Source organism: Motacilla alba, chromosome Z, assembly GCF_015832195.1.
Source record: "Motacilla alba alba isolate MOTALB_02 chromosome Z, Motacilla_alba_V1.0_pri, whole genome shotgun sequence".
Taxonomy (NCBI): domain Eukaryota; kingdom Metazoa; phylum Chordata; class Aves; order Passeriformes; family Motacillidae; genus Motacilla; species Motacilla alba.
Genome location: NC_052046.1, coordinates 11,605,927 through 11,748,942, shown reverse-complemented (window position 1 = coordinate 11,748,942; position 143,016 = coordinate 11,605,927). Strand labels below are relative to the sequence as shown.

Genomic DNA, 143,016 nt, shown 5'->3' with positions numbered 1-143,016 from the left:
TACATATCAGACTTCTTCAGTTTAACTGAATTGTCAGTTCTTCAATAAATAGAACTTCAGGTTTCTTCTGTAAGGCAGTACTTATATACACGATATAAAGAGATTCTGTATGTAAAATTCTTGCCAGCATAGTAAAGAAATTGTGTGCTGTTATATCTGATTGTGACGTATCAACAGATGTTCAGAATCAACTGAAGTTTGCCCTCAGTTACAGTCAGTTAAACACTATCTTCTGCATGAAATGATACCAAAAGACCACAGTTCTTTCTCCTACTGGATCCTCAACTTTCCACCTACCTTGGAGTAAAAAAATCAGTGACTTGGAACAACTAGAATGTTATTGATGCTCTGTGCTCTTTTATGTAATTTTCTTCTGAAAAGAATACCTTCTTTCACATATTCCGGTTTTATCTTTGTATTTTTTTCTTTTGTACACTGATGCACAACACAGTTTCTTCCTTTTTTTTGAACTTCAACGGTGAAAAAGTTGAATAAATGAGGTAATGCATTTAAGTTTTGTTAAATGGTTTTAATACAGAAGACAGTTTTAGAGCATAAGATTTCTTCCTAATATAAATTGTAAAATTGAACTTATCATATTGCCCTCTGGTGGCGAAACACCCATGAAATAGGAGTTTAAAATACCTTTAATACCATAAGGGAAATATCATGTTGAGGAATTAAATCAAGAAAACACAATTATTGCCACAATGATATTACACTTCAATATTAAACAGCATTTTTTGCTCTTGTTGAATACAACATCATTCAATTCATAGAGATTTGGTTGGAACAATTGCAAATATAATTTTGAGATAAACAGTAGTCATTTTACTATCTTAAAAACTTTCAATATGATCATTTGTCCTTATAGCCTTGCAATATAATAATTTACAAGAGAGAGTTTGATTTTAAAGACAAGATAACAACATAGTCATCTTTCTGATGAGCACAAACAGCATGTTTTCAATAAAACATGAACAGATATAATGAGAACAGTTTTCTGCTATTTGTATAAAGGGCTATAAACTGTGGTAATCAGGTTTTTGCAGATAGTTTTCCATCCTCCAGCAGAACTCACTACAGATTGTAACTAGAAGGTCAATATTTTGAATGTACTCACTTGTACCTTCCTAGAATGCATAAACAGAAATAAATGATGAACAATCAACAATAAGGTGCCACATTTCACAGCAATATGCATTTTTTACTTTGCTGTGAAGCTGCTGGAATGTGCTAGGCTCTGCACAATGTTAGGGAGCAGGAATCTCTCACTTAAGCAAATTACCTACATTACTTTCTGTGAGAAACCAAAATAGAAATTTCTCCTTAATTGTCAATCTGTAAATTTTCAGTCTTGCAGTTGTGTATTTTTACATATTTATTTGCTCCAGACAGTAGAATTCTCTTTCTGTGAAAAGAAGAACCACAGACAATGGTTTAAACACACCTGAACATGGAAAAGTTTCAAAACATCTGGCTCCTAAAATCACTCCTGAATGTCCACCTGCGATTGAAAGTGAAACCATCAAGGCAGCCAAACAAGGCTCTGATCAAAGAGATGCCACTTCCATTTTGTACATAGTTCAGATAAGAAAGAAGCTTCAGATAAACAGCAAGCTAGTTTGGTCTGCCTAAATATGAAAATAAAATTAACGTGTCATCTAAATGAAATATCATTTCATCTAAATGAAATCTTTAAAGTGGAAAAGTGTGCTGTTTGTCAAAACAGAAAGTGTGCTGTGTGTCAAAAGCTTTACTTTTGAGGCTTTTCTGGTGGGTTTTTTTTGTTTGTTTTTGGTGGATTTTTTGGTTGGTTGGCTGGTTGGTTGTGGTTTGTGGGTTTTTTGTTCATTTGGTTTGGTTTGGTTTGGTTTGGTTTGGTTTGGTTTGGTTTGGTTTGGTTTGGTTTGGTTTGGTTGGTTTGTTTGTTTGTTTTGGTTGGGTTTTTTTTTCCCCTTTCCCACTGTTATTTAAAAATATGTATTTCCAATTTGACTTTAAAATTAGAGAAAATTATATGAAACTCATGTGATGCTTGTGCCTGCAGTCAGGTTGGAAGTTTGGAGTGGAGTGGGGGTTTTGTATTTTGGGGTTTTGTCTCTTCTTGGGTCTCTCACCCATCCAGTCACCACAAACTTCGTGATGGGGATATTGTCAGAGCAGCCTCATAGCAGGTGGAGGAATGAAATACTTGCATGCACTGGTGGAGGATGTGAGCATCAGCACATGGCTGCTTTTCCTCAGGAACTCTTACACGCAGAGTCAGCCAAGGACATTGTGCTTTCCAGCGTGCTTCCAGTTTAAAGGTTGAAAATCTGAAGGTAATGGAAATATCCTTGAAGTTGCTGTACATTTTCAGGGAAAGAAAGGTCTGTTGACATTCCTTGTAACACATCAGTGTTGCAAGGTAGCTTATTTCTATCTCCTTCTGTTACTCTCATTTGGGTAGTTACAGAGTATATCTGAGGTAGGCAGAGGAACCCAGCAATGTTACATCAGACGTAACTAGGAAAAAAAGTATCTGCCACAAAGATAAGCTTTTCAGAAACTCTATCGAGATTCTTGCTTTAATTTGGATCATGTCTGAAGATACATCTTTGACTGCCCAGCACCTCCCACGCAGGGGGCATTTAGCTCCTAATCGAAAGAGCCCAGCAGCTGAGCTACACCATTACACAGAAAGCTCAAGTAAAGTTGATTTAGTTGAAGTAGTAAGTGCAAAAGTAGACCAAAATAAACAGCTACCTCAGCAGCAGTCGTTCCTTTTTCTTAGCATTTGTGTCCTGCTACCTCAGTTTTGTTTCGCCTCTTGACCACTAAGCACCATGGCAGCCATTGGGCTTAAAGCCAGCAGATTTACACTGTACAACAACTAGCTATGTTCTTCTCACTTGGCCTCTGTCATTCCTCTCTCCTTCCTCACTCTTCCTTATTTTCAAAGAGCTTTGCTCGGCCTGCTGAATGCTCAAAGCTTTGCTAGCTGCAGAACATTGGAGCCTGACTCAGCCCCAGACTGAGAAACAGCAGTTCCTAAAAGGCTGCAAATGCCAGCTGACCTTCTTGTGACCCCTGTAGCATGAACATACTGCCTTGTGTCTTATTTCAGCCCAAGTGGCCCAGGATTTACTGCAGCATGAGATTAATCTTGCCTGTGTTTAGAAAGGCTGTGGTTAGAGTGATCTATGGTAACAGAACCCTTTGAAAAGACCAACAGAACAAGAAAAACCACATTGTTGGTTTCCTGTACTCCTGGGATTTTGTATGGCACTTGCATTGTGTTTGGGTAAGGACAATCAGTCTGGCTACTACATTTTGACACTAGGAAATACTTTTATTTTCTTCAGCAGCCATGCAAGGGAAAGGCCCTGTGGGCTTTTCCACAAAAGACATATTTGATGCAGTGAGCTGCATGCATTGGGAGTGATGCTTGCCCATTTCTCCTCTTTATGCTGTAAGAACCATGAATGCTCAGTGCCCAAAGGTTCCTCACAGAAATAAAGTGGAGACCCAACCTCAGTGGACAATTTCCTATACAGTGCTAGCAGCCATTACTCTGTGGGGCTAAAGATCCCAGAATTGAATTAGAAGAGAATAGCACAACAGCAGGAGGAATGAGACAAGACACATATGAATCCTTTCATTTGATCTGAAGCATTTCATTTGATCTGGTTATAGGCAAGAATTTGGATTTTTGATTTTTCTGTGACCTATAAACACATCTTTCCTCTAGGTGTCTGGCATGGTTCTTATCCCTAGTGGAGAAGCTAAAACTTACTGTTGGGAATCTGGAATGGATTGGACTACAGAGTGTTGGACTACACTCTGCTCAAACTTTTAAAAAATAATTGTCCCTCCTCACTGGAAACCAGTGTCTCTGTAACATTCTGCTTACTTCCACAGACTTGTCTGTGGTATATTTTTCCTGGGGAAGATACAAAGAGTTGGAAAGGAGTCTGAAGGAAGCACATGTTGTACATCAAAGGGATTCCACAGTCTTTTTTTAGACTAGACCAGACTAGACTAGAGTCATTCATCTGGAAGTGACATACAATGATCACCTAGTCCAGCTGCCAGACCACTTCAGGGATGACCAAAAGTTAAAGCCTGTTATTAGAGGCACTGTCCAAATGCCTCTTGAACAGTGACAGATTTGGGGCATTGGCCACCTCTCCAGGATGCTTGTGCTTGACCATGCTCCCACTAGAGAAATGCCTCCTGATGTCCAGTCTGAACCTCCATATTGTAGCTTTGAATCAGTATAGTCCTTGATTACCAGTATAGTCCTTGATGCCCTAAAAAGTCTTTGTTTTGAAAGAAACATTTTACAGTGGCCCACATACAGAAACTGGAGTTATTCTAAATTTTGCCAGTTTATGTAAAATTAAACCTCCATATTTCTAGATGCTGCCTACCACCTTATTCTCTGATGTGTTGAACAAGTTTTGCAAGAGGTGTCCTTTTCTCTCAGTCTCTTCAAAGAGCTACTACTCTGTTGAGTAAAGTGATAAGACCAGTTTTTTAAACTGCTTTTGGCTCTATGAGTATGTTTGTGTATTAGCATGTGTTTATCAGGGCTCTTTTATGCTAATTCAGGTTATTTGTGAATTTCATAAATCTTGTTTCTCCAACATAAGAATTTTATAACTCTGATGAAAGCTCAGCCTGTAGTGAAAGAAAGGCAGATTCAGCTGCTTTATCTTACAAATGTTATGCACTCAGAGCTCTCAGGCAGAAATTTCCTGTAGTTCATACAGTGTACAAAAATCAACTTGCTTTTGCCCACAAGAATCATATTGCTAAAATGTTGATCTAGATGCGAAGTGTGAATTGTGTTTTCCTGCACAAAGCCTTGGCAAAGGACTTTTCAGGGCAGTTAGACTTAGAAGTGAGAAGTTAGGCATGGAGCTCCACTGCAATAACTACAGATTCACATTGGGTCCTGCATGAATTTTAGTTTCTTGGTTCATGTTTTCTAAAGCAAACCCCCAAGGTGATTATCTGTGTAGCTTTCAATCCCACCATTCTCTCTGATGTGAAGTAGCCTACAAGATCAATCCTGTACAGAGGATGACCCACAGAGGCAGAATAATGCCTAAACCATTATTTGAACAGAACAGCTGATGAAACATCTCTCAGGGCAGAATATATACTGCAATCTCAATAAAATCGACAGAGGCTGAAACTGAGCTAGGCACTAGGTGAACTTGGAGTTTTATGTTTGGAATATTCTAATCACTTAATTACATGAGATGGTCTTAGCTCTATCCTGGCACCTTTTGGTGGTGTGCATGCCTCCAGGTCCTGTCTTTATACTGATAGATCACAAACCAGAGTCCTTCTGATCCACCCTCCTTGCATACATTCATTTCTCTCCTTGCTCTCTTATGAAATTCATTGATTGCATGCTCTTTAGCTTTCTTTCCAAGACATTGCTGAACATTTCTAGGCATTACATTACCACTTCACTGTTATTTAACATTTCACTGGCCCATATAGGCAGGGGCTGGTTTTGCTTTGCTTTCAGGACTTGCTGTTTCTGGTTCTGAGCAAGGGATGTTCCACCTAGCTGATAACATTACTCAGAATTTGAATATCACCATCTTCTGTTCTGTGGCCATCCATACTCTTTGCCACACCAGCCACTCCCTTGGCTCCAGATCCCTCAGCCCACTGTTATTTTGAATTTCCGTTTGTCCTAAAACCCCTCTTTTGCTCTGCACCTTAGGTAATTTTAAAGGCACAGCAAAGTTTTATCAGACTTTATGCATAACTTTGATTATAGGAGATTTATGGCATCTCCCATCATATGTGGGATGTAAAATTGTTGGATACTTGGGGTGAGGATGATTAGCAAGAGTACATCATCTGTAGTTTCTTAACTGGCTTAATTCTGAAGCCAATAATAGGGTTTTTTAACCCCCTAGGTTGAGAGGAAATGCTGCTGGAAACACATCCTGAGGTCTTTAGGAACATACAAAGTTATATGTTCTCCCTTGGCTCATGAGAGCTATATATCCTGCCACACTGAATGTATCAAGGTTAAAAGTTGCCAGAGGCAATTTTTGTGGGGATGAGGAGGGTAGCACTGCAGCAGCTCCCTGTCTCTGCTGCAAGTTTTCGTTTTCCTGCCTTGTTTGTATTTTGCTTCACACATTTTCAGGAACAGAAGGGCTCAAATTAATCTCTATTGTTTGGAAACCATTTCAAAGATGCCAGCACAAGACTGGTGCTACTATGTTAAAAATGCATGCATCTGTCAAACATGGCATAATCAGCACCCACCCATTCCCAGGGCACTCCCAGCAGTCCTGGCCTCTCCCAGGTGGCAGAGCAGAGAGCTGCTGCCCTGCTGGGCCTGCTCACTGAGCCACCCCATTCTACATCTGACTCATGCCTTTTTTATGCTGGCTGAATAATTGCTCTTTGAGATTAAAAGAACCCAACCTATGCATGGCACAGATTTCTTACTCCAAGTTGACAATAAATGTTAGACGCATGAATCCTGTATGGACTGGAAAGGGAGGAGTGGGGTTGCTTTGTGGCACTTGATTCCCACATCTGATGATACAAAACTAATAAAGCAGTTGGTGCCAGAAGTTGGATTTTCACAGAACAGCTGAAAGTGCCATGGAATAACTTCTCTGTTGGGGAAATGCGGCTATAAATATGACTTGGATATAGCAATTTTTGAAGACAGTGAGGTATTTACTTGAGTGATCTTGAAAGGATCAGACTGAGCCAGATTTGTTGTTTCTGGCAGAAATAAATTCCCCAGGTGAATATAGTAATTTCAAGGCATCTGTTTGTAGATTTAGACAGCATAATTTAGCATAACTTTAGCCTAGAAAAATCTTCCCCACCTGATCTCTCCTGTTATAAATGCCACTTACTTCAATCAGAAAAACAGAAGAGCTGTGAAATGTGCAAACAACCTCTTCAAATGGCTAGTTACTCATTGTTCAAGAGGACAATAAAAGTTTCATGGAAAATGTTAGGACCCACGCAGAACAACAAGCTTGCTGCGCTGGCTTGAGAAAGGATGCTGGCACATCTGGCATGAGGGCTGTATCTGAGTTTGCAGATGTCTTTTTTGGGTAAGTGCCCTATGGTGAGCAGTTGACTGGTTGCTGTGGCCTTCAGAAGCTCACAGGTAGAACATGCAGGAACACCTTTAATCCTGTGCAGGTCAGAGCACAATATCCTATTGTCTCCTCACCACTTTGCAGGAGTTACTCTGTGTCTGAACCAAGATGATTTATTTCCCTTATAAAATCTCTCAGGTGTGAACTGAGAAGGTCATTGATCATGTGAGGGAATTTGAACATAGTCCACTTCTGGCACTGACTCTCTGACAGAAAATAAACACAATTACATTCCATATTCTTTCCCGTGTTGGAAGATGTCCTGAAAAATATAACTACATCCTCTTTCTCACTTTCCCATCCCCCTGTCCCCTTTTTCCCTCTTCCTCTGCCTGACACTAAAATAAGTTTTAATGAAGATATTGCTGCCAGTAAGATGGTGGGTATATTTGTTTAATGAGCCTGTTCCAACATGCCATTTAACTGCTCTATTATTTCTTTTGTCAGCCTCTGGATAACAAAGGTATTGGTATTTGACTAATTTTTCATCGTTGGATTAAAATATATCAGTAAATACAATGTCAGCTGCAAAGAGGAACTGTCAAGAAAGTATTGGGATTTAGAGACTTGGTTTGGTTTTTTTCTCCTTTCCCTGAGCAGTAATTACTGAGGTAAATGAAACTTCTGGGAACTGTTATTTCAGATCGAATTTTAACTACTTGCTTTCTGGAAAGGAAGATATCAGGCTCCTGCCTGACTGAAGCACAAACAAGAATAAATATTAAATACTTAGTGGAGGACTCCCAGGGAAGACAGACAGTAAAGTGTTAATGCTAGGTTTTATGCCCCTTACATTTAGGTAACAAAACATTACATAACTCAAGTGATGGCTACTAATCTAATATTTTTATCTGGGACAGGACAATCTCCTTCCCTGAGGAGGTGTACTCAAAGGACATTTCAGGTCCAATTTTACTTTTCTTTCCAGAGAGAGAGGTGTTTACAGCACTATCACTGGGAAAACAGAGCTCAAGTCTTTAAGAGTAAAATATATTGCAGTCCCTATGGTTCTTTGCTGTAAGACCATTGCCATTAGACCTGGCTCCTATAGTGTGACTGTCAGGGGCAGGAGGGGAGGAGAAAGGGAAGGGGAAGAGGAGGAAAATCTGATTGAATTTCATTCTGAGCTTTTCATTACACCTGAAATGAGTACTTCTGTAAGCAGTTAAGTTCAGAGTGTGACCCATAGTGATCTCAAACTATACAATTGTACTCAGAAATGAGTGGAAAATCTCTTAGCTTTTTGCAAGAAGATGCTTTCAAATAGGACAGATTCTGAATTCTCAAATTACAAAAAGAGAGAGTTTCTGTAGCCTTTTAAGCTGTGGAAAACAGAGGTTTTTCCTTCAGTGTTGCCAAGAGAGCCCAGGTTCCTAAAACCCCTTGAAACATCCTATCGCTGTTTAGCATGGAGTGTCAGAAAGTGGGAAGCTTGGAAAACTACCTGGGACTGGAACACATCCTCGTTCTAAAACCTGTGATTGTTGCAGGACAACATCCTTTCTAGCTTGTTTCTTTTAAACGCAGGGTAGCAGAAGATGAGATGAGAGCAAGTCACTGAAAGTCCTCCTGTCACTGAGCAGCAGAGGAGACTAGGTGTGGGGATTGCAGCATTTGCTGAGACAGATAAACAGAGGGGTTAATGTTAACAAGTGGCTAATAAGTTACAGCTGCCATGTGGGGAGTGTCTCTTGCATCAGATATTCCAGGCACTTTCATCCTGGCTGTTCAGAAGACAAGACTGGAATTCAAGCCTGTAAACTGATGCAACAATGTTTCTGGAGCTGACAGCAAGGGATTAGTTACCTCTTTGATGGAAAGGAGTGAAAGAAAAACTCCTGAATGTATAGTTTAGTATCTGAATTAGAATACAACAAGGGCCTCAAAACAAATCAGTGCTGCAGAAAAATGTATGAGATGGATGAAATTTGCTGCCAAAACGATAAACTGACCTTTAAAAAAAATCCCCAAACCTAGAAAGTGCTAGTATTTTACTAAGGCTTCTACTTAGGGAAAGGCTTAATGGGAAAAACATTAGGAATCCCTACACCACAGGGTGGGAGATCTTGGAGCATGACGAGGCTCGGGTTTCCCAAGAAAAGTCTCTAAGTGTTTGTATTCTAATTTTTTTATGTGAGCATTTTTAATGTGCTATCTCCTGCACGTCTCTTTTGTTTATTGCATATGGAACCATGGGATCAAAGTATCTATCTTATCTTACGTGGAATTATGAAAAATTTGTGGGCAGACAATGTAACACAGCAGCTTAGCAGCAATTTGCAGGGATCTCTCTCTTCCAGAAAAAGCAGGGTACCTTGTGACCAAGCAGGCAGTTGTGGCTGGTTAGCCCTGTGATAGGTTCTTGAAGGAAGGCTGGAAGTGTAAAGTTGTGCATTGACTAAAATCTCATCTGAATATTATTTGAATAGTTTTGACTACCTTAGAAACTGTTAGATATTTTGTGTTGCTCATAAATGTAGCAAGGGTACTAGCTGCCTTACACACACTTTACAAAGTGTAAATTTGCATGTGTTAATAATAATTCTTTCAAAGTAGTAATCAAAAACAGTACAAATGAGCTCTTCAGAGTGGTTGAATAGACTTAAGTTTTCAAGTCTGTGGCATCAGGGCTTCAGATATGAAGAGCAGAGGACAAAAAAAATAAATTCTTCAAGTGGACAGCAAGTCCATTTATTTGATCAATACCCAGTGAACTATTTGCTTCGTAATAAGGCTCATTTTGTGTATATTTGTTTGTATGAGAACATATGCCTCTGCGTACTTGTTGTGCAACAAATATTCACTGTACTAGTTATCATATTTCATTCATGTTTCAAGCAGGAATTACTTGATTTTAGGTACCTTGTATTGTAAAACATAATAAATAGATGGTTATTTAAAATAATTTTATTGAATAAACTAGAGAAAATCCCTGAAAGGTATGAACTAAAATGTGTATTTGTAAAATATGCTATTAAGAGGGGCTGAGACAGTGCGGTTGTTTCAATGTCATGGAAGAAGACAATGAAACAGTCACAGTCTATCCATGCAGCAGACTATTATAAAATGTTGATCAATAATTTTCTCTCTTGTGAAAAATGCAAGATAAATCAGCACTTTTTGTTGCAGAGGGAGCTTGGAATGAACAGTAGGAGACACTTCTAACTGGAGTGTAACACTGGGTTAATTTTGAAGATTTTTACAGCCATGATAGTGTTTGAAAGCAGGTTAATCTGTCAAAGATAGTGTTGGTTGTGCTGATCTTGTCTCTGCAAGGTGTCTGCACTGCACAGATCTCTCTGAAGCCTCATGGCTGTGACACCAAGCCCATGCTGTGCTTAGGAGAATGTAAGACTTGGCAAACTTCAGAAGGAAGTCAGAGGAGATGAGATGAGGAGTGGGGGCTAAATGAAACAGGATAAAAGCAGTGTAAATTCATGAGGTACAGATCAATCCAAACTTGATGCATCATTTTCTTTCTAAATACGAGTAATTTTCTTGACAAGAATAATTTACTAGGTGTCATTATTTTTAATATTCAACATAATGTCTGTTCTTGAAGAAAACTATTAACTGCATTGAAGAAGATTTGTTTGAACTATGCAGGAGTTTGAGACAGTTTTAAAGAGGAAAATAGTGACATTGAAGGGGAGGCAGGTGCTAATAAAGTATCTCATTTGATACTTAACAATTCTGTTAAGTCTTAACAACTCTGTTACTGACTTTGATATAAAAAGAATTCAAGTACTGATGCAATGCAATGAAATTCATTTGAGCAAAGTGCAAAGTCATTGCTTTTAGGGAGAAACAACAAGTATTTCTGCTATATACTTGGATATAATTAGTTGAAAATACTTAAAGGATGACTTCATGTAGAGAGGATGAGATGCTAGTAAAGCAGTAAATGAGATTTTGGGGTGTGTCAGTGAAGTATTTGGTAGCTATTAGAAAGAATATACTTTTTGTGTATCCCAAACTTCATCTGAAATACCACTTGCAGTTTTGGTCACCTATATGCAAGAAGGGTAAGCATGCAGTAGCACAACCAGGGTAGCAGAGATGCATGGGAACATTCTGAAAAAAATTTCATTCAGAAAAAGACAGGCTGAATGGGAAAGCTGTAAGTCAACAAGGGGAGTGAGAAGAGGTAATTACAAGCTAGAAAGCATACAGAACAGAACCAAATAATTACAAAAAATAGGATATCAAAAGGAAATTCCTAACCATCCGGTATTTTAATAAACAGCTTCCTATTATAAAGGTGAAAGTAAAAAGCCAAATCCTAATTGTTTTTTAAACAGAACTTGGTAAATTCATGACAGGAGAGGTATGGTTTGCTATCAATGGTAGGAGGCGTCCTGCTTTCTTGACTTCCTGTCCTCCATTAATAAACATAAATGTCTTTTGATTTCCCGTGCTGCTGTGGTAACTGGGTTGAGGACTGCCATCCTGGATCAGACCTCCAGAGTTCATCTCATTTGGAAATTTGATTTTGGCAACAATTGCAAGCTAAAGTTTCAGAGAAAGAGCAAAACTTCTGAGCACAACATGTAATCTAATGTGCTTCTGGGGGATTTCTCTCCTACTCAGCATGAGGAGAATAGTAGATGCCCTGAGGGAAGAGAATTTCTACCTCTTACAAAAATTTATATGTGATTCTATCTGCTGTGAGTAAGAAATTCTTTGTGTCTCTATACACATGGAAACTCCTGGATTCTGCTGAAATCTTCACCTCAGTATAATATGAAGTAACTAACTGCAATGCGTGAATTTTCAGCCTTTCATTTCATGGACTGCCACTTTGCTTCTTCATTAGAGGAGGACATAAACGACACATCTTCTTTACACTTAATGGAGATCTTGGCCTCTTAACCTCTTCTTTAGTAGCACTCCAGTTAGGTATACTCCTTCCTATCAGCTGGGAGTCTTTCCATTCCTCCAGTACAATTTCTCTTCATAGAATCACTGCATCACAGAATATCCTGAGTTAGAAGGGACCCGTCAGGGTCATCAAGTCCAACTCCTGCCCCTGCATAAAACACCCCAAGAGTCACACCCTGTGCATGAGAGTGTTCTAGACCTCTGTCAGGCTGGTGCTCTGACTACTTCCCTAGGGAGTCTGTTCCAATGTTCAGCCACCCTCTGAATGAAGAACCTTTTCCTGATATGCAACCTAAACCTCCTCTGACAAATGTCAGGCCATTCCCTCGGGTTCTTTTGCTGGTCACCAAGGAGCAGGATCAGTGTCTGCCTTTCCTTCGCCTCATGAGGGAGTTTTAGCTGCAGTGGGATCTCCACTCAGTCTCCTGAGTGGACAGACCAAGAGACCTTGAACAGATCAAGAGACCTCAGCCCTCCTCACAGGGCTTCCCCTCCAGACCCTTCACCATCCTCATGGCCCTCCTTTGGACACTTCCTTATAGCTTCATTTTTTTATGGTTTGGCACCCAAAGCTGCCCCCAGCACTCGAGGTGAGCCCACCCCAGTGCAGAGCAGAGCGGGACAATCCCCTCCCTTGCCTGGCTGTTGATGCTGTGCCCGATGCCCCCAGGACAGGGTTGGCCCTCCTGGCTGCCAGGGCACTGCTGGCTCGTGTTCAACTCACCACTGACCAGGAGTCCCAGGTCCCTTTCCACAGCATTGCTTTCCAGCACCTCATTGTCCACTCTGTACATCCAGGACTGTCCTGCCCCAAGTGCAGAATCCAGAACTTGCTCTTGTTAAAATAAATGTGGTTGGTGTTTGTCCACCTCTCTAATTTAAAGGTTTTTCTGCAGGGCCTCTCTGCCCTCAAGGGAATTTTGTCTTTCTTGAAAGCCTTTTTTGCTGTTGCATAGTTTTTGAATTGATCTTGTGAAAGATGAACAGTGAGGAGTTTTTATTTAACCCACTGGAAAAAAAGTCCACAACTGTTTTCTACTTTTATCCATTCTTTCATGGTTTGGACTTTTTTGATACTGCATTTCATACTGGTAGATTTTTTTTTAATATATTAATTCCTTAAATCTGAATAATGAAAAGTTAAAATTAGGTTAATAAATTCTAAGCTGGATTTTCACACATCTCTTGTACTGAGTACCATGTCCAAAGATAACACAGTTAGTCAGGAAAATCTGTACTTTTACTACTTTTAAAAACAAGACAACAATGTAGAAACCATTATTTTGCTGATCATGTATCAAGGTTGTTCTTTCACAACGCTCTTATACACATGAGGAAGGCCCATGGCAAATAATTGTCTTAAAAATCAATTGACATCTCTATACTTCATTTAAGTTTTTTCCTTCACTGGAAAGGTAAGCAGAATTCAAATCAAAAGACTGATTTAAATAATCTTCAGAGAAAAATGCTAGAAAAGGTCATAAGCCAGTAAATTTTTCTCATGACTGAGCGTGTACTATCCAAACAGGAAACTCGAAGAAAAGCTGTTCCAGAACTGCTGAAGATGCTTCTGTTTAGGACCACTAGGTGTCAGGCAGAACGAAGAATTCACCCTGCCTCAACTAGTGTGTCATCCTGGTAACGGGTTACTGCAAAGACTACAAATCCACTTAAGGAAGGGATGTGGAAACAAGCCCCCAGCCTCTGGACTTGCTTTATCTGCAGGGCTATGTGTCACATCTATTGCTCAAGCTTCCTTTGCACTTTGTGTTGTGCAGCTTCTGGATAAAAAACACTCTTCTGAAAGCAGAGCCTCACTGGTTTGGTGAGCTTAAAACCACAAAATCTCTAGCATGTGGGAGCTAACAAATTCTTGTTCTAGCTGCTTCTCACCTCAACTAATTTCTTGACACAAGAATAGATATCCACTGCCCAGTTTCTGAGAGGGACTTCCAGGAGCTCTCTTGCTTAACAGACAACATACCTTAATGTAAAAACCCATCATTCTGAGCTCCAGAAATAAGAGTCGGGAGAGAAAATTGAGCAAAGGAGGAGAGAGACAAAAAGGGAAAGAAATCAAATAAACAGAGCTGCTATCCTTTTTACTCTGCTGTGTTCCTTGATGTCAGCTGAAGGTATGTTTAATCTTCCTAATCAGGCCAATAAATGATGTCTGCAAGACTGGGTTATAACTGTTTACAGCCCTCACCTGCTCAAGGGAGGAAATCACAAGTCTCAAATTCCCATACACTTGGCACATTGGTTAGAACAGCAACATCACACTATGTCTGCCATTTCTACATATCTTAATGCTAGGTTTTCTGAGTAACCTGCTTTTAATCAAATGCTTTCAAAGACTTGCTAACCAAAGATGAAAATCCATAAAATGTTTGAGCAAGAACATTAAAATGACAATTTGTGTTGGAAAATAATAATTTAGTTAATTTAAAATAATTTGTATTAATGACATTTTAAATGCAGCTTTTCAGCAATTGGTTCTATATTTCACCAGGCTGCTGTCTTTCTTTATCTATTTGCTTTCTCCAATCAAAGGAGTGGAATGAATCTGAAAAAAATCTGGCTTCTGGAGAGGTTTTTTTTTTCCACAGTCCCAATAATTTCATGAGTTCTTTGAGAGAATATTGCATACAGTGGAGGAAGCATAAGAATAACGAAAGTAGTGTTTTGGGAAACTGCAGGTAAATGAGCTGAAGTTCCCCTGCTCCAGATTTTGAACTTTTTTTTGCATAGATGAACCATCTGGAAAACAGCAGAGCACAAATTTACAGCTGTGTATTGGCACTTACCAGGCTGCTCCACTGGATTTTCTGAAACTGATTGAGGAACTGTAAAGCAAGAGACGAGAAGATGTGATATTTTATTCAGCATCTCACCTGGTGTTTCTTGCATAATGGTTCTTACTGGCAGCTCTTGGGAGTGGGTCTTGCTGCCCCAAGCCTAGAGGAGAGGTCTGTGCTTGGGGAAGTCATGTCAGTTTTTTAAACAGTTTAACAAAAGAATTTTGAAACATGTTGCAAAGGAGGAGAACAGCAGATTTTACACATGAACACACACAATACCACAAGTGGGAAAGTGGAAAATAGTTTTTCCTGAAACATTTGAATCATCAATTTGCAGCTCCAGAATGACTACTTTATGCAAGATGCTTAACTTTCAGGAATGTGTTGTGAAGTGGAAAGTCACAGAAGGAACTACTGTGTCATAGAATACTTATTGTCAGATAACAGAATGAGTTAAGAATGAGTTATGTTGCCTAAATTCTTGTTGTTGTTGGACAGATGGAAAAAAGAAACACATTAGAAATCTCCTGCAAGATCAGACCACTGCTCTGTTAAAACCAGTATTTTCTCACTGCCTAGCAATGCAGACACTGTTTTGTGGAGACATGTGAGCTGCCACTTCTCTGAGTGGCTTCAGTAACTTTCGAAGTTGTTGTATTAAGGGTGCTGGGGCTTGGGTCCTTCCTTAGTACTACTCTTTTAGTACCTCTTTTAGGCCTGTTTCTGAATGTATATAATCTCTTTTTGAACCTGTTGATACTGCTGCCTCAGAGTTCACTACTCATTTTGTAAAGCTGCACTCCTTAACCAGTTTAAACTCTATTTTGAAGTACTTGCCCAGTTCCTCCTATGACTAGTGTTGTTCGACATGGTGATTAACAGTTCTACTTTTACTTTATCCATTTCTTTCTTGTTTTTGTTTTACTTCAACACACAGCTTCTGCAGTTAATAACTTTTTTGTATCTCCCAGATTTTTGTATCACCTCTTGTGAATGTTTTACTTTGTATTCATGTCTGCGCAACTCTCCGATTCCTCTACATCTTTCTTGGAACATCCTAAGGGATTTGAGGTGTGTCAAGGACCTTACATAGAAGAAAAATTATGTCCTCTTTTCTCCTTGTTCTGAGTACCTTGGCTGGTGATTCCCGGCATCTTGCTGCCTTATTTTGGCCAGTGCATTGATCTGGTGATTCCAGCAAACAGCAGCAACACTAAGATCCTTATAACTGCCAGTTTTGAGTTCAGCATTGTGTAGTTGCCATTTAGAATTTTTTTTCCTGTAAGTGCACTATTTTGTTTCTTTTCTTAAGGAAAGATGACCTGGACAACTTTCACCCATTCAGATTTGTGGGCCACTTCTGGAATTTGATGCTGTTGTCAAGGGACACAACTACTTTAGAGAGCAAGATGTTATTTCATCACTTACAGATTGGCACTGCAAAATTTCTTGTACAAGGAACTGACAAAACTGTTCAATAAAATTAGTTCCCAAAGTATTTTTTGTATGGACTCACCTTAAATGCTTCTTACTGAGAAGTGTTAGTTAAATGCCACCACTTGTTTCTCATCTTATAACAAGGTTTAAATCCATAAAGGACCTGTCTTTCAGCTCATGGCAACTTATTTTCTCTACTAGCCTTTGGTGTAGGACATTATCTGTGGCTTTCTGAAAACTGAGATACTTGCATCCACTGCTGCAACTAGTTTCCTTCCTAGTGCACCCAAAGAAGTCCAAGAGGTCCATGAGACAGATTTCCCTGACACAGATTTTTTCTTTGCTGGAATCCTAACAGTTGCTTAGCAATATTTTCCTGTGTTTGCTCATGTGCTGAGTGGGTTTGTGTTATTATCTTACCATGGCAAAGAGTCAGAGTTGGTGCTCTGTTCCCAATATCTCCCCTGCACCCTTTTACCCTTTCAGTTCTCCCTCTCTTGTGTTCTCAGCTGAACTTATATTTGGAGAGTGCTTTACCCACCAGACTAAAGTACACTGTGGAAAGTAATGAATTGAAAGTAAAGAGGGAGCAAGCGAAGCTTGACTGCAGTTCATTGGTGATGGCTCTGAAACAGAAGAGCTGCTTTGTGCTGGCAGTGAACAAAGTCCAGCCTATGCTCCTGGAATTATACTTACAATTTGAAAATACTGTATTTCTAGCAGACAGTGCCCTTTTGGTAATTGTGGAGATTCATGGTAGTTTGATAGATGCTGAACTGTGAAAGACCTGTTGTCTTTGACAAAGACAGTAATTGCAAGGAAGATCAATATTTTATGCACTAACTTTTGAGGGATGTAATTTTAGTAGGATTCAGTATTACAGATACCTAATTTTCAAAATCATTACCTGAGTCCTTTTCACTCTGACTTAAAAATAGTAATTTTGAACTCTTTTTCTTTGTGTTCTGGTCCTTTGTGTCATGTGATGTTTTCAGATGGTGCTAAGTGCTGGAAATGAATTTGAAGACAGTGTAAGCTAAATTCTGCCAATCCTGTCTCTAGGAATTTGCAATATGCTACTAGTACTGCAAGTATTGCCAGTGCTGCTGGTTTGTAAAGGAACAGCTTAGGCTCCAGCCAGATGCCACACATCATTTGCTTCATAGAATCATAGAACAGTTTAGGTTGGAAGAAGCGTCTATGACAATCAAATCTGAGCCTTAAACCAGCACTGCTAAGTCCATGCTAAACCATGTCCCCAAGAGCCACATTCACACAGCTCTAAAAAAATCTCACAAATGGCAACTTCACCACTTCCCTGGCAGCCCATTCTAATGCTTTATAACCCTTTCCATGAACAAATTTTCCCTAATATCTGATCTCAACCTCCCCTAGTGCAACTTGAGGTCATTTCATCTCATTCTGTCCCTTGTTACCCAGGAGAATAGACTAACCCCTCCCCTTTCACAAGCTCCTTTCAGTTGTAGAGAATGATAAGGCCAGCCCGGAGCCTCCTTTCCTCCATGCTAAACACCCCCCAGCTCCCTCAGCTGCTCCTCACCATCTTGACATGAATTGTATCTAAGTACACTCTGCACGCTTCAACAGGGACATGATTTGACAGATACAGATTCCAAATGTGCAAATCTACTATTTTCATAAAACCTTGGGGTACATCAGATTACAAGAGAGAGTTCTTCAAAGAGAAACAGCTGAGGCTGGAAGGCAGACTAGTACTGTGTGAAATCTGCAATGTTAGCAGTTAGGGCTAGCAGAATAGTCTGTACATATAAGGGAATGTTTTGAGAACTTCGGCACACATTTTCCCCAAGACACCTTCACCTTGCCTGAGAGATGCTCAAAGAAAGCAGAGACAATGAACACAAAAAAACAAAGAATCAGTGTAAGAATGACAGTGTTACACTAGACCTCTTAGAAGCTGTGTCAAACAGAGGGCAAGATGAACGAGTATATCCTTTATGTGAGTAAGCATAATAATAGTAATAATAACAACAACAACCACAAGATTCTGCAGCTGAACAAATGTTAAATGCGGCACTCAATACATTAGGTACTGTGCTCAAGTGTTCATCAGAGCATTTAGCTTAATTTTTTTACTTGGATGCAAAGTGTGCCTTGTAAGAAACATTTGCCACACGATGGCAGCACAATCCAGCGAGACAGAAAATTTGGCTGTCATTGCTGGGTAACTGCAGTTTTTGGGCGGCTGATTGTTACGGAGCCACAGTACATCTCAAAATGAAGTGCTGGCAGCCGCTGAATAGCTCCTTTGCGCTGTGCAGGCTAAGTGGCACAGTGGGTTAGTACTGTCGGCTTTTTCTTCTGGAGACTCGGGCTTACATCCTGGCTGAGCCTGTAAATGAAAGCAAGTTGGGTGGTCTCATCCCAGTCCCCATTTGTGCCTATCACAAAACCGCAGGGCAATTTGGCATGGCCAGGGGCTGCTGCCTGGGAGAGGAGCAGGATTGGAATAGGAGAGGGACTGCAGGTTACAAGCAAGTTGAACTGGAAGACCTGTGAAGGGAAGAGTGACCGACACCATCTGCCAACCTTACTACCATTATTCCAAATATATTTGCAAAATAGGTCTTGAAATCCAACTCAGACCATTATTTTTTCCTTCTGTCTTTGCTACTCATGGTATTTTTGCCAGTGGAAGGAGCCAGGGAGCACTACATGATTTGGCCTCTTTTTAGGTATAATTATGAAGAACTAATTCATCTAATTTCTGTTTTGAACAGAAGGTAGAGTAAATTCTTACATTCACCCAAGAAACAAGAGCACAGGAGACAGAAGTACAAGGGTACTACACGAATCTTCAGGGTCTGGATGGCCCCCGAGATATGGCCCAGGTGTCTGTGTCAGCCCCATTGTACAGGCCCTCCACAATCTTAATACCTCTGGAAACCCCAGTTCCAGGGCAATGCTATTTCCACATTTCATTGGTCAGAAACCAAAACTCAGAAAGGCTGAGTCATGTTGAAAACTGAGAATACTCCTGAGACCCGAATCTGGGTATGTGAAGACCTGTTGTAGGGAACCTCTTGATGGAGAAGATGTGAAAATGAGGAGTAAAGCCATGAGAGCAAGTGGGACAGATGGAAAAAGGAATGTGGTACTTTAGAAAATGGGAAACTGATTCAGATTTTGGAAAAGAAATGATGCAGAAAATGAACACAAGTTTAGGAGCGAGAGAAATAGTAATAATAGTGGACAAATATCAGAAGAGAGTTAATTTTTTATCATTTTAATCAAGTATCAAAACTCTAAAAAAGCTAATAGCGTAATGAAGAATAAACTCCAAGTAATTGGGAAAACCAGAAAAATGTACAATGTCTGGAGAAAGGAAGTTGTAAAGAACAAAGAAAAAGCATGAATATAAAAATATACTGCTGAAAAATGCAGTTTTTGAGGCAAGTACTTGTGAAGCTGTGCCAATTTCTGTAAATACAATTGGCTTTAAAGTGAGAAGATATTATAGAAAAGTTGAAACATTTCATTTCGGCATTTTCCCGACAAAATGATTCAACATTTTATTTCCAAGTTCAGTTCATTTTACAGCTGAGTTTGTTTTAGTTTAAAATAGAGTAAAAGCAATCTAAAAGTGAGATAGGCTTTTTTTTTTTTTAAGCAACAAAAAATGTTTCAATGATTTCCTGGAAGAATTGTTCTCCCCAGTTTTTCAGTTCAATCACTGAAGTGAAAAATCAATTATCTGTGCAGCCCTAGTTGTGTAATGAGGCATGTTCAACTTTAGTTAGACATGCGGGTACTCCTGTCTTAAAATTTTGGAATTTTAGATATGTCTGTGTATCTCAGAGACATCTGAGGAGCTGGGTGGTGGAACTGGAAAAGGAAAGGGCTCATCATGAAGGATTATGTCATCTGAATACTGCTCTCTGTTATCCGTCAAAATCTTGTTGCCTCATTGATGCTGCAAGTCTGAGTTTTCAGCTTTGCATGGGCATGTAGAAATCTTCTTCCATCTTATCTATGCTTCCAGGATAAGACAATCCCTTTAAAAAGAGGGAAATCCAGGCAGGTAGTGATCTCTCAGTTCATCTCAGAATTTTTGTTTTGTTCTGGGAAATAGCTGATCACACAAGAACCACGTTGGTCATGCACTGCTATCACATATCACAGAATACTGTTGATCACATGAGAAGCAAGATACACTCTTCAGTACCATTTCTGTTGTAACTTTATTAAAACAAGCAAGGTTTAGCTGAAAAAAAATGCCTTAAATTTCTGGTCTGTTGTGCCTGCATTGGAACACAAATGTCACTTGTGCGAATTCAGTCCTTCAGAAGAAATACTCTCCTGTGCCAATAGTTCATTTTCCACATGCATAATCACTTTGCTTTTTACTGGCCACACAACATTACAGAGACACAAATTCTTGCCTAAGAATGGTAATGCTGTTTTGTTCCGCAACTTCTAAATGAAAATACTGCTGAAAAATTATGGAATACCAGAGATCTCACTTGGGCATGAGGGCACGGAAGAGTAAGCAAGGCCACTGCACCACTAACTTCTCCAAGTGAGATGCTGGAGCATGTCCAGAGAAGGGCAGTGGAGCTGGGGAAGGGTCTGGAGTGCAAGAAATATAGAGAGTGTCTGAGAGAGCTGGGGGTGTTTATTCAGAGAAGAGGAAGCTCAAGGGGAGCTTCTTATCACTCTCTGCAACTCCCCGAAAGGTGAGTGTAGCCAGACAGGGTTTCCTCTCCCCTCCCAAATGACAAGTGACAGGATGAGACGAAATGGCTTCAAGCTGAGCCAGGTGAGGTTCAGGTGGTTCAGGTTGGGCATCAGGAAGTATTTATTTCTTCACAAAAAGGATTGTCAAGTATTGGAACAGGCTGCCCTGTTCAGGAAAAGGATGGACATGGCACTCAGTACCATGGTCAAGTTGACAAAATATTGATCAGTGAAAGGCTGGACTCAATGGTCTTCGAGGTATTTTCCAACCTAAATGATTCTGTGATATACTAGCCCTCTTTACACTCTTTCCATCATGACAGTAGTTCCAGAGACACAAAGATCTGGATCAGGTGAATGAAAATGCATGTAACTACGAATAAAATTGTTAAAAGTTATGTTCATGTGCCCTCTAACACCATGCCTTCTCTGAACATTTTTTGTCTCCATTTTTTTTCACAAAATTTGTTTACACTTAAAACACCACAGACATATTCATAGAGGTCATTGCTTGGTGTTTTGCTGATGTATGTTCAGGAAGGCAGGACTTCTCCCTGCTGTCTCCATTTGCTCCAAGCAACACAACTTCCCAGATGCAAGTGATTCAGCTTGTATTTTTATATCTTTTCAGTGCCTCTGATGAGATATTCACTTCCATTAGGTGATAACTGCTAGCTGAAGGTTTTGCCAAATGAACCCAGCATCATAAACCCCTTTCATGGGTATAACAGTGGATTGTCTAAGAAGGTTGTAATGTTACAAAGCTGAATTTGGGATTTGGATCATCTGATTATGTTTTTTTTGGTTGTCATTATTGTTAGCTTTGTGGTTTGTTGTTTTTTTTTTTTAATTTTGTTTTCTGGAGTATTTTTAGATTTTTTAGATGTTAATATGTATTTATAAACTTGAATTTGAATGACCTTTGGTGGGGTAAACACTGGTTCTTTTAATTCTTAATGTTTCTGCCTTCCACCCTTTATTTCTTTATTTTTGGTCATGAAACTAATTAAGTATTTGTAGTGAGGAAGTCCTGTTCAAAGCCCTGCTGTAAAAAATAGCCTGTAATTCCTGAAATCCCATACTATGAGTTCCTCATCTCTGAGTTTGTGCAAAGCTTGTATTACACAGCCTTTGAAAGAAATCTAAATCACAATAACAGCAGTAATGTAAAACTATTTTTATTGAAAATACATCTACAAAGTAATGTTTCTCAATCCACTCTGGGTGCATACCAATGCAGAACCAGTGAGGGATGGGGAAGGGAATCTTTCTATAATACCTGATTTCCATAAGAAACAAAGTTAGTATAAAAAAGATCACATTCTTTGTGACACAATTAATTTTTCTCAGCTGATGTCATAGAAAGACAGCCTTTTACATTGTCTTTGCAATGTATTTCCAAACAAAATCTTAACAAAAATTTAAAATGTTATGCCATAAATTCTACAGTTAATGTTTATACACACATTCTGAATACAGTATCTATATAAAAATATCTCTAATTATATATCAGAAAATGCCTGTCTGTATCCTAGATTTGCATTCTGTTAGCAAAAAAACAAAACAAAACAAAAAAAACCAAAACCAAAATTGAAAAGAACAACCCATATTTTCTTTCAGTCATTCATTTAGAGATTCATTTGGAGCTTTCTTGGTTTGATGCTCAGTAACCTATATTAAACCTCACTCACTTCATTCACTTGAGAGTTCTTGCTCATATATTCTGAATTACTTAACTGGAGAAGATTGACAGGAATTTTCAGTCCCAAAAAACCAATCTTGCCTGGGAAAAGGTTTGTCTTTGACCAGCATGCTAACATTTTCACTACGGTTACTTGTACACCTCGGACTTGAAGAGACAAATGCAACATATTGAATATTTTTTGAATGGCAGCTGGGACAATGCAAAGGGATCCTTCATGTCTGTCATCAGAATTATTTCGGCAAGGGGACAAATAAAGAAGAAAGCTGAATATTTCCATAAAACAGATCATTGAAAATTATTGTGCCTGTCCATTTATTTCTTTTCTTGCTCCCAACTGCATCTGCATTATAAAACTTTCTGTTTCAACCTCTCTAATAATGCAAGGTAAAAAGGAAAAAGTACATAATTTATATTTTTAGAGAAGGACTTTTTCAGGGAATAATCTTGAGCAAAAATGCCACCGTATTACAAGTGCATTGTTTTGTTTTTTTCATTCTTTCCTTATCTATTCCCTGAAAATTACCTACAATATTTCATTTTAAAATTCCTTTCTAATTAAAATTTCAACATATATTATAGTATTTATTATTTTTAAATTTGCATATCTTTTCCTAATAAAAATACAATAGTATCCATCAATTTTATTTTCTAAAGGCTTTTATCTTCTTTTTCAGGGACTACTGGTAAACTCTCTAGCAATTAAAAAATTCACATTAAGACAGGGAGCCTTCTCCAGAAGGCAAAATGTAAATCCAGTTCATACTTCTATAATTTATTAGTGAATCAAGAATTTGGGAGGTTTCCAATCAGAAAACCTCTGCTGGTCTCAGGGATTCAGATTCAGAATGCAGCCCATTTAGGAGCTGAACATCTCACCTCTGCACCTTCTCTAGAAGGCTGGCATTGCCTTCCTATAATTGCTTATTAAGTAGCTCATTAGTGCATCCAGAGCGTGCAAATTTTTTTGTCTAGAGATGAAAACACATTTTCTATCCCAGACCAGGGCCTTACTCCTACAAACACACACAGAGATTGTTAAACTGGGTTGTGATGTTGAAATTAAGGGAGCAAGTCCAGATTGGAAGTACATACATGCCTATGTAAATGTTTGCGAGTCAATGGGAGCCAGCTAGGCTAATTTTTATAAAGATCAGCTGAATCTAATTCAAAAAACTGTCTAGATAAAATAACTTTCTCAGAAATATTTCATCTCAGCTGGTAAAAGTGCTGATTTGGGGGTATTTTCTTTTCTTTATTTATATATCTTCCCCCTTTTTATCCCCTCAATTAATCTCCTGCTTTTTATTTTCCTGCTAGTATTTGAACAATAATATAACACTAGAGAAAAAAAAATCAGATAAAATAGCAAAAGTCCTGTTAATTTACTTAGCTGGATGCAGTTATCAAGTTAGAAGTGTTGATTGTGTGTTTATAGATGTTAGGAGTTTCGCAACAGGTATTTAAAAAAATAAAACCATTTTCAGGCTCTGTTATCTGTTTTTACTTTCCAGTTCATAAAAAAAAAGAAAAAAATAGATTCACAGGACTGAGTAACATATACACAATCTCTTTTTTTATCCCCAGTTAGCATATGTCTAGCAGGACCAGTGTTGTTGCCTGTTAATTTTTTTTTAAGTGGGAAGCCAACATATACCATGATCGCTGCTAGTTTGGAATATATTTTCATTAATTCTTTCCAGTGCGAGCATAAAGGGAGAAATCAAGGAATAGATGAAGTTGGTGAATTCAAGATATAGATCGCCGGAAAAAGTGTGTGTTTTCCCACACCTGTAGTGTTGAACTCACGCTTTCTCTAGCCTACATCTTGGTTTCACTATCTATGGGTTTCTCATTCTCATTTTCTTGCGAGATCAGTTGGTATGGTTTCTTCATTTCATTCTCCTCTATCACAGAATTACCCATCTCAGCATCCCTGTTCTTCAGCTCATGCCGTGATAAATGTTCAACAATTCCTGCTCCAATGGAGTCTCCCAAGACGTTGGTAGTGGTACGAAGACGATCCCTAGGGAAAAAGTAGTGAGTGACTTCCATCCCTTGCTCAGGGAAGCAAGTAGACTAGGTGCTAAAATGGCCTTCAAATAGCTACCAGATGAGTCACCTGTTTTGTATACATTCACTTATCTGAACTGTTAATGCCGTGATTTCATCTACAGACATTAACAAATACAGCGGGCTGTGGAGTCACAAAATGTGTTAATACTCTTAGCAACTTCACAGTAAGAAATGGTCATGTGATGAGGATGGCAGAGGGAGCATATGGCTCCTTGGAGGCATTTTGATATTCTTGGGTATCAAGAGTTTGGGTTCATATCCTCTAAAAGTGTAAGTCAGCAAGAATTTACCTTGTTGGTCTTTACCTTGTTTTACCTTTACCTTGTCTCCTGACCATAAGATATGATGTGTAATTTAGTGTGGAATTGTGCAGGAATGATTCAAATTAAACTACAAAAATTCATCCCTCTCGGAGGGCTCTGCCCAGCAGCTGCAGAAGGCAGCTTGACAAGGAGTGACTGGCAGTGTCAGTAGGTAAGCACCCACCAGGTGGTTGGATAATCATTTGAAGACATTATGTTCTGATAACAACACAGGCAATTTCTTTCAGGGATCATTTGTGAAGATTGAAGGGTAAAAGCCCCCAGAAAGGCTAAATAATAGGTGTTAGATGAAATAGAAGTTGGTAAAAGCCTTCCTTTCATTTGTTTCCTGGACCTAGGTATATATATTTAAAGGTGCCTATCATCTTCTACAGATAGATGAATGGAAAAACTGAGGGGCAATACTTTGTGCTATCAGTTACACAATTATTTTTAATTTTTGCTTTCATGGGTAGACAGATGAACCTTTCCTAGATTAGATAGTCAGCAAGGCTACAATGAATTTGTTGGATCTGATCCAGTTATGAGTCTGATTGACTGAAAAGTTTTCATTGTCATCCTACAAAAAATAAAAGAACAAAGCAATTCTTTGCTTATTTAATTACAGTGTATCTGAAAGTTTTCTTGGTATCTGAACAATACAGGTTTCTATGTAAAATTTGCATGCAAAAAGAACCATAATTAAGCAACACCCCTCACCATCTGCTCTAAGAAAATACCTTACTAGCAAGAAATAGTGATTCTTTTTAAAACTTGTTTCCAGCTGCCTTCCTGAGCAAAACAGGGTAGTATAGCCAAAATGTGCCTGGCTATTTCACTTCTGAATACAGTCGAAGCCTTTAACAACTCCATAAAAATACTTACAAGAACCAGTCCACTGCGATGATAAGAGTGATATCATCTGTAGGCAAACCCACTGATGTGAGAACAATGACCATGGTGACCAGTCCAGCTTGAGGAATGCCTGCAGCCCCAATACTGGCAGCTGTAGCAGTGATGCTGTGCAAAGAAATGGCAAGAACAATTAACTGATTTCTGTAATTAAACTGTAATAAAAGGTGTCCTTATCATCTGTCAAACTTGAAAACCACATACAAAGCAAGAAGGCATTTACTCAGTAGTAAATAAAAAGATGAGCCTAATCCCTTATCTGAACACCCTATAGCTGCAGGGGACTATGACCTTTGATCCAAAGTGTTTCACTAAACCTCTATCCAGAAACCTTGAAGCATAATTTTGTTAGTGATAAATTCCCAACTAGATGCCAAGGGCCAGAAAAAAACCATCATAGTTACATGTCCCCACCCATTGAAAAAACCCTCTCCACAAGCTCAAACACGTTAAAAGAAAAGCTGAGGAGGTAGTTCTGTCCTGGCAGATCTAACACAAGAACTTTTCCTCTCTGTCCATCTCCTATAACTTCATGCCAGGTGAAGTCTCTGTCCTCCAGCAGTTGGTGTTCCGGCATCAGAAAACAGAAAGCTGCCAGAAACCCTGAGTCATACAGTCCAGTGACTTCACAGAAATATGTTTGTTCACACCTGGTGCAGGGAGAATTTGTTTCCTCAGGTGGTTTGCCAGGGAGCAGCTCTAATATTAATGAATGCGAAACGATTTCCTTGGAGAGTGAAGGCAGAGTTTTACCTTAGGTTAATGAATATTGAAATAAACTGGTGAGTTTTATGGAGCACTATATCTGAACTTTCGGTGTTCCTATGTGATAGATATGTGTCTTAGTCCCGCAGTGCCCACTTGTCCCCTTGCTGACATTCCTTTCTTCTGCAAAAGTACTCATCACCCTTTTTCCTTAAATTGTGATTAAAAAAATGAAATTAAAGCAGATCAATTATCATTGAATGCTATAAGTAGTGGGTTGTTTGCTGTTATGTTTCAAACAAGAAGGTTGTGCACTTGAAAACATAACCTGTGTTCACCATTTCCATCAGATGATGTAGTAAAATTGTATTACTGTTCCTTACGCAGTCCCTGATAGTCTTCTGAAACCAGGAAAACACTTCCTCTTCTAGAATAACACTGTGATGACTTTATGCTTCAGCTTTGTACATGCCTTATAAACTATCTGGTACTCATTATAAGTCTGTAGGACCCAAGAGCTGCATGAGTTTTTAAGAAATATAAATTTGAAACTAATTAAATTTTTTACTTGTCTTTATATTGAAGTAGTAATGGGTGCATCATGTTACAGTTTTGCTAAAAGTTTATCTAAATGAGAATATATGCTGGGGGTCCTTCTGTGTGAAGAAGATGTAAATTACAGATAATATGATATTGTAGTAGTTCTTGGTTTTAGTTCTAGATGCTTTTGTTTAATCCCACTTAAACCAGGAAGGAGTCAACACAAAGGTGCTTTTACTAAATGTAGGTAACAGTGGTTTCCATACCTGATTGTGATAATCTGTCCAAAGTTCAGATCAAAGTTGTTGACCTGTGCAATGAAAATTGCAGCCAAAGCCTCATATAAAGCAGTTCCATCCATATTAATTGTAGCACCAACTGGGAGTACAAATCTTGTAACTCGTTTGTCCACTCCATTTATTTCTTCTAGACACTTAAATGTAACAGGTAGTGTTGCAGAACTGAAACAGAAATAAAAAAGATAATATATTATATAAATTCTGCAAAGAGGGAAAGAGAAGAATGTCACATTATAATCACGAGACAGTTTTTATGTTTTATGTTTTTATGTGATCTACCAGAATAGGTTTTTTTTTAATGCAAATACTGAATTTAAGCACTTCTAATTGTGAAGGTTCTGCTAATGCTCCTAGAAACTTTTTCCAAATGTTAATTGCTGCCTTTCTCTATGTAATCCCTAGTCTGAGAGTGTTTAAATTTAGTGTTTTGTCACAAGATTCTTCTGTCAGGCACAGGAATCTATTTAAAATTCCTGCTTCTCAGTTTTAAGCCATGGAGCTGTTGATTGAATCATCCCTAAGCATTGTTTTCTTGAAGGTATACCAATTGGACTATTCAAACCTTCAGTAACAAGCTTGTTTTCCCTTCTTGTTTGGGGCTCCCTTGCAAAGGGCATTTTGATTGATGTTTGCATTATTTTCCCACCTATGGGCTAACACCAGTAGGCAGCTAAGCACTGCACAGCCACTCATTTGCCTCCACACCTCGATGGGACAGGCAAAACAGAAAGGAACAGTAAGAACAAAAAAATGGAGGGGTTGGGAATAAAAATGTTTAGTAAGTGCAGGAGAAGTTTGAAAGAAGAGCAGAAGAAAATAAAACAATACAAATGGTACTTAGGCACCACTCCCATAGATGGACTAGTGGCCAGCAAATTCTGGAGTAATATGTGGCCAGACTTCCTAAAATCCTTTTTCCCCTTTCATTGCTGAACATGAAGTATGTGGTATGGGATATCTATTTACTTTGGTTCATCTGTCTGGCCGTGTGCCCTCCCAACCCACTGTGAACCCCTCAACTCACTGTGAGGGCAGAATGAGAGTCAGAGAAGATCTTGATGCTGTGCAAATACTTAGCAATAGCTAAAATATCAGCATGTGATCATTGTTGTTTTGGCTAAAAATATAAAACGTGGCACTATATGAGCAGCTATGAAGAAAGTTAACTCTGTCTGAGCCAGGCCTGCATCTCTACATCTGATCACACCAAAGTAAAGAGGTTTTCCAAGACACAGCAATTCAGGTTACTTGATCCTAGTGAAACCTTCATTGCTAAATAGTTAGCAGACTTTCTAGTCTTTGAAAACTCTATCAATATTGATAAAATACTGATCAAAAATAAAGAGGGGTTGCAGAAGATTGTGTTAGAAAAATATTTTTGTTGACAGTCATCTTACAGTTGAATTTTAAATGGTTTTAAAATCCACTTGCAGTACAATATGCTGTCTTGTATTAGGCTAGGCTATGTTTTTACTTCAAAACAATCTCAAACACCAAGGACTCAAATTTAGCATCACAGAATATCTGACTGAAACCCCCTGTCTCTAGGACACTTTTTAAAAATCTACTAAAATGGCTGCTGTTTTTTGAAAGGTCAAATAGTATCAAAATGTACACTTCATTGTAATGTTTCTTTCTGTCATAGATGCAAACATATTTTAAAATTCACGCAACATAACTCTGACCACCTGCAAGAGCAAAAGTGGATTTCTGCTGTAGGTTCTGTATCCATAATTGGCTGTCAGGATTTTGGGCACAAAATGTCAGCGGCCAATAGGAATCCCCTCAGGACTTTCCTGTTTGCTGCTCCATTTTGCTGTGCATATTCTTTGCTAGCTCTATCCTTGATTACTAAGCCATTACAAACTACTTAGAATATCAAACACCAAACATTAGGCAAAATTGTTTCTTGAACCAGTAGTACTAAAAAAAGATATGTCTTTAAAATATTTTGTTATACCTGGAAGATGTTCCCAAAGCTGTGACTAATGCCTGGATTAAGCCTCCAATAAATACCCATGGATTCTTACGAGTGATCACGAAGTAGAGAAGAGGTAGGACAATGACAGCATGAATTAGCAAACCAATGATAACCGTTACAGTGTACATGGCAAGCTGACCACCGATCACACCCATATCTTCCATCTCAACAATTTTCCCAGCAATCAAGAAGAGAATTCCAAGTGGAGCATACCTGCAAGTAAGAAATCAAAACAGCATTACAAAACAAAGTAGAAATTCAGTCCCCCATCCATCCTGTTTGTGTTTATAAGGATAAATGCAGATTTGCACTGTTAAGATGCTCCTATTCAGGAGTAGGTCAAAAATTTAACTCTTCAAGTCTTAACAATTCAACCTGGATTGAACCACATCAGTGAGTGTTTTTGGTGGGATTCAGTGGATTCAACATCTGGTGAGGATTTCAAGATGCCTTTTGGACAGATAGGGAAATGAATTCTCCTTGGAATTAAAGTGTAATATAAAAGCTAGTTTAGCCAATCCTGATATAATTCTGCCTGTGTGAATGAAGGCTACACTGATATATGTGTGTACTGCACCAAGTGCCCAGTTCTATTCCAGTTGTCTTCCACAGGGAAAGGAAGTTTCCTTGGGGAAGGAACCCACACAGAAGTCTGATAACTTCTGAAGATTTCAAGCTGCTTCTGATGCCTAAGATTTTTAGCTTTTTATATTTTTCACATAATTGCAGCTTTGTAGCTTTGGCTATAGCTTCTAATATTTTTCCTACCTTTCTTCCCTACATTTAGGAACAATAAGATAACCTTATAAAAGCATTCCTAAATATTGTTTAGTTTTATTCCAAGAGGAGTACAAGGGTCTTCTGTTTTCCAACCAGAATCTGGACCAGACATATCAAAAGTGGAGCAAAAGAAACTTCTAGACTGTTTCCAGTGGGGCAGGACCTCAGGAATTGCCTAACCAGCTAACCTTTTAATTGGACTGTGCATGATAAGTATAATAACAGACTAACCATACAAAAATTATAGAATTAATATACCACGTGCGACTTTCGACATATTGTGTACCTGAAAGGTTTCAACTAAAGATTTACTTTTATATTCACTCTAATGTTTTTGGGAAGGTCTGTTCTATTTACCAGGCATCAATTCTGGCTATGTTACGTTTCATTCAGTGGGGCACTGGATGATATATTCATCACCATGAAGAAATCTGTATGTCAAAAGTTGGCTGCACAGGTGGGATGAACTACTTTTGCCTATCAGGAAGCACAGCTGGAGGTGAAGAAAGAGCTGCTGCTGAGCATAAAACTTGAACATAATTCTGCTGTAGCAGTAATTTAGGTACAGCCCTACTTCTATAAATGCCCACTTGACTTCTCACAGTAAGATACCACAGAGCAGAATCTATTCACTATATCTCAACCGCCTTTTATGTGATCAAGTCCATGTGGAAATTTATCTGAAGCCACTGCTTTAACATTTTAAACGTGCCTGTGAAGGAGAAAAGATTTTAGTTAATGGAGCAAATATACTTATTCTTGGTTTCATATCTAGTATGGCAGTATGTGTGCTCCTTGATAGACTCTTGGAGTTGATTTGGTTTTTACCTGTAGTAAAGAATGCAACAAGATATAATTTCTTTTCATAGTTAACCTTCTACCTGGAGAATAATGAATCTTAATTTTTGAGAAGATTTCATACCTTGAGGGAAAAGGTATTTGTTTTATTTACCTAATGAACACAATAAAGAAAGCAGGAAAATTATGTGTACGTCTGAGAGTGCATATACGATGCAAGGACGTACGTGTAGATCCTACAACTACAGGAACCAGTTGTGTTGGAAAATTATGATAACAAAGTCTTGCTGTGTAGAAATAAGATTATGGGAGAGGTTTATCGGTTTCCTTTAATGAATTCAGATTAGGATGCAAGGAAACTTCAACAGCTTACTGCTGTGATTGCTATCTTTATGAAGACATAGGATAGGTCTGATAAGGGTAACAATTTCTGCCATAGACCCTGATTTTTCTCATGTCAAAAGTGAAACACACTGAAAGAGTTGGTATGTTTGGGCAGATTATGGTCACAGAGAGTTACAGCTCTTGGGCTCACTCATGAAAAAAGTTCCAAGGTAGATACAATCTTATTGTCTGACTTTCTGCCAAATAGATTCTTGCTACCCAGTGCCTGACTGTGACGAAAAAATATTGTTAGTAGCTTAAAAAGGAATTTATCGAAGAGGCACTTACCACATGATTAGAGCTACCAATCTCATGATAGCCTCATTAAGGCTATCAAAGAAGTCTTTCAATGCCTGACCTTGCTCCCTCATGCTCCCAATCACCAGGCCAAAGCTTATTGAGAACACCACCAAGCCAAGGGCATTCACTCCATTCACAGAACCTGGAACAGGAACTATTTCCTCTTTCATTCGGGTGAGAGCTTCCATTGCTTCTGACACGTTGCTTATTATGGAAGTCACTGCGGATGTGTCATTGGATGGAATAGCTACTTTAAACTTTCTCTTCTCATAGTTGGTTTTGAACTGTTAAAATGAAAATAAAAGAAAGATAGAAATTCAGTGAATCACATTAAACAAAGGTTAAAATCACAAATTAAATTATTATTTATCTAATTAAAATGTACTATGATGAATACTTGGTTTTCCTGAAAACAACAAAAATCCTATTAACTTCAAAAACTAAATCTTCAGCTTTAGCTTCTGGAAATAATCTTCTCACAAATAGACTGAAGTCAAAGATGCAAATTTGTCATGCTCCTATATTCTGTAACAAAACTATTGACTCTTAATTTGCATTTTATATAAATTGCTATTTTTCCTAACAACAAAATTCCAAATGTTTTTAGTCCTTTTTTGGCTAGTGAGAATATTTTCTTGTGCTCTGGGCTTTACTTATTTCTTCATCTTTTTGTACTAAAAAAAAACCAAAATTGAAGCTAATTTAAATATAACATACCTCTTTTTTCTTTTGTTTTGGCAGAGCCATTAGTTTACTTTGTAGTACAAGTCACCACATATCTTAATTAGGCAAAGGGTTATACTTTAAATGGTTCCTTTATGGAACGGACAATTCAATTTCTAAATCTCAATATGGTCCTAAATATCTGCTTTGAAAACCAGTCTTCCATCCCCTAATGCTTTTCCAAAGAGAAATCTAGAGCCTGAATATTTCTGTCTGGGCTCAAAAAACCATGCAGCTCTGTCTGGTTAAATTCTGTTGAAAACAAAGCATACTAAATATCACTGGGATGTTCCTCATGTGTCTCAAGATGTTAATTAGTCCATTAAAGCAGCAGAATGTTGATGTTGAGGTTATTCAACAACTTTGGATTTTTATTATTTTTTTCCTTTTGGGTTTTTTTTTTTTTTTTTTTTTTTAGCTACCAGGAAAGCTCCAAGTATCCTAACTGATATCTGGAGACCTGTTGAACACTTCAGAAGTACTTGAGTGAAATGAAGCAATTATGACCAAGATGGGAAACCTGAGTATCATCATCTTTCAACTCTAGCCTGATTTAATGTCACTTTCTGCACCTGAATAGTTTTATGCACTCCTTCCACATACTTGAGGTATACCCTAAAAGCTCTAAGTCTCTCAGAATGTCAAATAAAACCTGGTAACTGGACACTTATGGAAGGTTTCTGAATAATATGTAGCGGAATCAAGATTCATAAAAGTCAGATGCTCTTGAGTTTTGAATAAAATTTGCTAAAATCTTTTAAGATTTGGGCTGTACAGAAGTCAGCTGAGAGCTGTGTGAGCAGTTGTCTGACATGGAAAAGCCCAGTTCCACTGTCTCACCCACTCATAGCCAACCTGTGATAATTCTTGTTTGATCTCTTAGTGAGATAATTCTACTTTTTAAAGTGGCAGAAATCTCACCAAGCAAAAAATGTCACCATTTTTGGGGTAAAGCCTGGGGAAGTGAATCAGCTCAACTGGCTGTTGAAATGTCAGAGAAGGAAGAACACAGAGCCTTGAGCTACACAACCAGGGCAGAAGGGATGGGGTTGTCTCTTTAAGTAACACAGGGGTATTAAAGTGGAAATGGAAAAGTAATATAAGTGCTCATTAAAGTGTTTTTTATTCTGTCTTGTCAGGAATGTCAAAATACTTTGTGTGTGTGTGCCTAACACTTTACACCAAACACTTCGGGTTTTTTGTTTATGTTTTGTTTGGTTTTTTTTTTGGGGGGGGGGGTGGCTTTTTTTGGTTTTTTTTTTTTTTTTCCTTTTTCTCCCTTTCCCTTTCCCTTTCCCCTTCCCTTTGCCTTTCAGTTTCCCTTTCTCTTTCCCTATCTTATTCTCTTTCTTTGTCTCCAGATTTTTTTTCCTTGTCTCCAGAATCTCCACAATTACCAGTGATAATTGTGTTACATTTCTACTTTTATTGCTGTTTTTCAATAGGAAAAAAAAATTAGGTGCAAATTTCTTAATGCAAATCTCTGTAACTATGTTGCATTTGCAGGCACACAGATTAGATGAAAGTAGGAAAGCAAACTGTTTAATGAGTTTTGGAACAATAAGGTCTGGAATTAAAGCCTAATTTCTTATGACATTTTCTAATAATTTCCCACTTTCCCTAGCACATCATAACTTACTTGGTTCTGAACCTCCTCCATTACCCTCAGGTTCTTCTCTCATCCCTACCTGATAGGTCAAAAGTGTGATACAGCTGTGGGACAGAGCTGGATGTGTGCTGCCTGCCTGTTGGAACAGGCCATGAGCTAAGTCATAAACCACTTTTCCACCAGAGGCACCATGATCTTTACTTGTCTGAGAATTGCCTGCCTCATGTCAGATTAGGTCAGAGTTGCCCCTGTGGCTACAAAATTGTGGTAGGGGACTGAGAAGGTGTTGGGAGCTATATGGGAAAAAGTATAATCACACAAAGGTTTTACCTTCAAAAACCTGTGTTAGAAAGAATTTTAGGTGGCAATAAGAATATGGCTTCATTTCATGCTCATTCTGGAATTCTGTTGCAGCAGGAACATGCCTTTAATTCATTATTTAAGTCTCTTTTGGGGTATAATATGGATTTTAAGAACTCACTCAGCAAAGTCCTTTTCCATTTCAGCTGCTAGAGTGGCCCACAGAGATGCAGGTCTTTTCTGTTCGCTCACCTTATTCATCAGGCTAAAGTATTTAGAAATATTACTACAGAGAATAGTCTTTCTGGAACCCCTTCCAGAGCAGGGGAGAAACATCTTATTTAGAGTGAGATTCAAAGTATTAATCTAAGCAACAGAAACCAGAGCAACTTTATTTCCACTGGAATATTTACTTGAGCTGCTCTTTCTTCCATTGTAGCTGATTGAGCACCAGCAGATCCCTGTGAATATGCCTGCTGTGGATCTGTCTTCCGCACAAAGATGTCTATCAAAAGCCACAAGAAGTTTCATGGATAAGCAAAAGAAATCAAGGCAAACAGGACACATGGAACACAAGGAATGTATCTACTGAGGAAAAAAGTGTGAGGTGTTGGTTGAGTTTTATCCTTACTATTGCTTTTTCAAATGACATGAAAGGCAAAATGTAAGATTGCTTGACCACCACAAAACATATTTTGTGTGTGAAATGGTGAAAAAGCTGACTGATTATAGGAAGTGACTGGATGAAGGACCACCTTCAAGACATTAAAAATTGCTTTGAAATAGCTGAGTTAATAGCAGGGTTGACTATTACTGCTCTGCAGAGTGACTGGTGGTAAGAGTTAATTTTTTGAGCTTTTATGATATTCTTATTTTCAGCAGATCTCTATCTCAGTGGCAGAGTTATAAGCTTTTAATGTAGCTGAAACTGACAGTTTAATTTCACATTATGATTCTGCTGATGCTTGTTCCTTTGCAACTTTCAGAAATAGAAGAAATTAGGCAAAATAAACCACTCATTGTAGGCTTAAGAGTTTCAGAAGGGAGAACAGAGGTCCATACACTGATAATATGTGATGGGCTAGGCAATATTACTGAAGTCCTATAACTTTGAGAGGATATAATTTCATTAGAACTACTGGAAGAGGTATTTTTGCCTGGTAAGATTTTGAATGCAAAGTACTCATAATCTTTCCTTAAGTTCCCATACAGAGAATAATTGAGGAGCAAGATAAATGTTATTTCAATGTATTAATTTGAACAGCTTTCTATGAACAATCATATCTGCAAGTAAAATTCAAAAATAATGCATTTCTTGACTTTTTTTACAAGACATGGGGGTAACAGAAAATTAATTTTAATTAACTTCGCTTACTATGAAATAGACAATATAGATTTTGTTTTGAATAATGCAATGAATAATTCTTTACACTTTGTTTATTATTTTGATTTTATTAGTGATGCAAGATCATTTGACTTGGATATATTGAAGGACTTTTAAAGAAGTGATATTATAACCTGGCAGCAGTGTATCCCATTGGTTTAATTTGCAGAAAAGGTAATTGCAATGGTAGCTATTCTGAAAGTTCACAACTCACTGTCATAATTTACTCTGTCATTAGTACTGACTGCGCTAAGTCTGTAAGATGATGCAGCATTCGGTGAATAATGATTTTAAAAGTAACTTGCTTTGAATGCAATCCTGAAAATTAAAACAAGATAGAGATATTCCATCTTCTTTATTGTTTTTTTTTTTCTTTGCTCTCCATATGGATGTGTGTGAACACATTCTAAATTTTCTTTGTAAGAGTTGATGACACAAATCATAATATAGCTTAACTACTCCAAATTATTATGAGGAATAGACACCATATATTAGTTAGTATTCATTTCTGCATGTGTGAATAACACTTACAATTCCCTTGATAGTGACAAGTTCAGGAAAGAATATGCAATTAAAAATATCTCAGAAGAAATGTAGTTATCAGACACAGCTCTTTAGGCTTCAGCTGTCATGAAATTCTATTTATTCACACCAGAAGGACCCCCGCCAAATTTTTAGATTGATTGTGTTTCTTTTGATTCTGCAAGTTCGCTTGTGTTTCTTCTGCTCTTTGATAGACCTCCAGAGCACAGCACAAAGAACAAGCAGCTAAGAAGCAGGATCTGCTTAACAAGCAGACTGCTCACTACTGCTCAGCCCCAGGCTAGACAGCATTTTTTAATTCAGCAAAGAAAGAGAAATGAAGAGATAGATAGTGGCCAGAGCTGAAAGACAAACCCAAAGATTTCTTTAGATCTCTCTAAACTGGGGTAAATGCAGGGGTATAGGGAAAAATTTTAACAAAGTAATCTAATTTTAGGTAAGTGCGGAATAGTCACCTGCAGTCAATCTATTCAGATTCTCCTGTTACTCATAAAAATCACAAAAGCCTCAAGTGAACTGTGCATAGTGAATGTTGTGACACATCCATCATATGAAAACATCCATCATCAGAAAACATGTTATTTAGATAATAATCTGCTGTTTAACAATCAGCCTGAGAAGGCTGAGTTACCCAATGAGTTTTTGTCTCAATCTTCATTGTCTGGCATATCTCCCCATATCTCCCAAGTCCCTGAATCTCCAGGTGGAATTTGGAGGAGCCAAGTCCCTCCCACTTTAAGCAAAAGTTTGGAATCATCTAATGAAACTGAATGGATGTATACGGGACATGAAAAAATGCATCCCAGGATCTTGAGGGAACAAAACCACTCTCCATCATATTTGAAAATTCATGTCAGTCAAGTGGAAAACGGAAATACCTGGGAAAGAAAAGGTGCAAAGAAGGAGGATGAGGAGAAGTAAAAGAAAGGGGAGGCAGCTTTGCCTTGCAGTCTTTTTGGGAAGAAACAGGAAAGGGAATCCAAAGGACCAAACAACTGAAAGAAGAACAGTAGAAAATTTGGGAAGACATTTCCTAGATAAGTCCTAAGGTTCCAGTCTCCCTCCAGGACTTTGTCTCCCAGCAGCAACCATATAAAAGCATTGACAACTCCACCTAAAATCTCCCCCACTTTGGTTATGGTCTCCATTTCATTTCGCACCTTCCAGGGGCTTCCAGCACAAACTAAGAAAGAAACCTGCCTAAGGATGCTGTAAGACATAATGTGCACATCTGATCTATCCAAAGATGAGAAATAAATGTGCAGTGCATATTCCAGTGATGATTTCCAGGTGTGTGAAGCTGTGGGAGGGTATTACACTGTTGAGTGTGGACAGCTATGAGAAGTACTGTGTTCTGACCATCAGACACGGTGCTATACAAACAGATTTGTGCCAGATGGCTCATTCCTCTCCATAAATCTTCTGAGAAACATACAAAATAATGGATGGAAACTTTTGGAAAGAAAATTGTGGGGTCAGATATACAAAATTATCTGGAGACCTAAGAATATTACACGTACTTGTAAGCTAAGATATTTTTAAACTAATCTGCTACAACAAAATAACTTGTATGTAAAAATCTAGGGTTTGGTACCAAGTTCAAAAAGTAATGGTGTGACAAATTTAGAATCCTAGTACTTCAGTAAATCCTGGTACTTTCAGTTGCTGCTGAAAGCCAGTAAAAACTTTCACTGAATATGTCCTGTTTTTCCAGATTGTTTTTTAGAAACTCCCTTAAGCTTTAAACCACATGAGAATTACAAGATACTTAAATGTTAACATAATCTACAGGACATCTTTAATTAAGAACATGGGTTTATAACTGCTAATTACCCAACCAAGTTTTCTGTTATAGTAGAATACTATCAAAAGAATTTTTTAACTGTATTGGAAAACTACTGAAGTGTTCCAATAACTCCTAAATGAAGATGTTTTCAGGAATTTAACTTTAAGTTGTGTAGGGTTAAAAACATCACAAAAACCTTTAAATTCGGTTATAGTGATTTCCATTTCTTTTTGTATATTTTTATCTTATTTAGCTCTGCTCCTACTTTTTTTTTTTTTGTACCTGAATAATTTATCAGTAATTTTTTGCTCTATTTTTTGTGTTCTTTTGATAATTCAAACAACACCTCTCTTCACTCTGTTCATTTTGCATGAATCTATGAATGAAGTAAACTGAATATACCCATTATCCTAAATGATCACATTCCTCTGGCCTTAGTTCATGTCTTGGTGTTCTGTCACTTAATGTATATCCTAGAGCTGAATTAACATTTTTGGTATTTTTTATAATAATTTGCTATGTCAAAGAAGAAATTACTAAATGTTTACTTCGCATGTGTTGAAGAGCTACTAGGAGGTAACCAAACATGTCAGCAGGAGCAAGAGCTGAGTTGTTTTGTTGCTGTGTCTTTACAGTATTGTGTTGTGCCACCATTTTATCACCTTCTTTGGCATTTTTTTTGATATCTCAACACAAAGTGCTCGTATTTTCTTGTCGTTTGTAAACTTAACGGTGTGCATCTTTTAGCAATGTCATTCATAAAAATATCAACTGATGTACTCCCAGCCCTTCAGCAACTTCCATTGCTATCTACACAAATTTTAAAATTCTTACAGTCCCCTGTGCAACTATTTCACTTTTGTCTTAAAAATGCTACTGTTTTTCAGAAGTCAAAAAACCCCCCAAAAAAACCAAAATAAAAAATTTCAACCAAAACAAACAATAACAACAACAACAGTGAAATTAAAAAAAAAAAAAAAGGAAAGAGGAAATGAGCACTATTATGGAAGAAAGAATGTAAAATTTATGTTTCAAAAACCTTTGTGGTTTTGATAGTAGGTTTGTTTTATGCATTTTTCTTTTTTGTTTATTATAAAATCTCTGCTTTTCCCTTTAAGGCATTTATATCCTTCACTACAACAGAGGCCAAACTAATGGCCTGTTATCTGCTTAAATAATTTCCCAAATCTTTAATGAAACTGCAGTCTGGAAGTCATTTTGATTGCTTGCAAGGGCTCTAGATAATAACTTCCAAAGTTGAGAGATTTATGAAAAATACTTGCTGCTATATCCGTAAGTTTATGCCCTAATTATTTAATTGTTTTGAGATAACTATCATATAATTCCTGTACTTAATTACATTGCATTCTTTGAATTTATTTCTAGTTTAGATATAGACTTTTGCATTTCTATACTGCTCTTCTGCTTCTCTGTACTGAGTTCATCAACATCCTTGCTGAAGACAGAGGCATGGCTTTTGGACCTGGGTCTAGTTTGCTTTTTAATCTTTAATCTAGAAATCTTCAATGCAGAAAGTAACTTCTTTTTATTGGTTTCTGTTTATACAGCTAAAGATAATGCTACAATTTCTTTTCAATTCTTCTGCAAGATGAAAGTCAGCTGGATTTTGGGAAGTTTATGCATTATGCTCTTCTTGACCTCCACGTTTCAGCTTTTTTATTGCTACCACAGCAACTGGTAAATAATATCAGTTCAAGATTATCCGTGAGGTCAATATGAAGCAATTAGATTATGGAAAGATGCATTCTAGGTTTCACTGAATCACTAATGTCCTCCTTTTTAAAAAAAACAATGGAACAATTATTTTCTTCATAGTAAAACTAAGATCAAGACCAAGCTAATGATAGAGGATTTCGAAAAGCAATGTAAAATAAGCACTTCTAAGGACTTCTGCTGTAGGTGACAGGAAGATCTTAATTTGCTTATTTTGTTAATGCCCACAAATTTTTTTCTTCTGTTTCCAACCTATGCATATTTGTCATGTGGCACCCTTGAAAATCTTCCAGTCTTTGCACAGATGGTGAATATCCCAGTATCTTCCCGTTTATCACAACACTCTTTCAGAAAAGCAGATTCTGAATTCACTCTAATGAACCTTGCTGTCAACTTATGAATTTGATATTTTGAAAAAAAGTAATTTTTTGATTTGCCAAACTATGTGGGTTTTCTTCACTTCTCATAGCAAACACTGTTGTCTCAATATGATTGAAAACAAAGCATAGATTTGGTTGATATAGTTCAGGGATTTTTTTTTTTTTTGACATCTGGCAGCAAATGTAAGTTATGTTTCTGCTGTAAGTAGATATTTAAGGCAAGTGTGGTTACATTTAATATCTTACTTCTTCCTGTTTTATTTGGAATTTTTTTAAAAATATTTTTTACCTGTTTAAAGCAAGCTTCCACCAGATTTGGAGGGAACATATTTCTGTGAAAGAGAAAAAAAATAACATGAGAATAATATGCTAATAATTCCTTTAGTAAGGACACATATAAAGGATACAATAAAAGAACTGGACAGCTAATTTTTGAGGAATCCTAAGAATAATATGTGATTACATATAGAGTGAGTAGAGCTTTGCATGTAGCATCAGCCCGGTTAGCTTTACCAGGATGAAATGTAGGATTGGATAGTTCCTGGCAATTAGAATCTCTGTATTCAGTATTGTATAACAGGTCTGGTTATGGAGAAGTATGTTAGCTGAATTACTAAATGTACAAAGCTTGATGGGCTCACTTTTAATTTTGTACTTATTCATGCATTATGAATCCAGATTAATAAATAATTTAATAATATTTAATGTATTTCGAGTTCTCAAACAATTTTTGCATTTATGTGGTCTAGTACTTAATGATATTTATTACTTGATTTAGTCTTCTGGTTATACCCCAAATCTTTATGAAGTTTGAGTATTCAATAATAATAATAATAATAATAATAATAATAATAATAATAATACATCCATGTGTGTGCACATTTGTTGCACCTAGGGGTTTGTTTGTTTGTTTTCCTTTGTTTTGTGCATTTCTGAGGGATTTAGAAGCAGCCTAACTGAATAAATCTTGAGGAATCTGAGTGCAAACCTCTTCATGGAGGTTTCTGTAGTCCCCCTTTCTGGCAGCATGATCCTTGGAGGCCTTTCTCCGTGTATCCAGATTCTCCATATGGGTTAGTGGAACACAAAATTTTGGTGGTTTTACCTGTGGAAAAGCTCCTGAGTTCAAAACCTCAGCTTCCCTACTCCCTGGAATATATCTGTGAAATATTAGCTCTGTAAAAGAGGTACTGCAGATTCTCTTAACAAGGAAAAACCAAGATTTTATGTCTGTGCCCTCTATTTCAAGCATTTTACTTGCCTGTTCCTGGAATTTATTTCCCATTCTTATAAATTGAATAAATTGAGTAGACACACTCAGATTGGTGGCTACAATTCAAAATTAAAATAAATAAATAAATCAGGGGTTCAAGTGAAGTGAGAAAACTGTTGCAAGTTGGAAGAAAAGGGGAAGATACATAAGATCTGTGCTATGGAAGGAGGAAACAATATCTATGCAGATAGCAGAATAAAGGTCTTTCTTTTGAGAGAGAGGGGGAAAAAAAGAAAAAGAAAGAAAGAAAGAAAGAAAAAGAAAGAAAGAAAGAAAGAAAGAAAGAAAGAAAGAAAGAAAGAAAGAAAGAAAGAAAGAAAGAAAGAAAGAAAGAAAGAAAGAAAAAGAAAGAAAGAAAGAAAGAAAGAAAGAAAGAAAGAAAGAAAGAAAGAAAGAAAGAAAGAAAAAAAGAAAGAAAGAAAGAAAGAAAGAAAGAAAGAAAGAAAGAAAGTCTTCCTTTTATTATTAAAATCAATTTAGCAATTCCTCCCCCTGCAACAGCTTGATTTGGAAATAAATCCATGTTTTTTAGCATTGTACAGGTTAGAGATATTGATATCACACAGTTGAAAGGAATTTGGCAACTTTATGCAATCACTGTTTAAAATTCTCTACTTTTGTTTACTGTGAGTCTAACATTACTGTCATAGATATAGGTGCAGAAAATGTGCAATATCATAGTCATACCTGATTAAATCAAGAAAGGCATCTGCTGCTGTCACTTGCACAATTTTGCCTTCTCTGTGCATGTTTTCCTTCGTACCTTTCCCGGGGTGGATGATGACCACAATGATTATGCCAATCAGTACAGCAATGATTGTAGTGCTCATGTAGTAGACTACTGCTCGGACTCCCATCTTCCCTGAGGCTTTACTATCCAGGGCAGCAATTCCTAATGAATTTAAACACAACAATATTCACCTGATACAGTTGTGAGTAAAGAGTATGAACTAAGCACGATGAAAATAGTTCTGTGGGAGGAGTTTTGATGACCATACTTAAAGCTACCTAAGGCAAGACGTCCCTCATTTGCAGCTCATACTGCCACTGTCATAATCTTAAAGATTATTGGTCTGATGCAGTGTGGCACTCCCTATATTCCAGTGACACAATTCATGGTTTCTGATTGATCTAGTTACCATAGTCTGAAAAATGTGCTGCACAAAATTTATAATTATAAGATAGAAAAGTGAGTACTCTGAAGTAATGTTGATAATGTTTGCAGCAATTAACATGTATAAAGAGTTTTCTTTAATCCCCAATGGGCAACCTCAGATTACCTCTGTCCCAAGTCATGGGAGTTTAAAACAGATCAAATGCTGCTAGCCTGTTTCAGAAAATCCTTACCATTGCATGAATAAGCCTTTATAGTCTTTCATAAACTTTCCAGAACTTGCAACATTAATCCTAATTCTTGGCTCTATTTGGATCTAGTGTGAGTATTAGGGTGCTCCCTAGGGTATCTTCTATAGTGTTTGTTCATCAGATTGCACTGATGAATGGCTGCAATGTATTTTCTAATAGAAGGCGCAGTTCTGCCAGGGAAAGAGTTCTGAGTCTTTGAGGAATGTCTCATGAGTGCTATCAGAAATGGAAATGCTCTTTCTCTTTCCAGCAGATGCAGATAAGTCTGATAGTTCTTCTCCTTAAAATGTCCCACTGCTCCTTCTCCTCGATATTTGCCCACACTCCATCAGTAAGGATGTGCCATCTGCCTCAAAGCAGTGCTCATGCTTCTTGTTGCAATCAAGCTTTCAAAGCGCAGAATGAAAAAAAGGGTTAAAAAGGGATCTTTTAGCTTTACTATCTCCTCCTATACGGAATTGCCTAATCCATACTTCCAAAGATTGCCTACACATTTATATGGATGCCACCTTTGAACATATAAAATATTTTAAAAGTTCACCAATTTCTGCTTTGGGTGCCAGTCTCAGAGGAGAAAACATGTAAAATAAGGCAAGAGGACCACAGGAATACAAATAATATAAACTTTATAAATAATATAAACTTGAATCATGGCCTGACAAAATTAAAAGTTTTTTAAATTATTGTAGCTATATAATACTTCTGTCTGTCTTCTCAAGCAGGAGATACATTCTCTTGGAGCTACAGTGAAAGCACTCTAGTCCCTTATGTGGCTGAGATCAAGGATGGGTCCCAGGCTCTGATCAAATCTTCAAAGTATAACACCATTCACATGATTCATACTTCCCCTTTCAGTTCAGCTATTTTCATTTTCTGCCCTTTTGGCAGAGATGATTAGGGTCAGTAAGATTTGCACCCACAAAAAGAGTTGCAAACAGACATCACTAGATTCACACACTGAATTGTTTGGTTTATGTATGTGCCATTGTAGTGGAAGAACAAAGTGTACAGCAAGAAACTGAGCATGGAAATCCACCATTAGAGGCATTTGATCCTTCATTTCTCTACTCAGCTTTTCAGTCTGCAAAGCTGGATCATTATGTTCATTGTATGTTTACATTTATGATTTGAAATGCTGTGAGGAAAATGGTAAATACTAGCAAGTTACAAATAGCTTTTTAAATTTTACAAACAGGAAGTCCTGTAACCTTCTTATTTGTGGATGGAAGACTGGGGTTTTTTTAGAGTCTTCAAGTAATGTAAATATGAAACAATGCAAATGCTGTTAGTCAATAAAAGAAATAACGTTAATAATTTTTGGAAAATTTAGATCTGCTATCAAACTGGACAGCACATATCTCAGACAGTATTTGTTAAAAATTTTATTTTTAAAGTATTAATATGAAACTTAAAACATAACTTACGAAGTGAAAAATGAAAGTTTACATACTAGTATAGTTAATTAAATTTTTGTTAATTTTATAGGTTTTTTTCCTGTTCTTTCTTTTTCTTTCTAACATAGCAATAATGGTCTATCGATTTCCTCATTTTAGATAAGGCCATTTTAAAACTTGTTTCACAACCTGAGCACAAACAGTTAACCTGTACAGTTTAGTAGGAATGTTTGGGAATGCAGAGATTTTGAATCAGTCACTTCCCAGTATTCTGCCCTTTACAGATAATAGACTCAGGACCAGAGGCTGAGCACTGTCATTCTTAGAGGATTTGCAGGCACACCTGCCTGTGCTTTAACTAAAACTGGTTTTTTTTTGTACTTCACCTCTTATGAAGGTTGAGCCTCCTACACTCTTAAGTCCCTAGGAGTCAGTGTACGGCATACCTTACCAGAAAAGATTGCTGTTTTGAGGGATTAGATATTTTGATCCAAGTTTTTTCTTGGGCTGATTCTGGGATTGAGTGGTGAACGATATGAAAGCGGTATGTCAGGGAGCAAGAGACATGCTCTTTGTAAGCTGCTTTCCAGCCTGGCTTCCTGGGGTGCCCTCTGGATGGGACTACATTGCTCCTTATTTTAGGTTGCTTAGTCTCATTCCTGCTCTTGCTATCATATAATTTATTTCTCAGCTTGGACATAGGGAACAGCAATTCCTCTCTTCTTGAGCTGTAACTGCTTGTGGCATGTATAGCAGAAAGCATTCAAAGCAGAGGGATGACAGGCCTAAGTATGAACAAAAGCTGTATGAGGGGGAAACAAGTGCTCACCTCTGAGAGCCCTTGCTGGGGACCTGCTGGGCAGTCTCCCCTGCCACTGCAATTAGTGGGAACTCGGCAAACTACAAAAGTTTCCAGCATACTAACAACAACAGTTGTCTAAAATAATATTTAAAATCTGCTTTTAAAACACGGGAAAATGAGAGGGGTTGTTTCCTTTGCATTTTAAGATGTTGACAAGACTCCTTAGAACTGAATGGGGCTCTGGAATGGTCCCCAACGCTTTCATGTGTCACAAAGCATTGTATCCTCAGTGTGTCTTTTCACAGTCAGCCAGCAAAACCCCCATTGTCCCGCGGGAGATGTATGTGCCCCTTTCATCCTGCTCGCTGCTCTCTCCTCCACGCTACTGGCTCCAGCACCTCTGCCTCCTCTCTTCCTCTCCCCTCCCCTTCCCCAGGGGGCCTGGGAAACTTTGCCGTGCCACCAGTCCCCACGCACAGGGATGCCTTGAAGTTGTCAAGGCGATCTGGAGCAGAGCCCCTGTAATTTCTCCCAGCGTGTGCGCTCACACAACATGAATGGGAATGATTTTTTAAGTACTGATGGGGAGGGAGGGAGGCTGGGGAGAAGGAAGGGAAGAAAAGAAAGAAGGGGGGTAGGCATAAGTCTGTAGAAGTGCAAAAACCCCCCTGGCTTTTTACCCCTGTCTTCTTCCTTCACCTACCCCTTCCCTCTCTTGGAAAGTAACACTGTGTGTGAAATAAGGACATGAGAAGGAGTTCTCCAGAGTGCCACAAAGCAGAGCGCTATTTTGTTGTTAAACAAAGATATTAGAGAAAAAATGAAAATATTTTAGAATATAGGAAAGGCAAGGAGAAGGTAAAAATATAATTAAAAGAGGAGAAAGAGAGAGAAAAGATGCAGGGAAAAGGAGAAAAAAATCTAGTTGGGAGGACTTTAACAATTCTGAATTGTTAATCTGGTAGTTCTGAATGCTCACCTGACTTGATCACTGTTCTGTCAATTGGCATGAACTATTGATTCTACGAATCATCATGAATAGCTACTATATTATGAATAGTTACAATATTATGACTAGTTTTATGTCAATTATATTTGTTTATATTTTATTTATGGTTTTATATTATACAGAATTCTACAATTTACCAAACCCAGAGTTACTGCTAGTTTAAATTTTCTAGATATTAAAAGCATGCTGCACATAATCTATGTGTAATCTTGGATTATAGCAGGGCACACTAATGCGGAGGGATGGTACTGTACTCCTGGAAGATCAAGCATAAAATTCACTGAGCATGTTTTCTTTAGATAATGTTTAATCCAAACAGCTTTGAATCTGCTCGTTCAAGAATTACTTCCAAGGAATTGTTTTAAAAACTAAAATGTAGAACCTATGCTAAAAGTTCTACAGCTTCAGAATACTTCTTCCCTTTAATTAGCACAATAGAAGCAATGGAATAAACAGATTTATGCAGAACAGTTCAATGTCCTCAATGAGCTATTTCAGTCTGATATTTAAGTTTATGCCTAATTTTCCCTATTAGAGTACTTGAAAGTTTCTACTGTAGTATTTTCTATTTTTTTAGAAAGAAGAAATATGCATATTACATCATTAAATGCAAAATGCTTTTTTCCCCTCAACAGTGACTGGTCACCAGCTGGTATGCCTGAAGCCCTGTTTCTGTGTGTGAACTCCTAGTCAGCAAAGCATCCTTGGGTTTATATTTGTCTCCAAAATTAATCACTAACTAACAAACAAGAGCCCATAAATAGTAGCTTTTAAATAGGATCTCTTTTCTTACACTGCAAAATAAATAGAAACCCTCTGAGGAAAAACAGTCATTATGTAGGATTGATTCTAGTACCTTGGGTGATTTTATCTTTCCTCAGGGCAAGCAAAACTGACACTGGGAATAGAGGGCTTGCATGTGAACATATACATTTGTGCATGCCTATAATTTCAGTTTGAAAATGGTTAAAATGCTCAGCCACTGCTTATCATATTAAAAGTCCCTGTTTCTGAATGTTTTTGCTGCCCTTTAAAAACTGACAAAACTGAGCAGTTTATGTGTTTGCTTTCCTACACTAAAATTATTGTGGTTTTAAGTGTATTCTCCCAGTGCTTTTACATTTTTGTTTCTTTAAAATCCCTTTTGATGCATAATGATAAGCATTTTAAATATAGAACATTTCAGTTGGGGCTGAAATGACCATTTAGGCCAACTAGACTTCAGGACTGACCAAAAATTAAAGTTATCAATGGCATTGACTTCTTCAACACTGACAGGTAAGGGTTATTGGCCACTTCTCTGGGAATTGCTCCAGTGTGCTACTTCCCTCACTGAGAGGTCATCCTCTCAGCCTCCTTTTCTCCAAACTGGACAAGCCCTAAGTCCTCAGTCACTCCTCACAGGATAGTGGTAATTCTTCTCAGCAGGGGAGAGATTGTGTGCTCAGAGCCCAGGTGAAGGCTCTTGGCTGAGCTATCACTGCCATGGGGTTTCCATCTGCGGGCACAGGACTCAACACCTCCAGGTGTTGGGTCCTGTAGGATTCTGCCTAGATGTAGCGACATCTTGATGAAAGTGCATAAAATAATGAAGCAGTTCTGAATGACCATGTAGAAAAAGCTGCCCATTCTGGTCCTCATACATATTGACTTCTTGAAACAAAAAAAAAAAGAGGATTCCTATGACCATGATGAATTCTTTCCCTATTCAGCATATTAGAATTGAATTGATGGCACTTCCTTGCCAATGGAAATTTTTATATAAATTCTCTTTAGATGTTTTTGAGCTGAGTTTTTATACACAAAACATTATGAACAGAGCATCTTTTTATTCTTAATTATTTTCCTGTTTACTTTTTATGGTCTCTTCATTAGGAAATTGCAGTTGCTTATTAAGGACTCCTATGGTGGAGCAGCAATAATGGCAACTGTTGACTCAGGAGTGTTGCCCTAATTTTGTTTCTTTAAGGTTGTCTTTCACTCTCCTAATGAAGCAGTCTCAAATGGGCTACTCCCACCCCCTACATCCACTAAGCACTGTGTGATGAGTAAACTCTCAGTGTGAGACCATGAGAACAATCCCTTTTGTGTATGTTGATGAGGATTTGTGGAAATTAAGAACAATGTGCAAGGTCACATAGTAAAATATGCTGACAGAAAATTTGTAAGGAAAAGAACTAGTTAGGTAAAGGCAGCGGAGGTATTGCCCAAGTTTAATTAACATGATTAAGCACTAGAGCAGCTAGCAGCTTCTAATAGCAGCTGAATATGTCCTATGTGGTGGTGAGCATTCCCAGAAAACAAAAGTTACATTTAAGCTTTGACATTTGGGCCCTTCACAAGACCAGGTACAAATTTTACCCGAACACTAGATTACAGTTTTTAATAATAGTAACAGTAAAATAATAAAATTGCAAAGAAAAAAGACAATAACATTTTCAAAGAACTATATGGATAGGTGAAGTTAAGTAATATTAAATAAATACAGCCAATGGCCTCCTGAAGCCACTTAAAATATATGTCTGAAATATAGCCTATTTCATGAACTGATAAGACAAGTCGCTTCCAAATCTCAATTTATCTTTGTTTACATATGAATTTTTAGATAATGAAATTAGTTACTACATTATTTTTTCCAGTTCTGTTAAGAACAGTGGGCAAATAGAGAAAAATTAGCAGTTGTATTTGATCCAAAATTATGTGACCATGATTAAGCCAAGCTGACTAATGAAACCCATGGCTGGGATATAGTAATGCAATTCAAAGAACCAATTAAATGGCTATGAGTTGCTCCTAAATGACTGGCCTTGCCCCACAGCAGTAGTCCTGCACCATCCTTGCCAGAAAATGATCAGTGTTGAGTTTTGTAGGGTTAGTTTTTTCTGACAGTTTGTAATTTTGAATTACCCCAGAACTGTGCCATGTGAGCACCAGAACTTTTACAAAGGAAGCAGAAGGAAAGAGTGTCTGGGGCAGAAAACTAGCAAACACCTGCTTTTTAGCCACAGATAATTCCTTAGAAGGAGAATGTTTGTGAAACCATGGCACAATAATGTCTGAACATCACTGAGTGATGTAAATGGAAGAGGTCCAAATAATCTCTAGTGGCTTTGCAGTGAGTTTTACCTTTCAGTTAACCATGAATAATAAAATACTCTCTTGTGGTTCATCCCTGATAATGCTCTTTCAGCAAAATAGCTTCACTTTATGAAACTTAATCTTTTGTGCGTGCTTGAAAATATTTCTTGGGCCATCAAGTTTAGCCTTCTGATATGCAGAGAAATACATTCTACAGTATTGGTTAAAAACTTACTGAGCTTGAGGGTCAAATCAATAGCAATTTTTATCCCAACAATTTCCATGTTTGGATGTTCCACAGCTTACTCTCTTTTCAGTTTGCTCATTTCAGTGCAAAAATAATTTGATTGGTCAATGGCTCAGTGTCCAGATGGAGACCCATGATGGATGGTGTCCCTCAGGAATCTGTGCTGGTATCAGCATTGTTTGATATTTTCATCAATGACAGACAGTGGAACTGAGTGCAGCCTCAGTAGGTTTGCATATGACACCAAGGAGAGAGGTGTTTGACACGTCCGAGGAACACAATGTCATCCAGAGGGACCTGGACAAGCACAAGGAGTGGACCCAGGTGAACATCATGAGGTTTAAACAAGACCATGTGCAAAGTGCTGCATCTGGGTTAGGGCAGCCCCTGGTATCAGCACGGGCTGGGCATGAACAGACCCAGAGCCCTGCCCGGAAGGACTTGGTGGGTGAGAGGCTGGACAAGAGCCAGCAAAAAAGCATAACCAGCAGGTCAAGAGGGTGATTTTCCACCTCTACTCTGCCCTCATGAGAGTCTACATGCATGGGAGTGGAGCACTGCATCCAACTCTTGGGTCCTCAGCACAAGAGAGACATGGACCTGTTAGAGCAGTGGCCACAAGGGTATCAAAGGGACAGGACACATCTTATTTGAGGACAAGCTGAGAGAGTTGGGGCTGATCAGTCTGGAGAGCAGAAAGCTCTGGGGAGACCTTTTGGCACCTTCTAGTACATAAAGGAGGCCTGCAAGAAAGATGGGGAGAGACTTTTTAATAAAGTCTCTTATTACAGGAAAAGGGGTAATGGCTTTAAAGAGAGCAGATTGACGTTGGACATAAAAAAGAACTTTTTTACAATGAAGGAGTTGAAACACTCCCAGTCAGAGAGATGGTGTCTCTCCCATCCATGGAAACTGTCAAGGTCAGGATGGAGAGGGCTCTGAGTACCCTGATGTAGCTAAAGCTGTCCCAGTTGATAGCATGGGGTTGGACTAGATGACCTTAAAGGCCCCTTCCAATGCAAACTGTTCTATGTTTCTTCCTTTAAAATTCTTCTCTCTGTCAGTATGAGTCACTGAGAGCAGGGAAGAATTTCATAAACCTCTCCTTTACTCTGCTTGTTATTGCTAAAGTATTAATAAACAATAAAGTATAACACCTGGTAAAATGAAATACGTCAGTATGAAACAACTTGGTGCCTCTACTGAGTGTCAATGATGCTTACATTACTAAATGAAAACTCCTACAGGATTATGCTCTTCTGTTCTGAAAAGTGTAGTTGGCTTGCTTTTCAGGTTTGCAATATAATAGGATACATTTGAAGAGCCAGTAGGAAAGCACATTTCCTGAAACACATCTGCCTGAGAAGGACCCTGCTGTGGGGCTGTTGAGATACTCATTTAACTCTTCACATTATTCCGTCTTTTGCTCACAGTATTGGAATGTGACAAACAATATGCTTTTTGAAGGGAAACTAGGGAGTAATTTATCTTCTTTATGTGTGCTAAGCAGAGCAGGAGGGAGATGCAAGCAGGGATTCACAGCAAGCCATGGAGCACTGATTAGTAACAGCTGACAGTCTCAAACCAAGACTCTCTTTCTTTGGTTACTTCATTGTAATAACAGAGTACAAAGAACTGACTGTCTTCAAGCCAAGAATCAGAGACCCAGGAACACAGAAAATAGCAGCTCAAAATTTTTTTTGGTAACAAAACACTATTGCTACCTGCACAGTGCAACTCTAAAAAGACATCCTTTTATGCCCAGACACTTGAACTAAGCTTTCCTGGAAATGAGAATCTTATGTTGGACATAAAGCTGATTATTTTCTATGTAAGTGAAAGAAATAAGTATATTTGTTTATGAAAAAGTGTAATGTAACATGGTAAATTAGTTACGTTTAGTCAGGAAACAAGTTTATTTTGGTAGCTGATAAGCCAAAGAACATTCAATTAGTTTAAATCCTAAAGTGCATGTTGTTGCAAGACAGAAATAAACATGGTAGTAGTTGTGCGACTTTTATCCTATTCCCTGAGGATGAAATATTAGTTTTAATTTATTCTGAATGTATTGCCAAAAATACCTGCCTTAAGCATGAAGTGTACTGCATCCTACGAAGTGATACAAGCGATAAAATTACCTTTGCTTTCTGGATGGTGTTGAGCACATTACTCAGTGCTCCATAAAAATCCCCAATGCGATTCCTCAAAATACATGTGCAAACTTTTAAATTGCTAAAATGCTGATCTGAGTTTTGGCAGACTGTGTCAGGAGCTCTTCACAGACATGTTTTTGTATGTACAGCACTTATTAAACAACATTCCACAAATGTACAGTGCTTCTTTTATCTGAATAGCTCTATACAGTGTGACAAAGCTGCAAACTATTTACTACATTAAATCACTCCTGACGTATGTTAGTTGCTGCTGAAAAAATAGTGAGAAATTAGAGGTGTCCGTAAGGAAACAGTAGCTGGTAGTGCAGTCTAGTGTAAAAAATAATTTGTTTTTACATCTTGAGTATGTAACAAGTGCCCAAAGAGAGACTCATGAATTGCTAGAAAAATGGACATAATTCTAGTCAGAGTGGTGCAAGATTTAGGGAATGGGAAATTAAGCTTCTCCCCTAATAAAAAGAGAGATAGACATCTCTATTTGTGTGCAAAACTACATGGGTTTTGGGGCATGGGATGCCCCGTCATGGGATGCTCCATCATGGGGTTGTTCTGATCAGTAACTGGTCAGAGCTCTATGCTGGAGATATCCCCTTCTCACTTAAAATATGATTCAGTATTTTAGCAAATCTGTTCTTGGTTTCTTCCAATAATAGACTTTATTGCAATGATATTATCTTATTTGGATGTTTGTCCACTAGGATCTGACACTAGTTAAGTTAATTTTATAGAGTTCATGCTGCAACCATCATTTGGAAGGAAGATTTGCCCAGTTGGATGTGACTTGATAAAGAGTTGAATCAATGGTAGTGTGTGACTAATGCATCTGGCAACAACATGGCCTTAGGTTTTCTGCTTGGATTTTTAATTTTAACATAATTTTTAAAACATTGAGAGCACTGTTTATTAATTCATTTATACTAAGATAATTTGGAAACAAATGGTCTGATGTTGCCCTTAGGTATGTATGAGACTTGGCTTTTTTGAGTAACCTGAAGTTCCACTACTAACTATTCACTCACTAAAGAACCTTTCATGGGCTTTTTTTTTTTGTTGCTGTAGCTACTACCAATTCTTGCAACAGTTTATTAATAATGAAAAATAGCCCTGATTTCTTCAATAAATTTGTTTAATAAATCTTGTCAGTGATACAATGCAGTGATTTGTGCATCTGTGTCTGACCTAAAAATTCTAAGTGTTCATTTTGCTTTCATCTAGCAGTTCATTCATCTGCTGCTGTTTTACCCATTGATCTTCCATGAGCTGCTCATGGAGCTAGTGGGTTTTTTTGTGGATGTTGCACACACTCTGCTGGTGTTTACATTTCCTCACGAAACTTTTAGTTTATTACATTCCTCCCCATGTGCCCTGCATTCTTTCAGTCTGTACTGTTTTACAGCACTCTGTATATTTCCGTGGGGCATTCTTTGCTGACTTTTCTCCTTTCACCCTTCAAGTATAATTTTAACTCCCTCCAAGTTCAGTTGCTATCTGCACTGTAGCAACATCAATTGCTTTCAGTGAAACTCCATGGTGCCTGGAGTTCTGCTATTCTGCTCCCCACAGTGATGAGAGTTAGCTCAGTTATCTCTCTATGACAATGATCTTGGTATGACAGCTTCTCAGTCTGGGGAGGTTCGTCCTGAAAGACATCATACCCAAGCCTATGCTGACATTTGTGCAGGACCTGATGTAGTGATGCCTCAGTTTCTCTGAGAGTTCAGGCACAAATAAGGTACACCACTATACAGTATCTATTAATGTCAAAAGGAAATACACAGAGCTCTTTCATGTCACAAAGTCATTATTTGAACTAGAAACTACAGAGCAGTAACTAATTAGACAATATAGACTACTTTAGGATTCCCTTTTTTAAAGAATCACAAGAACATGCATTTGACAAAAGAAACAATGCAGATAAAGTTTTTTATAAAAAGAATGACTCCTGTGTTGATAAAGAATGTAGGAAAAATTTGAGACTTCTTTCATCATATGTAAATAAGTCTATTTAAAGAGAATGGGATCTGACGCAGAAATTGTTTGAAAAAAAATTGTATAGACATGATTAAATTTATGAATTTGTAGCATTTTAAAACTCCACTTATAATCCATTAGTTAATATGTTAATAATAAATTAGAATATTCTAATGCATAATATGATAGCATTTTTCCTTTTTTTCACAGGAGTAAATCAGAACCTAATTACACTCCTAATTCACCCCAAAAATTTAATTAGTAACAATCAAATCAAGTTTAAGAAAAAAGTAGTTTCTATTTGTGAATTTAAGGTCCTCTGGTAATATGCCATATGAATACTAAGGAGTCATTACTTTAGCTGCAATTAGTCTATTATGGTTTCAATTGTCATTATAATTTGGAGGGGTTTTTTCACAATTCAGTAATGATGTCAAGGCTCTTCTGAGAACTCATTAAGAAAGTGTGGAATTGGAGTTTCATGTGAACAGGCTTTTGTTTTCCTTCTTTTCTCTCTTTTGTTTCAATGACCTCTTGAACTTTGGGTCACTGATGCAGTTACAGCCTTGCAAGATCAAAGACGTACATTTTTTTCTTTGTATTTCTTCATCTTACAGACTTTTAGGAGGGAATGGAAAGAAGTTAATACTTAGTCTGGAATGCCTGACAGTAGCAATCAGTACTTTTAAATAATATTATTACGCTCTTTTCAGGATGTTACAGCACTAAGTACAGATGAAAAAGAGGGTTTGGCATCCACAATTCAAGTGCTATACAGTTGCCATCTGGACATTATCTGCTTGTTTGTAGGATTCAGAATATGAATCTCCTTGACAGGTCAGAGGAATCAAAGAAAATAACAGCTGATTTCAAACTAAACACATGGAAGAGAAGAGAGGGGTTTTTTAGGCTACTCTTATTGCTGGACTGTGCTGTTCTGCAGAACAGAAAACGAGCCTTTTTTTTTTTTTTTTTTTTTTAAGAAACTAGTTAAAACTTTCCAATCTCAAATTTGAAAGTTTTATTTTCTAATGGATGATGGTCCTTTGCACAGGTTCATTGGCCATGAGGCAGATGTCAACCAAGCTTAGTAAGAACATGTTCTATAACTTGTTTTTCAGAGTTTGGGGAATTAAGACATACTGAAACTGTAAAATCTGGACAAAGCTGATTTTCAGTGCAAGAATGAATTAGTGCATTAATGAAATAGCCATTCATTAGGTGAACTCTTGACCAAAACCTACTTTCTTTCTAGCTCTGAAAAGAAGCTATAGTCACTGGAGAAGCTCTGATATTATCTAAATATTCAGAAATAAGTTAGAAGTGGGTGGTGAAACATCAGAATTAACTATTTAGCTTTGCATGTGGGTAAAGAGAAAATGAGAGCTGTTTATGGTGGGAAGAATCAGATTCATTATGTTAGCTGTGGTGCAAATAGTGTATTTCTAGAGTTAGGCTGTACTTTTGTTTTTCTTATCTACCACCAGTAAGGAGCTACTTGTACTGTTGTCTGAGGATGAAAAAATGCATTTATCTGAAAAAGAGTTAATCCTGTTTAACAAACCAAGGTCTGATTCTGCAAATATGATAAATTGAGGCATATAAATAAATATTTGTGTTGACATACTTAGTCTGAAAATCTCTTCACAACTTGTGATATACTTGAAGCCCTTCAAGATCTTCAGTGAAATAGAGAAGATGAATATCGCTGGAAGATTAATACCAGATCTGGTAAATCAGGAACCAGAAGTTGTGTTCTCCAAGTACTAGAATACTGGTTTTGGGTAAATCCCAAAATTTTTTCAAACAAGCGCTCTCTGTATTGTGACTCTTGAATTTTCAGAATTCAGTTGGGATCTATTTGTGAACTTCATTTTACAATCAGAGGCCCAGAATTTAGTTTGCTTTGATTTTTGACTTCCAGAGATGTTGGTTCTTTAAGAATAGCATTAAGATCTGAAAGCTTCTGTTAGCACAAATATTGAGCTATCTTTATTTGCATGTTAATTCCTCAGTCTTAGAATTGAACAGCTATTCAACTGTGTGAAGATATAAAGAACTTTATCTTTTCCTTTCTACATGACAGTACTTTTATCTCTCTTTTTTCTTTTTTTTCATAAGTCTCCCTGTATTCCAGTAATTTTTGCTTGTCTTTGTAGATCTTCATTAGTACATTTTCCTTTGATAGACTCCTGCAGTCTATTGAAGTCCAATTTCATGCCAATGAAGTGAGTTAATGTCTGGTTAAGGTGAGATGATTCTTAAATCCTGGAATTGTGTTTCCTTGGTTTTGAACTGGTTCTTGAAGAGCTGTGTGTGTCATAAAGCTGAAACTGTATACTGTAGTTCAATGCCTCTGAGTAATTGGTAGGTGAAATCTTAGCGACATGTACTTTCAATCTGTTAAGAAATTCTAAGGAGTGCAAAATCAACATGAAACCATGGGATATAAATTAGCCCAGTGGTTGTCCAGCCCATTTGTCTTCACATTTATCTGACAACAGCTTCTTACTGAGACACTATGAGGAAAAGAAAAAGATAAGAGTTAATTGCCCTTGTTTGCCCTCCCTGCAACAAGGGAGCAGTGGGATGTAGGGCCTTGCTAAATTGCTAATTTCACAAATTTATTAGCCAGTGATGACTGTATCTGTGACCTATCTTTTAATTTAATTTAATTTTAATTATAAAGTATTTAATTAAATAATTTAATTTTAAATTGAAACCATTAACATAATTGAACTGAATTGTGCCATGTGAAAAAGTACTTTGTTTCCTTTAATATAAATGCATGCTCTTGTTATTTCTTAGGACATCCTATTTTTCCTTTATTGTGAAATATAGTTAGGAGATATAGTAATAAATAGCCACTGCATTATAGCTTCTGCAAGGAATTAATGATTTCTGTGCACTTTTACAGCAACTTCTGTGTCTGTGTTTTTTCAAGCCAATAAAATGAAGTCTGTTTAATTCCTCCTTGTCTTTCACTGGAACTTCATTCCAGCCCTGTCACCCTCTCTGGACTGCTCACAGTGAGTCTGAGAACTCTTGCCTGTACTAATGCCCGTTTGAGAACTCGTGATTAGGTGTAGCACATTTCCCTTTCCCAGGTGTATTACTTTGCACTTGCCACCATTCTAGTTCATCTGTCAGGTTATCACAGACTCATTCATTATTGAAGACATCATTCTTTACCGTTTCAGTATTCAATATCCTGAACAAAATGCTTGCTCAGTGTCCTAATTCTCAAAATGCTGAGAGTCGGTTTTGCATTTTGGACATTTTTCTGTACAAACTTTCCATTTACAAACTAATGTAGCTGACTTTATGGCTGATTTTTAATTTTTTTTTTGTTTGTTTCAGGTCTGATGTTTTTCTGTAACCAACACATGTTTGCATTAAACTCAAAAAAGTGTTTTAAGTTTTCCCTAATACATTTTCAGTCCTTCTGCCCTTCACTGAAATGTTAAGAAAGAGACAGTGTGGTTTTACAATGGTCCACCAGTGCTCAGGCATGATGCTTTAATGTGATCTTTCAAACAGTTTTTGCTTTGTCAGCAAGCAAAGTATTGATGTTATGCATTTGAACTAAGATCTAAAAGCAAAACTAAGTCTTTTTGGGTGGGAGGTTGTCCTGATTGTTAATTCAGCTGGAATCTCATACAGAATGCAAACTAAATAAAAGCATAACAACCTGTTATTCAATACTTTGGCCAGCAACTAAACTTATATTTTGCAATGAAGTTTAAATCAGCCTTCAATTAAGGACCACGAGCAAAATTGAATTATTTTAGAGGAGCTTTTAAGTTTTACTATCTTCAGTAACTGTAGACTTTGTTCTTGAACACCCCTGCTGTTCCTGCTGCTCTCAGAGACTAAGACTTCAAAAACCACGTTGCTCTGTACTTTCTACTTTTGAATGCTCTTTGTTCTGCTGAGGTTTTCTCTTTTATGGTAGAATCAAATTTTATCTTATACAGACTCTTATTTTGTGCAGGAATTTAATCTCTGCTGTTATTGCATTTTAATTCTTAGTCAAATCTGACTAAGAATTCACTTAGAATTGTTCTCATAGGCTTTTGTGAAAATAGATTTTTGTGTATTCCATATTGCCAAATTTTTTCAGAAATGGGTCAGAAATAATGAGTTATATTTTAATTTTATGAACCTTTCTGGAGTCCTTGCTTTTAGTATTTGGATAAATTAAGACCTATCACAGTTTTTAAAGAAGATGTTCCACCCAAAGGTATATTTATTGCACAAATACTTGTGACACTTCATTATGATTTTCTAACTTCCATGCCGTGGAAAATGCTAGGTACAGTTTATTTCCTAACTGATTGCCAGTACACTCAGAATCTGAGGATAATTTCTTTAGTGTTTTTACATGAAAGTTGATATTTCTAGGTGCTGAATACTTCCTAAGCTGCCTTTTTTCCTTCTGATTTTTTTAATGTAGCTGCCTGCTATTTAAACTCAGTTTTTTTACTTTAAAAATATTTTTCAAAAATATTTAAGATTATGTGACATAATTATGAAACCTATATTGCTCACATTGCCTTAAAACTGTGGAGTGTAACAATTTAAGAAGGTTCAAATCTTGTCACCTATGAGTACCTGTATAAGTAATGATTATTAATGGCTATATGCCAGACTTGATAGACACTTCTTTTATACAGAAATACAGCTACTGAAGGGAAGGTCTTTAAAGTACTTTTAATATAGATCAGTGTTTGTATATTTTTATCTGCTGTTGACCTGAATCTACCATAAAGATGCTATTCTGAGATGAAACTGTTTCTGAACTTGGATCAATATTTGTAATGATTCTTGAATTGATTTTTTAACATGACAGGATATTCAGTTTACAAGATGACTTGATCTCTACTAACTTTGTAATTTATGTGCCCACACTTTAAGACAGTCTCTATTTTGGACACACAGAAATCAAAGCATGATTTTTCCTTTATTTCCTTTAAGTATGTGAATGTTCAAACTAAATAACTGTGTCATTCAGTTAGGTAAATTGCATATGTAAATATCTATGTGAATGTACGAACTTATTTGTGCATGAAATGTACAAGTGCATAAAATTATAGCTGCCATGTAATTCAGCTTTTACAATATTGATGTGCTTATAAATCTCTGGGTGGCAGAGAGGGAGGAAAGAGTTGCCCAGAAAGAAGGTAAGTTACTTTTAAAATAATATTTTATGCATGAAAAGAAAGTCATTATTGAAAAAATAATTCACCCCTAAGATGTCCATGAACTTGTTATTCACATAGGCTTCATACTACAGGACGTGTCTACAGAATTCCTGTATAGAGAGATCCCAATACAAATACATAGGCAGCTCAAATTCACTGACAATCTAAGAAGTGCTTTACTCAGAGAGAATTTAATTCTTTTCCCTGTAACTGGAGTCAGCTGAGATGAATGCAAAACTTCTATTGATTTGGTGGGTATTAATTAGTCTGATTTCTAAAATTCTTTCTATAGACCATAAAAAATTAGAATTTTTGGAAATTCAGAAAATGTGCCAAATTTTGGGATTTGGAAAATGAATTCATTGCTCTGGTGGCTAGCTAAACTGACCAAACACTGCTTAAGTGCTTCTTGGTTTTTGTGTATGAACTATATGAACTGAATCAGGAATGCTGTGTTTCTTAAACTTTTCTTAAACACAGAAGTGTAAGACTGACTTTTATTAATGATTTTACCTTCCAGCTTAACTGTGAGTACTAGGATGCTTCACAGGTACTGGTTATGTGTCTGTTCTGCCAGAGTGAATTAAAGGGAATTACTGCTAGGTCTCTCCTCTTTTTTTCTCCCCTGGGAGAGAATTAACTGTCTCCACAGGTCTGTTCTGCCTGAATGGGAGACTTTCCATCTGTTGAAATTACCATAAATATTGTAGCTGATATGAGACAGCACCTGGGGCCTTGCAGTAGGTGACAGCCTTTTTTCCACAGTACACTTGTCAGCCAGCAGACAGGAGAAAACAGGAGCTACTTAGAGGCTTCAAGCAGTATGGGTCCTGCTTCAACACACCTAGACACACGCTGCTTTCACAGCCTCTTTTTTGAAGAGATGATGCACAGGTCCCTCCCTGTTGTGTGCTCTGATGTGAAAGGTTGAGATGAGCAAATGAAAAATTCTGGCCCTTTATGTTTATTGCTATTAATTTATTATTATAATAAAGGAGATTGCTATTGTCAAAAAATTTAATTATTAATAGAGGATAGGGGTTTGATATGATTGATAGCATTTGCATCTAGTTACTCTTCAAGGATTGCAGGGTCTCAGCCCTGGATTGGGGTGACCCCGAAAGATGGAAAAGTCTCTGCTCCAACCCGTGCCTTCAAAGAAAGACTCAGTAGTCTTCTGTTGTCTGGTCTCAAGGTTGTTTATTGTTGGTTATCTAAAAGATTCTTTACCTGAGCTGCTGTGGCCCATTCAGCAGGTCAGACAAAGGCACACGGCCCTCCCAGGGGGCTGGTGCCATCTTTTATATCACACATTACGTGTTACATGTTTATACTTTTTCCCCAGTGCCTACTATCTATATTGAATGGTGACTTTCTACTCTAGACCAATCTGTGAGTGCCAACATCACCAAAGACATGGAGGCTAGGAAGGAGAAAGAAAGAGGACAGGGCACACCCAAATCCCTCCATCTTAGATCTCCTGACCCCCATGTACAAAACTTGGACCCCTGCATACAAGGCTTAAAACCTCTTGTACAGCACTCAAAAATCCTTCCTTTCACTTCGTGACTACTTCTACTACAATACCTAAACTTGTGTGTGTGGCTTGTAATTCTTCATAAAGAGTTGGTAATTTTCTCCATGGGCTAAGATCAAAACCCCACGTGTGTCTTTGGCTGCATGCCAGGGTCTCAGAGCCCCCTGCCAGCGGCTCTGGCCATCTGGGGCACCCAGAGGGATGTCCTGGGTTCCCACAAAGGATCATTTACTTTCTCATTCCAACATTAAAAAGGCAAATATAAAATCTAATTACTTAAGTTTAATAACATTGGACTATTTTCTAGAATTATGTCTTTACAGAAGGTAGTGCATGTTGGAGGTTGAGGCACTGTGTCACAGTCCCTGTTATACAACCCAATTTAAGTCTATCATTTTAACTAAAACAGCTATATGGATACACTGAACTATCCTACAAGCCTTTACTAAAATTTCCATCACATACAGTCATCTTCTTTTCTGCCTAATAGCTATAAAAACCCCTAAGAACACTCCACCAGCAGTCCATCTGAAGGGAGAAAGAAAGCAGAGATGCAGAAGGGAAACATGATTTGCCTAAGGTTATACAAAATGTCACAGCACTGAGTTTCCATATTTTACATCCACAAGTAGCATTTGGAAAAAACTGGCTTTTCTGCAGTAGAATATGCTCGTGTCCTGATGCTGCACTTTTCCTGATTTAGGTAAGGGAGTGACTGGGAGACTATGTCAAGTTCAGTTGTTTGAACATTACCTTTGTTCATTGTAGGCAATTTTAAACAACTGCAGCTACAACTTGCTGTTAGTTGTGAACCCTGACAGTGCTTTGTTTTATTACTTAAGTAATTTTGTGTGTCTTAGTTTTATCTCATTGAGGAGATAGACCTTATTCCTTTCTGGATGTTTTTAACAGGCACCATCCATTGCATTCCTTTGATAGCTAAACTCAAAAGCATTGTATGCACTTCTGAGGTTGCTTATTTGCATGCAAATCCCAGCTTTCTTCTCTTTGTCAACACTTTCTGTAGTTTGTGTAGCAGTAACTACTATGGGCATTTTCATAAATTTTCAGGTAAAATCCTTGGGTCTCTGTGTTTGCCCCAAACAAAATCACTCGCGTCTCCTGCAGTACTCAGTGTTGTTGACTGTCATTGAAACCCTACAGAGGCAGGGAAGTTTCTGTTTCTTCCAAAACAGAATGATAGCTACATTATTTGAGTTAGAAAGTAAAAAAATTTAAACTAAGATATTATACATGCTACATATTAAAATGCTCTTCTTTGAAGTAAATTTTCCATGCTCATTCTTTTAAACTGTTTTTCTGCACGGCCTTCTTTTTTTTGGCAGGGGATCCATGGTCTGTGTTTGTGCAGAACCTTGTGCACAAAATCCTGGTAAGTGGTTAAGACTTATTTGCACAATATTAGCGTTACTCCCATAAACAGTTTGGACAATCAGTATTGTCTAGTGCACAGTGTGTTGTACTGGTGCTCACAAATGGGGTCTTTGCTTGATTCTGTAATTGCTGTATAATCCTTGGTGAGCCAGCAGACCTCAGTTTTACTGTTTCTATGCTCCTATTCTCCTTCCCCATCTTGATGCATGTTAGTAAACAAACTGTGGGCTTACTGTTTCTGCAATGTGCAGCAAAAATTAGTGTCAGATCTAGAATGGGCTTCTCATGCTTTGCTATGATTTGCCAGACAAAGATATTTGAAATAATTGCACAGAATTTAATACCAGTTCACTTGCATTTAAAAGTAGTTGTCCCTGTAAAAGTAAATTCCAAGCTGTTAAAATTTTGTGGAAGGAGAAGCAGTCCATTAAACCAAACTATGACTGGAACTGTGCAAAATAGTTGCAAATAATCCTTACAAAATTTCTCTAGCTTTAATATTTCTCACTAATACAGTGTTAAAACTATGCTCTTCATGAAGACTGGTTGTGAATCATTTTCATGGAAGGGATTTCAGGAAATAAATGGTTTTGTTAAGAAAAGATACTTCATTCTGACTGGATTATATTCAGTGAATAACTGAAACATGCAGAAAAAATTTGTTGGCAAGCTTTAAGGACTGGACTTTCAATTTCATTATCATCTTGCTATAATAGCTCAAAAAATGTTAATGCATAGTGCTCTTATTGTGTAATTTTCTCTGGCTTTGGCTATTTCATGATGAGTTGAATTGCCATCATATTCATATATATTTATTTTATGTACCTTTTAGGGACAATATATATTTTAAAATAATTGTGTAAAGCAATTTTCATGTCACATGCTTCAAGCTGTAATGAAATGAGAAAACATAAAATATTTTTTCTCTTATAACTGCTGCAAATTCAAAACAGAAACAGAGCAAAATTGTCAGCTTCCTGTTTGTATAGGAATTCATATTTAAATTCATATTTAAGACTTGGCCATAATATAATCCAAATTGGAATTTATTTGGTTATTTACATTTCCTCTCATATACCATGTTTTAATTTTGCCTCTGACTTTATATGAGATCCCAATCGGAAATGCTGACGTAGGAGGTCTTTCATTTTAAAGACTGTAGAATATAAAGCCCAACATAGAGTATGGAGCTGAATTTGTGTCTAGACCACAAAAATAAATAATATAGACATGCATATAATCATATTTTCCTATAAACAGGCAGAGATGGTGAATGGTATGCAAATAACCTCCATTTTCTCCCAAGGAGATGTTAGTACATGCCTGGTAAAACACACGTGAGAAGATAGAATCTCATGGAGAAAGCTGCACACCTGCTTAAACCACAGGCAATGGGGGTAAGTCATAAGGCAAATGTGACTAAAAACCTCTGAATGTGATCCTGCGTTGCTTCCTTCATGAAATACAGAAACCAGGGTTAAAAGACCAGGGTTAAAGAAATGTGACTGGATTGACCTAATCTTGCACAGTTTATTTTCCTACCTCCAGAACTGTTTACTTGAATAGCAGAAGTTTTTAGTTTCTCAATTTATCTTTTATTTCTATAACAGTTCATTAACTATTAGTTGGATTTTATTGTTCTAACTTCTTTGACAATCACAAAGTTGGCAAGTGAATGTAACCATCCCCAGCCTATTTCTAATACCACAGAGATCATAGTTTATGGTTTTGCCACAGTTACTTCCATCACACTTGCATAAATACAAAAAGAAACCCAGGATATAATTTCTAGGAGACACTGTTTCTCCTGCAAACAGCAAAATATTTATTCAAATAATTGATGACTGGAAGAAACAAGTATGGTATCAGGATGAAGACCTGGAGGAGTCACTTAGAGATTAGTTAAGAGGCATCCACTTTGTTTGCCAAACAAAATACAGGAAATAAGAGATTTGCTTTCAATATACTGAGTGGTCTGACAACTAACTTGAGAACTATAAGACTTTTATCCACTGAATTATCTTATAACATGTAAAAAAAGAATTTAAGCATGCATAAAATTGCACAGTAGTACACCTGCAAAGGTTATATTTAATTATTATTTTCATATTCACTAATGCCTGTATGTTCATTTTTGTATGAGAGTTCTGCAGCAAATATGTAAAAACATCCTTCTTATAAAAAAATTTGTATGCTAAATGAGGTATTATTCAGTGTAGAAAAGAACTTTTTTCCACCATTTTCAGAATAATTTGGAAAAGTATTTTATTCCCATGAGAAAGGGTATAGTTCTGCTGTACTGAATGATTCTTAAAAAGAAATCAAATCTGCCATTTGTGAATTGTATTGAGTTTTCTCAGATTGCTCTGTACTCAGCTAAAGAAGTTTAAAATGTTATTCACCTTGAAAATTACTGTCTCTACTTCAAAGGGATCTCTAATTATAATCCACTTAATATTAATATCCACTTAATATTACAAGGCACATGGATGATAGTAGGGCAGATCTTACTGATAGACAAGATTTCTCTTTGCCAAATGCTTTTCTATAACAAAGAAAATGATTGTCATGAAAAAAAGGATAAAGGGCTTTAAATGGAAAGAAAAACACATAAAAAGAAGGGTATTGTTTGAATTCAGAGAATAAAGATTCTTTTCAGAATAGGATTACTTGGAAACTCATTTTTCTGATATTTCACAAAATCTCTACTGAGAGTTGGTGACACAGCAAATGAGATTGTTTCATCAAAAGTCCAGCTCCTTGTGACGCTTGTGACTCTCTAAGATGGATTTGCTGATCTTTGCCTGAGTGAAGTTTTTCTACTTAGATTATTGAAAATCATTTGAATCCTTGTATAGGATGATCTGCTTAGTTTCCTGATTTACCTTGAGGTCTCTCAGAGAACCAGTATGATTGCAGAGTTATAGGGAATTAAGAATAGATCTGATAAATTTTCCTGGAACAATTCATCCTCAAAATTGAGCAGCAGCACAAGCTGACACTGAAAAGGGGTAAATCTCTCTCCTTTTCTATTTTTAATGGTTCTTCTACCAGTGTCCTGCCAACCCATGGAGTTCTACAGGAGAAAGGGACGAGAAGATGTATGACATGTAACAAAATTATCTAGTGGTTGGGAATAAAACCTACCCTTATTTTTCCTACAAAACTCCCTAGTTTAGGTGTTCATTTAACTTTCAGTATCCATATAATGTGTGTGCATAGAAAAAGACTTCACTTTTTTTTTTTCTTGAAATATGAGAAGGCAAACGATTTTGTAATTGTGAATACCCGAGTTTTCTGCTGTTGAATTAACAGCTTATACTTGTATACACTTCCTTTGATTTCTGTGAACATGTGAGTCTCTGCTCATCTGCAGTTTTAAGAGATCTTTACATTAACATATTTGACAATCAGTTAAATAGAGAACAACTTATTATCAGAATTCTCTGTCAATCAAGGCAGTGTATTTGTGTTTTAGATACTAGGACCACACAGTGGGTGATCTTAATTAAGTTCTCCAAGCTGATTTGTCGATAGACTAAAAGCCATACCTTCTTTCCTTCAGATAATTGAAAGAATAAATACATCACAGGTACATCCTAAACATTCTTAACAAATCTGAGAGGTCTTCTACAAAACTTGAGTGGAATGCCAAGGCATACATCAACATAAGAAATTAAATATTATATCACTAGTTAGAGGAACAACTTGGTAAAGAGAGTTCAAAGCTTGTCAGAGCTTCTGACCAGAAGACAACAAAACAGAACTGATGGAATTAAATTTCTTCTAAACTTTCCATTCGATCCCATTTATCCCCTATGGACATGGACACATTGGAGTGGGTCCAGAGGAAGTCATAAAAATGATCAGAGGACTGAAATACTTCTCTCAGGAGGACAGGCTGAGAACATTAGGGTTGCTCAGCCTGAAGAAGAGAAGGTTCCAGGGACACCTTAGGACTCCTTCCAGTACCTGAAGGACCTATAAGAGGGCTTGTAGTGATAGGAGAGGAGATGGCTTAAACTAAAAGAAGTTAGGTTTAGATTAGGTATCAAGAATAAAATCTTCACTGTAAGTGTGATGGAACACTGGCACAGGTTGCCCAGAGAAGTTGTGGATGAGCCATCCCTGGTAGTGTGAGAGAACAGGTTAGATGGGGCTCTGAGCAATCTGCTCTAGTGGAAGGTGTCCCTGCCCATAGCAGGAGGATTGAAACCAGATTTTTAAGGTCCCTTCCAACCTAAACAATTCTATCATAGAATTCCATTTTTTCCAATCTAGTGCTGGAAAACTAGGAGGCAGACAGATCCTTTGCATATCTGTGGTTATAGGCGTGTGTTATAGCCCACAATCAACAGTTTCCACTTTCTTGTCTTTTGGCACTGTGTTTTTGAGATATGTTATCTTTGATAATAATAGGACACTGTGGAGGAAATATCTGTTCAGAAAGTGAAAGAAGAGTGTGGAGAACAGAGACAGCTTCATAGGAGCTGCGTATAGTAGCTTGTGCTGTTACTCTGTCCATGAATTTGGAAAACTATCTTTCAGTTTTTCTGTATATTAATTCAAACCTCTTATTGTTTCAAACATATATATTTTCTGTATATATATTTTCTGTATATATATTTTCTGTATATATATTCAAACCTCTATTCATTGTCTCTAAAGCAGCAATAGCAATGCTAAGTCTTTCTGCAGGTTATAACACTTCTAGGACATAGAATGTTCACTTTTTAGATTTTGATGTGTGCATCTTTATAAAATTATTCAAAATATTGTGTGCAGGTGTATTTTTTTTTTCTTTGTTTACCTGTGACTAAACTGGATACAATTAGTGGCAGGACCAGCATCTGCAGCATTCTCATGAGTAGTTCTCCTGGAAACGAAAAGTACTTCACTTCCCGATAGCTCATCTTATATGATCGAAGAGAAAATCCCAGGATTACACCTGAAGGGAGGGAAAAGAGATATCATTACTCAGTCTTTTAAAGACGCAGTAGCATCTGAACATGGACATCTATAAAGCATCTTAAAAAACATCTATACTGGACATATCTAATTGTAACCTGCAGTTTTTACTACACTGAGTTACCTTCTCTGGTCTCATCTACTACTACTAGTAGTCCTCTAGAAAATGTTAAATTATTGCCATTTAGGAATGGTGTTCCCAGTTTAGTCTTCCCAGTGAAACAGTTCAAACCACACCTTGCTCAGTCCCCTGCTCCCCTGCTCCCTCACCCTTTGGTGGGATAGAGAGGAGAACCGGAGGCACAAAAAATGTAGACATCATGTATCAAGGCAAAATCAGTTTACTGAAGACAGCAATGAAGTAAGAAAAAGAACAGTAAAATGTAGAAGAGGTGAATGATTCACAGATAAGTACTCATCATGCAGAAATCCCCTACATGCTCCAAGAACCAGAAGAGGCCCCTTCCCTTGACCCCAAAAATGACATCAGGTATTATAGAATAACCTCTGGGTCCTGGCCAAGCCCCCTCCTGGCTACTGCAAAAACTAGCCCTCTCCTGGCCAGAATCAGCACCATTATTTAGAAGGATTTTTGTGCTGCTATTTTTTAAAATCTGGATTACTGTCAAAGGTATATCTTGAATGCTAATGAAAAGAAACAATCCCTGCTACTGCAGCCAAGTGTCGTGAATTCTGAGATTTTGAGTGTAATCCTATATGCAATGCATATACATACTAGCTACCAGTCTTCAGAAGTCTTGTCCATGCCTGTTAACTCTGTGGGGCCTGATCCAACAGATGTTGCTTCAGATTGAAGGAGACAACCAGGACAGACATATTTGAGAATCTCCTTGTGGTTTAGTCTTTTCACAGTCAAAAGAAGCAGGAGGTAAGTATCTTTACACATGCCTACCTTCAGGAATACTGACACTTGCAAAGAAGCAGATAATCAGGGCTGAAAGGCCTTACTGGATGATTAAGTGGTGGGCTTCAATGCCTGAGAGACAGGAGCAAGGGAATGCCTGGATCCATCTATCTTGCTGGCAACAGATAAATGATGCTTGAGACACATTTACAAATGGAAGTCATAGGTGGGCTTATGTGTGGAAACCTAAACTTCCCAGCTATAACTTTGAAGATTTTGTCCTGTATTTGCCACCAACTGCTTTATTTCGTATTTATTTAGTTATTTGGTTAGCTGACATGACCAGTTGCAATTTGCAATTGTTAAATGGCTTGCAGCTTATATGATGTAAGACTTCTATACCCAGCCAAATAACACACAGCTTTATCTGGAACACATTAACCATACACATGGTGAAACTCAACTATCTCTCTTTTCCATTCAAGATTCCATGTTCTTCACCACTGTCTAGTACTGGCATTTGGGTAAACTATGTGTAGAAAGCTGGATCAGACAATTGATCCTGCTGCAAACCACAGTGGGTTTGCAGCAAAAGAATTTATTTTACTAGGTTAATTTTCAGCCAGGTCAATTCCCTGATGCAATTATTTTGTATGGCTACACAGGGGTTGGTGCCTTCCCTGATAGATATGTGCCTCAGAGAAGTGTGGGATTGCTCTTTTTGAAAGATAGGCAGACTAAGGTTTCATAAAATGTTTTATGAAACTGCTCCTCAGTGATGTTAGGGAGCAGAGCATTCCAGCTTCATTCTAGATCATGTTAGAACTTGAGTACATCCTGAAAATGCTGTAACATTGAACAATTTTGACAACTGCTAGTTCCAATTCTTAGTCTTTTTGGTTTTGCTTTTATTTAAAGACTGATTTTTGATTGGTACTTCCATACAGCAGATAATATCTTCATGCCAAATTTTGCTAGCTCAAATATGTTGTCATGCCTCCTACACCAGATTATTGACATCTGCTGGTGAAAGAACACATCTGTAACTCTCAATTTAGTGAATTCTGTTTGATCATGATTTAGGGACTTCAGGTTGGTTAAGCTAGAGGAGTCCAGAAATATCTTGCGTAGAACAGAAAATACAACTGTGTTCTAGAGAACAGTGTTACAGGATGGAGAGAAAAGTAATTGGAGTGCAAATGACACCAAGCATGGAGTCTGTTTTATGGGAAAGAGTAATAAAATAATATAATAAAATGCATAGAAGAAGGACCTATGAATAATTCTTATTTAAAAGACCTGCCTAAGAGTTTTCCTTCTTTTCAACAAAGTTTTAAATTCTGCTGCTGTGTTACTCATTATTTTCTTTTTTTGTGAGAAACACATTTCTCAGATATAAAGAATCCATCTGGACTTTTGTTTCTGCACTTAATGAGCACTACATTTTGACAACTGGGTAACAAGCAAATAGAGCTAGACTGGTTTCTTACTTAGGCCACAGTTCTGCAATTAGTTACACATGAATTAATCCGTGCACTAGTACAAAGCCTCACTGAGGTTGGTAAGGTTTTCTGAGGCTGCTATAAGAACTAGTCCTTATGCTATGCTATAAGGGCTTGATTATCTGTTCCACTACCATCCAAGCAGTACAAAGTGGCCTAAGATGGATGTTTGAATGAATATTATTGGTAGTGAGAGTGAGTTTCTAAAGTTCCACGTAAACCTGTTGAGCCAAAAAATTATTGGCTGTTTTTTGTCCTAATGTGCTCTGTGCATAATTACAGGGTTTCCCAGCACTGCAGTTTACAGAAAGAATTTCTGCAATGTGAAAAGAAATGTGCCCTGGTAGTGTATTATGTTGAAATGGGTCAAGACACAACAGCTACTTAATTCTTCAGCCTTAATCTCAGCACTGTTATTGATCTGTATGCAGTCATGCCCAAGACATGAGAACCTTACTCTGACTCAGTTTCCCTGCTTGAAATGTAGCTACAGTGGTAGTTGTTTCACAGATATTTCTGAAAATTGATTGGTTTCACGCAGAACAAGAAGAAATTTAGACAAATTATTTCCTCATTGTAGGGTTTGATAATGAATGCAGGACAGCATGATTTTACCAATCCCTCTCAATTTTAGAATAAATCAAGATTGAACTTTATTTTCTGTTCCAAGTTTAAATGACTAAATAGTGGGCACAATATCCCATCTGAAAAAGTTTAATTAAAAAAATTATTGAAACAGAAAACTCAAATTTGGCAAAGTAGCTTTGTCTTCTTTGAATTAGTTTCTTAGAACTAACATTCACAGGCTTGAAATGGTGAGATAGCAGCATACAATGATGATGTAAAAATAGGCACAATTGCAAAGTATCAAAATAAAGTCCTGAACCAGGACCTGGTAGGAGGTACTAAACCTTTGGTAAGGGGTGCAGTATTCCAACAACCATCCACTACTTTGTGTGTGGCTGGAGTTTTAGTTCTTCACAACCAAGACTGGGAAGATTACTGGAACTGGCCTTTCTCAGTAAAAGTTTCAAGTTTCAGGTTAATTCTGAAAGTTGTAATGAGACAAAGCCTTGTGTGAAACAAGCTCCCACAACCTGTTGTGCAGGTTTCTATGTACCCTTTGTAACAGAAAAGATCAACTAATCAACACTATCAGAGCCTGACTTCTCAAATGGTTAATAGTGTACCATTTCGGCATCACAGGAAGGAGTAGATTTATCAACAGAATTTGGGCTTTTTCTGGACAAAAAGCAGTAGTGCCTGTTTAAGTTAACACATAAGTTAAAAAGAATTCTATACATGTGTTTAGTGTATAACAGAACCATATTGTTAAATAATTTATACAGTTTATAATGAAAAGCAAATTAGCTTAGAGTTATAAAATGATTTTTTGAGTGTTCTTGTCAGTGATATAGTTAAGTTCATGGAAAAATTTGTTTGTAGATAATCCTGATGATAATCAGAACAATCTACCAAGCTAAAAGCGAAACCATTTTATTGCATTGATTTTATACTAGTGTTTTTGTGAATCAAAATTAAATCAAATATGTATGAATACAGTGAAGAGAGGATTTAAAACTCGCAAGAAGCAAAAGGTAGAAATAATTCTGACAGGATAATGGGATGGAAATGGCAAAGTTGTACTTATGATTTGGAATTCTTTATTCCAAAAATAGGAATATATTGAAGAATGGCCTATGGTCTTCACTTCTAGATGCTGGATACCAAAAAGGAAACAATAAAGCCTTCACGTCAGACTTTAAAAACTAAGGATATACTTGTGTGGCTAAGAAAACTGCGCAACCTTCTAAATCAAAGGTCTTAAACAGATTACCATCAAAGTGTGATGAAGGAAGCAATAAAGTCAGCATCTAAGTTATTGAAACTAATTCTTATGAGCTTCTGGTCTCAATCTTATTTCAGAGTCACACAGGAATTAAGACCATACAGTTATCTCAAACTTAAATTTTTTTACAATGCCCATGATGTCTGCTGCATTTTCAAGCAAGAAGTGCAGAATTCTGATAATTGTACTTCTCAATTGACCAAACATCACTTAAACACATTTCAAGAGAAAATTACCATTTGTTGTATCAATAATGGTGCAAGAGCTGCTTTGTATTTATCAGCACTTGCCAGTTCAATCAGAACATACCACTAATAGTTACATACGCTTTTGCTTTTTACTGTAAATCTCAGAACATTGTTAAATGAGGTCCATATTGATATCCTTTCCCTTAATACATGTGGTACATGTATCTTCCAGCAGGAAATAGAAAACTTGAAAAATAACTGGGAAAAAAAACCCCCAACCTTACACTGAGTAGAATACTGTTCTAAACTAACAGCTGTTAATAGTTCAGTTCCAGAAAACCTTGTAAACAGTAAGCAAATAACATTTTGTTCTATAACAACAATTGGGCAAGAGCCATGAAGGGAATCAGGCTTCTACCAGTTTAATGGGACATTGTATATTTTTGTTAGCTCCACAGCCATTTCATTCCTACATTCCTACAGAGCTCTGGAATGACTGCTTTTGTTCTTTGGGTCATTTGTTATTGCTTAATTTACCATTTTGTTCTGAGCCTTTTCTTCTAACAGCCAGTTTCAGATAAGTCCACAACTGTATTTACTTGAGACAAACAGGTAAATTACTTCTCCAGTGATAAGAAACACTTCAAGTTGCCGGCAATATCTCTTAATTTCTTTCCTTGCTTGCCACAAAAATCACTCAATTTGCTCAGCATGACTTTGGTTTTCATAATTCTTGTTTCAGAATTTTATATTGAATCTTCAGCCCCTGGTACACCTGGTGTATCACACCCACCCTTTCCTTGTTTTCTGTTTTTCCTTATGTAGGTAAGAATGTGTGTTCCCTTTGAAACCATTTTATTGAACACATATGCCAGGTTATAACTGCGTGATGACACTGCAGCAGAGAAATAAGGACCTGTGCTCCAAGTTGCCGTATTAGAATCAATATTAAAGTGGAATATGTGTTGATTTGGACACAAGCAGATACCTCTCATTTGCCTAAGATATATTGTGAGACCAGTCATGGGAGAAATAATGTGGAAGAGCTAGATATCCTAGACATGACTGGGATCCAGAAAAGGGACATGTCAGACAAAAGCAGGTTTATAGCAAAGTAAGAGTCATGGTGATATCAGAGAGTTGTCCCCTGCATCAGAAGAGAAGTCAGTGTGTTACCTTTCCTCAGGGGCCACAGGAGTGCCATGGAGCTCACAGCTGTGCTGGGGAGACACAGAGTCACAGTCCTACAGTCACAGTGCCTCAGGAACACCTGCCTCTGAACCTGACCCTGAAGGTTTGCTTTATCCTGTAAAAGAGATTATTTTCCCTAAAAAACCCACACCAGGCTTCTAACACCAGTGTTCAGTTACAATTTGCAAATATGGAGAGGCGTTTTATTGTAAAAGTGTACTGCGGGCATTTAGAGCTAGATTAACAGAGATACTTGGGCTCTGTGTCCCAGCTCAGACATAGTCAAACACTCTGCCTGACACCTTCTGCCCAGCTCTGGAGGAGCCTGAATTTCTGAGATACCTTTATATCTATAGCCATAAAGCATCTGCATATTGCCTTTACTTGCAGACACAGAATCTCCTCCTTGGATTTTGTGGACAGAAAACATGCAAGTGGAAAGGGGAGTCTGAAGCTGTAAGAACTGATGTAACTAAGCAATGAGCAAAAGCACCATTTGACCAGATGCTGCCTAAAGTGGACACCAAATCTGAGAACATAACAGCTTCTGAGTGCTGTTAAAAAGGCTTTTTAGAAACCATTGAAATTTGTCCTTTGCTATTTCTTTGCTCTAGTGTTAGACTCATACACTTTTTCCCTTTTGTCCCTAGTTGTTTGGCTCATTTGCTTGTCTTCCCCAATTAGGAGGTAATTTTGTTCCTTTGAGAACATGTCCAAAAAATTGTTCTCATTTTATCCAACTTCAACTTCTCTGCTTCCCTTGTTTTAAAAATTTTTTACTTGTTTTCCTTGAACTTTTTCTGTATTTAACTCTTGTTTATAATTGATTTCTCACCTTTTTAATTTTTTTTTTTTAATTTCCGGACAAGCAATTGCAGGGCACTAGTAGCAGATTTGGAGTGAAGAGTATTCACTGCTGGCACAGAAGCAGGTTGTTCTTAATGGAATAGGGACATTATTCATTATTTCATCCTCAGACAAGAGACTTCATTGAAAGACAAACCATGTCTAGTTTATGTACTCTTGTTAGTCTGTGAGCTATATTAAAAAAATACTTTTGATGCAAAAAATAACAAATAATTCCATGAACAGGAATAATGTCTTTCTATGCATATACAAAAGCTCAGACATTCACAGTATATATCAGATTATATTTTATATAGTACTATTTAGAATTAAGGTACTACTTGGTGCTTTACAAAGTTACTATAATAGCTGTTCCTTTCACGCCTGGCTTTACTTTGCTGCTTCATGTTCATGACTAAAGTGTATGTATTTACTCCTATAAAACATAGATCAAAACAGATAAGAAAGCTGCTCTCTCAAAGTTTATAGAGTGCCTTTCCTGCTTTTTTCTTTCCTCTTTTTTTTTTTCTTTCCTCCTTTTCTTTGGCTGGAAGTTGACATATTCCTTACCAGTACTGAATTCTACTTTTCCCTACTGTGGTTTCAGCTGCCCATCCATATTATTTTGACAGTATACCTGCACAAAGGAATTGCAGACAGTGAGACTGAGACCACTCAGGTCCAAGAACTTTGCGCAAACATTCACAGAAAACAGAGCTCTACTCTGAAGAACTTTTAGTGTAGTTTGACAGAGATCTTGAAGTTGGATATGGACAGTTGCCTTTGTTTTCTTTAATTCCAGCTTAAACACACACTACAAAGAGTTCATTTTAGGCTGGACTGTCTTGATATGCGGTTTAGCACCATCCTTAGCAGGACATTCAAATTATGCATACATATCTTTATGGAGCTAGTCTACCTTTTAATTCCTAAAACCATCTGTTAATTTAGCTTAGTGCTGATAGTCTAAATCTGTAAATGACCTGTTTGACACTGACGTTTAAGTATTTTGTTGAATCAAGATATGCTTATGCCAGAACTATTTGGATCATGAAACACATGGCAGACTTTTTTGAAAGATTTCTTTTTTGTCCAGTATTTTGCTGAGACATGCAAACAACCAGGATAGACTGAGAGGGAGCATTGCCTCTTGTAGAATACAAGATTTTTGCCAAATCAGGTGTAAGCTTTACCATAACTTAAGCTTTTTTTTAATGTTTGATTTGTTTGGTGAATTCTTTCCAGAAGAAAATCAGGCTCGTGGCTGAAGTTCATGGAATCATGTTACCATTTTCTTAAAAAGATAGCTAGGATGCTTGCAGTCCCTCGCTGTTTGATTATGAGCCACTTCATCCCTGAAATCCTCAGTATGACTGTGAAACTAGTCGCAAATAGAACCTTCCATCTATTTCTTTTACTTGCCAATGGCCTCTTCCAACACATGAATTTCCAGAAGTGTTAATTTCAGTGATTAAAATGAGGTATCATGCCTTATTTCTTGTGAGTTAACTCATCTTAAGGATACATTGTAGCATATTTTATTAATTTAGACATAGCCACCATATAGGCAATGGCACATCTCTTCCAACTGTTTGGTGTTATTCTGAATGGTAGAATTTTTCTATCTTAAAGGTCACAAAAACGGCAAGGGAAACTCACACCTGGAATAATACTTAATTACACAGTAAGTACCTGAGTCCAAACTGTGACTTTTTAAGTCCCTCCAGATAAAAAAAGCTTAGCTCTGGAAATCTATAAAGTTAATGGGCACTGCTCCATTTGCTTTGGAAGACTCCTCAGTTCTCACCCTTCTGCTTGTGTTTTTCTCAGATCTGCCATGACCTAAACATCTATTTGCCTAATTCCAGGCTAAATCCTGAGGGACTAGCAACTGAACACAAGTGTCACACAGAATACACAGAATCATCTGGACTTGAGATACCCGGTGTCCCTGCCCTTGTTCCAAGAACTGTTTCACAGCTGGGGCTTCCTGTTATAGGTAAGCACTTTAGTCATTAAGTTAAACACAATGCAGCCTTTTGCTCTCTTGGTATATGCATTCATCCTTAGAAGTCTTACATTTCCCTCTGCCTAATAACACAGCTTTGAAAGGAGTGGTGGAATTGCCTCCTCCTGTAACTTGCCTTTTGAGAGGAAAAGAAGAACCCAGCTCCTCAAGTGCTGCTGACAGCATTCCCAAGGACACCTGGGCTTCTGCATCTCCACTGGGTAAAAATGCCTGGCATGGTTCTGACTCAGAAAGGAGTGGGAGTAGGAATGCAAACCTGTTTGCTTGTTTGTTTGTTTGACTGCCTGTGTTCCTCCTGGAAGTTTTAGGCAGTTACATGCTTAGGTTGTGGGCTTGTGCAGTTACCCAGTTGGGTCTCCTAGACCTAGCTCATGCACTAAAAGGACACACAGCTCTGAGATTTAGATTCCATGGGCAGCTTCCTTTGCTTGCATTTTAGATTTTGAAGAACTCGATTACATATCCATATCTGTTTAATGTATGGATTCCCAAGTCAAACATTTTTTAAAAGACATCAAAATATATGTAGTAGACTTATTTGTCAGATACCTTTGATTAGTACTCCCAGGAATCCCCTGATTATTGGTCCTGTAATACAAAGCCAATTCTACTCTTTTTCTTACATTTAGCCCTTGTGCATGGTAAAACCAAAGCATTTACTAGAGGCAGTTTGAGGGGCCAGATTATGTTGCAGTGTAAATGATGCTTAAAACTTAAGCCCCATCTTTTATAGATTTTGTTTTGAATAAATCAATTTACAGTTATACCAAGTTACAATAAAAGGTGAAAAACAAGCTCACACTTTGTAACTCTCAAGCTCATTTCTATTTATGGTCTTCTATCCATGCCAATACAATATATATACACATGCTAAATTTCAAGAAAGATATTGCATTTTTTTAATGCAGAGAGTAGAACGAGAATACAAAAGGCGAATATAATTCATGCTAAAAGAAAGGATGTAGCAGAATAATTAGGAAATATGAGTAGCAGTGACATTTTGTTGCTGTCCTGATTCTCCTGTGATCCATCTGGCTTTCTTTGCCTCTTTTCTAGCATTTAATTATTTTCCTTTTCACTGTTGTGCAGCTCATCACACTTATTATTTTACTCTTTTATTTTAAAAAGTCTCATGAAACCTAGAAGCAAAATAAGTTTATCTTGTATGGATTTTAAAGTGTTACACACCCTGTGGTTTCATTGTGTTGATTGAAAGTGCGGACACTGGCTATACAACTTCAAGTCTGATGGGTCAACATTATAAATGAAATAATCGAGCTTTTACTAAAATTCCTCTGAGATAATTTCCATTTATTCTTTTACTATTTTTCACCGTTTATTCCCTACTCCATACCATATATATAAATTTGTGTCCATGAATAATTTCAGACTTCTTGGTGAGGGTGAGTAGCCTAGTTGTTTAACATACATTGTATGTACCACAGAATATTCTCTCAACAACAGAAATGGAGACATTTATATGGGAGACAGAAATTTCTTATTGCTTCTTACTAAGTATTTTTTAAACACCAGTTTTATTGCCTTACTGCTGCAAAGCTCCAGTTAAACTGAATTGTAACACACCATGAAAAAAAAATATATTATGATATACGTTAAATCCCATTGAATCATAGAAACACTGAGGCTGGAAAAGACTTCTAAGATCACCAAGTTCAAGTCTTTACCCAGCACTGCCAAGCCCACCACTAAACCATTACCCAAAGTGCCACATCTATACATCTTTTAAGTGTCTGCCGGAATGGTGGCTCCACTGCTTCCCAGGGCAGACTGTTCGTGTCGTTTGACAACCCTTTCAATAAAGGAATTTTTCCTAATATCCAAACTAAACATCCTCTGACACATCTTCAGACCTTTTCCTTTTGTCCTGTCCCTTGTTATCTGTGAGAAGAGGCCAATCCCCACTTGGCTAAGGCTTCCTTTCAGGGAATTGTAGAGAGTGAGAAGGTCCCCTGAGACTCCTTTTTTCCAGGAGAAAAGCTGCTAAAACCTCAAAGCTCCTTCAGCTGCTCCTCACAGGACTTGTGCTCCAGACCCTTCCCCAGCATTATTGTCTGTCCCTGGACTTGGTGCAGCACTTCAATGTCTGCCTTGTTGTAAGTTTACTTATCATAACATTACTGGATTGTAATTAAAAATGAAATGAAATACAAAATCTTAAGGAAATGCACAGCAAACAAAAGGAATTTGGAGGACTGTCAGAGGATATACAAACCTAATGTGACTACAAGGATTATTTTATGAAGCTGGTGGTTGCAAAACACCTAATTTACCAAGGCTTGAAAAAAAAAAAATTAGTGCATCTCAGCCACGGATCTAGAAGTCTACGCTACAGTACAGTACAAATTATCCATGCCTGCATTTATATCTTAATTTTTTTTAGCAGCCTTTTCAACATCCAGAATATATAGCCCCTTTGTTTATTTCTCTTTAATACTGGATTTATTAGTATAGTTTTTCAAATGCACATAAATATAAGAATTTTATAAAAACATTTTTTCTATGATATCATATAATCCCTTGAAACTTACAGATGTCTGGCTATTTCAAGGAACTTTGTCAGAATTTTAAGCTAAATGAATGATATTTTCAGGAATTCATGAACAACTGAACATACCATCTTCAGCCACACCTTAATTGTGGCCAACTCAAAAGCATTTCATCTCCAATGACATCTAGTTCTAGCTTTACAAGTGTCAGTAAGGTTCTAACAATGTTAAATATTTACTCAGCATACAAATCACTGGCATCTTGCTTACGATTTTGTGCTGCCTTGCAGTTACCACAGCAATTATAGTCCCTGTCTACTGAAAAAATGGAAAGGGTTGGCAAGCCCTAATATTAGTTTATTTCATGTTTATATGTCTTTTCTGACCCCTTTCAGGATCAACACAAATGTTTTCTTGAGAATCCTTGAGATAACTACTGTTTCAGTTGACCATTATCTAATGGCATTCAGAGAATTTTCTTGTAAAATCTCTAAGAAACCACATTCTCAATGCCCCACACAATCACTGCCATGCATTTCACCTGGGATAGCTTTGAATTTTGATTTGTAAGAAGCATTAGGATGTATATACATTTATTTTTAACTTCTAGAGAGAATTTTAAGAATCTCAACAGCTTTTTTTCAATCTGTCAGAAGAGTGGAATGAATATATGTGTCTCTGGACTGTTTTATGACCATTGAGACATACTGCTTTTGAGCATCACTTTGCAAGTCCATTGATTTGACAGTTTAGAGTGTTAGGATAGAAATAAGCTAATATTTGGCAGATTTTACATCTTTACTGTGCATTTATGCACAGCTGCTCTCTCCAGAATGCTTAATTGTTATTCACAAGCTAGCCAAGTTTATTGTTGTTACTCTGTGCCATGTATGGCAGTTCAACAATCATTGCTATTTCGTTTCAGTAACAGCAAAATGAATTGTGGTAAGAAATGTGGATTGTGATAATATATTAACATTATTTTATTTTACAAGTAACTGTTAAACTAGAGTACTGTTTGTATCTCACACTCTGACTGTTACTGCTGTCTTCTTAATAGAAGAATTAAGGTTCTTTGCATTTCTATACTTTTTCTTCCTTTTGAAAAGAATAATCTCTTTTGGAGCTTTAAGTGTCACTCTGAATTTTATGGTATGTGCTTTCTATTTTCCTCCCAAAATTATAACTATTTTATACATTAAAAAAAAAAGTTTTGATTAGCAAATTTTTCAGAATATTACTTGGGAAGGTTTTGTCACTCAGTGAGAAATCAATTGCATTGGGCAGTTCTTTAGGAGAGCCCTGAGACAGAGTCAGCCTCTGAGTTCAGCATAAAAATTAACTTATCTTTAACTGTAGCCAACTGTCCTGATTTTCTTGCATATAACTTATAATTTTTAAAAAATAATTTCTCTCTTTATGTTTTAACATATTCTTTCACCTAAAACTCAGGTCCCACAGCAGTTTCTCCTTCAATGCTGGATCTTCACTTTGTTGTCATGCAAATTTTACCAGTGCTGCATAAGGATTTGTCGCAGTATTCAATGTCAATATATAGTGAAGGCAAATACTCTTCTCTGGGTGTGTCAGCCTCACCCTTAAGTGGATACAATAGCAATAGCAGAATATGTCAATAGCAGAAAAGATGATGCTCCAACACACAAGGCTGTTGTTTTTGTGGGCATTATCCCATTATTTTGTCTACTTGCATACTCGTACTTCATAGGTCTTTAAACTGTTGTTCACAGGGAGTCTTCCTGAGACAGGAGAATCTCCAGCCCTGTGCTCCTTTGCACAACTTTTCACTGTTCGGATATTGTGAGGGCTCTGTGGGTTTTTTGCCTTCTGTGTCATGAAGGATCCTTTCAAGGCTTTATTTATCTCTTTGCTTTTTTACTGAAGGGACAAGGCCTTCATCTTATTTGTCTTCTTCCTGTTCTTTTAGCTAGGTTTTTTTGGTAAATGCATTGGAAAGCTTTGGAATCTACCATACGGTGCATACTGTTGCAGAACAGAGGTTGTATGGGTTTATCTATATTTCATGCCTATTGTGAGATTGCTGGCAATTACAGAAGCCTGGCTTCAACGACACAGCCAGACCTGCATTCCCTCTTCCCTTTGGGAAAACAGGGGGTCAGAAAACAGGAATGGATCCATCCCCCTCCTGCTTTGAATGTCCCAGCAGACAACTGCAACATATACCTCTGGCAAAAGGATTTTAGCTAGTGAATTGGAACTTAATAACTATGCAGAAACTTCTTTTCATATTACTTGCTTCACAGCCTGCCTCTGTTTCAATTAATACAGCATTTCTCTGCAGACAGCTTCTGAGGATCTCTGCTCAGCAGTGGTCTGAATCTGAGTCTTTCCTTCAGCACAAGTTGAGAACCCACAGGAGATTCTTTGGCTTTTAGAATCCTGTCAGAGTCTGGGTTCCTGTGCCATTTTTCAGAAAATGGGATGTGAGAATGAAGGCTGGCTGATAAAGGAAGTGTATCTGAAAGGAAGGAGTTTTCGGGGACCGGATGATGATTCTGAGTAGCGTGGGAGAGCCTTAGATTTTGCCAGTAATTTGGCTAGCACTTCAAAGTTCGTGAGACTTCCTGCAGGTTTTCCATGAACCGCCATGTTCCCTACACGACCTGAAAGTGCTCCTGGTCATCGTGATATTCTCAATTTACCAGTGGTCAGCCTCAAAAATTTGTCTCACAGGATTGCTCTCATCTATTGAGTCTTGGCAAGATTTACTACAGAAATCTCATTCATAATATCTTTATGAGAACAAGAAAAATGCGAAAAGTTGCATTATAATTCGCTTGTTGACTATTCTTTTCTCCAAGTTTCTTGAGGAACTTGAGAAAAGTTCAAATTTCACTAAAAACATTAACAATTATTATGTCTGTGTTAGACAGACACTACCTATGCAGAAGGTATAGTCTGAAGCACATTACATGCATTTTATGGGAATAGGGAATAGTTCTGAGTATTTTTCAACATGAATTATAGCTTCTTGCATCTTCATCACTAAGTTTTTAATGAATAATTGGCTTAATATGGTAGCAGCTAGTAAATTTAGTTTAGAATTCAGTTTAGAACCAGAGTAACAACAGAATGGCTGTATAAATGTCTGTATTTCTCCTTGTCATATGAATACCAGAAAAGTGTCACTCTATTTGCAAAATATCTGTATACAACAGAGAGAATTGCATGTTGTAGTTACCCACTTCATAACAAAGGCCAAGTTCCCACCTCAACATAAGCTCAAGCCCCCACTATAAACTACAGTACTGGAACTAAGATAAGATCCTATGCACTTGACTTCTACTGAAATCAATCCTGCTGGGCAAAGAAATAGGAAATGCTCTACTAAAAAAGGCTTTTTCATGTTTATCCCTTGACTAAAGGGATGTGAAAAAAATGTCTCTGAAGAAATGTTGCTCTCACTAAATAAACTGCTTTCCTGAATATGGTGTCTATGAAAACTTCTGGAGTGACAGCTCTAAGAACTGTCATCTGTCTGTTAGATTACAGAGCATTAAGCATTATTTCTTGTAAATGATTCAGCCCTGGCCTGAGTATAGTTTGATTTCCACCTAGACTCACATCCAAGCACCTCAAATGGGAGAGCCAGTAGTGCTAATTGGTGGGCTAATTCTGCAACATTGATTACTGTCTCCTAGGGAGGGGATCAAGCCCACCATCTAATTTTCCACAGACCTCCAAACAACTGAGAGATGATAACAACTTAGTCCTTGCCAAGCTAGACAGATGGAGTTCAACCACTGAGTGTTTCCCAACTACTTTAGCCATCTGTTCCCTACTTCTGAGTATTTCCACAACAGCAAAAAACCCCCAAAAGCCCCAAATATTACCTTTTTATAATCGATTAACAATGAAATTACTGTTCTAATCATATATAGGTACTGCAAAATTACATCACAAATAACAGATGTAAGAAAAATTTTGAGCATTTTGTGATAGTAAGAAGAAGACTTTTTCTTCTACATGTTATACTAGATAAGTCTACAGGTTCATGAGCGGAATTGGAGCAGCCAGCTCATCCTAGGCTGCACATTTTCATCAGTTCCCCAACTTGTGTCCCAATGCCTGTTGATCCTTTGCTGTAGGTGGTAGTGGAGTAGTGGGCAAAATGTCAGTAGTTACCTAAAATTAATTGGAACCAGCAATAACAGCAGAACCACTTGTCCAGTCTACATTTAATTTCCACATTGACAAATTTGTCAATGTCCTAAGTGGATGTAGATGACAGAGAAAAAAATTGCAAAAAGAAATTTTTTTTCACATGCTGTCTAGAAAAGTAACAATCAAAGCATTGTCTTCTTTGTGGTTGGACAGTGTTTCAAAACTTGCTTGACTTGCTCTGCCTTTTCTCACCGTTGTAGATAAAACACCTATTTTTTTCACCCCTGATATTAATGGGGCTTTTACACCTATAAAATTCTTAGTTAGGAATTAAAAAATTTACTATCAAATACTGTTTATAAATATCAGAAACTGAAATTACTGCTTTAGCAAAGAAGTACTTTTTTTTACCAATAGGCAAATTAATATAAATGGCTCCCAAAAAAAGACCATCAAACCTGAAATTAATTTGAAATAACAGTGCTGATGTGATATCAATGGTGGAGCCCTAAAATTTCAATATCTGTAAGAGCTGTAGAAACACAGCAAGCAGACCTATATGGAATAGCACTATGAAGGACATTGGGGCCTACATAGGCAAAGGATATAGACCATTATCTTTAGGTGCTTACCTATGATTTTTCGTCATCATCACCATAAGATTTGTATTTTAAACTAATAGGAAAAGTGAAAGCCATACAGTAAAGCCACTAAATTCTTGCTCACCCTGTGAAGAGTGGTTATTTCATGAAATATGGTGCCACTTTGACAATCTCTAGAAAAATTATCTTAAGTGATCATGTAATAATTTAAAGAAAAATTAGTTTAAAAAATTGCATGTTTTTTCTCCGTAGATTCTCTTTCTAATGCTAATTCAAAGTATGTAGCAATATTTTGGTGCATTCCAAATCTAAAGGCTGTTTGATGTCCTGGATTCCTCTCAGTATACCCTTAAGAGGCATTTAATCAGGTGCTATCTTTCAGTCCTTTGAATAAGTAACACTGCCATTGTTGCCCAAATTGCATCTGAAAGATGCACGTGTAAGATTGTGAGTGGCTGAGGGAGAATAAACTTAGGTTTGCCTTTATCAAGGGAAAACTGAAAAGATTGAGGCTGTATTTTTTTATGCCTTTGCTTAGAAAGGTCTCCTCATTTTCTTCATTGGGAGTTTCTGTTCGTCATTGCAAAGTGTTAATTTTTTGATAGCTTAGGTGAATAAAAGTTACTTCCTGAGCATTTTGCTGCAAATGGCTTTGGTAGGAAAAGATACTATGGAAAGCATTCAATTTAGTTATTGTATCTGATTCTTTAAGGGAAGAATTAACAAAACAGCTATTCTGGTCGGTTTTTTTCACCAAAATTCTTCTTAGGAATTACTAGAATAATTTAATGGCTGTTCCTTAAACTTCATACCGCTGTCAAAGCCAAAACTCTGCAAGCCAGAACATTCTTATCAGTGCAGAAGAATTTAGAAACTCATTTGTAATGCAAATCACCCAGTCACATCGTCATTGTCAAATGCACTGGAGAACAGAATATTCCTATTGAACAAATTACTCACCAAGAATCACAGCAACAACGGTGAAGAGCACAAAGGCATTCCTCATTAAATAACTTTTAACATCGTCCTTTGTTATGCTCTGCACTTTTTTTTTTGCCAAAAGTGTACGTTTCCGGACTCCTTGTTGAATTCGTTCCATCCTACTTCCAGGTTTTGGATCTTCTCCGTTACCTTTAGTCATCTATCTTGCTGAAAGCTTTCTTTTATAATTAATTTCTGTCAGAATCCCTTCAGAAAAGTGGAGAATTCTTTTCAGTGGGAGTTGCTGGAGAAACCTGCAAGACAAGAAATATCAAACACTGCAGTAAGATTTTAGGGGAATGATTAGCTATATATTTACATAGACGCAAATATTCTTCATGTTTCAGTAAAACTTGTATTGTTCTTAATATCTAAACAGTTTTTGATGAAGAACCTCAATGATTTTGAAAGAAGGATGACCTGGACTGATCAGACAAGTGTCCCATGTCTTCAGACATGAACTGCTGTCATGCTGCAAAACCCAGGAGTAACATTTTTTTAATATTTGCTATTGATACATAAATGTAAAATCAATACAAATCATAGCAACTTAACGTATAATGTTTAAAGCTCTCTGTTCAGCCTTGTGCTTGTACTTTTTACCTTGTACTTTACATTATTACTTGAAAAAAAAAATCTAGCTCACCTTCACATTAACCACTGGAGGCCAATATTTTGCTCCAACTGATAAATTAAAATTGTTCTACATTTCAAATGTTTTTAAATGATTGACTGTATTGTCTCAATTCCTTCTTGTCACATGGGAAAAGGCAACAGCAGTAGTTTATTTGTCCCTCAACCACTACTTAGAAAATGCCTTTGACAGCTTTACGTTGATAACATTTATCTTTTAGCTGTATAAATTACTCTGAGCAGATCTGTAAAACATCAGAAGTAATATCCCACTTAACTTGTTGCTTCAGACTGTAATGCCAGCTCACATAGCAGGGTAATGCTGAGCTTGTCCTGATGGCAATTATGAGCATATATCACAGAATCACAGACTTTCCTAAATTTCAAGGGACACTCCAGTATCATGGAGTCCAAATCCTGGACCTGTGCAGGACAAGCCAAGAACCACACAACGTCTGACTTTAAGAAATCACATTCTGAATCAACCTTAAAATTTTTCAATATTAAAAGTTTTTCATTAAGGTATTACTTTTTATTTTAGATGGTGTGTGTTTTGATGGCTGCTGGGTATGAGTTTGTTTAGTAATGGAGACTCCTCAAAGGTATTTTCCAGACTGAGAATACAATTTTCTGAAGTCTTAGTCAATATACACTGGCATGCTTCTTAAAAAGTAATTAGTAATGAATAAATGGATAAACCTAGGTGCTTCTGCTAAAATCTATCTCTGTTTATAGACAGCTCAACTCTAACATCTCATTTTAAAGAAATTCAGTGCCAAAACACCTTTTTTTTTTTTTTTTTTTTTTTTTTTTTTTTTGGAAGCATTTTAAATATAAATACACTGTGGTTTCAGCTAGCATGTTTTATGCAAAATCGCATGTTGTAACAAGTTTATTTTGGTGGATTTTGATCGCTGCTTTTACCATATGTTTCAAGACCATCACTTTAGTGCAATATTCTCCCTGAATTTTAACAGAACGCTATAAACTTTGCTGCTTTAAGGAGTGGAAACAGAAATTGTGAGACCAGCTAAATATTTAAATTAGTAAAAGTTCTACCGTGGACACGACTGCTGTATGTATGGAAGCAGGATTTTTTTTTCTTTTCCTCCCCGACCGATTAATGTACGCATTAAAAAAAAAAAAAAAAAAAAAAAAAAAAAAAAAAAAAAAAAGGATGAAAAGAGATCGTTCACAGTGCCTTTTCTTTCCAGGATGTTTAGCAGCTAATCTGTCCTGCACAATTTACATCAAGATCCAGGGTGCAGCCAAAAGATTAATCAATCAAAAGACGAATCAATTAATTAAGATACAAAGGCGCAGAGTGAGAAATGACTCCCTCCCGCCCCGCTCTGTCCTGTCCGCTGCAGGACCTGTCCGTAGGAGCTCAGGACGGGCTCACCTTGTCGGAGCTGCCGGAGCCTTAGGAGCGCGCTGGGCGAGGCAGGGGCTTCCCGGCGAGCGCGGAGCTGCGGAGCCGGGTGAGCGGCAGGGGGAAAACTGACATCTGCATGTGCTCCGGAGTACGGCAACTTACTATCCCTGTAACTTAAGGAAAGGGGAGGAGACTGCCGGCCCAGCGCCGGGAAAAAAAAAAAAAAAAAAAAAAAAAAAAAAAAAAAGACAAAACCAACCCACCCCGAACCGCGCATCAGCAGAGAGGGGAAAGCGGGGCTTCTGGAATATTGATTAGTCTTGGCACAGTGAAAGCAGGGTCAATTTCTTTGTTTTTCCTTTTAGACCACTTTCACGCTTTGTCAGTTCAGCTTCGTTAGAAATGCAAAATCAGGATCCGGGAAGAATTGAAGGATCGCACACACACAGAGCAGGGGAGGCTGGAGCGCTTCTTCATTAGACATTCCAGGCTGGACATCTGAAAATCCTAAACATAATTGTGTAACACTAGCCCTGTGCCTTTTAAAATAAATGATAAAATATCTGAGCATGCTAATTTCTTCTAGAAAAAGTCTTGTTGTGAAAGCTATCACGTATTTTCTAATTCTTAAAGACAGCTATTCAAGATCTACTCTTCCCAGGGTGGGGAACCAGACATATCTTTCAGAAGCAACTGGAGCATTATCAAGAAAAGAGAAAAACATGATCAGTTATAATCCTTTGTATGTTTCTTGTAGATATTCAAAATACATAGTAAGACTTGCCTCTTGTTTGGCAATTTAAACTCACTGACAGCAATCCCCATTCAGCCTGTTTCCATAAGAGAGAAAGAATGAATGAAAAGTATAAAATATCCACTTTTGTGAAATAAGTGGCATTCAGTTTTTCTACCATTTCAAAGTATGCATTGTTGAAAAGGTATTTGTTGATGGGAGTCAGGGGAATTTCCAAAGAACTTTCCTTTTTAGAAAAACACTTTAATTTTAAGCATTGGTAAAGTTAGGTTAAAATATTCCATAATTATATTTTAGTTCATCTTTAAAAGGATTTAAAGTATTTTCTTATAAGACAAATATTGTAAATCAAAATGTATATAATTTTATGTTAAATATATAATTCATCTATATATATTCATCTTTAAAGGTTTGTTTATAAATGATGTTGGTATTTAAATTATTTTCCTGAGAAGTCATTTTAAGTATGCAGGAAAGAGAGCTAGGTACAATACACAAAAAGCATAGATAGATGCAAAATAAAATTAAGAGCAGATTTACTTTCACATAGTCAGAGTAATGGTTTTGCTATAGTGTTTTCCAATTTAAATGTGATTCAAATAATGATCTATAATGTAGAGAAAAAAATCTAAAATCTAATAATTTCAAATTTGCTTATGATTAATGTAGGTTTGAGATTGATTTGTGTACCATAGAATCTTGCTCTTTGGTGTCTAACTTAAAGAAAACATCTAAGTCAACTTATTAATTGACTTTAAAAATGAAGAAAAAACATTGACAGCTTGTGTTGCAAAGACAGAAACAGATGCTGTATTTTCTTGTACCTGGCATCTTAAATGTCTATCTCATTTTTATTTTTTGTGGTGCAGTTTCTAAATACTCTCACTATTTTTCTGTAGATGTGGACTGACCTTTTAACGTTTGCCCTCTAGCAATCTGCTTGTTTGATCTTTCTTTTTGGAGCATGGCTTGCTTTCTGCAAAACCTCCCATATAGTCCTGCCCTCTGCTCATATGAATAGTAATGATACACTTAATGGGACAGGGTCAGGCCCCAAGTGAGGTGATCCAAAAGTATGTAATAATGTAATGCTTTCATTAATACTGGAGTCTATGAGAAATGAGGATAATCCTGTGAGATAATTAACTATTCAGTGAGACAAAATTAAAATAAAAAAATAATCAGTTGGACAGCTCAGCTTAACTTCAACAGTGATACTTCTATTATCTCTCTGAGAACAACAGATATTATTACACACTTCTTAGATAAACAGAATATTAAGAGCTTCTATGGCAGTATGTTCAAAATTTTCTCTCTTTTTTCCTTTCTTCTTCATCTTCTGACATTCTTTTACTTTATTGATTTTAACTTTCAAGAGTATTATCCTTTATATTATAAACCCCCATGTATTTTAGATATCTCTGAATAGCAAAAAAAAAGAGTAAAATAGATTCATAGCATGGTGTCACTCTGCAACACATGCAATTAAAATGCACTGGAATTTCCCTTCATAGGTACAATAGATTTAACAGATTTAGTATGCAGTATTTAATACTAGGACCAGGACAAATTTAAAACATTATTGGTAATGTTCTTCTACCTGTAGTGTTTCCAGTGGTGTTAGTTTCTAGAAATCCAAATTTAGAGTCAGACTCATTGTAGATTTTAGATTGGGTCAGCCAAGGCAAAAAGTACACAAAAACTTTGTTATGTTTGTAGAGTGACACAGAGGGGTAGCCATCAGTGGAACCACCCATTTTACCTAGATGAAATAATCTCTACATGCTTGAAGTGGTAGGTTTTCCTTATAAAAATTGACAAGGAATGTCCTAAGGCCTGGACGAGCCTGTCTGTGTTGACATAGTAGCTCAGCACTCTAATCTGTGCTTTGGGTTCCAGTTTCAGCCCTTCTTTGATAATGCCCCAGGTAGCCTGCAAAGCAGCGAAGTGCAAGTACAGGGCAAGGACTGGCTGTGACTTGGACCTCGTCCTCCCAGGCAGTGTGGATTTGGCCAGTAGAAATCATGTATTGTGGCAAACCCAAGCGCTGCGTGGTTGTGGCTGACAAAGTCTGTCAGTAAATGCACTTTGCACAATATCTCAGTGCCTTTGTAAAAGAAGTAAAGGTATTAGAGTGGAAGCTGCTGTTCCAACATAAAGTATTGTTATTTTCAGCTGACAAGAGCTATCGAACAAAAACCCAGGGAAGCCAGTTGTAGCAAATTCAAAAAGTGGAAACGAAGCAACCAATTGTACAATCCTTTAATTTCCCAGATAGCAATTAATGTGGCATGAGACTGCATGGATCCCAGCTGAAATAAACTTCAAGACTCAAAGTAACACAGGTTTCATATTAATAAGTCAGCACTATAAATTAATACTGGCTGAATATCTGAAGTGTTGGTGTTTTACTTGGAAGCTCAGTGAAATACTGTTGATAGCATAATGGTAAAATGGGAGTAAAATTCTTGTGAAATAATATGTATATTCATGGTAAATGGCATGCCAGTATGTCCTAGACTTCAATTAAGCTGGACAAAATAAGAAAATATATTACTCCCTTTCAAGCTGCAATCCAGCTTAGAACTGTTTATTTCCACTATACACTGTTGTATCAGTGAAGAAACTGAGTCTCTAAGAGGTCGAATTTAATCCATACAAGTTAGCAACTATTTGGCAGAGCTAAGCCTTAGGCTCCTGAATATTTTCACAGGATGATGGCATGGTTTTCTTTCTGAGATACTTGGTTGCTCTTGCTCTTTTGAGCATGCTAAGATGAGTAGGATTAGTTGAGGTTTAGTGCTTGTTTATTTTCAAATATCAAAGGGGAATTTGTTGAATTCCTCCATTTTGGCCAGTCAAATATGAGGCAGCCAAATTTGGCCAGCATGTGCACTACAATAATAAAAAAACCCATGGGCTATGTTCTGTTAGCAAGTATGAAGTGCTGCAGGAAAAGATCTGCAGATCCATAGCAGGTTCTGAGCATGAAGTTTGCAGAATCTGCACATTGAGGGGGTGTTACACTGAACTGCTTCTAACGTCTTTTTGTGTCCCAAACACCTTTTAGTGCTTAGACTGTGTGATCTGGTTTTGTTTCACCTAAAGGAATCCAGTTCACACCTTCTAAGACCACTCCATGAAAAGAATCAAGCGTGTCTTGGTCACTTCTAGAGGAAACTCCTTCCACTGATCACTGGATTTCACTTTATCTTTGAGAAGTTGTAAACCATTGGTCAAGTTCACTTTTCAAAAAAAAACCCCAAGTCAGTGTAAAAATGTTCTGTTGATGGTAAGGATCAAATTATTTTAGAAAATGCAACTATTCTGTCAAAAAAAATTTCAAAAGTGAAGTCTTTTGCCTAACATAGGATGAATGACTTGCAGTACAGGCCAATCCAATCAGCACGACTTCGATTTTTCAGTGATCTGTTTCTGTTTCTATTTAGTGTCCCATTACAGTCTTAACATTGCTCACTCAAGCCAGCCAACAAATCCTCCTGCATTTCAAGGTCTTGTGCCGTGAGAATAAATGTGATTTTATGCTTTTGAGCTCTGTCAGTAGTCAGTCGGAAGTTACACACAAAAAAGGCGGCATTCCTTTTCTGCTCTGTGAAAATTCCCAGCAGAGAAACACGAACCTTTAGTATCTCCAGTCAGCATCATGGGCTGTCTGAGCCTTAACACACACTGTATGTCTGACTGCAGCTGAATAGACAACCTTGTTTCTTTTCAACACAGGGCGTCAGATCAGCACTCACTCTTGGGAGAAGGGGGGAGGGAAATGAAGTTATACCAACAGAGGATGTGGCTCATGAACTTTTCCCCTAACTGTCTTATCGAGGATGTGAATGTCTGTATGTACAATAGGGCGATTCTCACCGAAGAATAAGCAAGGTTGTCTAGGAAGGATTGGGGATAGGATGGGACTGTGTCATTGTAGGAAATCTAATGGGATCTCATCGTAGCTGATAGCATTTCAGATGCAAACGGCTGTACACTATGGCTTCGCTGGCTTTCCCACAGCCAGGGACAACCACCTAAATGGGTGCCGGGGGAGAGGCAGGTTCATTTGAAAAGTTAATACAGCATTGTGGCTAGTTACAAAAGAGCATGGCATTGGAGCCAGAAATTTTCTACCCCCTGTCGCTCAGGTCCCTCTTGGCTTCCTCTTCCAGATTTCCTTTTTTTTTGAACACTTTTCTCTGATCAACTGCTGAACTTCAGTAACTTGTGAACCGGCAGAGCTTCTGAGAGTGCCCTGGGGATGCTCCAGCAGAGAGTACTCACTGCCACGGGTACTTTAAATCCGGACCTCCAATCCCTGCCTGTCACCGTGGTAACAGAGCAATGGTCCCACATGGGTCCTGATTTGGATAATAGCATCATGTTTGGGTGTCCCACTGGCTGAATTGTTTTCTATCTTAATTCTCAGATTTGCTGTGGAAGAAGCCCATTTCTCAGATATGGTGTTGTTTATATTGGATATTTTTTAAACAAGGTAGAGCCTTATGTGCTAGCTTGTACACCAGATAGGTCTCAGATTATTTTTTCCTTTTCCTCTGCCTTTTTTTTCTTGACATGTCCTCCTCACAAAGCAAAGGCAGATAGGTGAGAAACAAGACTGAAGAGACATGGACATTCCTGAATTAGAATAAGGTATTATCTGCATGAAGCACTTTTCATTAAAAAAATTGCTTTTCATTTTACATCTTTGTCCATAGTTATTTTTACAATGAAACAATAATTTATCAGCTGCTTAATACATCCTGGTTTGTTATTAGTATAGCAAGTAAGATAAATACAGAAAAAAACACACTCATTTATATGAAGTTCATTTAAGGAAACTAATTTATCCGGGGCAGTAAGCTTACGTGACTTTTTAAATAGACATTTACTACTATGGAATCATAATTACTGCAATCAAGACGCACAAAAATCTTTTGTAAAAATAATTATAATTTAAAAGCACGCAGCTCAAAGTTGCTGCTATAATAATGACTATAATAGCAACTGTTCAGCATTTGGACATTTTTTTGGCAGGAGGGCTTTGCATTGTTTATTGTGAGAAAGAAACAGGCTCTGAGAAAACATGCAAATTTTCAGCAAAGGAAAAAGCAGTATCAGGTTTGCAAAACAGAGTTGCAGAAAGTCTGTTTTTCTTCTATATCTTTAGTTCACATAGGCTAGGATAATTTAAAGCTATTGGGTTCTTTTAGAGGATGTCTGTTTAATATACTACGGAAGATCTCAAAATGTCTGTTTCATAGTATCCCTGGCATCCAGACACTCAGGCTGTGAGGTGATCAGCATTTATTTTCTTGCTGTGTATTTCATTCTGAAATTCCATTCTCTGTTGGGATCCAGAGTTCACAGAACTCATTGGCAATCGGCAATTAGCTTAAAACAGGAACTGTCCTTTAATATTTGTTACTCATTGTTCTTCTTCTTTCATATTCTTGACATATGATCAAATGTCTGTCATCATATATATAGAAAAATTAAGTATTATAGTGTGAACAGGTATGTTTCGAAGGAAAGATGGCATGTCACTGGTATGATATATTCAATTTTTTCTGTCAGCATTCATTTTTTTTCTCAGCTTCTGGGAGGATACAAATATTATTGTTGCACAAAGACATTCAGACCATTGTAATTAAATATTAATTACAATCACAAAAAAGATACATTGAATCAACACTTTAATGCCATCTTTCTCTAAGAAGACAAAGGATTGATACACTGCACATTTTTTTATTTAGATTTCTGTGACATACAATGAAAGCTTTTCTGACACATATTATAAATGCATCTATAGAAAGAAAACAAACAGTAGTGTTTTCATTCAGACCAGAAATCGTTAAAAGAAAGATGTAAATCAAGTGTCTCTCCCATAATATAGCATGCTATCCCTCATTTACAGATTCAGTAATTGCTACATATCAGATTTGTTTTCACACTGTCAGTTACTCCATCCATTCTGCTCCATTCTGAACTTCTACCCCAAGACAAGTTAATTTAATGTCCTTATTCCCCCTTGCCCTCTTTTCTTTGGTAAAACACTACTCCCCACATTTTTGCAGGTTCACTGCTTTCTTTCTCCCTTTACTTCCATTTATTCTATCTCCATTTTTGCTCCCTAGCCCACCATTAGTATCCTTTGAGTCAGAGAAAAATTTGACTCAGAACAGGTCTTGTTTTAATTTTAATCAATGAATCCAAGTTTTGAGGGAAAGTTAGACCTTGGCCCTATTTGATTCTTGGATGCCTATTCCAAACCATTCCTTATTTTATGAACTTTACTTGGGTAGTTTGTAATACTCCTTTTTCCTCTGTTTACTCAAGTTATTTTCTCCTTCTTTTTGTCCTGCCATTTTGTTATCTTTCTTTAGTTCGTTGTATCTTCTTTTTCACCTTTAGCTTTTACTTGTGTTCCATTTAGCTTTTACTTGTGTTCCATTTAGCTCTCAGTGGTTTGGGAGGCAGCTTGAAGGCGTCACTCATCCTGATGTGGATCCATAGAGGAGTTTGTACCAGAAATATGTAGCCTGGGGTGTTTCTACAGACGGTGGATATGCACCTGCATAGCTGTGTGCTGAAAACTGGCTAGTTAGAAATCTCACCCTCCTCCAAATAAACAATGATAGAGGGTATGGACAGTGGAACAGATTTCCCTTCTAAACGTCAAGGATGTCAACTCTTCCCTTCCAAACAGAGGTGCCTCTTCCGCCTACAGACTGCACACAGAAAGGAAATTATTTTAATTAATTTGTTAAACCAAAGGGAATGTCAGAGCAAACAGCCAGATGCCTTTCAAAACAAAAACATTTAGGCCAAAATAAGGGGAAATAAGAGACAATGCATTTGAAAATGCTGCTTTATACAAGCCTTTCACATGGCTCCAAAAACGTCTGTATTTCTTCCAGTTATGTCTACCACCTAGTGTTAACTTCAGAATGGTGATGTATTGGGTGCTTTGCTTAGCCACGCCGTGAATGGCTCCCATTCACCACAAGTCTCAGCTCACTCCATATGCAGGCAAAACTCCCAGAGAAGACAATGCGAGTCCAGGTCCCCTGACTCACATTTTGCTCAGGCAAAACCCCCATTGTCCAGTGATTGCTTTGCTCAATGAGCAGTGATTCAGAAGTGCTGAATAGGAACCCAGTCAGCTGTGATTTGATATTATTTTCCTGATGATTCATTAATTCTGTAAAATCATTATAAATGTCTTTGTAGAGTTACCCAGTAATTTTTGTTTAGACTAAATGTTAAAAACACATCACCTGTGAGATGAGGACATTTTGGGAGAAGTATCATTAAACCAGTATTTTTTCTGAGATCTGAATACTTATAAAGTATTTGTTACTCCTGACTTCCTCTAGGCCAAGGAATATGAGAGCATTTAATTCTTTGATCAGGTTCCTGATAAATTATTAGAGTGAGTTCCAGTGATTCAATAACACAAAACAGGAGAATAAAATGAGAGATGAGTGAAATGAGATGATCACATTCAGTTGCTTTTGTCATGCTGTATTCAAACAGTTTAAAACAAGTTATGAGAACTTTTTAAAATCACAAGTTACTAAAGTCTACAGTGGTTCAGTAACAAATGAGACTCAGAACTCATATTTGCACAAACATAAACAGCTGAAATCCTATTTCACTGTAGGAAAAATATTTTACTTTGATGGATCTTTGTGAATACCATGAAAATCAAATATGCTTTGTCTCAGGTTAAAGTTTTTAATTTTCTATTTCCCCTGTTTTATCAGGGATGTGAGAGGATCTTCATTCCTTTCTTTCTCGATACCTAAAAGCTTTCTTAATGTGGTGCAAAGTAACTGTAAAATGCTTCTAATTTCCCTTCCCACTAATTTCATTGAGTGAATTGTACAACAATGTACTACAGAATTATGCTTTCTATATATATGCAGCATAACCCTTAATTTATTTCATTTTCATTACCAGAAACTCCAGGAACCTTATCTAACAGTGAGTCCCATCTTCCACAGACAAGTTTCTGCTCTGTAAGATATGGGACCAGTGACCCAGAAAAGGCAGCTCTCTGCCTATCACAGAAGTTTTCTTTGTTCACAGTAAAAATATTTAGCAGATATTTAGTAAAAGCCCCTCAAAGCCTCAAAACTTACAACATAGTGCAGGGGTCATGAATTTTTTTCGGTGTTTCAGATGGATGTATCAATAGAGAATGTATTACACAGAAATATCTAGATAATCCTGGAAATCCATTTTGTCCAGTAATCAAGGATGGATGTCATCTAGATACCTGATTTTCATCATAAATAGTTTTGCTTTCATTTGTATTCTTGTATAAGAATTAGACATAGTAGAATGTAGAATATTTCAACACTCTTCATCCTGCTTTATTAGCTCTCTGCTGATGACTGTTTTCATTTTACTTACTTTTACTTACTTTTAACAGCATTTTGAGATGCTTTTTTTACACCAGACGTAATCTTTCCCTACTGGACTCTTGTAGTTGATGCAGGTTAAGGATCACAGGCCTTCTTCCCATCCCAAATATTAATTTCCTCAAATTTCTTCAAGAAAACACAAAGTAAGATCACAAATTTCCATACAAGTTTGAAAAGTAAAAATAAACTCAGGGTTGATTCTTTCTACTGTGTCAGACTGTTTTCTGAACGTTTTCCTCTGAAGTCACATTGGTACATGTAAAAGGACCTATCCCACCTCTTTTCATAAATCATCTGTGTGTTGCAGCCCTTAAATTACTCTCTTTTGCTACTGTGATTATGTAGACTATAGTAAAAAACTGTCTAAAGAGGAGCACAAGAAATCTTCTAGGTCTCTCTTGAATTTAAAATTTTAAAAAAATTTACTACTAAAGTGCCTTTCATAGGGAGGTTTCTGCTCTGGTTTCCTAGGCACTGTTAGAGGAATTTACGGTCCTATTCTTTTTCTGAGAGCTTCATGTAAGTGTCCTGAAGAAGGAACATATTCAGTTCCTGCTGAAGGCATCAGATCATGAGAGTACCCCCTCCCAGACTCACCACTTCAGAACTATTCTGTTTATTCTGGTACTTCTAACACAGTATGATATAATAGGGTACTCATACATCACTTCTAGGTGAGGTCATAGCACCCAGAATAAATAGCAATCTTCATGCAGCAAGATAATCTCTGCCTGTCTTTATTCTTTTGCTTTTCTCTCTTTTTTAAATAGCAAAATAAACATAATCTTCCAGTTATTTTCAAGTATTTAATTCTGAATTCCACCAGCTGCCAAATTGATTCTGAGTTAGGAGATTTTGAGGTAATATTTAATCATCACAAAAAGACAACAGAAGTTGTCCATTCTTCTAGTAGAGATGAATCAACATATTTCTACTCTCTAATGTTAAGATCACTTGTAGATAAAAGTTTATGATTTTACTTGGTATTGGTATAAGTGAGCATCTGTGACATGTTCAAAGCTAGATGTTTTGAGAAGTTATCACTGTGGAGGATCCTGTGAAAATTTTTCCAAGCAGATGATTTCAGTCTTGTTCAGAAGATATTCTTTAATCTGACAAAAAGTATTAATGTATCCATTATTTCTTTGGGCATTTCTTAAGAAAAGATGTTTCAAACATACTCTCATGAATATTCTGTAGGTGGCCATTTGATTACATTATTTGCCAGAAAAAGCCCACAGAAGAGAGAACTTTCCTGACATCTGTATTTGTCTTTTATGAGCCTGCAAAATTTGCAATTTTATTTCAAGAGCTATATGTGGCTTTTGATGAATCTTTGACCAACTAGTGAGACTACTGGAATATAACCTGGGCTGCAAGGTCATCTACAAATTGTTAGGAATGTTCCTATTTCAAAACTCTTTGCTGCTTTGTAACTTGGACCAAATCACAAAAGGATCCAACACGCATCAGAGACAGGTGACAATAAAAGACAGGAAGGTGCAGCTGATGGTAGAAATATGGTCAGAGCTGAGAGAAGATGACCCTTTAGACAATCTGTGGTCTCTGCCTGTCTCAACCAGCACCTCAACTTAATTGTCACAGGATACAGAAATATTTCCAGAGAAGCCAAGGATGGGTCTGCCTGTTTACTTGCCCCTTCCTCCTGCTATCAACAGATCAAAAAGATCCTGAATGAAACATCAGTGAAATCTGGATGCTGCCATAGAGTGAGCACAATGCTGTGATTCTAAACCCTGTCTTCAATATTCAAAGAACCTCATATGTGCTAATCTTAAAACTATTCTTCTCATGCTAACATCTTTGAAGCCTTTGACTCCGTGGACAGGAATGTTAGTTCTACCACAGGGCAGAGAAAGCAGACACAGTTTTACTTGGAATTAATGAGAGCAGCCAGACCTGAGGAGGTTATGTCCTGCCAGCATTGCAATACTAATAATATCCTTCTATTCCTGAATTTGTTCCAAAACAAACAATCAAAAAAGAGCCTTGCCCCTACTAACACTACTTTTTCCTTTTCTAACAATATATGTAAGATCATTCCCTGACTTTTTTCCTATACTCAAGTGTGTGGAAGTCAGTACTTGCCCTCATTTCTGAATCACAGGAGTGCTGTGTAAACCATAAAACTGGTCAGTGATTACACAAATAGAAAAGTTCTGCACTGACGGATTTGTAGCAGAAAAATCTTATAAGGGTTCATCAAAGAACAAATGCACTAGTACCACATTTATATTCTATTTCTCTGGTTTTACTGACACTGGTTTATTTACTTAAATTGACTCGATCATGATATTTGGAAAATGTTTTTTACAGTATTTTGAGGCTCTCAGTATAGCATTCAGTAGTAGATTTGAACAAGAGTCTTACAGACAGGAAAACATTAACTTCTCCCTGTAGGCACTCCTGCATTTTAACACTGTAAATTCTAAGAAGAGTGAAACAAATTTGTTATTAGGAAATTTTAATATTGCAATACTTTTGCCATAGATACTCCAATAACATTTTTGGAGAGACTGTTCAGAATAGCTACAATACCACTTTTAAACTAGACAATCTCCAGAGTTCAGAAAATCTTCCAAACCTCTCACTTCCAGCATATTAATCCATTGCTGATTATATTAAACACATGTGAAACTTGAGGGAGAAATCTCTCAGCTGCATTTTTGCAACCTCATTAATGTTATTCTGCCTTTCCTTTTTATGCTTGCCTCTCCCTTTTGTTCACAAATGTGGTAATGAGTGAAATCTTCTTGGTATGAATCTACAACGACTTTGCATAGTTAAAGTGGTTTTGTTTTCTTGATAAATCTGCACTTTGATCTTGAAGCTGCCTTACCCCTGGCACAGCTCTCATTCTGGTGGTGCCTGTGGATTCTTTGTGAATGAAGAGTAAAAAGTTCGAGTTTCTAAGCCCATGAAAATGTAAGAGTTGCATTTCAGATGAAGTAAAGAAATTTGTTGTTTGGTTTTCAGAAAAATGTGTATCCTCTGAGCAAACTCAAAGAAAAACCATTACATTTCACACAGCTTGCAGTAAGAGCTATAAATTTCTTCCCAGGTCTATTGTGAAGAAATTAATATAAAGCTTAGGTGCAAGTTAGATGAAAGAGTGAAATCGGATTGAAACAGCTATCCTGGTATTGCTCATAATTATTTAAAAACAGGACAATTAAAATGACTTTAGAAAAATATCTATTTTCCTCAGATCAGTTTCAAATTGAAGTTCTAATTACATTATAACAGTGAAAACAGACAATTCAAATTATAAAAATTTCATTTGCCACATAATACTATTCCTACACAAAGCAGCCTGCTCAGTGGCAGGGAGCTGGTGACTGAGGGGTCAGGGAGAGCTGTTTTCCTTGAACACTGCATTACGAGGGTATGCTTTAGATACACTTTCATAACTGGCATGCACCATAACATATGAAAATAAAAACTCAAAAGGCAGTAAGAAAAAAACCAGACATTTTTAAACTAGATTACTTCTTCTGGGATCTTTTATCAAGTTGAGAAAAATATTCCCATCAGCTGTTGTGGGTTTAGAAATGCTTTATTTTTGAGGGAAAAGTCAATGGAACCCCCACAAAGATATTTTTATTCAGAGCATTTGCACTAGAATAATAAATACAGCACTTACCTATGGCATGATATGCTTGTGCTGCTTCTTATTTTTCATTCCATATTTGTGTTTACAAAGGTTGATATGTTGGCACAGCAGGAATCTTATGTTTGCCCTCTAGCCATATACACTCCTGGGTCATACAGGCAACCACACTGGGAGCTCCCTGGTAGCCTGCCAAAAACCTCAATCCTGCAATCAAAAGCAATATTTTCTTCATGGACAAGAGGTAATTCAGTCTCTGCGTGTGTTTGGTTTGGTGCTAGTGTGATGAGCAGTTTAGAAAACACTCTGTATTTTCATGGTGATGTCATAACTCCATATGGGCAGTGGAGCCAGAACGCTCACAGGGATTTGTGTTCCAGGTGCTTATCGCCATGACCATGGCATCTGCAGATTCTGCATGTTCAAAAATCCACATTTGACTGTGTATGTTGGGAGGTCTGGTTTCTGACTATGAGGCCAGCTTATATTGGGCTGCAAACAACTACAACATCCTGTGTGTGCGAAATTGTGCCCGGATTTGGCAATCGCTTCCTTGTGCTGAGACTGATGTACCAGGACACTAAGGACAAGGAGACCTTTTAGAAGAAATAGAAGGAATGTACTTCATTTTTATATAGATTTAACACCTGATGACATATGTTGAAGAGCCTCAGCAGACTAAGCCCAGCCTGATGATATCTTGTTGGGAAGGCCTGATAATGAAGGGAGATAAAGCATCTCAGAGAATCCAGATAGCACCCAGGTCCCCAGGGCATGTTGGGCCTTTTGTGTCATTTAACCACAGAAAAGAGACAGACTGTGCCCTGAAGGGCTTTCTTTCTGAAGACATGGAATAGAGTAGGTTGTACCAAACAAATCAATTTGTTGGGGAATTGGCTCTGTAGATACATTTGCATGGCATGCACTCTCTGTCTCTTCTCCTGAGTCTGGAGACTGAGGAGGAAATAAGGAATACAGGGATGGGAAACAGCAACAAAATCTTTATAGCTGGAAATATGCCAGGAGGCTGAGGCCTTACAGGGGGATCTGGTGGAAGATAAAAATATGTCTGTTTATTGATTGCAATTTTATGAGGCAGGCTTCTCACAAAGCCACAACCAGCGTGGTAGAGGAATTTTAATTGTGTTTAGGATTTTGGTGATAAAAGGAAAAAAGAAGAGATATAAGGTTCTCAGAGCAACAGGTATTATTTATGGTGTCATTACTTTATCAACTTCAATTACTGTAAATTAGCCTGGACCTCTGCTTTGAATTGTTGGGATTTATTATTTGAACCAGAAATGTGTGCAAGTTTCCCACTGAATCCTGTGAATTTGACTCAATTTGCCTGAAATGTTTTAAAAAGTGCTTGCAGGAAAGCTCTGCTGGCAATAGAGAAAGTGTGGCGAACACTGTGAGGGGCGCAGCAGTGAGCAGCCAAGGACAAATAGGAGTTGTAGCAGTGAGAGCTGGTGCAGTTGCAGCCAGAAAGGACACACAGCCCCTGTGTGCCCTAAAATATATTCGAGTACAAGCAGGTATCTCTAGTGGAGCATGCCAGCTCATCAGGGAACATGTGGAAAAAGCAACAGCAGAGGAGCAGAACAATCTCACTGCCTGCCCAGTGGTATGGATGACACAGTTTGGCTCTAATGTAAACTGTGTGTTTTCCAGACAGGGCTCAAAATTTTCATGTAGTCACACTGAGTAAAAAGCTGGGGAGACCTGGCTGGCATTTGTACTGTGCAGGAATTTCATATCATATGGCTGTACTACTAGGGTTCAAAATTTATCTGTTTTCTGCTATGTTAAACAGAACAGAGAACACTTCCCTACTGTTTGGAGAGATGTATTTCAAGTGCAGTTTACTAATATTTCTGTAAGAGACTCAGGGTAGGAGATGGAGTGCTAATTTTTTCCCCATTTTTTGAGTTTTAATGTCTTTGTTGTACCATGGAAAAAAAGTACTTTTCTTCAGTACTTGTGATACTGTCTTTCCTTTTTAGTAGTAAAGATAATTTAATTTCCTTTTGGTTGGTTTCTGCTATGCAATCACAGTAATTTTACATAACTCTTTCTGATGGTGACTCTAGCAAATGAATGCAATGTGTCCTCATCTTTGTTAAGCTGTTATAGTTGACTGTCATCATTATTTTTTTTTCACACTGCTGTGACTTTGGGACAGCTGCTGAGAATTTACTGGTTCCATTGATAGGTTTGCACACCATCTCCACCTGCATTAGCCTCCAGGGCTCACTGTAAAATGCTTATAAAAAGCAATTAAGCAGACTGGGCATGTGAAAGCTTCAATAATAAACTCTGCTGACCTTTCTGGACGGTGCATCTTTGATCATTTTATCTTGATTTTCTCAACAGCTCTTTTTCTCAGAGTTGTTTTTTCTTGGCTCTTCTCTTGGCAGAACAGCTGCTTCTCTCTGGCCACTGGGTATGGCCTTATTTTATTTATTCTTGCCTTTAACTTTTGTAGGGCAGCCAGATACATGGGGATGGGTGTTATATAACAAATACAATAAATAAATAAAGACCAATTTGCGACGTTTTTGCTGTCCAGAGTGAAAGCTGTGGTCATGGAGAAAGGAGTTCATTACACAAAAATGCCCTGTTTGATCCTGTTGGGGCAAATGGCTAAAAAATGGGAGGATAGTTTGAATATAAAGCTTGAAAGCTGAAAAGCAAAATTAGCAGAAACTCAACTGGTTTAGGAACAGCCACTAGGCTTGTTGAGTGATTTTGTTAAAAAATAAATTTGAAGCATAGAATATCTCTTTAGACTAAACAAGTCACTGAATTTAGGTTTAAATTCTTAATCCTTCCAAATTTAAAATAGTTGAAACTCAGGTTGCTGCTGGCACTGGCCACTCAGAAGCAATGCCAGAGTCTCAGTGTACTGTGGAAAGTTGATTATGCAGAGCCAAAAGACTGATCAAGGATTCACGCACTGCAAGCAGTCACTGAGTTTATTTGAAACACTAGGATAGATTTTATAGTGTTTAGAGCTTTAAAAGGGTTTGAAAGAGGAGGTCAGCAGGGTCTGTTTTTGCAGTAGGCTCTGGGGCTTGAGAAGAGGCCTTTGCTAGTGTTGCCAGACTTTCCAGATGCTTTTAAAGACTAAAGACTATTTCTTCCCAGCTTTCACCTCTACAATAATTCTCTTGCCCTTTCCCCTACCATTTCCCATTTTGCCCTTTCATTAGTCCCTCTTTCTTTCTTCCCATGTCATTACTTCTCCCTGCTCCTTCTCATTACATCTCTTCCCTTCCCATTCCTATTACACTCTTTAGTCTTTGGGATCAAATACTATTTGTATTATTTTTTCCCTTAGGGAGTAAGAGCTAAGTTGCCATCTTGAGTGTTGAATGTCTCCTAAGGTGGATGGTAAAGTATAAGAGGTCCATAACTGTTTTATTTAAAATCAGAGTAAGAGAGGCCTGATGATAAAATTCAAGTGTACTGTCCAAACAGAAGCTTTGCTGTTGCTTGCCTTGTAACTCATTGTCATAGGTAGCTTTATCTCTGTTAGGAGCAGCATATTTTCACAAGATATGTTAGTGTGCCCTTGCAGAAGGCCAACCACATTAACAAGATGACTTTTAGAGGGTAACCAGTAGGTCAATGGAGCCCATTATTCCCCTTTATTTGGCACTAGCTATACCTCAGTTGGACTCCAGTGTCAAGCCTTGCACTCCCAAGTGTGAGGAAATGTCCAGTAGAGAGCTGTGAAGCTGATCATGGGGATGGAACACTTGTGACATATGAGGGGAGAACTGGGGTGGTTCTGCCTTCAAAAGAGGAAAAAAAGAGGCAGACCTTACTACTATCTTGAAATATTTCACCTCTAGGGGGATTTAGAGAAGACAGATGCATTCTCTTCCCAGAGGTGCCCAGTGGAAGGACAGAGGGCAGTGGACACAAGTTTGAACGAGCAATATTATGAGATTTTTTTTTAATGAGATGGTGATAGACTTTGAAATAGGGGCCAGAGAAGTTGTGGAGTCCTTCCCAGTGGAGATATTAAAAATTTCACTGGACAAGGTCTTGTGCAGCAAGGCCTTAAATCATGCTGATTTGTCATTGTGTTGACATTTGCTTGACTTGTGTTGGGGGCATTACCCCAAAAGTCATAGCAGGATACAATTTGGGCAGCAGCATACTACAGATAAAATCCACAAGCCAGCTAACAGTAAAGGGGATCAAAACTATCTTCAGCTACATTAGAGTGTAGACCACAGGGTATGTATTCGTGCTGGAAGTGAATTTCTCACACAGGCACACAGTAACTTTTATATTGAAAAGTGTAAAATCTGGCATATTAAGAATACTGAGGCAAAGATGCTGTTGATGCAGGGAGAAAAAATACTCAGATCTTGCAGGGCAGTGGTGCATTACTTCTTGCACTCTAGATATCAATATTACCATAATTCAATCACTATTAAAAGCATCTCTTCACTCTGTTAGTAAACTTAAAGCAACACAAGTATTTGATGAAGGAAAACAATAAGTTCATTTGGATCTGAAGTCACAAAAAATCAAGCTTGGAGTAGTACATGCAATTCATAAACATCAGAATTGGACCTGCATAATGAAAATTTTTTAAAGAGACAGCTCTTTGGTATATACAAAATTGATGCTCTGAACACAACCAGTTTCAACAGGATTTAATTTGAAGACCTTTGCCACTTTATTTCCTTATGGTTCCTGCAGAGAATTTAGCTTTAGGAGATAGAATTAGAGAGTGTTCTCTTCTATTTTTGTAACTGTGCAAACTTCTACTTTATAAGAGAACAACTTAGGAAAAGTCTGGTCTCATGAATAAAAATGGCTAGGAAACTAGTCATGCCAGGTACAGGAATAATTTGGTATTAAGATATCCCAATTCAGTGGTCTAGAAGGAATTCAAATTACTGGGCAAATTTGGAGAAGATAAGAATGAGATCATTTACACCCACTTCTGTGCTGCATAAACCCTCAGGACAAATTCTTTTCTTCACTCAGAATTTCCATCTCTGAATAAATATTAACTTCACTTTCTCTACTGCAGAGCACACCTTTCTTTTTTCTTTTTTTTTTCTTTTTCTTTTTCTCCCCTTTTTATTTCTTTCTTTTCTTCTAAGGACTTCGGCAGAAGGATGTCTTGCTATGGATTCCAAGTGGCCTCAGGTGAGAGCTGCATAGCTGAAAGTGCATCTGGAATGCAGAGCATGTCAAGTTTGGACAGGTAAATAATTTTGGTTTAAAACATTTGACACTGCAGATGTTGCTTAAAATAAATGTAAACATTCAAGTTCTGCAAAAATTATACATTAAATGCCTAAATTCTTCTTTTGATTTTCCCAAAGATGGGGACTAAAAACAAAAGAGGTATTTATTATTAAGGGTTTTTTAGGCTTCCCAAACATTGAAAAGAGTATGATCCTTGTCCTGCAACCACACTTACAGACATGAGAAATGCAAAAAAGGAAACAGGACTTATTTAATTAATGCTTGAAATCTATTTCTTCTTTTATCTTCTTCTGAAGTGGTAAAATAAGAAATTGTAGAATCTGTGACTTCAGTATCTGCATAACATGATTAAAGCATTAGTGATGACTACACACTGTCATTTTATTTACACACAAATTGTTTCAGCTGAGGGTTGTGTGTGAAAATGCAGGAAATGCCATTACTAGAACTAAATTACTAGAAATCACATCCTCAGTGACATTTACAGATCTTGGACAAATATTTCTTTTCAGGCTTTTCCTTTGGTCTGAAGTTTTCCTTTGGCAACAAGAAAAACAGGTTCTTTTATTTTGCATTTGTTAGCACTTGGATGTCTATAAAGACTCCTAACAATGAGTAGGCAATGGACTGAATGCCTTAAAACCTGAAGAAACCTTTTAGGACTAACTAATGTTGCATATTAAGTTCTGAAACTGAGGAAAAGTGAAGAAAAAGATGCTATTTAGTACTCACTACTCAGAGATTTGTGTATCCAGATTAAAGTAAGAGTCCAAAGAAGAAGATAAGGTCATAGCTATACTCCACAGAGTGAATTGGGAAAAAAAAAATCTGAATGCATCTGCTCTTGTGTTGGGACAGATTGCATTTCTAGACAGAACTAGCATTAAAACATTGCAGACAGCAATACAAAGTGAAATAAATTTATAGAAAGAGGGTTTATATTTACAGAATTAACTACATATATTTTTTTTAAAATCTTGTTTCTCTTTCCCAGATGATTTTGTAATTATCTCATTTACCCTGTGATGAAAACCAGGATGCTTTCTATAGACATCTTTATTGACTCTACAAAAACCAAAGTACTCCAAACAGGTTTCACAATTGTCTTTCTTGTGTGATGTAACACCAAAATAGCCCCCTACCCAAAAATAGAGCACAACCAGCATTTTCCAATGACAAGGAAAGTGTTTAAATCACTAGATTGCTGTGCTAAAGATAAAACTACCAGTCTTTACTTATATAATTTTAAACTTTTAGGAGAAAACAATGATCTGTGTGTCAGTGTTGAAATTCTCAACTTTAGTTTTTGTTGTTAACAGCTGCTGTGATTTAAGCTATACCTCAAATAGTTCTGACACTCCAGCAGCAAGTCCAGCCTGTCCCCTCTTTGCTCCCTGTATTGTCCTGCCCTCGTCTCACTTCTCTGACTCCCCTGCACTCCTCAGCGGTTTGCACATTATGTGAGTGGATGCAGAGACAGTGGGATGATCTCACGGGAATGCAGTTTTTCTCCCCCTACAATGTCGGTTTCAAGTCAGCTCAGCTTCCTGATAGGGGTGACAGCAGTGCCAAGGAAGAACCATTGCTAATGCAAGGGAAGGAGCCAACACCCACAGGCCAAGAGGAGAGATGTTCTGACGGTTAGCAGCACTCAGCTTTAGCTGCACCATTATATATCCTTAATCTGCAGCGCCTTGATTTCTGTAAGCCTTTGCTCAGCTTGCTGTCCAAAGTCTTTTTTTGCCAGAATGAGTTTTAGCCAAGCTAAACAGTTGGCCAGTTTGAGGAACTGATCTGGCTGAGAATTAACTTGTGGCATCAATAAAAAAACTGCAAAGTTTCAGCCTAGTCACCTCCATGACTAGGAAGTGTCTCCCCAGCTAAATGTGTCAGGACCACATGCATCCTAGGGCTCTGAGTTCTGAAGTTTTATAACTGCAGGTTTCAGGCAAGCAAGGCACAGAATTCTGGGATTTTTTTTTTCCTTAGCATTTCCTGCCCCTGGATATATTGCCTTATTCTTGGACTGGCTGCTACTTACAATAGCCTAATTCCCTCTCAGTCACTGTATAGGGAATTTATCAGTACCTTGGATTCTCACTTTTAGGCACCAAAGCATTAAGCATTGCAATACCAAACTAATTTTTTGGATCTCACTTGATGAATGGGATTAGCAAACATCTCAGGAAAGACTGTCGAAAGTATTTCAATGCTCTAATAGCTTATTTTATTGTGGTGACAGGGGTGGAGAAAAGGAATGAGATATTCCTATGTGATTGCTTTTGTCTGTAAAGTAGTCGAGGTAATTTGGCAGCTCAGACCTGACATCACTTAAAGATGTTTTTCAGAGAATAGTTTTGGAAATAAGCCCATGTTTTTGAACAATGCTAGCTCATACTAGAATTTGGCATCTTTTCATACAATACAGTCTTCATATATGATGTATAAAAAAGAAGATTATCTGATTTCCTTGCTGAATATATTGCTTTCTCAACTAGATTTTCATTGGTTTGTTTGGTTGTTAAGAGTATATTATAAATCTATATGGAATAAATGGCTTCCTTGTGTGTTAGCCATAAATTCCAAGTTTAGACTCCTGTTCACAAAATTACTAATGTAAAAATTACCTGTGATACTCCTGGACTGTTTATTCTGCAGGTCACATACAGACTTCTTGAAAATAAAGAAAAAAGTTATGAGAAGAAAAAAAGTTGCCATTTTTTGGTTTTTGTTTTGGCTGATCTTGGTTATTAGTTGGGCAGATTAAAAACCCCACTCTATCCAGGAGACATCATGCATTGCTAACTCTCTAGGGGAGGGTTTCAGAGTTTATATACTTTCCCTTCTGTCAACCTCTACTCTACTCACCTTAAGATCTGCCTTTCATGTCTCACAGCCTGTCTTTTAAGCATTACAAAAGACTTGCCCATGCTGGCAGCTGAAGCATCCCATTGCTTCATGGACAGCCTTAAGATGATGACAGAGATAGTGTGTGCTCTCAGAAGTGTCACACCTTCCAGTTTTCCAGTGGTGCTCTGTCCTCAAAATGTCTTCTTACTCAGGCTCAATCTGTAGCCTTCCTTCTAAAGTTAGGATTTCTGTTAATGTAACCTAATAAGGATGGTGACCGTTTCAAGGAAGGTTTATCACTTCTACACAATTTATAAGAAACAGAAAGACAGAAATGCCTAGGTTGAAAAGTCTTCAGTCCAAGAAACAAACACAACCTGCTAAGAGCTATCATTTTTTAAATGAGTAGAATACGGTTTTACACCCTGTTACCTAGAATTTAATTTGAAACTTAAAGCCTAAATTGAAACTTAGAATATTTACAACTGTGACCATGCTGGTAAGTGTTATATGAATAAAACTAACATATTCAGGTTATTTTGAACCTTCTGAGACTGAACACAGTAGTGATGAAATATTTCTATAATAGATCTGGGTTGCATGTCTTTTAACTGAAGATTTAAGATAACTTGATGTCTCTCATAGAACATTTCTGACCTATAATGCAAAGATTATTTTTCCCATTTGCTATGGTTAGGACCAAGTATAAAGTGGTACCATGCCTATGCTATCAACTGCAATTCATAACACTGTGTGTGCTGTGTCTGCATCTCGAAGTGAGGCTTCTTTATCTCAGTCTTCCCCCTGCAAAATGTTTGCTCAGTTCATTTGACTGTCTGTACATAAGTTTTTTGAAATGAAATACACTAAGAATTATCTGGTACTTTTAACTTGAATAATTCATGTAACTTGTAAAAACAGCAATGGTAACGGATTTTAAATTAAAGTCTATTTAAATGAAGGGTTTTTTTGTCAACAGTATAGTGAGAATTAAAAAGAGCTCTGCAGAAGTGGGAAACTTAACCTCATGGGGTAAATTAGGATAGTCTGATTCATTTTGTTAACTTTTTTCTCCTTAATCAGGCCTGAGCCTTAACTCATTAAGTGAGAAAGGGGAATGGAATCTGGTCCTGCAACAAGTGAGCTGGAGTAAAAAATGTTTTATCTTCCTGCAATTTAGTGCAATATATGTTTCCTTTTATTCTTTTTCTCCTTTCTTTTAATGTTTCTTTTCTAGTGTCAGTTTACTGAGTGTTGCCATAGCAGTCAGCGTTGCCATAGTAATTGTAAACAAGTGAATTATATGACTGAAAGTTGGAAGAGGTAAAGCACATGAGCAGCAGCCCTGTGGGCAGTTCCTGTCACTACCAGAGAGTGAAAGGAGCATTAAAAAAAAAACCAAAAACCATGAGTACTCACCATCCCATAAGTGGCACATAAAAATAAATAGAGGTTTCCATTGACCAGGATTCAGTAACAGGGGATGGGTCTCACTTTATTGCAGTCAAAGCTGCAGTCATTTCACAAACTCCCCACGCTTTCTGCTGTTGCCTTTCTCTGGAATTGCATTCAGGCCTCTTTGTAATGGACCAGTACACAGAGGAAAATAACAGTCATTGGAACCCGCTTCATGATCTTGTTCTTCATTTCTGCTGTGCGACAGGGTAACATAAATTTGTATGCTTCCGTGAATGATTTTTTCTTTTTTTTTTTCCCTTTCCCTGAGAATTCTGAAGCTCACATTCAGAAGGTGCAATTTTTATCCACACAAAAAGCAGCTAATGAGGTCTAGCATTTTCTTGGTAATTTAGCTGGACTTCATGCCCAGGGTTTTATAACATCAAAGATGTAACAAGGTATAATAACACTCAGTATGAAACAAAAGTGTTCAGCTGAATAAAAAAAAATGAAAAGAAAAGAAAAGAAAAGAAAAGAAAAGAAAAGAAAAGAAAAGAAAAGAAAAGAAAAGAAAAGAAAAGAAAAGAAAAGAAAAGAAAAGAAAAGAAAAGAAAAGAAAAGAAAAGAAAAAAGAAAATCAGACACAAGGCATCCTCCCTCAGTTTTCTCACATGCTGGGGCTGGAAGGGAGCTGTGGAACTGCTTGGATGGCCTCTGTGGAATGGAAGAGATGTGTGAACCAGGCACCTTAATTCCTCTTTGTGGATTCTTGTGCTTGCCTTACCAGCAAAAATGCAAAGTATGTCTGCATGGAAGTGCATTTTAAAAGAAACCGCAAATCATTGTAGTATGCCAGGAACAAGAGCTATGACTCTCAGAAGTAAATACAGTTGATAAAAGGAAAAGTGATCCTATCTTTTCTACTGATCTGAATATTATTTCAGATATATATGCTACATATGGAGATTGCTCCAGTGTCAGTTTTTACTCCTGCTATTGAAATTAAAATGCTAAATATGAAATTATTAAATAAACCAGCCATAAAGTTGATGTTGCATGGAAATTTGAAGAATACTGCAATGAAGTTACAGTCAAAAAAGTCAGGTAATAAATGGGAGGCACGCTCTGACTTGCCAGTACTAATACTTTTATAAAGAGAAATTTGGAGAATTTGAACACAGGCAAACTTTTCACAGCTAGTTCTATCTGAGAGACTTTTGCAACCTCAATGAATTTAATTTTGAAACTAAGATCTTGCAAAAAGCCCAGATATTTAAAGGGAAACTACAAGGAGAAAATAACCAAGTTTAGTAGGCTGAAACAGATATAGTTCTATAAAAATTATTTCAAAGTAAGTTAATGCAAGGATAACACTTGCCTGTTTTTTCAAACTTTATTAGTTAGTCCAATAAAGACTACTTTCCCCTTTCTGTAGACCTTACTTGCCCATTACTTCATCCATTTATACCCAAAATATCAAGGCCTTCTAAAGTAATATAAAATTTTGTAAAACTTCTCCACCAGGGAAGTGCCAAAAACTGACACGTGTGACTTACACTTAATATTACACCCTTAATATAATCATTGACTACTTAGATAATTAACAGGCAGTAAGTGTAAATTATTGATTTTGTACTGCTTGGGGATAAAAATTCTGCTAACACTTGTCACTGTGTTCATTTACTAAAATGTTGGAGAGCAAAATTTACTAGAGGACATTCCCACCCTTCTGTTGGTATTTGTTGTACTTCTGAGCTTAAAAGGAAGATGCATACCTTTCTCATTTTCCTCTTTAATTCTGCCTGCCTTTTATGGTTTTTCAGTCGTGTTTGGAAGCTGCAGGCAATCCAGCTCCATTGGCTGAATTCCTGCAGTAATTTTATATAATAGATGTTGGTCTGCTGTAGGGCAGCTTTGGACAGCATGTTGCTGTTCTCCATTTAGGTTTGTTCCCAAGCTTTACTAGCACAATACTCTAGTAAAATAGATAGCAGGGAAATGCTGTATTTCTAACCAGGCTTGCATGAAACAAATACCACCATATATGCAGCAGATAAAACATGAAAGGTAGTTTTTCTATTTGACATGAAGTAGTTTGCTTGGACAGGAACATGAAATATATTTTTCCTTTGTTCTTCAGAAAAATTTGAAAAAAACCCCAGTAATAAGAAGATTCATCTCAGTCTAATTTTTCCCTAGTATATATGATCCAGAACATTCACAAAGCTTCCCCAAATCATTATTGTAGAAAAAATATCCATCCAGAAATGAGTCAGTATTTTATCTACCAAACCAGTCATAGAAATTATTCTAGTGAAGAAATATTAGAAAGATGTAGAATAACAGCAAAATCTGTAATTTTATAAACAACCTAGCAGTCAATATCAGAAACCATAAAGAAATCTGTAATTATCTTCTCATTCACAGGTAATTCTTGCAGGAAATGCCTGACCTTTATTGTGTTTTTTGCTGTTGGTTCTTCACCTATATAGTCAGAAATACTGCCTTCTCAAATGCAAAAAAAATCTTGATTTTTCAGAAAGAACAGAACATGAATCATGTTAATCAAAAGTATTTCATGAAATATATCTAAATTAATGTTATCTGAATCTGCAATTGAATCTGAATCTCAGATGAGGTTTAATGTTATAGTTTCTTGTTGTGATGCACTAGATTGTTATTTGGATACTGCACTGGGTGTTGTGTTATACAAATGTTTCCCCCCTTTCCTCGGATAAGGTGGTCTCTTTCCTGTAGCCCCTCCCTTTGCCCCTCCCCACTGGTGTCCCCTTGGCTGCGGCCTTCCGTCCCCGCCTCCCATTCCGCGGGTATAAATGTCCCTTGAGTTTGGAGTCCGCTCTCTTTCTTCACCTGGAAACCCTATGATGCAGATGTCCCCTTCCAGCTAATAAACAGGACATCAGAACCACGTGGAGAAAGAGCGCTTCTCGTCCTTTACTTCGTCCATGTAGGATCCGTGCGGGCTTAAATCCTAAGCTAGCCGGGGGGATTTACAGCCCGAAACCCACGGGTTCCTTCAGTTTCTCATTTGATTTAGAGAAAATAGCTTATGCACATCCAGACAAAAGTATGTTCAGTAAATGTATAGAATGGCAAAAAAAAAAAAAAAAAAAAGGGCAAGGGTAGTGGTTTTGACATCTTTAAAGAGATGGAATGGATGAATTATGAATGAATTTAAATGTTTTGATTTATATTTTGGTTTTAGATGTGACCCTGAGGGAGCATACCTGCACCGTAGCCAACTACTTGAAACCTGCAACAAACTCACAGCTGAGTCTTCATGGCATTTATAGCTTCCAGTCCCAGTAAAGGGTATGGATTTTTCTGGTTTATTCACTGATTTTGTAGGCCACACTTTCTTGCAGCACTATCCATAGATTAGTGCCAATCTGGAGGGAAGAATTAGGTAAAAGAATGGACCATGAATTACCTACAACCCAAGTGATGCTTCATTTCTTTTCTCCAAATAGGTAAGATCAAGATACCAAAGAAAAATACCTACCCCTGCTTAGAAAACCTGTTATTCATGATGTTCACATCTTGAAGAATTATGATATGTTAATACATATTCATAAATCAGCATTCATGCAAAGAGACACTACAACACTGTTTTATACTCTGCTGTAGAGGGTAATATTACTCACTTCATTACCATAACAGAGCATTATTTTATTCTGTAGGTCAGACATGAAAACAGAGATTACTTCTAATAAAAGATAGGCTGAACTAAAGAAAGAGTTTTGATATTAGAACAAAGGAAAAGACATAATGTTTTGGGCTGATGCTGGCCAGAAGCCAGGCTCTCACCCAAGCTGCTCACTGACTCCTCTCAACAGCAGGACAGGGGAGAGAAAATGTAAGGAAGGGTCCATGGGTTGAGACAAGGACCAGGACAGATCACTCACCAAATACCATCAGAGGCAAAACCAGCTCAACTTAGAGATATGATCTGAAGTTTTACTAAGAAAAGCAAAGCGGAATAATGAGAAGCAAAACCCTTAGAAACACCTTTCCCACCCCATTCTCTCCTTCCCAGCTCTACCTCCTACCCCAGCAGTGCAAGGAGACAGGGAATGGGGGTTGTGGTCAGTTCATCACCTGGGGCTTCTCTCACTGCTGAGGGAGAGGAGTCATTCCCCTGCTGCATCCTGGGGTCCCTCCTGTGGGAGACAGTTCTCCATGAACTTCTCCAATGTGAGTCCATCCCATGGGCAGCAGCACCCCTCTGCAGCACTGGGTCACTCTTCTGGGAGGTGCAGTCCTTCAGGGACAGGCTGCTCCAGCCTGGGAGCAGGGCCCTTTTCCCACAGGTCTCCCACAGGCTCCTCTCAGGCACCCCCCTGCTCTGGTGTGGGCTCCCCCAGGGGCTGCAGGTGGATCCCTGCATGCCTGTGCACCTCCCTGTGCTGCAGGGGCACAGCTGCCTCCCCAAGGGCTGCACCAGGGGCTGCCAGGGTACCTCGGCTCTGGAGCAGCTCCTGCCCCTCCTCCTTCACTGACCCTGTGTCTGCAGAGCTGTTCTTACATTGTCTTGCTCCATTCTTCTCTATTCAGTATTACAACTGCACCACAGTTTTGGTTTGATTTCTTCTTAAATATGTTACCGGAGACATTACCACCATTTCAAATTGGCCAAGCCTTGGCCAGCAGCACCTCCATCTTTGGAGACACCCGGGACTGGCTCTGCTGGACATGGAAGAATCTTCTGGCAGCTTCTCACAGAAGCCACCCCTGCAGGTCCCTCCTGCTACCAAAACCAGGCCATGCAAAACCAATACACATAAAACAGATTTTCCTGGAATGTTTTAGGTACAGTTAAACCCATGTCTATTGGAAGACAACATTATCTGTGGAAATATGGAAACTTTTATTAGGCCCTCATTTTCAGTTCTAAGGGCCAAGAGTGATGTCAGAGGACATATGTAGAGTGAAAAAGTATATGCTGGTTGCATGCATTATCCAGATTATAATGAACATTTTCCTAAGGTTTCAAATTTTCAAGCACTCCTTTTCAGACTGTCTAATGCTCATCATCACACATCTAGAATCCTGTCTCCTATTAGAGTCTAAAAAGAAAGTACTGTAACATGGGTTTCTCAAATGCTGTACAGCTGTACAGCTGCTTGGACAGACTATGAAGAGGAATGCAAATGAATAATTACATTTAATCTGCATCTCTGTAAGGGTGTCTAAATTAGCAAAAGTTCTATGTATAAGCTGCTTTCCCAAAACATAGATTTTTACTCAATATTGCTAACTTCAGTTACAATAAAAAATACCTAGTTCCTATGCAGAGATTCCCATCTGCAGATTTGAAAATATTTCACTGTGTAGCTCATTACCTTTTCTTTACTTTACAGGTAGAGAAACTGTAGTGAGAAGAAAAAAAAGGACTTTGGGTTGATTGTTTCTTAATATTTCTGTATGTTCTTTACTATAGATGACATCAGGTATTTTATGTCACAAGCATTGCTTTTGCTGTGTAGGTAGAAGAGCAAGCTTCAAGTTATCAAATAACATATCAAAAATAGTATTTATACAGAGAGAAGAATTATGGAAAAGGCATTAGTCTTCTAATACTGACTTCAATAAACATAGAATAAAAGGGTGTGTATGCTTATAGTGATGGGTTTTTTAAGGAGATTTTTTTGAAAAATGAAGCATTCAGAGCTATTTGTGAATGTTTCAACATCAGTCTTTCTGTGCCTTGTTATTTAACAAAATAGAAGTGAAATTTCTTCTTCACCTTTGCTCACAATTCTTTTAACAGCTCTTAGTTCTCCTTCAATGAGAAGTGACAGATAATAATTTTAGAAAAAAAAAGATAGAAATGTCTTTCATGTGACTTAGATGCTTGAACTATTAGCAACGAATCTAAACACACCATCTGAGTTACCTCAAAGGTTTTCAGACTGAAGCTAAGGAACACTGAACAGGAAAATTGACAACATCATCAAAATATAAATACTTAAATGTAAATCTGCCAGAGTCATAATCCAACCTTTTTTTCCCTCAGATTCTGTCAAACAGACTGACAATGGGCAAAATTCTTTCTTTCAGCTCACTTTATTTAAACAGGTTGAATAACTCTATCTGTGTTCCAGGCTTTTTTCCTCATTTTTTGTTACACAAAACATACATTAAACATAATGGAAAGAATCATGCGTCAATTTTTTATGACTCAATTCAACTCTAGATATGTCCACAAAGTAGACATCTGCCAAGCCTCTGTCACATGAGAGTCTCACATTTCCAACAACAAATAATCAAGAATCTTGAAAATTTAAAAGTCCAGTAAAGTTTCAGTACTCTTTTTACATTGGTCAGAATTTATAAATAATGATGGTTTAATTGTTTGTGCTTTGAAAGCAGAGTAGCAGAAAGTAGGAGAAATAACTTTTTTCGAGCCTCACACTGATTTTCCAGTAACACAGTTTAAAGTGTCATCTTGCTGCTGCTCAGATCTTTCCAATCAGAGAAAATGCTGTAGGTGTTGATAAACTATCCAAATTCTATATCAGTCTGCAATCTAAACAGGTCCCTCAAATTATTCAGATAGGTTCAGCAGTTGTATGTCATAACCCAGAAAAAGTGTTTGCTGCTGCCACTTTAGCATTTCACCTCATAGTAGTTTCTCTGAGCTAATCTCACACACAATCGCAGTGATGCTACTTGAATGAAATATGACGTCAAGCCCTTGCCCTCATCTGAGTAGTGATAATATTTACAGCACTGTTCTTAAAGTGGGGTTATTACCTCTGTGTCTTTGCCAAGGTTAAAAGGGAAAGGAATGAAAAGACCATACAGCCTGGTTACCATCTTTGCACTCTCCACCAAGTTGCTGCATGTCATGAAATGACTGTGCCCTCTTCACAGGCTGTGGGGCTGCCAGGTCTGCACTTCTGCAGTGGCAGCAATCATTCAAGAAAACAACAAAGATTTCACTGATCTTCCACTGAAATTTTAAATCTACTGCTTATCTTATATTAAAACCCATCAAATATTTGCAGATTTCAAGTCACGCTTAATGTTTTTAAGAATTTAATTACAATGTCCTTCTCAAATATTTTGTAATTATTTTTTTTAATTTAAAAGTGGCACTTGCAACCAGGATTTTACTTTTACAATCTGAATTTGATTGAAAAATCTGGTTTCAGTTTGGGGGTTTTGTGGGTTTTTTGTTTTGTTTTGGTTTTTTTCTGAGCATTATACTTTATGTCTTTGTTTTCATTTTGTTCATTCATTCATTCCAAGCACTTTAAACTACTTCACTGCTGTTGGAAGCATCACAGGGTATTCCAGAACCGACAACATGAGGACTGTAATCCATGGGATGGAAACAAAATTGTTTAATGTTCTGAGAGCAGAAGGGCTTAAGCTTGCTTGGCAATATTGAATATAGAGCAGACTAAATAACTTCTCACACATAACCTTGAGTTTACTGTATAGCTGCCATAGTTATGACTATATTTTTCTGACCTTGCAGTCCCATGACATTAGAAATTTTACTTTTATCATGGGCAACCACACATCTGGTAAACATTGAAACTGAAGTATTCCATCAACTCTGCCTAGACAGTATCTTGAAGTGGAAAAATGAAGCCAGGTTCTGGAAGAGTAGGCATGCAGTACTGTGGTCTGTAGAGTGGATCTTGTTTCTGAGTTATGTGACAATTCCTGTATTTTGTGTAGCTCAAGATGACCCTCAATTTTCACTAAAAAATTATTATTTTGTTATTGGATCATGGACTGGAAGTGATAGCTACAGTGTCTGCTACCAGCTTTGCCAGGGAGGCTTAGTGTGACTTAAATCCTTTCAACCTAAGGGTCTCTTCATCTACAAATACGGTCTAAGCAGAGAGATTTTTTCTAGATCTAAAAAATGCTCTGAGAGCCAGGAACAGAAGCTAGCTGTTATTATTTCACAGTGCATTTCAGCAAGATAGATCCCAAAATAATTAGCAGGCCATGTAGTTTAAATTAGTTTTCTCCTAGAGAGAGTAACTTCTTAGAAGATAAGGACTAAGCTGTACCAGAGGAACATCCACATCTGCAGTCAGGCATGGTGAACTTCATATTTCCTGCCAGCCCTTAGCATTGTTCCACAGACATCTTAACAAAATGTACTTCAAAATACAAACTGAAGCCATGTGGTAACTTTTGGTAAATAAGATAGATTTCCCAAAATTAAATTTGCCAGAATACCAAGTGATTTTTTTGCAAGAAATGCTAAAAGGGGAGATTCTCAAATGCTGAGGGCGATGACAGAGATATACCTGTGATTAGATTCTGGCAGCTTTTGAAGATGCTTTCTTACACCATCATTGCATTTACAGTACATACTATAAAGCTTTCAAAAAAAAACAACCAAAAAACCAGCAGCTTAAGATGTTAACATAACTAAAAAACCAAAGGCATTTTTCTGTGAGAAAGTCTTACTTCTCTGAGCATAAATCTAATTTTTTGATAAAATAAACAGTTTTAAAAAATCACCGCACTTCATGGAAGTGCGTGTTTAGAGTCCCAAGTACTGTTTGATTTTGTACAAGCAATTTAAAGTACAATTAGCAGTAAAATAGCCAGTTGTTAAGGCCACCAATAAATTAAAGCCAGAATACAATGGTGACTTGTGCTTAGTATGCAGATCATACAAACCCCAACTGCAGAGGCCAGCATTAGGATTCTGGACACCTGGTCTGCTCTGGCCGTGAATAAAGAGCAGGGCTGAATGTTGGGCTTCAGTCGTATACTTCTAGTGGTTAATCCTCTTTGTAACGGTCGATTTACATGTTAGAAGATCTAAAAGAGAGGAAGTACAGTGTCTGGCTTTGAGTCTTGGTTCAAGAGATTTCTGTTCATCTTCCTATGGCAGGAATTGCAATTTATTACCCGCTACTTCGTAGCTTGCTTTGAAAAATTTCCATAAGTTATACAGTGATTTAGTAATCCACAACCATGAATACAGTCCAGATTGTTTGTATGCTGTGTTTTTTACAGCTGAAAATAAGGCTGTTCATAATACATATTAGAAACTGCATATTTGCTATGTAGTGTAACAGCACAATTGACTGACTCAAATATGGAAAAAATAAGTTCAAATTAGTCTCAAGCAACTACATTCATAATGCATAGTATATTCATGCCTGAATGAAGTAATTCTGCTTATCAATTTTTAAAAAATACTACTAAGCCAGTTATAAACCTGCTTGAAGTTCAGCAAGCAGGTGTGACTGATCACCTCTGCTCACACAATAGGCAAAAATTTGTTAGGGTAACCCAAAAACATGAAGGTGCCATCCATATCTTAGAGGGTCCACACTCTAAGCCTGTGAGCAGAAGTACAAATCTCAGTGCCCCCATGATCACCAAACTGCCCCCCTGGGACCTCTGCGCTTGCCTGACTGGCTTTTACAGCACAGGGCTGCAAATAGATAGTCCTCAAGGTCCCTTTCAACACAAACCATTCTATGATCTTTGAGTCTGTGACCTTTCTTCTGAATCAAACAGTGCCCTCATGAAGGACAGGGAAGTCACACAAGAAACCATCATGCTGTCCAGCCCAGCTTCTCTCCTGGGCTTTGTTATGGCTCCTGCACAAGGCACTTGTTAACGTTCAACAAGATGCGCATGGCTGAATGTGCTGTGGTTTCTGAGCCCATTTAGTCTCCATCAAGTCACTTCAGTCTCAAACATCACTTTGGTCTCAGACTGACTCAGACTGGTGCTTCTTTTTCAATGGTCACTCATTTTCTTCCCAGGTGTTTTGTGTTCCTCTGGGTCTCTCTTTCTCACAACAAGTTCTTTTGGCCAGCATTTTAATTACTGACATCAGCTTGAGTCTACACTTCTGTCAGGTATTTCCTGTGCCTCTTACCTTTTCCAGTACAGCCAAGTACACAGATGAGATTTTGTTTGTAGCTCATTAGTGGCAAAATATGGCATGTTATGCTAGATGCTGAATGACTGCTAGTGAATGCATTTTTGATCTAAGAAGTCTTCAGACTGCACTCAAGCTGATAGGTATGTTAGCTGCTGCCCACTCAGTCAAAATGTGGAAACAAGTGCACTTATTGTTCTTTGACTGATGGCTGAAACAGTGACACATCATCCAAACACAAAACCTGGAGAATGATTTTGATTCATCTGTAAACAAGGCCACTCTGGTTTCCCCAATTAGGAAATAAATGTTTGCCAGAAATTTTTGAAGCACAAATGCTGCTAACATATGATCCTGACTCCAGCTTCCCTCACTGTTTCTGAGTGATCTCAAGCTTTGCAATGTGAGCAGATGAAGGATGATGACAGCCTCCCTTTTCAGTATCTAAAAACTCATCTGTTTGTAGATCACTGTCTGAGATTTTGGGTTCTTGCTGTGTCTTGTTGAACATCTATAAAAGGGAAGATGAGAGTATAGGTGTGGGTACGTATTAAAAATATATAAAGAGCAGAGGGATGGTGGAAACACATACTGTGACACAAGGAAATAGAGAGAGTAAAAGACTCATTTTCTGTGTGCTGTCTGGAAAGATAACTTAGGGCTTGTAAGCAAGGAATTCCTTGAACTAGTCTGATCTTAATGTAGTCAATGAAAAGGGAGTTCTTATCAATTCTGTTAAAAAAACCTGAACAACTTAAAAAGCAAACAAACCAGCAACATTCAATCTTTTTTTTTTTTAATTGGAATTCAAGAGAATCTGGGCTGTGTTTATATTCTGGTGGCCACAATGGATAATAGTATTTTTCTCTGTTAATGAAGTGTAGTGCCGATGAATACTTCTTTTCCAGAGGAAATTTTCAGAGGAAAAGGGTTGGACTAGCTTATGAATGCTCATTTTCTGATCAAATTCTTGACCAACAGTATTACAAAAATATGGCTTTTGGTTTTATCACAAAAAAATTTTAGTTCAGCTATATAGTGCTGGCTACTTGTCAGAATGAATGCCTATTACTATTGATCTTTGCTAGTTTTCTTCATTCATAATTTTTTGAGAGAGATATGCAGATCTCTGGTGATCAATATAATAAAAGTTTTATGGTAATTTGGTATCTTTGGGAAATTTCTCATTTTCTTCTGCTGTTTTGGACTGCATCTGCTACTTTTATCACAGGTGAACAGAATTCATAAAACTGCAAAAGAAGTCACTGTTTAGCATTTTCCTAAATATAGTTAATTTAAATAATTTCAATTAATCACAATCAATAAATTGATCAAACTGAAGAAGATGTGAACAAATTGATAGAGGTAGGAAAAATTAGAAAATGAAGTGTCAAGTGAAAAATTAAACTCAGTGGAAACTTGTCCAACTCAATCAATAATTTCAGAGGTTTTGAAAACAAAATAGAGATTTTTGTAAGTGCATTTCATATTTTGTTATTATTTTGAAATCACTTTTCTACATTTAACAGAAAAGAAGCAAAACACATGAAAGCAAGGGATAACATCTTGGTTTAGGTAAAATATTATCCAGCTCTTTATTAGGTGAACTGAAGGATGAGTTGTTCACTCAGCCCCATAGATTGACTTCATGCCATGAGGATGTGCAGCTCTGCCACAGCGGCAAGAAAAAACCCATCAGGAATCAAAACAATTTGGCAAAGATTTCCCAAGTTAGTTAATATTGGCCTTACCTTATTTTGCTTTCAATTGTGTCATACGAACCTTGAGAGATCTGCCAGTGGGATTCTCCTTTCATTTATGTCTATCAAAAAATATTGTCATTGGTGTTTAGTTTCCGTTAACACAATCTTTGAGGATAAACAAACTTATATTAAGAGGTTCAAAAATGAGGCAACACTTCTATTAAAAAATAATTAAAAATTAAAAATTGGAGGAAGACCTGATTTTAAGGAAGTCTGAACATATGCTGTACATTTAGCTCTAATGTATGTTACAACGTAAACTATAAACTGCTGTAAGCTAGATTAATTTAGCAGAAAATGAGACTTGATGTCTCATTTTCATAAAGTGTAAACACACTATGTGCCTTACAGTTTCCAAAGCAATTAATCAAATATTTCTACCATCTGACTACATTGCTTACCTTGTGGAATAACATAATAAACTAACTTCTGTCCCTGGTCTACAGTTCTTATCCTGGCATTTTAAGGCTTTGATAAGTTCATAATCTCAAAACCTTGTCATTTGTCCACACACTTACATCATATTGCCTCATTAAAAGTGCTAATAACTTGACTTCCACTGTGAATTTGACAATTTTGAAAAACATAATGGCTGTTGTTGGGGGTTTTTTAGTGGTTTTTGTTTGTTCGTTCATTGTTTTGGTTTTTGCTGCTTTTTTCTAATTTGTCTGAATATGCTGCCTAAACTAACTCCTGTGAAATTATTTTCTCCTATCAGATAATTCCACAAGACCCACTTCCTTGAACTTGCAAGAAATAAGCTGTAACTTGTATAAACTAGGAGAACACATAGATCTGTAGCTGTAATGTATGCAACAGTAATTATAGGTTGGGCTGGTAGCAATCTTTTATGAAAGCTAACATTTTTTTGTTAAGAATCTATCATTGGTTGCTTATAACTTTTTCAGGCTTTTACTCACATTTCAGACTGAATGTGTGCCTTAACTGAGCATTTGAAGGCATGTTTTTGTGTGTAATTCTTCAATTCAGATAGAAGAAAACTTTTCTCTTTCAAATTAAGAAAGATATCCATCAAGCTCTGCTTTGAATAGCCCTGCCATCTCTCTACTATGGTATTTGCAGCTTGGCAGAGTGCCTATAGCTATTCCCATGGAGTTCCACCCACACATAGCCAAGTTACACTTTGAATTACTTCACTTGGAACACGCTGCAAGACTTCAGAAGAGTTCAGCACCTTAATCTCGAGTCTGGTGGAGATGGCCTCTCACGCTGGCCAGCCTGTACACATCACTCTGAAAGCACAGCTGTGCACGCTGTGCAGTAGCCAAGGCACAAAACCTCTCTCAGCACAGTCAGTCCCAGCTGCTCATGGGCCAGCTCTGCTCCTGGCAGGCAGCTGCTGGGAGCAGTGGGTCTGTCTTGCGCTCCAGCTGTGCAGACAGTGCTGGGGCAGGAGGAACCCGGTAGCAATGCAGTGGAGACAAGCACTGACCCACGGAAAGCACTGGGGATTGGAGTGTTGACTTGTGGGGGGGGGGGAAGGGCAGGGGGAATGAAGCACTGAGTTGGGAGTGGGGCTTGGGATATGTACATACATAGCACAACATCATGGACAGGCAATTGACAGGAAATGGAGCTGGAAAATGCTTAGCAAGATGGATAAAGAGAAGATTTAGGCTGCAGTTTCTCATGAAAGTTAGGAAACAGAGATGTGTTGTGTTTTTTAATCCTCATGCCCTTTCTGCTTGCCCTCCTTCCCCTTCTTGCATTTGGTACGTTGTCCAGCTCCTTGCTGTGACACTGATAAGTGACAATTAGCTGCCTCAAAACACCATACCCAGCAGAAATTATCCAGCCTTTTCCACTCAGTTTGTCTTAGGCAACATTAGGAGACTAAAGTGACTATTCAAGGGCTCCAACAGGTGCCAATTCTAACACAAAGAGCATTGGAGGGGGATGCAACCCACAGCACAGAAGGGAGAAGGATAAAGCACCATCACTGAGAAAGCCTCCCTTTTCAAGGCACGTTGTTTAATTTGATTTGTGGAACCAAGTTCCGAGAATGAATTGATGGATGTATAAAATGGCAGGTAATAGTGAGGCTGTGGACTGAAAGTCAAGGAAGAGAAGTTTGACAAGATTCACTATGGAAGCAAGATGGATTTTAATGGAACAAAAGAGTAGTGATAAGGTCTGAAAATGGGTTTGACTTATACAAAGGAACGTTGCTGATAATGGTGAAGTGAATGGCAAGCCAGGAGAGTGAATTTATTCCCTTTTAGTTTTTATCTCTGTATGCTTAGGGACTACAAGTCTAAACATGGATAAAATGGAAAGGGGAGAACAAAAGATAACCCATTTATTCTGTAGTAGACTGGGTAGGTAAGGGGAATGGGACTGAAATTAAGATAACATAGGTCTTTGGAACAGTAGCCCCCCCATGAAGGGTGGTTGCAATATAGACTGATATTTGGAAGACCTGTGAGTGTCAATACATGGCACATGCTGCACAGCACTGTTAGCACCCTTTAGCATAACAAAGTGTGGAGAAAGGAGGAAGAGATGTGAAAAAGAGTACATAAAAGAATACTTCTGTCCCAGTTTTCTGCATTCCACTGCTTGTCTATGAGCTAGTATCTCTGTATCTGGCCAAATTATGCAATTTATCCTGGTGCTTCTCAGGGCCTTCATAAGGACGGTGACTGTCACTGATGGCTTAATCCTTTAGCATAGTTTCTATGCTGTTAGCTTTAAATTCTTCTTTTCTAGGTTAAAAAAACATAAAAGAATAAATTTAAAAATATATAACTTCATTTTTACAAAAGGAAGAATGGAGAGAACAAAAAGGGCAAACCTCAAGATGAAATCTGAGGCCTTTGTTTTGGTTGGTTGGTTGGTGTTTCTCATTTGCTTCTCAGGGAAAGCCTGGAAAATAATGCAAACTTCAGAGAAATTGCCTAGAATATTGTGCTCAACAATTCTATCGTATCTGTAAGGTGGTATGTCCCCTTTGTTCCATATGAATGTCATAAAACTTAAATTAACAAGAATGAACAACTCAGATTTTGTACTAATAAATGTTAGAGAAAAGCAAAGAAAGCAAAAATTCTTGTTGTCAGACAGGAGTTTAATAGTATGTAGTGAATTTCTATAACCAATTCTAAAGAAGCAACACTGCCATTATAATTTGAATGAGCATAAAAATTTCTTTGATATGTAAACAATGCAATATCATGCTTGTATGTGATATGTTTCTTGCAAATAAAATTGTTACCATTGATATCGTTAAGAGGAAGGAAAAATGCTAAGGTTGTCATATCAGTGATGGTGTTGAGGACTCATTGGCCTAGCATTATTCCCACACACAAAGGACTGTTTTGCAGTTTAGGCATTACTGAGACCTTGGTGATTGAGGATCATGTCTTGGCTAAGTTACAGGCATTGTATGGGACTGTAGTTAACTCACATAGACTCTGGCCTAAGTTTGTATCTAATTTCTCATCTCTTTTTTCTTTTTTACATAATAATTTTAGACCATAAACTCAAGACAAGAATTCTTATGATGTCTGTATGCACTGCCATAGGATTGAGAGGCAGCTGTGGTCATAGAGAGATTTGAATGGTCTTGAGACTGGAGTAACAGAACGATAGTATGAAGTGTAAGGTAATGTATGTCTAGATAATTAAAAACATTCCTAGAAGCTTAACACTTTGAAAAGCTGTTTCCAGCAGATGAAAAAGAATTTAATGTGCTACTCTAACAGATGTGGTGAGTCCAGAATTATAGGCATGGTTGCAATAGAATTGTACGAAATACAGACAGGCTTTTTTGCTTAATGTCAACTTATTTGTATATATGCAATGCAAAATACATTGGGTTTTAGCCATAGCTCTTTGCACACTTACAAGTTATTTCTTATGTGTTGCTGGTTGTGATGCCAAAACATTATTGGCACATTTTTCGATGTTTCCACTCATTCCTCTTTAAGTTTATACTGCATTTGCATGTATAGGACCATGTTTGCACGTGTTTCTGTGTGTTTCTATAGAAAATATATAGCAATGTATATGTGTGAGATGCTGATTCATTTCCACTGATTCACTTCCATAGTGGATTAGATTTTACTTTCCACAAGCAGATCCTTTTTTGCTATTCCAGGTTCACACTTATGTTTTCTCTGTGTCCCTGTCCTTTGTTTGCTTGGCAACTTTCATATTTTAGTTTTTTGCAAAATACAGTATCCCAGTTGGTTCACTTCCTCTGCAGGAAGTACTATAGTTTGCTGAGGGGAACCTTGCTACCCTCTTTACAGACTGGATAGGGAATTTTAATGCCAAAATGTTTATTTTATAAGCACAAGGATTGCTTTCTACTCTAGCTTTGGACTCAAATAACACATTGTAATTTTTCATTAGAAACACTAATCAAGGTATGCTTTAGAAAGTAATGGAACAATTACATTGCAGAGGAAAATGCAGAAATAATGAGATACTAGTCAGTCATTGACCCTTTTTTAACAAATGTACACATTTGTGCAATCGATGCACAAATCAAATAGGCAGAACTGTCTAGGTAAAGAGGCTATTTTGGTTATATTAGTTCAGCTTCATATTAATCTTACACAGAAAGAAGGTGAAGTCACTGGTATGTCTGTTATATATTTAGCCAAACCTCCCTCAGTAATTAACTTCAAACTCTGCTGTTTAATTTTCATGTTTTATATCCCTGTTTTTCACTTTGCAATATTGTTAAAGACAAGTACTTTCATTACCATAGCAGCCACAGAAACATGATACTGTAGATATGACACATCTTTCAAAGTACACAGAGCCATGGGAACTGAGCTATGGAGTCTTTGGGGGCAGCAAATGTTTGCAGTAGAAGCAATTCAAATACATCATTGAAACAAATGGTAGAAGTCTCACACTAAGTGATGCAAGACAAAGACTGAGGGTCTGTGCAACTGTAGGATCCTTCAAATATTTCCTGTTATTGCTTGTGGCCTGGAAATTTTAGTGATGCCAGTCAGGAGATGGAACACTATGATCTCCTTGCAATGGAAAATATTTTTCTGAACCTATTTGGCCTTGTGACTATATTCTTTTTTACAATACTTACCTTTCTAAAATTTCCCATAATCTTCTGTTTCCAACCACTATGCTCTTTAATTTACTTTTATTAAACAATTCTGATTTGGACACTGTGTTGTACATTACCATCTCAACTTTATTCCAATGACTATGTAGATGAAGAAAGCAAGTATTTCAGAAGTTCCTGCAGAAAAATGTCAGAATGTAAGCCATGTGTTTGGGGACTGTTCAGACCTTTTTACTTAGGATTAACTCAAAATTCTTCCTCTTTAATGATAGCTGTTTTTCTATTTTATGCTCAGTTTGCAAAGAAGTTAAGGAGGGTGGTGTGTAGGTATCCAGGTATTGAACACCAATACCCACATAGCTGAGGAGCCAGCTAAGGTTTGTTGCTAATTCCAAGCAAGGATTGTTGTTAAGGACATGCTGTGAGAAAGAACAGGATGTGGCTGCAGAAGGGGACACACTCAGTAATGGCAGCACTCTTTGGAACAAATGTCTTTGTTCTGGCTCCTGGGAATAAGAACAACACAGCACAGCACAGCAGGAATGAGGCCAAGAAGTGGGCATGGGCTGCAGGGGGGATCAAGACCACCCAAAACCCCCAAAACCTTCAACTCATTTCCAAAAAGGTCTGAAAGAATGAACAGCACCTGAGAACTGATTTGCATAGAAAGAGAGAAATTTATCTCCAAAGTGGGGAAAACTTTCCAGTAAAAAGGTAACACCACCAATCCAGGTGCACGTGGACACTGGGCACCCCATCAGGTGGATTGACGCTGGAACCAGGACTGTGATCTCTTTTTCTCTCTTCCTTTTTCTCTCTCTTACTGACTAATTAATCCCTCTCTTTTCCTTTTGCCAGTCTATGCCACACTATCTGTCAAACTTTTTCCTCTAGCAGTAGCCATAAATGAAAGCCAGGAGAATGGAAAGAACAGGCAAAGGTTACCTGTGCTGTCACTCAGCTTGATGTGTTCTATTGATAAACAAAGTGGGTTTTTGCCTCAGAAATGTGTCTAGTGTGTAAAGTAAGACCTGTGGTCTAAAAGGATGTCATGTGTGTTCATTCACCAAAACAGGGAAAAATTATAAATAATAAAAGAGGAACTTCAATTATACTTATTCAGTCCGTAAATGCACACTAGAGCTACCTTTACAAGCAACAAAAGCTACCTTGCCAGAGTGAATAGCTGGTCTCACTGAATCAATTGATTTAACAGGAACTGTGATTCATCCTCAAAAAAGCTATTTCCTTATAGATAAATTGCACAAACTGCCTCCTTTCAGTGCTAGACTTATCATCTACTGTTTTGCAAGACCTTTTGAACCATGTAGCATAGAAATGTAACACTACAGCATCCCAGTTACCTGTAAATAAATCTTACATCTATTATTTAATCCTTCTAACCTCCTGAAGGTGGATTAGGGAGTGTCCATCCTCCGGGGATTGACTGCATTGATGCTGAGAAGGGGAACAGGAGCCCTGCAGGGTCACTCTGAGGACAGAAACATGACCAGCACACTGGAACTAGTGCTGCTACTGTGATCCTCCTGAATTAAACTTCAAATGAGCCCTGCTATTCTCTTTAATTACTGTTGACTAGAAATAGCTGCTGCTTGTTCTCATGTCTGAAGAAGAACATGATCTTTTTTATCAGGACCTGCTTGATAGCAGATATGTGATTTTACCCTTTCTTAGGCAATCATTAAATGTGTACTTAAAAAAATCAGTTGGGCATACAGTAACTGCTTTCACATTTAAACCAAATGCAAATTAGAGACCACCCAAATTAGAGACCACCAAAATAAAGGAGAAAGCATAAGCCCTCAGTTATTTGCAAGATGCAGCATTGCTAGAGTACTTCCGACTGACTCACCATGAAAGAGAGAGCACTACCCTGAGAAAGGAAGCACTTTGAAATGAAGAAGAAAAGACAGTACAATCCCTCACAAAAAAATGTGAACACTGCATTGTGCAGATTGGTGCATGATAAAAGTCTCACTGTCTAAATTGAAAAAAAAAAAAAAAAGCATTATACCCTATCCAAAAGAATTTAAGCATCACTGCTAAAATCAAGTTGTCTGGATGTTACCTACAGTTTATGTTATGGATGCTTCACAAATGTTTTTTAAATTGCAAATTACACCTTTGCAAATTTTCATAGTTTTGTAACTGCTAGAGAGGCACAGACTTCCTACACTTTTTTTGCCAATCTTGATCAGTTGTGTATATACATGTGTGCCTGCAGCTGTGTGTGTTACATATCTGTTATTAATAAATTTACTTCCCATTTCTCTTAAAACTTTATGAAATCTTATTTTTCAATGGTTAGACTTTTTCATTACTCTAATTGTCTTGGGCTGGAATTTTTTTTGTAAGAGTATCAGCTTGGTTGTTGCTAAATTGACACTAGAAGCAGCTATCTTCTCCTCACATAGCAAAACAAAAACTCAAAAACTTTTTGGGTCAGGAACATGCCTGTTGGAGCAGGATATTCAGTGTGAAAAATACTGTGAACTTGTGAAAGCCAAGGTTGCAGAGGGGGTTTCCTAATTTTTCAGTGCTTGAATTTTGCAACATCAGTGAAGTTTTTATAACTGTTTCCTACATACAAAACTATCTAACCAATTGGTTTGTTGTTTAGATATTGTCTCTAAGTACTTCAAGCCTCTTGTCCTCAAGAATACAGAATATGCTCTCAAGTAATAAACAGGGTTCTATCTTGGTCTTGTACCTGTGGAATTGCATTCATGTATCTGCCCTTACATGTGCTTTTGCACTTTCATTATGTGAGAGGGTAAATTTTTACTATCTGCTGGTGACAGCAGAAAAAGTAGCAGTTCATATAGCATTTGCAATCTCGAGTTCTTCCATAGCACCAGGCTGGATGTCTGTTAACCAACTTTCAAAATGTGGTACCAGTGGAGAGCAGAGAACCTTGGTTTCTTATCAGGACAATAAATGAGGAACAGTTTTAAAAATAATGAAAATTTCATCAAAACAGTTTGCAAATCCATCTCAGTTTCTAACATTAGCATTTTAAGTAGGAAAGATTTAGTCTGAGTGGGCAAAACCCAGTATAAATTCTCTACTAATTTCCTTGCTGACTTTATGAAATATGAACCAGTTCTGACAATACTACTTCAAAGCAGTAACTAATCTGTTTCTTTTCACTAATTCTTTCCATGCATAATGTTTCAATCAATGCCTGTGTCACTGTCAGTCCAGCAGTTTAGTAAATCAAAGTAATTCAGCTCTCATGATAAAGATTTCTGTCTCACTCCCTTGTGTAAAAAACAGTAGCTAACATTAATAATTATTATATTAATATTATTACACTATAATATAAAAAGAAATGCAGTGTGATTCCCACTCTGAGATACAAAAGAGCTTTCAACTTTAAGATGTGTTCTGCTTTGCACAGGTGATCCACTTGACAGGATGTTTTGTTGAGGTTATTTTAATACTGCGAATTTTCCCTATTTTTCACTTCTGTTTTAGTTGCTCAGACTTAATTGTGAAATAAGGTCTTAGACAGTCACCAGGAAAGCAGCACTCTTATTTTTTCAGGGATATTTCCAGAGTACTTTCTGTGTGAGAGAGGTTATTTAAGCTAGCTAGCTGGAATTTTTTGGTTGTTATTACATAGGAGAGAGGAATATAAAGGAAAGGAAGCTAGAAAGAAGAACATTTTTTGTTTTGGGTGATGTGCTTCCTTAAAAGGAAACTGAAGGAGCATTAATTAAAGACAATTTGGGAACACTGTTTGTATATGTATACTGCATTTTTCTTGTGCTGAAGAATGTGACAGTTCTGAGCTGGAGCTGATTACAAAGATATGAGTGGTATATAGCATGATATATTCATTACAGCAATGAAAGTTTGAACACAATTTGCCTTCCACAATGTTTTCCTAAAGTAACTGATTGGAACCACAGGATTGTGCCTAAGATTTGGGAACTTTAGTGAATATGCACATAGAAAATCATTCTATCATCAGATAGCAGTCACACACAGGTACAGAAAAAACCCCAATCTCTTTCTTTTTATGTTCTTGGCTATTATCACATTTATTATCAGGTTTTTTTTTACTATTATCACATTTATTATCCGGGGTTTTTTTGGGTTTTTTTGATTTTTTTTTTTTTGTTAATAGTCTATCTAGGTTATGTTTTCAAGATGTCTGAAGATCCTGTGGTTCCATTAGAGTGGATCTAAGTCTTCCTTGAAGGGCAGTGCCTCACACTGGTTGCCTTATCCTGCACACCCTGTGGTTTTATCAGTGCTGATCCGACTAGACAGATTACGTCACTTGTTCTGCGGTATACATTCTGTTTATATAACCTAGTCTGAGTCTTTGCTTCTTTTGTAAGAGCAAGCCTGTTTTGGCTCACATTCAGCATGTGATTTACCCCTCGTTCCTCCTTAGCCAGCTCTTCTGTCTATGGTATTTGTATAGTTGGTAGATTACCCCTGCTTTCTATAGTACTTTTATGCATGCCTGCTGGGCTTCATTCAGGTCATGGCATCACTCAGTACTGCCCTCCTTTTTGACAGCTAAATATAAATAAGGCTACTATGGGTATGGATTTCCAACAAATTATACACCCTTTCTATGTTATGAGAGTCAAAAAAAGCTTCTGTAAGATGTTGATGAGGATGTTTTATGGGACAGTTATCAAAAGCCTCTATAGTGTCTGAAAACATTGAATTACCTGCTGTATTCTCAGCTGCAAGTCCTGTTCCTTTATAGAAAAAGCTTGACATGATTTCACTGAATCATAGAATGTCTTGATTGGAGAGGATCCATAAAGGTCATTGTTAGTGGGATTTTCTCACTCATTGAACATTTTCTCCTTCTTTCCATCTCTCCAAATAAAGTTACACATTGTTTTTTCCCTCTGTAGAGACTTCTTATCTCTGTTTTTTTTTCACAAGTACTCAGAGGATTGCTTATGCCCTGAGGTTGTATCAGGCATTATGCTAAGAAAATTTTGATGATGGGTCAAACCGATATGAAAGTTACTTTGAGTTGTTTTCACATATGACACATTTAAAAATTGCCTAGCTTGTTCTTCCTTTATAAATTCAAGCTGTCTCTTTTAGCATTCAATGAAGTGTGTTAGCTTCATGTTCTCAAGTGATCTCTTTAGTGGTTTCTGAAGCCCTGTAGCTTTGCTTATTATTCTTGTATTATTCTTGGTGTATTACTCTTGTTTTGCTTATTGTTACTAATGTAATTATTACTTATATATTTCTTTCTTATTCTTCTTTGTCTTCGCTGCTAATTACAGCTTTTTGTGCCTTAGCCTGAGTTTTGTGTCTTCTGAAAAATACTTGTCCCCAGCAGTCTAACCTAATTTCCACTTTCTCTGTGCTCTCTTCCTGTGTTTGGGGCTAATAACAAGCTCATGACTTAGCCAGGCCGGTCTCTTTCTACGCTTTCCATCCTTCCTCTGCATTGGGCCAGTTTGTACTTGTGCCTCAATACCATTTCTTTGAGGAATTGCCAGGTCTCTTTAAATCCTTTCCCCCATGAACTTGCCTGCCATAAATTCTTAACTAATGTCTCCCTGAGTTTACTGGAATCTACCTTCCTGAAGTTCATTGTTTTTATTTGGCCTTCCTCTCCTTGGTTCCACCACTCTTCACTGCTGTTCTCATAACAGATTTCTCTGTGGTGAGTAGTCCTGATACTCCAAGGAAGCAGTGGAAGGCTTCTGAAGCTTAAGAAGTACACAAAAATCACATTCAGAATCCAAGGTTTATCCAAGAACCCTCCCCACGCTCTTACGGCTCTGCATAGTCCCTTCAGTTTTATCTGCTGAGACTGAGTGGGAAAGTTTTTAATATATCTTTGTAGTGTCTTTTATTTCTGTTTACAAGGTTACAGCCAGCACCGTGTGACAAGCCAGCTCTCCGTGGATGACTGCAAACAATAGTTTGAAAACTACTGATTTAGAGTGCAGGAGTTGCTCTATTGGAGCAGGTCCTTGGTCCATACAAAACAACATAGGAAAAAACCCCTTAATGATTTAGAATGCAAAGCATGCATGTGAAGATTACTCAGGATAAAGTTCAAGAAAGAATTACACGGAGACCATAATTGCAGAGAGTATTCAAAGATTGACTCAGTCCTTAAAATTCAAGCACTTCATTTTCCAGTCTAATCCAAGTTTTATAACCAAAAGAAAATTGACATTCCCACTGAGCACTTAATGTTATTAGAATAGGCGGGGGTTTTTTTCTCAGCTTTCAAACTTTTCTTTGAATTAGCTTTGTTTCATTTTCTCCTCAAGCATGTGAATTCTCTGAAAATCCTTTCCTCCTCAAAGAAGTCTCCTGCATCAAGCCATCTGTTTTTTAAAAGTTAATCCATTTTTTCCGAGCTCAAGTTATAACTTCAGAAAAGCTTTTGATTATGCCTATCCTGGTTAACCAGTCCTTCCTCTCTTTTAACTCCACATTTACCTTTCTTTCCTCTGAAGAAAACACCACATATATTAGGTGACAGAATTAACCTATTTCTTCAATATGCAGTGCTTTTAAATGCCAAGTATTTTGTACAAGAGGATGCACATACAAGAGTGATCTTTTAAAAGAAACCTTTGAATATATGACATGTCACCAGGGTTGCATAAGTCTTATTCTTTTTCTTAGAGATTCATTTCCTAAATCCTCTAGTCCCTTTGCAATGACAACCTATTCTCAAAAACTCTTTTATTCGTTTGCATGCAGAAAAAAAGCCTGATCAAATTTCTTTTCAGTTTACTGTAAATTTCCACTGCAGCAGAATCAAGCATTTGACATGCATGTTGGGGAAGTTGGTGCTGATTTCTTTAAGACATGAACTTACCATTTTAGCAGCAACTCTTCAACTTGTTCTATAACAATAATAAGTAGTGAAGTGATTAATCAAGAGAGCTATGTTAATGTATGCAGAATGAGTAAAGATGAAAAGGAAATTTAATAGTACTGGGCAAAAATAACATTACTAGATATTAGATATATCTAGATATGTATATGCAAAAATATATAAAACACCATGCAAACATACAAAGTAGGTGTTTGACCCCACAAACAAACTGGGATTGTCCAATGTAGGATAGTCCTGTAAACATCATGCTACCACAGGATGTATAGCACAATCAAACCTCTTGTAACTACTGGTGAAATAATCCTGAAAAACACCTTACAGGTTAAAAAAAAAAAAAGTGTTTTAATCTAATTTTTCTAATGAGAGTACATCAGGATGGAAAAGTCCTTACTTTGTAAAATGTTGTGTTCTGCTTAAGGGGAAGGTTGTGATTTTGGATTTGGTGAGCAGCCTGTGCGTACCCTTGTGAAAATCAAGATCTGTGGTTCAGACCTGTCTTTAGAAAAGACCCCAGTTTGCCTCATATGAGGCAGCAAGCTGTAGCTCTGTGGGCTGAGTAACTCCACATCCAGTGTAGACATGCCTGTGCTCTTGTGTGGAACAGTTGTGCAGAAACTGTCCTGCAGTGTCTTACACCAACCTTCAGGACAGAGGTTTTGGCTCTGCTGGCTGAGTTGTGCTTAGCAGAAGTTCCTCATGGAAACTTGAAATAAAAACAGTATTTTTGCCAGCTCAAGTTTTTAAAGAGGAGAAAATGTTTCAATCCTATTGTTGATAGATCAAGCGGCTGTGAGTGCAGTGACCATGCAGGCCACACTTCAGGGGAAATTGGAAAAGAAATACCTACAGTCTGGTTATTAAAAGATTTTCAGGTACCAGGGGGAAGGACAGGAGGAGACGCAGAGTGACATCCCTGTCAGAGACACTGGACTGACTCCTTGGAATAGGAAGTGGTTCATTGAGTGCAGGGCTAAGTGAAGCCTGGTTTCCTGTATGCTGCTGGTTGAGTACAACTGTTTAACCAAAATATGATGAGGTGATGCTTTCAGCCCAGCCGTTATCAGAGCTCTGAAAAACGAGAGAAACATACCAGGAATGCCTGTTCTGTGCGTCAAGGCTCAACTGAAATTCGTAATGTGTGAGGTTCTAGAGAATCAAAACAGAAGAGAACCCTTAGGTTACAAAGACTTGTAAAAAAAGATCTCATCAGATCCTTGTTTCCTCATGAAACTGAGCAAAAAGGTTTGGAGCAGGTGTTGACTGGGTCCTTCTATAGGCAGCCTCACCTCATTCTTCTGAGGAGGGCAAAACATTGTGCAGTTTCAACTGTGCAAGATGCCATGTTTCTGAGCTCCACAGGGAAGGAGTTAAAGAGAGGGAGAAGAACCTTCAAAAAAGAAGGAGTAAGGTCAATATAGATGTAATTCAGGCTTTAAGTCATTTAAGCTCCACCAAAAGAGATAGTTACAGGAAACAAACAAAAGTGAGGACAGCTTTAGGAAATGCCATTTTCCTTCCTCAGCAGCATATTCCTTGTGTCTTTGAACCTCCAATTAAGCCAGGTTTGAAAATAACTCCTTTAATTGCTCATACCTGTACAACAAGTAGGGATCAATGCCTTCTCAGCTGGTCACCAAGCAGGGGATAATAAGCAGAACAGTGCTGGTTGTTGTTTTCTGCTTTCCTGCCACAGATCATAAGAAGATATTTGAGTTGTTTGAGGACATTTTCCTTTTCTTATTTTTTTCTGGTAAAAGACCAAATGGAGGTGACATCTGTTTTTCCTTGGCCTAGGGTTTAGTGTTTCTGTCTGTCTGTCACCTTCAGCAGCAAGTCAAAGTAACCTCCAATGGTAACACTTCCAAAAAGTCACAGAATGTACTTAAATGGGAGGCAAAATAATTGGATATGTGAATCTGAGAAGAGAGCTAGAGGTTTCTGAAGACAATACTTGGCAGGGTAATGGACTGGGCAGTTTTTAAGTGAAGAATCTACCTATAGCTGGTTAAAGTATCTTCAAGAAAACAGAAACGTAATCTCGGTTTTTTTTTTGGAACTAAGTCTGGAGATGTCTGACTCAGATTCTCTGTTCCTGATTCTAAAGGAGATAACCCATCAGGGCCCTAAACTTTGGCTAACTTTAAAACTCAGTAGTGTGAATACCTAGTGGTATAAAGCTGGCAGGCTCTGTCAAGAAAGAAGATAGTATAATGAACATCCAAATTTACATACTGAAATTAATCAGCCATTTCCCTTTGATTGCAATTCTGAGCTGGTTTTGGTTTTTGTTTTGGTTTGGTTTTTCTGTTTTTGGGTGTTTTGTTTTGTTTTGTTGCTGTTTTTAGCTATTAGATTAATTCATGTTCACAGAAGACTTGACATACCATGGAGGTAAAAACACAGACAGAAACAACCCTACCAAGATTCTCCAGTCAGGTATCTGCCTGATTCAATACAGTTACCAACCAGCCTATAAACTCATCTAAATGGCTTTATCCAGTAGGGAACCTGGGCAAGACCTGCAATGAAGGCTACATGTTTTGTAGCAGGAACAAGGTCATACAATGAGGAAAAACTGTGGTGACTGTAGCACATCAGCATTTTAGATATCAGAATAGTTTGTGTTTCTGGGGAGATGCTGTGCTCTGGGTTAGCACTGAATCTACGGAGACACAGATATAACACCTGGAGAGAGCAGGTCCTGGTCTCCTGTGCCTCCAGTCCCTGTTAGAAATCAGTAAATGAGACCATCTGCATAGTCTAAGATGAGTTTCAGACTGGAACAGACAAGTTTTCAAGCACTTACAAACAGCTGATAGCAGAAGTAGAGGATACAATCCTTACCTCTCGAAATTAGCTTTTTAAATAGAACATTTGAAATTCTATATATTATATACCAAAGGCTCTAAAATAATTTCTGTATTCCTATTGTGTGAAAAATACAGCATAAATGAAAACATTGGATTTTAAAAAATAAATTAGGGGGTTTGTGGATTCTTTTGACATCTAGATACTTCACATTTTAATTCCAGAGAAACCCCTTTGAGCTTATTTTTGCAAATATATTTTTATCTTCACTTGCTGGCTTTAAAAAACATTTTCTTAATTTGAAGTAGTAAAAATCAATCATTAAAACTGCAGCAAGATAGTAAAAATCTGCATAAACTATCAAAACTGCAGCTCCTAGGCAGGGTATGTTAGTACAAAATTAAATGATCCATACTTAAAACAACTTACACTTTTTTGCCTTGTAATAAAAAATTATAAATTATTTTTTATTGTTTTGGGCATGGAATAATACTCATCACCAGCAAATACTTATGTTACTGTCAGCGCATGTAAAATGAGATGAGAGCTCTTTTTAGAAAACTTGGAAAAGTAATTTCTGTGGAAGAAAGATACCAGTTTGTTATCTTGAGAATTCAGTCAGTCTTTTCAAAATGAATCACTGAGGTCAGGAAGGATTGTTTATTTTATGTTCTGTCATGCGAGAAACTTGCCTGAAGTTGGAGGACTGCGTCATGGTTTTCATTTAGTGGCACACAGGCACCACCTTATGGGGATAGCCAGTATTTCCCAATGGTTTACACGAGTAGAGCAGATCCCATTTGTTTATTACTGAAAGGATGTATTTGAACTTTTATTGCTCGATGATATTGTCAGTTTTTGCACTATAGCAAGATAAAAAAGTTTAAATAAATTTATTGATATTGTTAATAATAACCTTCATAATTACTATGCTTACCCAATAATTATTTTTACTGTTGTTACTGTTGTTACTTACATTACCTCATAGAATAATAATAGCACTGTTTTAATGCCAATAAATCTGATTCATGGACCAGAAGTTCACAGAATGATTTTTTTTCGGTCAATAATCTCATAGTAGAAAACAAGTGACATTAGATATTATCAGCTAAGCCCAAGGGGATGTTAAGATACCATTCATCTGTATGATAAACAAACCACAAACTCAACTATCATCATCCTTTTGGCAGTCTACTGAAGAGACATTTAAAGTGCTGTTTAGAATCAATCAGGATATTTCAGAAGTTAGTTGATGGAAACCAGTTTGGTATCTCAGTAAAAATGCGAAATAGTACATGGGGTTGTGGGTCCAAAAGTCTTTGAAATGGGGAAAGAGGACAGTGGCTTGTATTTTCTAGAGAATAAGAATGTAGTGTCAGTGTAAAACTGCCTGGAAGATTGTACAAGGAACAAAATAAGTTGAAAAATGTTTTCCTCTTCATACATGTGAGCAGAAGAATATACCATCTGTTGAAGGCAGAAAAGGCCTAATAAAAATGCAAAAATAAAGCTTGTAGAGTTTTCCTGTGCAATTGGAAAGTGATCTTGGCATGTCAGGGAAAAAAATATATCAGTGGTAGTCAAGACAGTCTCTGTGAAACCCTGAACAAAGTATGACTTCAGGGCAATGCCCAGGTTACACAATAATTCTGCTGCTCTGAACTTGCCACCAGCCAGGGTGAATTGGCTTTTCAACCCCTTTTGTTGTTCCATCCCAGAAAAGGGAAAAAAATGACTGTTTGTTATATTGCTCCCTCTGTAGCTCTGTGTGCAGATGTAAATTTCTTAAGGCAGAAAGCTGCACTGATCCTGAGTTTTCTAGATGATAAGGGAAGTGTTTTAATGCTCTTTCTGTGCTGCCAAATACCCAACAGAGCAAAAAGGAAATGAGCCATATTAGACATGAGGACTATCAGTGTAATAAAGGCAGACCCATGTGTTTCTGGGATACACTTCCTGAGAAATATCTGGCTCACTCAGGGCAAGATAAAATAATAAACAGTATTAATCACTAATGTCATAAAAGTGCTGTGCTTTGCATGGTGTGTCTTTGAACTATGAGCAAGGAGAGAAACACTGGCAAGACAAAACAGACTTTAGGAACTTCAGCAAAGAACTGCACAACAGGGAGTAGTTTTTAAAGGCACCAGCCATGAAAGAATTGGGCAACTTGTCAGACTGCTTCAAGATTATATTGTTAGAGAGCACTTTTATTACAAAGCCTTTAGTTTGTTTTTTTTTTTAAACTTGCTCACAAAAAGCAGATGTTTTAAATTATTTGGTGTTGTTTATTCTGTTAATATTTTGCAGGTGGTAATAATTCTTCAGCTTTTGAAAACCAGCATATCAGAAAAAGTAGAAAACCCTCCTTTTCCAGGTGTCCCACTAGGAAAACATGGGAGAAAGCCTCTATATCAATTCAGAGTGTGATTGAATCAGTCACTGGAATTCTCTATAGTTGTCATGTTAGTCTTTATTAACATACAAGATAGGAGGGTCCCAGTTTAGAGGAATTTTTTGGGTGAATTAAATGGTAGAATTGTTGAAGAGTGGTGGCTGGGAGGCACCTTCAGAGAATGCTCAGTCCAACCTGCCTGCTCAGAGCGGGGTCGGCAATGGCAGGCAGCCCAGGACTGGGTCCTTCCATGTTTTGAATATTGCCAGGAATGTAAACCCTGTAACTTATGCATTTAGAAAAAATTTCTGCTGTTTAGAGAGTGTTTCCTGTATTTTGGTTTCTTCCCATTGCCTCTTGTCCTGTCACTGGGCACCACTGAGCAGAGCCTGGCTCCATCTTCTTTAGGCTGCCAGCCCCATGTCCCTGATATTTATACACATTGATAACAACCCCCTGAGTTTTCTCCACTCCAGGCTGGATAATCCCAGCTCTCTCAGCTCCTCCTTGTATTCAGGCAACCCAATCCAATTGTCTTCATGGCCTCTCAGTGGATTCACTCCAGTATTGATGCCAATACCGAGCCCTGAGGTCAAGTGATCTGCTTGCAGCTGGATTTTGCCACTTGAGACATTATTTTGAGGCTGAAGTCCAGCCAGCTTTCCATTCATCTCTCTGTCCACTTACCTGGTCTGTACTTCATCAGTTTGTCTATAAGGATAGACAAGACTCTCTCTCAAGAGACAGTGTCAAAAGCAGTACTGAAATTGATATGAACACCATCCACTACTTTCTTGCTGTTACCAAGCCATCCAGTTGAATAGTGAACAGGGAAACATGCAAAGTATTCAAACATATGAGGGCAGTTGTAGTCACAGCACACATTGATTTGACTAGAAGACTATACTGTTTGACTGCCATTCTTTTCTAGAAAAGTGTAAAGCATGTAATTTGAGGATGTGTGATCATATCAGAAATTGAGAACATCAGTGCTACTGAAACAAACCATTAATAGTCCCCACAGTGAAGACACAATCAGAGTCTAAGGGATTTAAGCATCTTTTATAGTTGTTTTTGGTAAATTCGATAGGTACTTGCATCCTTTTAAAAACTGAGTCTGGGGTGTAAGCTTTAAAGGCATTTTTGCAATAACTGTTTTTAATTTTCTAAAGGATGTAAAAGTCTAATCCAAAGTAATTGTATTTGTTATCTTCAAACATATCCACTGGATATTAGTCTTTCTCATCACCACAAGTACTGTATTGCTTCTAATATGCCCTAGCTTCAGCTATTCTGCTGCTTCTGGCCTTTTGTTAAACAGGTCAGCATGAACTAGAATCTTTAACTGCACATCTATTAAGAGTTGCATTTAAAAAAATTAATTTAAAATTTTGTATCTGAGAAGCACTTATTTTTTTCTGATTATTAACTGCATCTTTTCTTACAAGGATTTTCCATGCTCAATGTTGTATTTGTTATAGAAGGAGATAGTTTTAAAAAACCTCAGTTCAGAAGATACTGTAAAAGATTTAATGCCTCACAATCAAGGTGAAAAGAGCAATGTGTCTGAGTCTCCAGACACCAGCAAGTCATAACACATTCTTTGTTCTTGTCTCAATTCCCAGAACGCTGAAATGTCATTTTTAGCTAAATGTAACTGATATCAGCAATGTTGCTTTTCAAAATAATTTCAAGTCTTTTCTTCTGATGTCAGAAATATGTGAAATCTAATGTTGTCTTCTGACCTGTCATCAGTTCAGAAAAGTTTTTATAATTTACTAGTAGCATTCACCATTAAAGCATATTTCTTACATTTTGCTATATCTCTGCCATAATTTTCTTAATCTAACCAATACTTAAGTGACAAGAAGAGAGGTTGAAATCTCAGTGGAAGCTGAAGGCTTAACATGTTACTTTAGAAGAAGTTTACTAAACTCTAGGTGAGCTGCAGGTACTGAGTTTTCTTAAGAAATATCACAGCAGCATGTCTGTGTCTGAGCAGAAGCCAGTTCAGATGGCAAAAGCAGAGCAGTGTGGCACCATAGGGTGCAGCACTTCCAAGGGGAGCCACTTGCATACGGCACACAGTAGCAGCACTTGGGAGATTCCCTTTACCTCCTGCTGTATTTCTTCACTATGACAATTTAGTCCTTGCCATATGGCTAACTAAGATTGCTACCAATTCTGTTAGAGAAATATGCTCCCCTATTTTTCCCATTAAAAGAAATCAGGCCAAGCAGATTGACATCCTTTCCAATTTAGATATTTTGGCTAATTTCCTTGGAAATTTGCTTGCAGCAGAGAGATCGTTTGGTCTGGTTTTATCCATATATGTCACTGTGTGTCTTGGGTGTGATTGTTGCATATTTTCAATTTCTCACAGGCCAAATAGGCATCCTGTGTCTTAAATTCTCTTCTTCACATATGGATAGGAGTCATCTGGAAAAACAAATCAAATCAGGGACACATGATACCACGTAAGAAATACAACTGCATCACTTGTGACTATTTTGATTTCAACCACAGAAGTATGATCTTTTGTTCATGGCAGCTTCATGATTCCATTTTGAGCTGGAATTCAGTATACTTTTTGTTTTAAACCCCACTTCAATTACAATAAGTCTCCTATTTTTTTAGCATTCCTTTAAACTGTGAGGTGGCAAACCAGATTTCCTTAGTGTTGTCCCTGATTTCACAATACTAAGAATATATAAGAGTCAGACTTTTCATCCTCAGTGAGTAGTTTATTTATAATTTTAACATTGTTTTCAGTAGCATCAGTGGCTTCAATACATCCACTTCAAGGAAACTGAAAGTCATTTGGATTTAACTTAGTAAAAGTTGTTTAAATTCACACCCATGGACCTTTTGTTAGATAGCTGGTATAAGGTATCTCTCAAAAGTATCTGTCTACTTTTGCTGCTATTGGCTTAAAATCTATGCATAATACTTTGAAAAGTCTTCCAATCCACTCTAGGCTTGCCTTGATCCTAGCAGCCAGGTCTTTTAGCATTAGACTGTCTATTTCTGCTTAGCTTGGCTTGTAATTCTGGTATGTCGATCAAAATTTCATAAGTTGTTGCTACTGACATAAATCTAGTTTAAAACATTTTTCACCATTCCACTAGATTTGATTCCAAATGAAATTTATAGCTCCTTTTAACATATTAGGCACCTTTGTGCAACACAGGGAATCATTGCTGCCCACAAATATATTCTACAGGGGAATGACATCACCCCCTCAAACGCATACTTGGAGTGTTACCCACTCAGTATTACTTGACATCCTGAATTATTGCTTTATTCATCACAGCCCACGCTATCTTCTGTGACCAAACTGGATTTTTGTCAAGAGGATATTTTGTAGCTGTAGACTTGGCTTCTCGGCATTTTTGCAGAATAATGGATTCTCTCTAGTTTGCAACAGTAGTGATGGTTGGGCCTGTGGTCCCCACATCACTTCAGGCCAAGTGGAAGAATTGTGCTGGAAGATGAAAGTTCTGCAGCAAAGTAGGCTTGAAACCTGAGGATCCTCTCTCAATTCAGTATTCCAAGTCTACCAGCTGTTGTAAAGCGTAGTTCTACCTGCAGTTACTTTTCCCATTAAAAAGGCATCTGGAAGATCTGGGATTCTTGGCCTGACTTCTGGCAATTGGAAGAATTAATATGACAAGTCTGACAGCTTCTTTCATCTGTGTGTATGGATACAGGGTTAATTTTGATTTTGAAAATCTCTATTGGGAATATTTTTGCCTAATTATTGTTTTCAAAGGCAGATGTAAAATTAGTTACAATACATTTGGGCCAGATTCAAATGTTCCTGTGAAACACAGTTTCTGAGCTCTGTGTGGCTTCACAATGATGACCACTACGTTCCATAAAGACAAAAATTTCACAAAACAGAAAAACAAATCAAGGTAGGAAATGGCTGAAACAATAATGAAACTTTACATTTTTCTTTGTATCTTCACCTACAAATGCTTGATCAGCATAAAAAGGAACGAATAATTCACACAGTTCATAGTAAAGCATACAGAAATAATTACCTTGATATTATCCTAGGTCAGTCCAAAAGTCCATCTAGCCCAAACTCCTGTCCTTGCCAATGGCCAAAAGAAGCTGCTCAGAGAAAGAGTTTGCAAGCAATACAAGAAATATGGGTGTTTTCCTTATCTGCCCCTTCTAGCCTGAGGCAATATATGACTTGTGAATGGAATTTATATATGTGAGGGTTTTGTTTAGAAGCTTTTACTTGCAGGTATTTTGTTCCATTATTTTGCCTAATTGATTGTTAGTTTACATTTATTGTGTTTATATTCAGAGAACCCTGTATCAGTTTCATCATTTAATTATTTGCTGTGTGGAATACAGTCCTGTCTAAGCCACCCGGCACAGCTCTGAATCATTCCCATGCATTCTGTCAGTGGGTAACAAGGAGAAGAGCTCAGCATGTCCCTGTCCCCTCCCTCAAGAAGCTGCAGAGAGCAATGAGGTCACTCCTCAGCCTCCTTTTCTTCAACCTGACAACCCAAAGTCCTCACCTGCTCCTCACAGGACATTTCTTTCAGGCTTTCTCTCCAGTTTTGTTGCCCTCCTCAGGATGCATTCAAAGACTTTCACATCAACACTTCACACAGGGTCCCAGGTGGAGCCGCCCCGAGGCTGAGCCCAGCGGGACCATGCCCTCCCTGGGCCGGCTGTGCCGTGCTCGGTGCTCCGCGATGGGGTTTGTCCTCGGCGCTGCCCGGGCGCTGCTGACCCACCCTGAGCCCAGCACCCGCCAGCCCCACCTCCCTCTGCAGGGTGAACAGTCACCAGCTAGATGTAGCCCCGTTCACTACAGCACTTCGAGCCCTGTGGTCCATTCATTTTTGTTACAAATGTCTTGGTTTCACAGATTTTACATATTAGTTTCAGGCTATTGTTAAATGTGGTGTTGTGTGTTTAATTTCAGAAACACATATTTGTCATGCTGGGACACCCCCAAGTTTTGTCTCATCTCAAGAGTTTTCCTTCTAATGTGGTTCTACTGCAGGTACTCGTGGGAGACTCAATGACAGAAAGCTAATGCTCTGCTTGGGCATCCTTTGCCTAAGTATTTCCTGAGTGAGCAGCTGCAGAGCACTGCTCATGGGATTAATTGCATTTTGTCTCTTTTCTCTTGAATCCCTTAAAATACTGACTACCACAACACTTCATGGCAAGAAATGCCTGTGTTTTGTTAAAAACTATTTTAGCTAAAGATTATCAGTTCTTCTGATGGGTAATTTCATTGATGCCCTCTAGTGTTCAAAGTGAGATAAATATTTAATAAGCATTTTCTTAAAATCCGTAATACAGACAGCCCTGACAGAGAGAGTGTCTTACTGGACCTGCAGTCACCAACCCATGTGAGTTAATTAATCAGTGACATGACTGGAGGCAGTGTGGGCTGCAGTGATCATGCACTGGTGAAGTTCACAGTCCTGAAGGACATGAGTCAGAAGATGGAAGTGAGGACACTAAATTTTAAGAAAGCAAACTTCAAGCTGTTCAAGGACTTTGCCAGTGGTGCCCCCTTTAGAGACAAGTGGGGTGGAACAGAGCTGGCAGATCTTCGAGGGTGTGTTCCATGGACAGAGCTCTTGTTCCCCATGAGTAAGAAATCAGGAAAGGGCTGATAAGCTATTTAAACTAAAGGGCAAGAAGGAAACGCACGGGCGTGGAAACAGGGGTGGGTATCTTGGGAAGAGTATGGGGACACTACACAGTTGTGTAGGAATGGGCTCAGGATGGACAAGAATTGGCTGTACCTGATCTTCTCACTTTGAACAAAGAATCAAAGGAAAGGTAAAAGAAAATGTACAGCTGAAAATGTACAGATGAAAACAGCTGGCAAATTGGTAACAGTGGATAAGGAGAAGGCTGAGGTATTCAACAACATTTTCCCTGAGTCTTCACTGGCAACCTTTCTTCCCAGACCTCTTGGCTGTATGGAGCGCCATCCAGGAACTGGGAGAGCAAAGTCCATCCCACTGTAAGAGAAAATCAGGTTCAAGAACCTGAACATATGTGAGTCTACAGGACCTGACATGCATCCCAGAGTCCTGAGTGCATCAGCTGATGTAGTTCCCAGGGTGCCATCTACCCTTTTTGAAAAGTCATGGCAGTCAGCTAAAGTCCCAGGTGACTGGGAAAGAGGAAACATTGGACCCATCTTTAAAAAGGGAAGAAAGGAGGCCCCCTGGAAATTAACTATCAGCCTGAGAAGATCATGGAACAGACTCTCCTGGAGACTGTGCTGAGGCACTTGGAGGACATGGAGATGATTTGGGACAACCAGCACAGCTTCACCAAAGGTAAGGCCTGCCTCACCAGCCCAGTGACCTTCTGTGATGACCACATCAGCAGACAAAGGAAGGACTTACAGATGTCATTTATCTGGACTTCTGTAAAGCCTTTCACATGATCTCCCACAACATCCTTCTCTCTAAATTGGAGAGACATGGGTTTGATGGGTGGACTGTTCAGTGGACAAGGAATTAGTTGGATGGCCATATCCAGAGGTTAGTGCTGAAT

General features: G+C 37.6%; 1 protein-coding gene across 1 annotated transcript; it reads right to left on the bottom strand.

Moving 5' to 3' along the window:
• Positions 1 to 22,143: 22,143 nt before the first annotated feature.
• SLC1A3 (solute carrier family 1 member 3) lies at positions 22,144 to 85,532 on the bottom strand. Its single transcript, XM_038124647.1, has 10 exons — positions 85,377 to 85,532; positions 83,321 to 83,595; positions 66,481 to 66,618; positions 42,182 to 42,386; positions 40,511 to 40,553; positions 31,751 to 32,046; positions 29,480 to 29,713; positions 27,487 to 27,681; positions 25,949 to 26,083; positions 22,144 to 24,711 (listed from the first exon to the last, which is right to left on the bottom strand). The coding sequence occupies exons 2-10, from the start codon at positions 83,499 to 83,501 to the stop codon at positions 24,507 to 24,509; spliced, it is 1,632 nt and encodes a 543-aa protein (XP_037980575.1). The 5' UTR covers positions 83,502 to 83,595; positions 85,377 to 85,532; the 3' UTR covers positions 22,144 to 24,506.
• Positions 85,533 to 143,016: the final 57,484 nt, after the last annotated feature.

Coding starts and splice junctions, on each gene's coding strand:
- SLC1A3 (XM_038124647.1), bottom strand. CDS start 83,501: ATGACTAAAGGTAACGGAGAAGATCCAAAACCTGGAAGTAGGATGGAA. Junction 66,619..83,320: donor CGTTGTTGCTGTGATTCTTG/GTGAGTAATTTG, acceptor CCCTCCCTTCAG/GTGTAATCCTGGGATTTTCT. Junction 26,084..27,486: donor GGACAGATTATCACAATCAG/GTATGGAAACCA, acceptor TTCTTTGCACAG/CATCACTGCTACAGCTGCCA.